At 40.6% G+C, this 136788-nt stretch overlaps 7 protein-coding genes and 1 non-coding gene across 10 annotated transcripts; 6 read left to right on the top strand and 2 right to left on the bottom strand.

The window, feature by feature from the left end:
- The first annotated feature begins 10875 nt into the window (after positions 1–10875).
- On the top strand, positions 10876–13592 carry LOC119725045 (leucine-rich repeat extensin-like protein 5). Its single transcript, XM_038196410.1, has one exon. It carries the CDS (start codon positions 10891–10893, stop codon positions 13441–13443), a length of 2553 nt encoding a protein of 850 aa, XP_038052338.1. The 5' UTR covers positions 10876–10890; the 3' UTR covers positions 13444–13592.
- A 3726-nt stretch (positions 13593–17318) lies between these two features.
- Positions 17319–26508, top strand: LOC119724374 (protein ABHD13-like). Its single transcript, XM_038195396.1, has 9 exons — positions 17319–17359; positions 18137–18436; positions 19721–19926; positions 21208–21439; positions 22133–22233; positions 22717–22970; positions 24011–24115; positions 24286–24393; positions 24935–26508. The coding sequence occupies exons 2-9, from the start codon at positions 18264–18266 to the stop codon at positions 25037–25039; spliced, it is 1284 nt and encodes a 427-aa protein (XP_038051324.1). The 5' UTR covers positions 17319–17359; positions 18137–18263; the 3' UTR covers positions 25040–26508.
- Positions 26509–30606: 4098 nt separating this feature from the next.
- On the top strand, positions 30607–75676 carry LOC119724372 (zinc finger protein 704-like). 2 transcript variants are annotated; one of them, XM_038195394.1, is made up of 9 exons: positions 30607–31147; positions 32671–32858; positions 45018–45133; positions 51320–51463; positions 55116–55270; positions 69952–70055; positions 72862–73108; positions 73984–74076; positions 74965–75676. In XM_038195394.1, the coding sequence occupies exons 1-9, from the start codon at positions 30854–30856 to the stop codon at positions 75220–75222; spliced, it is 1599 nt and encodes a 532-aa protein (XP_038051322.1). In that variant the 5' UTR covers positions 30607–30853; the 3' UTR covers positions 75223–75676. The 2 variants fall into 2 exon arrangements, with proteins under 2 accessions (XP_038051322.1, XP_038051323.1); XM_038195395.1 differs by having other exon boundaries at positions 30620–31147; positions 74968–75676.
- Positions 75677–79984: 4308 nt separating this feature from the next.
- On the bottom strand, positions 79985–84407 carry LOC119724371 (meiotic recombination protein REC114-like). The gene is made up of 6 exons (XM_038195393.1): positions 84247–84407; positions 83755–83841; positions 83232–83315; positions 82484–82615; positions 82201–82260; positions 79985–80503 (listed from the first exon to the last, which is right to left on the bottom strand). Exons 1-6 carry the CDS (start codon positions 84373–84375, stop codon positions 80330–80332), a joined length of 666 nt encoding a protein of 221 aa, XP_038051321.1. The 5' UTR covers positions 84376–84407; the 3' UTR covers positions 79985–80329.
- Positions 84408–86207: 1800 nt separating this feature from the next.
- LOC119724370 lies at positions 86208–94919 on the bottom strand. Its single transcript, XM_038195392.1, has 4 exons — positions 94667–94919; positions 87823–89392; positions 87137–87193; positions 86208–86491 (listed from the first exon to the last, which is right to left on the bottom strand). Exons 1-4 carry the CDS (start codon positions 94688–94690, stop codon positions 86358–86360), a joined length of 1785 nt encoding a protein of 594 aa, XP_038051320.1. The 5' UTR covers positions 94691–94919; the 3' UTR covers positions 86208–86357.
- Trnaa-cgc lies at positions 87542–87613 on the top strand. Its single transcript has one exon. It is a non-coding gene; the product is annotated as a tRNA-Ala (tRNA).
- Positions 94920–95921: 1002 nt separating the features above from the next.
- Positions 95922–116155, top strand: LOC119724369 (exocyst complex component 3-like). Its single transcript, XM_038195391.1, has 24 exons — positions 95922–95999; positions 97989–98045; positions 98275–98387; positions 98829–98919; positions 99231–99337; positions 99477–99558; positions 99728–99766; positions 100523–100632; positions 101391–101504; positions 102205–102310; positions 103196–103279; positions 103915–103988; positions 104326–104421; positions 105228–105294; positions 106002–106094; positions 107434–107527; positions 108507–108577; positions 108844–108897; positions 109116–109207; positions 110210–110281; positions 111030–111188; positions 112001–112106; positions 113604–113780; positions 114803–116155. The coding sequence occupies exons 1-24, from the start codon at positions 95922–95924 to the stop codon at positions 114875–114877; spliced, it is 2211 nt and encodes a 736-aa protein (XP_038051319.1). The 3' UTR covers positions 114878–116155.
- Positions 116156–119035: 2880 nt separating this feature from the next.
- LOC119724368 (zinc finger protein 800-like) lies at positions 119036–126363 on the top strand. Of its 2 annotated transcripts, none has more exons than XM_038195388.1 (2): positions 119036–119085; positions 123581–126363. In XM_038195388.1, the coding sequence occupies exons 1-2, from the start codon at positions 119064–119066 to the stop codon at positions 126160–126162; spliced, it is 2604 nt and encodes an 867-aa protein (XP_038051316.1). In that variant the 5' UTR covers positions 119036–119063; the 3' UTR covers positions 126163–126363. The 2 variants fall into 2 exon arrangements, with proteins under 2 accessions (XP_038051316.1, XP_038051317.1); XM_038195389.1 differs by lacking the exon at positions 119036–119085 and adding an exon at positions 120299–120578.
- The last annotated feature ends 10425 nt before the right edge of the window (positions 126364–136788 follow it).

Below are 136788 nucleotides of genomic sequence, written 5' to 3'. Positions count from 1 at the left end.
AGCAAATGCAACCACGTTCCCCGTGGGTACGATCTTGCTGCGCCATGTTGTTTCCCATCATGCCTTGCGCGATCTGAACAAGGAACGAGCACGCGCGCCCAGGGAGTCGAGCCTGGAGCAAATGCCATCATGCCGTCTGTAAATCACTCTAAAAATTGTTTGTAAACAGTCCGTGAAGTTGTTTATGAGAATTGTTATAAGTGGATGCAATTAGTGTGCAATATTGTTATAGTCACGTGGTATTTTCTGTAGCGGTTGGACGGTGTCCGAAAGGAGGAGATGAAAATTGACGAAAAGTATGGTGTTCCATAATGTGCCATCGGCGTCGCATTTTTCGCTAGAGCTTATTGTGCACTCGCACTTGTTTTTTGTTTTGTTTTTTTAAACATAGGGTTAAACTTTTGGTTCACGAAATGGCCTGTGGTCGAAAGATCTGCACAAAACATCCTTAAGTCCAGAACTGCCAGATTTCATTACTAAATAAACTTGTCAAAAACAACGTTTTCCGAGGATATCCCATTGGAACCGATCGGGATGTAACTTGTCAGACCTGGTCACTATGTACCCGCCCCTTATCCTTCATCTTATTCACGTGGGAATACGATGTTCATTTTAGGGTAACTTTTCAACTTTGAAAGTACTGCGTCTGAGGTCAAGCATGTTTACTGTTACCTATTTTTGGCCATGTTTTAATCGAAGGGAAGAGAACTGGGTACATTTTAATCAGTAAATTACTTCAGATCCTCTTGATTGAAGTAAATATTTTGACACCCAACATTCTTAAATAGAAATGGTATTTTAGGGATTAAACAACAAGACATGGAAGGAATAATTAAGAGCTGTAATGTATAGCACACGCTTGTGTTTGGAGAATATCTTTCTGCGCAGAACGGGAAAATCGAGACGCATGCTCAGAGAGAGCAATGGTTTTGAAAAACGTCAGATCTGGGCCCCCCAAAACAAGAGTTTTGCTAGCCAATTGACCCTTTGCATATACAGGGCGCCCTCACTGAGGCCTCTAGTTGGTTCCTTTGTCATGCGTATTGAGTAAATACTTTGTACTTCTACTGTCACTGAATTTAAGTAAAACTTGTTCTTCGTACATTAAATGCCACTGAATTGAAATAAAACTTGTTCTCGCGTGAGGGCGCCATAGGGGAACGAAACCCAGGTTCCCTTTGCAAAACAAGAATTTGTTGGCAGCTTATACCTAATGCATAAGAATCTTTTTAAATTGTCAAATTTCGCCAGTGCCTGTCTTTCCACCCATTCAAAAGGGCCCAAACTCGGCAAATTAGTTCGTGCATTATTTGCATCTTGTAAGGTGCAAAAATCTAGGTCATCATAGAAGCTGGAACACCTTGATATTTATCTTAACGCGTGTCCGTGCAAATTGAAACGGACGGTGGACCAGGGTTCGGATCGTCAACTCTTTGAAGACCGAGTCCGAGAATAATTAGTAAAAGCTACTCCGAGGTGTCCAGGGATCATGTCCTTGTCCAGTCCCGGACGGGGAGGGTTTAGGCCAAGGATGCCGGGCAACGCCTGCTTCTCGGAGATTTGAGAGAGCGTGAATCGCGGTGGGACCTTTGTACCTGGGGTTATTGGGGTTAGGGCAACGGCGGGTCCAAAACCAAATTTCTGGGTGTGTGTGTGGGGGGGGGGGGGGGGGGGGATAAGAAGGGTCTATAACCGGCCGGCTGGCAAATGTGACCTGCCATGTCATAATGAGGAATAACCCCACCTTTGACAGCGTAAATCACTGGCTTTTCAATTATACCAAATTTATTTCTGTCGCTTAATTTATTCCAAAGATATGCTGCAGGAACTTCAACAGTGTCCTGCCGAACTTCGCCGACCTCATTTCGAGAAAAACGGCTTTCAACTAAAGTTACTCATTGCGCTGCCAATGGCAGTGAAAAAAAATCTTCAGTTTTGCCACTTTTGGGGGTATTTTTTCCCAACAAAAATACATGGTGTGAATCTTGGAGACCTTGGCTACTCAAAAATACAAAAAAAAAAGAAACAATATTGATTTTGACAAGATTGTTCTAGTACCGGTGTAGCGTGAATTTAGGTTTCTATGAAAATCGGACTCATTGGTAATACTGCGCATGCGTAAGTATGATAATTAGGAAAGTGACCGGTCACGTGAGAGGGATTAACCAATAAAAGGGAAAAGGGGTCCGATTTTCATAGGAGTCGGATTTTCATGTGACACCGGTACCGGCCTATCCGACTTCAGGCCGCGATTACACAAAACGAGGTTTTGGGGGACATTCCTCATTTTGCTGCAGTCAAAATTTGAAAAAAAAGGAGGGGACTTCATGTTGACGCCGAGGGCACTGTTCCCCATTTTTCAGGCTATAAATATTTCACGAAATGATTTTTTATAATATGTATTATGAAAATGTTGACATGTAGCATTAGCCCACATCATGGAACGTAACTATGTGCCACTAAGTCACTAAGGTTTTTGAAGGGTGTTGAGCAGTGGCTATTTTGATGGCATTTATGGCGCAGAATCATCTTCGTGCGTCTGTACCAGATGAACAAAGGACCTACTATATCTTCTTCCGTCAGGGTCTTTCGGCAATTTTAGGCACAAAACCACAAAACTGTCCTCAAAAGTTACCAAGTCATGGTTTAAGATCACAGGCCCAATTCTTTAACACCAGAAGGAAGCAGACAACGTTATCATTCCACTCCCTCCAGCATCTTGTCTCTCAAAACACTCCCTTAATGGCTTGGGAAGATTATTGCATTGCGTCAATCGCCAGCAGACGATACGAGGTGTCTAAAACAAATTGCGCGCCAAACGCGAAGCTACATCAATCTGCACGTTTTGTATCGGTACACACAGCGCATGCGCTCGATGTGGTCGCCACCCAGACGTCAATGGGCATGGACGAATACAAGTTTAAAAGAACAAGTAGTGGGGTCCGACTGTCCGTAAAACTTTGCATTTGGGTAGTAGCATTGTGCGGTGTAGTCTTGCTCCGGCTTTTGGGCATTGTAAATTAACATTTTCTTTACGAGAAACATGACTTTGTGGTAAGTACACCAATGTAAAGTCGATTTTTTTGGTGAAGGCTTGGGTTATTTCAACCGAGAATTTAATCCCCCCCCCCCCCGAAGAACTGAGAACGAAACTCTGACACATTTAGGCCTAGGCCTATAGCCTATAGAAATGACATAGACCTATGATAGGCCTACATGGTGATAACCTACTTGATGCATTGTATTGTCCACATATCGCCACTTGTCACCTGGAAATTCCGAAATGTGAAACTTACCGGCCAATTATTAATTTCAGAAGCCATTGAAATCCATCTTTCATCGGGATGTTGGTCGAAACGGTTCGCGTTCACTGGCCGAGGATGCACCCCATTAAGTCTGGACGCAAGTTTGTATTGCTAAAGGCATTAATTTTGCAAACGAACGACTTCCGATAACAGCCTATTGAAAACACAGTGAAAAAATTACAGCCCCCCCCCCTAAAAAAAAAATTATCGAGATGTAGTACCTTCACAATACTTGACTCAATTCACCTAGGAATAAAGGTCTCGATTAGGATTTCATTTTTTTTTTAAGCAACAGCACAGGTAATTTCATTGCCCGACTTCCGGGTCAAAAGGTCAGAAGAGGGTCGTCACTTCCATCCCAGGCCTGGATGAATTTGGTTTAAATTTTCAGATAAATATCTGAAGAAAGATACTGACTTTGCATCATTTTTCAGAATGGAGGAATATTATAGCTTTGTTGTCTCGGAAGAACACTACACAAAGGTAGGATAAAAGGGAGTTAAGAATATTAGACAAGAGGAAATGTTTATTTCTGATGTTAGTGCCGGCCATGCTTGCTATAGACCTTATTAGGCTGCCACCATTTCAGTTATTCCCTGTATCCAATAACAGTACTGAATGATAAGATTTTTTGTGCAAAAACTTAGAACCAGACTTTTTTCCTTCGAACCTCGCTTTGGTTACGTTGATTTGAATGGGGAAAAATCTACATTAATGGTCTATAGCGGAACACAAACTGTAGGTTTGCTGGGAATAAGGGGACTAAACCTCTAGATGTAAAATCCTCGTCGGTCAACCCACCCTGCCCACCCAACCCCACCCCATCTACCACGCTCAACTTCATTTAGACATTTTAAACCACGGACAGTTTAAAAACCATGCTTTTCACCTAAAAAGCCTCTGTCGAATTTTGGAATATCCCATCATTAAAATTCTCTGAGATAAACTTCCTGACAGACCTAACCCTTATAGTTCTCATTGTTTTACTGAAGTTTCAACCCCCACCTCACCTCGAAATAGATGGGGGGGGGGGGGTTCCAGCGGTGGAATTAAGATTTCAAGTTTTCGAGTGTGGCAGTCAGATAAATTCCTCAGTTTACGTCATATAACTGTGACGCACAAGATACCAGCAATTTGCCCATTACTTAAGACTCAAGGTGCATCTCAAGACCAGTATATCTCTAAGACCCATTTAGTTTTAGAACCGGAGTTCCAATGAGATAATAGTAACCAATCTTCTGGCGGTTGTAATCCTTCGTCTCGGGGGAAAAGACAGCGTGTAGGGTTCAAGAGGGCAATGCTCTAGAACTTCCGAGATTCCTCGAGGAACAGGGTTAACTCCCGGAAATAGCATCTTCGATGGGTGTCTTTTGTAGGGAGAACGAAGAGTGAGTTGGTTTGGGCGGGGGAATTTTTAGTGGAAAGTACTGTTGTTTCGATACCTATTAAAAAAAATCACTGGATGTTATATTACAAAGGCTTTGTTGCTTGTAATAATTTAACATTATTTCTTATGAGTTACTTTATCGTACCATTGCTTGATGTTGAAGGTATAAGTTCTAAAAAATACCCACAAAAGAATTTGGAAAGCCCTATTCACGATATATTAGACATGATACCAATAACCAAATTAACATGTGACGGTCTTTCATTCAAAGTATGAAATGTGTGCTCGGTGCATGGGCGTCGATCGGTGGGGGACGGGGGACATGCTCCCCCCCCCTTGAAAATGGGGGATATCATATCGTTTGTCCTCCCCCCTCCACTTTTTTCGTCCCCAAATAAAAATTGTAGCCTACAGTTGATTCTTTAGCTCAGAATAGCTGATTCAATGACTCCAAACTCGAAAATGATCATAAAGCGGTCAGAAATCGTCTCAGATTGCACCACAGAGCGTCTAGAATCCAAAATGTTCCGGGGCCCTTAAGTTGGCCCCGCACCCCGGCCCACGACGTTACGGCTTCACGCTTCTTTGTCAAGGTAAAAATTCCCCACCACTTTCTTGGCTTAGTTTCAGTATCAAACTGCCAGTGTTACCATTTGGATTGTACTGCTTCAGCTGTACATGTGTTAAACTAAGAGCCGAGTCTCTTACTGTAGACTCTCTGAGCGTACTGCCCGAAATGTCATCAGCCGAGACCTCTTCTTTTTAAGAACCAGACAAAGATAGATAATTTCCCCACAATAATGTGCCAAGACAATCCATTCCTTGTAAAACCTATCTTGGGAACAATTTCCTGAACGCACGTGCAAAAGCATTAATTGAAACCATTGCTGCATACATTCGAACTATACGAGTCCCTTGGAGCACAGGTATTTTTTTAAATACCGGCCGCCGGCACCGGTTCACCAAATTTCCGGTGGCCATGCACAACTGTCAATCATTAGACCTTACAGCCTTGTCAATCATCGCATTCACCTGCCATTTTGTTTTACACCTGCTATAGTATGCTGGATGAAATTAATTGATAGAAGCTTAGTTCTTGCGAAGATGCACGGCCCCCTGTCTTGAGGCCTAACCCGACCTGCCAGCATGGTTCATCTCCGGACAGGTAGCTCTATAAATTAAAACAAAAAGGCCTTTACGAATGCGGTGGAAGTGGGACTGTTGTCTCCGTCCTTTTTCCCGAGGCAAACTTCTCCATGTCTACTGCAATTAGCTCAGCCTGGAGTTTGAACAACAACACACCCGCTCTTGGACAAAATTAATTGAATTGTTTGGTTTTTATTTAAGCGTCGACCTTAAGACTTGCAGGAAACCGTGATCTGGATTGCATGTAGGCCTATGGAGTTGATGCAGCGTTGCCCTTTTCCACCGTCTCCACTGACCTTCCACTGAGAAATGTGGACGTCTTGGGACCTGACAGAAGATGAAAATCTTCCAGAATCGTGATCGAAGTTGTTGCTCTGAAAGGTTAATGTTATAATAGGCTACCCTTAGAGAATTTCCTCGTGTGTATGTTTTGATGCAGAAAGTTCACCCTAACAACAGATACCTTTTTCCTGGCTTTATGTTGCCTTTAAAAGGGTCAGTCATTCACATACTTTTAAAGGATTTGGGTAAACCTATGCCCGAACAAATCAACTGGGAACTCGAAAAAGACGCTGTCTCCCGCAGTGGCCGTAATGATGCTAAAATAGTCTGGTACCGATGACGTCATCAACGATTCATAAGGATGTATATCCGCCCTACAGGGACCCTGGTCAAGATGGCGCCACTACGTCACTGACATTTCATCTGTCTTGTATCATCTCGTGCGCAGTCTCTAGACAGTTGGCGTCTCCCTCAAGACGCTCTGCCCTCCTATCATCTCACATCTGTCTACCTGGCCTGTTTCACCATCAAGAGTTATAGCCACAAACAAGATGAAAACAAGTGAACCAAAGCATTTCCCGCGCACATGAAATCTGTTTCCTGGAGACATGCGCATAACACGCTCCCCTGCCCCACTGAAGCTGTTAACTGCGCACGATAGTGCCGGATGTTATTAAAGGAATTGCAACCTGAAGGCTCTGCAGTGATCTATCACCTCATGATGCTGTTTCAGCGACTTCAGGACAAGTGCGCCACCAGCGGTGAACTTTCACCGAGGTGCCGAATTTGGACGAGTTCAGTTTAAGTTTCGGGCTCATCAAGTTTGCTTGAATATGCCTCTGTGGTTTTGGTTATTATTTTTGGTCAACCTTTTCTTTACAAACTGTGACAGGTGGATTGGAAAATAGCCTTTTCTCCAGACTACAGGACTCAATGGGACCATGCAGCTTTGATGCAAAGTCAGTCTGGTTGGTATTAAAACCGTTTCCTCGAGTGAACTCTGCAGAAACCGATTTCAAATCGCGGATGTTCAGATCCCCTTGCCTCGAATTAACTTCAGTTATAGCGTGGAGTCCAGAAGCAACGCACGACCTACTTTTTGCCTGCAGCCCAAGTCAACGTTGAACAAACCTCCCAAATAAGCGGCAAAGTGAAAATGACAAGTTAATCCCAGGAAGATTTCAACACGGGGATGAAACCTGAGCGCTGCCCGGAGGAAAGTTCGGCATTACACGGTCTTTTAACTCGGTCACCGTAACTCTCCCTCAAACCTCCCCCTCCCACTGACCCGTAGCAGATACCCCAACTGCCACCTGCTTTTGCAGGCGGGAGCGTGTACTTAAGAGTTCATCTTGTAAGCTACTCGCCGGATGAAATAAGCGACTACCCTTGATACTTGTCATTTGGACTTGGGACTCGGCCAGCTTGACCGGCATCGCAACTATAGGAAGCTACTGGAGTGCTCATGGCCTGATGAACATTCGTCACCAAACTGCGGTTACGGGACTTAATACCTGAAATCCTTCTTTCAAACAGGAGGTGGGTATGTTGTTTATAAATGGTGTAAAGTTGTTTGTAAAATGGTGTAAATTTGAATCTGATTTTGGTGAGTTACTTATTTAAAGGGCCCATGCAATGTAATTTTTTTTAATGCGATCCTTGAAAATGCACATTGTGTCCCATTTAACCTTATTTTCAATTTTCGTTTTGCCATTTCCAGGGTATTTGGTGCCTTTTGGGGGTGTTTATGTTAAAGAAATTTCCATATTCATGAACGATCGTTTTGATGTAATTTCAGGTAGATAACTGAATGTTTCAGCACCAAAAGTTGCCAGAATTTGGATTGTTGTGTCAGTACATGGCAGTCAGCCAGTGTGCAAACTTTCTCAAAAATGTATTTCAATCAGCTTTTGAATTAGGCCTAAGGGCGGGACGATCCTAATTCCGGTTCTGAATAATGTGCGAATTTATTTTCACTGGAGCGCACCATTTAAAACCACTTTTTTAAAACTGTATAAAGGCCTGCAAAAGTGGGCAAGCAAATTCATTTGTTGCAGGAAATTATATTCCTTTAAATTTCGTTCGGAAAAGAAATCGAAATCTTGAAAAAGCACGTATCTACCAACTTTAGCTAAAGATGACATACCTTTGTATATTGATACCATTCGTGATATTCACATCCACCTCTCGATGCAAAAATCCGGCTTTCAATTTGTCAAAAGTAGAGCTTAATATCTCATCAAAGCCTCTGATCAAATTCATCCATCCCGTCCCAGAAGTATAATTGGCATGGGGTGGTTCCCTTCCCCCCCGCTGGGAGGATCTATTAAAGCACCCCATCACTAGGACAAGTCGCCTCAATGCAACACAAACTGAGATATGAAAGGGTTCGTGAAGTGTGCAACTTTCCTCTCCTCTTCAATGTATGAAAAATATTTCCCATCCCTTTTGGTTAATGTTATTGAGTAATACTCTTCTTTAAACATTTAAAAACCTTTCCATTATTTTTTGGACAACTGAGGGCGCTGTTGCTGTGATGTCATCTCACGAAGACACTGTTCAATTTTAGGGTTTTCTGTTCAAATTGTGAACCCCAAAAATGTGCTCACTGACTGAATGAATTTCACTCTAAAAACGTCTGGTCCTTCCGCGGGAGTGGATTTTCACTCGAGTAGAGTGAAGTTCCATTCTTTGGTAATGCGAGAGTAGCTCGCGTTTCAGAGTCTTTAAAGTGACATCACCCACACTCTTCGAGGTTACACTTGATCCTCTCGCCGGAAATCAACTTTAATAAAACAAATTTGACGGTTCCGGTATAATTATGCAGGCCCAAAGTCAGTTATACACTTACAAAAAGGTCTTATACTACGAAGAAGGACGAGTATGTTCGCTTAGGAATATAAATAGATGTTACATTATGTCCATGATAGTTGAAGTTCAAGGATATTTCGTAGCTTGATCGCTCTCATCTCGCAAACGTACGTGTTGATTACTCAGCTTCATGTCGAATCTTAGGCCTAATTAAATTGCTCCTCCTTATTTGGGTTGTAATCGATAAAAGGAGGGGGGGGGGGGACACTTATAGTACTGCAAAGTGGTTTTATTTTAGAAGATACTAGCCCAGCACCCGATTTCATCAAACTCTTCGTAACTTACGATGCATCGCAGCGCTGCGACGCGTCGTATCTCTACGATGCGTCGCAGCTGCGACGCGTCCTGCGATCCATTTCACTAAACACGTCGCAAGTGCGACGCGTCGTAGGTGTATTTATAGCACAACTCGGTGACTGTTTTATGTCTTTAGTCAGCGTACAGTAAATAGTCGTCTGATATTCAACAAAGAGTCGTCGGATCTCGGCTCGAAATTTGTTAAAACGTATAACAAAATGGCGGCCGTGCGATACAATTTTGAAGGAAAACAAGCTCTCATTGGACTGTATAGCTACTTTGAAATTTCAACTCTAATATTCCGGTCTAATTCATAATTATTCAATGAATTTTCTATTTACAACTTTACACACATTGCCTCGGTATTATAATCTCGTTAATGTAATGTTTGTGGCATAAAACTGGCTTAGAAACGACTCTTCTTATTTTGCGATGACCACTAGACACGTCGTAACTTGCGACGTGTTTTAAGCCGTTGTCAAGGAACTTACGACGCGTTCAACACATCGCAACTTTAGTGAAATGGAAGATACGACGCGTCGCGAGTTGCGACGTGTTACACGTCGTAACTTGAGTTGCGACGCGTCGCAGCGCTTCGTGAAATCGGGTGCAGTGCCCTATGTCTCCTTGAGTTGTTTCAACTGTGTGTTTTCATACAGACGCGCGCGGAAAGCCAACATCTTAAAGGCGGTGTTTGCACCGCTGTTATCGGGGAGAACCTCTGACATTACTAAATTCCCTGGCGGACCGAACAGAAATCCCTGGAGTGAGGAGCAAGGCTTAAGTTATTACCCACTGATCCGCGTAATTAAGCGTCTGATTGCTGATAGGGGGAGCGCCCCGAGCTAGCGCGACGATGGACCGACCCATTAAGCCCCGCCCACTGCGCACGCGGACAACCAGTGCCACACTGCGTGTTCCATCAGCCGCGCGTGTGCGTGATACGCGCGTGCACGCATGTCGCACTTTTGTGTACGCATGTCGGACGTTAGTCATGGTTGTGATTGGTCAAAACACCATTGGGCGGGGCTTAATGGACCGATCCAATGACCTTCAAGTGCGAGCTGCTTGTCCCGTGGACTCTTAGTACAGTAGAGGCCACGGTGGATATAATTATGTTTCAGTTTCTCGGAAGGATTACTTCAGCTGTCAGCTGTGTTTATGATATGAATCTACACGTGTAGGTCTGCGTGGGAGAGATTATTCAGTTACTGGAATTTCCATGATACACTGCATGCAGACTATTATCCACTATAGACAAAGTATGGAAGAGTTTATGGCATGGCCATATGATGCATGCACCCTTCTGAAAATACAAACTTACTGACAAGGCTGAAATTCGCTTGCTTTAGTGTAAAACGTAACTATGTCGGCATATTGACTTTCCAGAACAACTTTCACGATTGTAGACGATAATAGAATAGTCATTTTGTATTGAAATGTCCTAAAACATAATAATGTTCCTAAAGGATTAAACCTTTTTGTGTGTCCCTAAAGACATGAAATTAACATTTCAATACTGAATATGAAGTTATTTCTACCATATTACGAATATTATCTCTTTGTATTTGTTTTATACAGATCTGTGTTCATTTGTACAAGATGCACGGAACGATGCTGACTTGCGCCCTCGTCATACTGATGACAGGTCTGATCGCCATGACACTCGGTAACCAAGGCAACAACGCACGATACAATCGAGGCGAGGACTGTCGTTTCATCTACGCGTCACTGAAGTACGTGTGCGCACAGGGAGCGGGAATTACCCAGGTACCTTCCCCGTGCTGCATCACGCAAGTACGGTATCTAGAGCTGGTAGGTAACCCGCTGACAACTCTCCGCAAGAAAGAGTTTAGCAGGCGCTTCTCCAACCTCGAGAGTATGGACTTGAGGAACAATCAGATCAGCCACATCCAGCAGGGGGCATTCTCGGGACTCAGGAGGGTCCAAATCCTGGATCTAAGTGGGAATCGGTTGACCAGCCTTCCTGACGGAATCTTCAAGGGTCTGAGCTCCTTGACAACCTTGCATCTTGGCGGGAATGGGATGGCCAGAATGTCTCAAGGAGCTTTCAGTGGTCTCCCATCACTCAGTGTCCTGAGACTTGACAACAACAACCTGCGGGAGATCCAGGAGGAAGCCTTCGAGCCGTTGGAGAGACTACTCAGTCTCTACCTAAACGGAAACCAGCTAACCACCTTACAATCTGAGAGCTTCAGTGGATTGAGCCGGTTGCAGACGCTCTCTTTAGCCAGTAACCAACTCCAAACCTTCCCGGATATACTTCCGAAGCTTCCTGACTTGGTTCAGTTGATACTAAACAGCAATCCGCTCATCTGTGACTGTAGGGTTCTGTTCCTCCAACAGTGGCTGGCTGGACACAGTGGCGGACAGAGCAGAGAAACTGTACGCTGCTCAGCACCTCCAAGATTCCGGGGCCATAAATTGATGCCCATAAGCCCTCGATCTCTTTGCCAAACGGACCACCACCCACCAAACACAAATGGAGATGGAACATCTTATGTCTTTCAAGGATATGACGAAAGTTTCTCAAGTGCGACATCAGTCACTCATCAGGGGCACGGTGACTCTGCCGCTGGTGGGAAGTCTTTCCCTTCAGCGGGGAGCACAACAAAGCCGGCAACAGCCAATGAGAGATACGAACAGGTGTTTTTCGATAATATCCCCGGAGACTCAGATCATGCAATCCCTCCTCCACTAAGACCTACTAAGGATCCAGGAGTAGCATTAGATCCTGGACAGGGACCTTCTCAGGCAACCACAATACCAATACCGATGCCGAAACCAACGAGGGACCCAGAACGCACAGGGTTTGTCACTCCAAACCCACGACCTGGCCTTCCACCGGACGGAAGTCCCAACGCATTCAATCCAAACCCTTCTGGACAAAATCCTTCGCGACCCAGACCGCCCGGAAGGCCTCCACCGTTCGAACCACTGCGGCCAACGTCTGGATACGGCTGGCCAAATCAAGACACTAACCATACCGCGAGGCCAGGGGTTGCAGGAGGAAATGGAAACTCAGAGAAACCAGCAGTCGATCCTGGGGGACCTGGCGTCCATCAAAACGGCTCGTCAAACTCCAATGGCACATTAGGAAACTTTCCAGATGGTGGAGCCACAGGGTCTCCAAACCACACTCAAAATGAGTCAGGTGCGTCGAACAACAAACCAGGACAACCTACAGATTCTGGGATTTTGACAACCTTGTCATCTGTAGCAGTCAACTCGTCCGTGATCGCCGGACTCCCAGGGGTAGTTGGCACGAGCGGCGAGGCCGGGGCGGACGGGAACGCGGAGTTGCCAAATTTACCTCTCGTCATTTACGGTGTGGACGGCCAGAACGTCGTGCTACACTGCGGAACGAAAGACTTGGCCCCCTATCCCCGGGTGAAGTGGCTACATCCCCACGGTCGCCCCGTCACAGGCCTGGACAGCCGCTTCAAGTTGAAACGGGACGGGTCTTTGCGAATTCACCCTCTGCGAAAAAGTGACATGGGTAGTTACCGATGTATCGTGAGAACCCTGACAAGTTCTCGAGTGATTTTGGTCCGTCTGCGGGCTGCTTGCCCTTGCACAAATGCCGTGTCTTTTGATGGGCAACTTTATTACGATGACTCCTCCCCTGAGTCGCATCCAGTTCCAACGTACGCGTGCAGTTGGACACCATTGGTCATAGCCGTGGTGACGACGTTCCAAGGAACCATTGCCGCGTGCGCGTTAGCGTTCTGCGTGTGGTACACGCGCTGCCACCGCAGAAAGACATTCACCATACGCGTGGAGGAGGCTGAAAGACGCGACAGCAAGAGGCTCAGAAACAGCGATATGTCTGTTTTAAGACATTGCTCCAATTCCACCGTCACTTCACTCACGGACTGCTCTCGAGCGACCAGTTGCGAACAGGGATCGCTCCACCCTTCCGATTCGCTCACTACACCCCGTACAAGCCACACCCTTAGCGACTACATGAACGCTTATGTGACGCAGCAGATGCGTCGGAACTACCAGCTTGGATTGCCGATACCAGACTATGTGGATCTGGACCCCAATTCTCGGGACCCTCACGAGACTTTGTACTCGAGTCTTCGAGGACGAGACTTCAACAATAGGAGGCGGCGTATTGTTACTCAGTGAACGCCCACCGCCATTAAATTGACGGTGGATTTATAAATAGAATGTTTTATTGTGATGTTTGGCGCGAAACAAGAAAGTCGTCATTTAGAGCTCTGCGGTTAGTGCACGACTAAAAAAGTACTGTACAATAAAATGCATGGTATAGACAAGAGCTAGTTAAACGTTCATTATTTATAATGTAAGAAAGTAGTAAGAAAGTAGGTGGAAATGTTGGGTAGTTTCACATCGTATTTCTTAAATATTACCACAATGCATGTAGCGGTGGCGGAACGGTTTTCAAACGGGGGGGGGGGTCACCACCAAAAAAAGTGGGCACTCCTCAGTAAAAGGCATCTTCCTTCGGTGCTGCAGCGTATCCAGCATTTTGCCTCCATAAAACAAGGGGGGGGGGGGCTAATACCATCTTCCAAAATAGGGTACGCTCTTCAAAACCTGCAATTATGCAAACTAAGCATGGGTTAGGGTTTTGGGGCTTGGTTTTCATATCCCTCGTTCCTATCAGAACTCTCTATACTATTTTGGGAAATGGTTACTGAATACAATTATCGGAAAGTTGAGGACCAGGTTTGTTTTCATCTCTAGGGGGCACATTAATGTTCGAGGGGGCACTGTTATGTCCGCAAGAGGGGCAAGTGCACCCCCCCCCCGGTTCCGCCGCCCCTGAATGCATGTCTAGTGAACGACAGTGAAAAACCAAGGATTGTTTTTAACATTTCATGCCAATTTTAGACGGGTTATTTTGAATAAATCTGGCTGATGTAAAATAATGTCCATGCTGCGTGCAAGCAGACCCCTTTCCCAGGCACCAAAAAGTTTGAGTTTAGCGCCCCAGAGATTGGAAGGCCGGCAGCACTTGCATTACGCATGCGCGATAGATTTTTTTTCGGCGGGCCGGAGAAACACCCAAAATCGGAAAGATAGTTTCCTGAAAACTTGGGCGTTAGAAAGCTTGTAATCTCTTTAAAATTAAGCAGGGCTGGGACTGCGGTGCATTTTTTTCTGAAACAGATACTGGATGGAAGGTAAAGGACCTTTTTAAAAATGTGTTTATGGCAGTTCTGTACGCCCCTACTCTATAAGGGGTGAGGACTAAAAGGGCAAGGACGTCCAATTTGGCCAAACCTGAAAGGCAGAAATTATTTTGTTGACAGAACGAACTATTATTGTACACTTCTGCCACCAAAATTGACCGCTGTACGGTGGACTGGAATTTCCCCTCTAAAGTTTGACCATCTTGCGCTTAATACCTGGCAGTCGTTCAACTGAGGAGTGAAAGGAGGAAGGAGATTTCCTTATCTCTCAGCTGTCAAGAAACAGCGAAGGAGACTTTTCCTTCCAAGCCCAGGGGTATACAGTTCTCGGTGGATTCCGGCCCGTTTATGGTTCAGTGATATGTCATGTGTTATCTGGACCATCAGTTCATAGCGTGGATGTAGAGCGTGTAACATAAACCGTTGCGAAGCTTAAGTAATAACAAAATAATGATATCATATACATGTACATTTTTATAATCAACCCGAGCCAGCCGCTTCGGCCATGCGCCAGGTCGGGAGCGCGCTGACAAGCCTGCGCACACGGGATTTTTGTAAACACACTAACTGACAGAAAGAAAGTGACAGAAATTAATTGATATCTCACCGTATCTAGAAAACTATTTGATTTAGAAACTTGTGGATTGTTGCATGTTATTGCCCTACCATCCAACTTTAAATCCATGTAAATTGTGGAAGCATTGACATATGCCGAATGATCGTGTGAAAACAATGTTAGATCATGCAACTTGGGTTATAAGTCAATTAAAGTCGCATTATCCATGCAGGCCTGCAGCAGCCTGTCGAAATGGACCGATCCAGTAAGCACCGCCCCATGGTATTCTGACCAATCACAGGCGTGATTTATGTCCGACATGCGTGCACAAAAGTCCGGCATGCGTGCACGCGCGTATGATGCGCGCGGCAGGAAAATGCAGTGTGGCATTGGAGAGGAGCACGCGTTAATTTGCCCACGTGCGCAGTGGGAGGGGCTTACTGGATCGGTCCATTAAAGCAGTTTGACAGACGTAGAAGTGCGTTCCAAAAAGATTGTGGATTGTCAACTTTTCTTGTGGTGCTTAAGGTTAATGATCAGTAATCAGTGGACATTTCAGAACTTGGTTAGTATCTTTTGAAACCGGTTTATCATGTTTACATAATACATTAATGAGTTCACACTGTTAAAAAATTGCCAATAAAGTTTGAGCTTGATATCGTGCGTTGTCATTGTTTTGTGAGTTCAAAGTGTGTTCGTCATGGACAAAATAATTTGCAAGTTTTCTCGTTTTTAAAATGGCCCATGCATCTGTCTAACATGGTCCATGCATCTGGCTATAACATGGCCCAGTGGCATGCATCAAGCTTCCAGATCACTAGAGGAAAGTGAAAACTATTTTCAGTCAGTATACTGCATTTGCAAAATTATATTTTAAGAATGCAAGAAACCTGAAGTCGTTATCGTTTTGCATTAATCTGATCAAAAGATTACGGTGGCATAAAATGGGTCAATGAAAGAGTCATACTTTTACATTGAAGTACATGTACTAGAGTAATTTGTCCCTACGTTGAGTGAACGGTTATTCCCCCCGTTGACGTCATCATACCGGGGTCACGGGATATGGATGCGTCACTCGTCGGGCGGGACGTGCCTCTAGGGGGCGGCATTTATAGGTGCCGTGATGTCACAGAAACGGAAACGTGATTTCCCGATAAGTTCCGTCGAAATGTCAAGGAATTCATTTTTGACAGGGGATAATGGAATGGTCTTACAGTGTTGTGGATTATTTATGCTAAAATAGAACTGTATGAATTATTCAGCTGCATGATGCTAGGTTTGCTCTAGATCTATGGTTTGACTCTAGGCTAGGGGCGCACACCGGCCAATACTGAGGCTTAATCCCATCCGCCGAGCTCATGAATAAAAGTAATCATATATTAGAGAGTTCTGAGCGCCATAAAAGTGGGGCAATTGAAGAGATATTGCAATGAACCTGTGGCCTGGACTTGGGGCTACCAAATATGAGCTTTTTGGACGGCAATTGGGCTCGAAAGTGGCACTATTTTGCCACGTTGTGGAGGGATTGTTTTTCAAGATGGCTACTTTTCTGGTTTGGGGAAAAAAGGGGTCATCTTCTTTGAGTGAGAATTCCTCGAAAAGTCAATGGTCAACCCACCAAAAAATGAAAAGAAAATGAAAGATGACATTTTTGATCATCAATTTTCTGTGCAGCTAAAAAACCTGTGAGAGGTCTGAGTATTTTTACAAAGAATTTTGAAGTATGGGCATTTAGCACTTGTGTCTGTGGGAATTTTATTGCGGGGTTGCACCCTGGCCCTAGGCCCGCGAGAGCTCGATCGTGGAACAACCGGGGATAAGTTAGGATGCCCGGTGTAAAGGCCGACGTCACAAACTCGTGAGTTTTGGGGCTAACCTTAAAGTTGACACCGTAAGTGAAATGGGATCCCAAACCCAAATTCAGGTACGTGTCGTTAAAAAAATAAATAAATAGAAATTGCATTATTTACCGACTTTGTGAAATTAGATTTTTCAAGAATCGAAACTACAAAGTTGCTCTGGCGCACTTGGCAGTGACATCGCCAAATTTTTATTCAATTAATTTACTCATATCGGGCTTAAAAAGCAGGGCTCAACTTTCAATCCAAATCTTCGCAGCCTTTAGTTAGTTGGTAAATATTTGTTACAGCAAGAAAGAGTAAAATTAAATACTATAAAAACTTATTTAAAGTTTTCATAAACCTGTGACCCACCCAGGCTAATGTGCGGGCGCAGAGCAGACGACCGACCGTATTTTATACAGAGCGCCACCTATTGACGAAATATACGTCAGTTTAAAGATGGCTGCCCTGTTCATCAAATGTAAATTGTAAGTGAAAAGGATCACAAGTCGAATAATTAATTGCAATCACGTTCAATGGCATGTCTTTTGTCTGTACTAGTAATTAACATTTACACTGGGAAGTAATGTTAAAGAAAAAGTGTTTAAGTGGGACACACTTGTTTTGTAAATGAAAGAAAAAGATAAGACAATTTTAGCCGGATATTCATAATTCAGCATGTTCACAGTGACGTTAAGCGCTAGCCAGGAAGATTGTACAGCGCCCTCTTTGACGCGTATACGAATTGGCCTACAATAATAATATAAAAGGTATATTACCACCTTCGTATTTTGTGCAGCACCTGTGGCCGAGTGGATAGCGCATTTTTTCATGAGTGAGAGATCCCTCACAGCACAGGGTTCAACTCCAGGCCCGCCCGGCCCAGTTTATTAGCGACATTTTCAAAAAATTTTTGGAAAGAATTCCATTATCATGTGGACGTCACTTGACACCCTGTGTACAACCTAGGCTATGTCGAGCATATGGAGCAAGAAACGAGACTGGTCTGTAAAATGTTTTCTCACTAATGCTTCAATATTTTCCCTGCGAAATTTCACTTTTTAGGACATGTTATCGCTTTCTGATGTCTGATAATTCATTACAAGGCGAAATTTATCCCAAAAAAATTATTTTATGATGGCCAGACAACTTAGTGTTGGATCACAATGACCAAGTTTTCACACAAAATTTGGTGTTGGCCTAGTTGTTTGTTCTTCCACTGTGTTCATGTAAAAATAATTGACAACTTTTCTTTCCTCAACCAGGGAGTTCGTCTAAGTAACTTTCCCGGCCAGAATCAGCATTCTGCGCAAAGTAGTCTCGTAAAACTGGACTGAATATGAACGAAACGTGTGAAACAAAAGCACACTCAACAGTGCTGTAACGCTCGGTATGAGACGCCAAAATCTGCCGTTTGACTCCGAACTGCGTCATTACCTCATGAATCCCTCAGAGGGTGTGGAGGATTCGAACCACGGACAAAACATGAGTGACCGTCAAGAGGAGGTGGGCCACCCCAGCCGGCCTGCGACCAGCGCCCCTCAAGAAAGTGTCCAAAACACCAGGTACTTAGAAAGAAAAGACTCATTTATTAGAATTACAAGTTTCGGTTTGACTTGAGTTCAGTAACAAAACTTTGCACAGCCGCATGACCTTACTAAGATAAACCCTCCTATGCAAACATACATTCTGTGCCAAGTTGTCCTTGCAGTCAAAATCAATCAAGCGAGTGTTTTCAACCCTTAAGAATTCCCAGCCCACATAAAGCAGGATTGACTGCCTTGGCCTGCTTTAATAAGTAACTTGATACAGCTATGCTTTGACTGCGGGTGAGTGATAAAACAGCTATGACCACAACTTGCCTGCTTTGTTTGTTGACCCAGTTTGACTAGTCACAGTGTTTGCTTGACATATGATCTGACTGCTGGTGACTAGCCTTTGTTAAAAGTGTAGCAGGGAAGTGAAAGTGAATTTTGACTGTCTGTGACTGCTTAAAATAATAGCAGGAGGGTTAAAGGGAAAATACAACATTTGCAAACATCAAAAAATAAAACTACCAAATCATTTTGAAATACCTTGCTGGACTGTTAGTGAATGACAGTGTAAAGCATCCTGTAAAATCATGGCACCTGGTACATGTATACTGTCATTTTCAAGAAAAGTGGTATTTTTGTATCAATTTCCAACGCTGGTCGGCCGACCAGCGTTGGAAAAAAACTGGCTTTTTTTTCAAATACTGGCCCCAATTGACCATCGCACTTGATTGCAATCGATTACACACCTATGAACGGGTACAAGCCAGCTAGACTGGTTCCCTGACCTTACAATTCCCCAATGTATGTAAACTGCTCTGTTTCTGCTTATATGGAGTCAGGGAACCAGACTACAGGAAAATGTTTGTTTTTCTTGGTTTTTATAGCATTTTCAAACCCAAAACCTAAAAAAAGTCAGTGTAACTATATTTGCTATATATTTCCAACCCCCAATTCCATCGATTTCTGAAAATTACAGCAAAAGCAAATGATGTATATTAACTTTAACTATCATATTTTAATATCAGGTATTGTCTTCGTCAACGCAATTTTTATGAGCACTGTGTACTCAGCGTTGTCGAAGAGCTTGTGAGAAAGAATTCACGAGCCTACTCGGGTGGGACTCGAACCCACGCCCAGGACTGCACTAGGCAGACGTCTTGCCACTCAACCACCGAGCTTGTGGGCGTCAGCTGGCCAGTTCAAATCTGTAATATCATAGTTGGGATGGCATAAGTTGTCAAGTTTGTAAGAAAATCTTCAGCCACTTCATTTGGAGCTTCCACTTTTAAACGGGTACCAAATTCTTCTTTTTAGGTCTAATCCAAGTCCCAAGAGAAACTCGGCCAAAAAGAAATCGTCATCAAAGTGTAGCATACTCTGTCGGCTGTTTTACAACTTACTGAACTATGTCATAGCTACGTTCTGGGGTCTGTGCACCGCTTGGATACTGGTACTCGTGCTCGTGTACTTGTTTTACGGCACCACGCTTGCGCTGGTGTTGGCATTGGTAGCTATTTTGGGTGAGTTTGTGAATATCCATTCAGTTGTTAATTCCTTTGATCTGTGGAATTGTAAAGCATTTTTCAAAAGCATTTTAAAGGAATTTTCACTGCTGAATGTATTTGTATCGTATTTGGCCAGCTTTTTGTTGAGGAAAGGGTCATTTTTACGTCTGGTATTTGAAGAAGACATAAGTAATTATAAATATCATTGTCAATTTACATAACTTATATTGATTAAGGTATATTTAGTATCTATTTTTCGGGATTCCGGGATTCTAAAAACATAACTTATATTGATTAAGGTATATTTAGTATCTATTTTTCGGGATTCCGGGATTCTAAAAAAACACCACCTTTAAAAACGTCCAAGTTTTAGAAACAATGGTTTAACCCTAACTCCCTGGGCCGTTTTGCTAGGATGTAGCCTCAATCCTGCAAAATCCTCCAATTGGCCTCATGGAAAAATAGCATATAGCCTCAATCCTGCAAATTCCTCCATTATTTCTTGAATATGGTCAGTGGAGGGGTGACCACTGCCTGAATCCTGCAAAATCCTGCGCCAGTGACTGTCTTTGTGTTGAGGCTTGGCCAGTGACATCCTGGAGCAGTACGGAGGATTTAAAGCATAATCCAGGCCTAAATTTATGCATGGCTGAGCAAAAACAACACAAGGTCCGGCCCAAGACCTTGACAAAGTGCATCCTACGAAATCAGTAACACACTTTTGCCATGTAAGGTGGAGTGTCATGGCCTAGCGGTTAAGAGCACCGGACTCACACTTTGGTGTTTCAGAGGCAGCAGTGGCATGGGTTCGAGCCTGGGTCTGGACACTTGTGCCCTTAAGCAAGGCACTTAACCATTATTGCTTCATCCTTCGGATGGGACGTAAAGCCGGAGGTCACATGCATTGTGTAATGCAATGCACGTAAAAGAACCCAGTAACACTTATCGCTAAGAGAAGGGGTTTCCCCCGGTGTTTCTGGCCTCCTGTTTATACTCCCCTGCGGAGTCCTTAGGAGAAGAATCAACCAAGTACCAAGTACCAATCCTCCAAATTCCTCCACTTTGGCAAAGAGGATTATGAAGGATTCAGGGCGGTTAGTGTTAAGGATGTAGAGCCCATTAAAATCTTGTATAGATTTTGTATTTAGGTTTGGGCTGCAAGAGGTTAAAAATTCGAACTTTCTTCCTGTTAATTTGTTTCTATCCGGAATGGAGTTCACATTGACTACTCTAAACTGTTCGTCTTGTTTCAGATTCTTTGATAATTATATTCCTTTTTTCTGTTCCCATACTCAGGGCTGGCATACAATATCCAAGACAAACTCCTGTATTTCCCTGACGAACCGGAGTCTTCCAGATTCTACGTGGCTCCACCTCAATCCACGGGCCTACCCTACGAAGACCTCTACCTACAAACCTCGGACAGAGTCAGGGTCAGCGCTGTGCTCTTCAAACAGGCCGAACCGCTCTTTAGCCGAGCGCCGACAGTTTTGTTTTTCCATGGGAACGCGGGAAATATTGCGCATAGGTAAGGGAAAGGGGCGACATTTTGTGATCTTGTCCAAATGTCCTTAACCCTAACCTTCCCAAATCCTCCAAAACCCTCTTTGCAAAATGGAGGATTTTGCAGAATTGAGCTATATGGCAAAATATGCGGCTGATTTTGGAGGATGCGCTGTGTCAAGTTTTAGGCTGGAAGTTGTGTTGTTTATTCTCAGCCTTGCATAAATTTAGGCCTAGATGAGACTTGAAATCCTCCGCACTGCTCCAGGATGTCACTGGCTCTGCCTCAACATATTGACAGTGATTGCTGGAGGATTTTGCAGGATTAAGGCACTGGTCACCCCTCCAAGGAGCACATTCAAGAAATAATGGATGATTTTTGAGGTTTGAAGCTGTATGCAATTTCTACATGGAGGCAGTTGGAGGATTTTGCAGGATTGAGGTTGCATCCTAGCAAAAATGCCTAGGGAGTTAGGCTTAACAGAAAATAGTACTGTGCTCAGCAAAAAACAACAGATGAGAACCGGTTAAAAGCAATATAGAGTGTGTGTCATTTTGGCTGGTAACCGGTTTAGGCTAAGTGGATATTTTCTCTGCTAAGCGAAGTTCTGTGCTTACCAAATCCGTGTAGTTGTTTGCTGTTCTTATGAAGCAATTGTGAAATTAGCCATTGAACTTTTTTAATGAAATTCTGATTTTGTTTTATTTTTTGCGACAGGTATTTTAATGCCCACGGACTCTATGCCATGTGCGGCTGCAATATTCTATTTCTAGAATACCGAGGTTTCGGCCGAAGCGAGGGGCGGCCCAGTGAGGCTGGTAAGAAAAATGAGGCTGGTACGAGGAGGTGGGACAGGGAAGAAGGGGCGGGGTTAGAGGAGGAACAGGGGCGGGAAAGGGATGACACTTTTTAAACTGTTAACAAGCTCGATCGGATCTCAGAAGCTGCGGGCCAACGAATTCGTGTTCATGCATGAGTCACGTGATAGTGCCATGTAATTTCTGGAAGGAGTAGTGTTTTGAGTAAAAAAAAAAAGAAAGAAAAGAAGATGATTTTTGAACCCAGTGACCCCATAATGACCTTTGACCCCAGTTTGGTCATGTGACATGTTGGGGCTGGGCTACTGATACTTTTGACAAAGTTTGGCTGAAGTCGGTCGAAATTTGTAGGAGCAATAGACAATGTCAACGTTTGTTACTAACTAACAGACAGACGTGATGATTGGTTGAGCTGCTATCCCGCAGCTAACAACGAAATTTTAAAAACCATGTTTTCCCTGTCATTTCTCACTGTTACTTTAGGTTTCTACCTCGATGCCCAAGCCGCCCTCGACTACCTCCACAGACGTGGCGACATCGATACGCGACGCATAGTTGTCTTCGGTCGGTCACTAGGTGGCGCCGTTGCCATCAACCTAGCCTCGCAGACGGTCAACAGGGGCAAGATCGCGGGTCTCGTGATAGAGAACACGTTTACGAGCATCCCGGATATGGGCACCGTGATTTTTCGCACGGGCCTTTTGCGATGGGTACCGTTATTCCTAGTCAAAAATCAGGTAAGTTCCTTTAATTTGATAGGCCTTATTCAAATTATGGCCTATTGTTACATCGTGTGCTTGGACACTGTAATTTCATTGGTCAACAGGGTGAGTAAAAAAAAAGTGAAACCCAAATGTCAGGACTATTGTTTTAGTGAAGTTCTGCATGTAGCACTTTCCAAATCTAGAATATGAAAGCCCAATTCATAAGCTTTCTTTTAGTACAAGAATCATTCAAATCATTCATGCACTTTTCAAGTTACGGAATTTTAAACACAAACACAGTTTTAAAGTTCTGTCCACGGATCACAAAAAAGGTGTGCGTGCTTTCAGCAAAACGAAAACAAATTCACACATCCCTATGTGATTTGTGTTCATTTTGCTGAAAAAACACTGACCTTCATGTGATCCGTGGACACAACCTTAAAACGGTCTTTGTGATTAAAATTCCGTAACTTGAAAAATGCATGAGTGATTTGAATGATTCTTGTACTAAAAGAAAGCTTATGAATAGGGCTTTCATGTCCTAGATTTTGAAAGTGCTACATGCAGAACTTCACTAAAATAATGGTCCTGACATTTGGGGTTTTTTTTTTTTTACTTTCCCTGTAGAACAGCCATGTGTCTGGTCTAAAAAACGCATGTCACACGCTTTATCCATTGTTACGTGGAGATCAGTGATACCGCACTGATTTCATTGAGCGCGTTGCGTGCGCATGGAACCTACCGGCGCGCTAGCTTCGCGCAATGAGAACTGCAACGTCAACCGCTCAGTCTCATGTCCGGCAGGACATCAAAACCTTCAGTTATCAAAGGTTACATCGCAGTGGTTTAATTTATTTCTCACAGAGTAAGCTACAACCATTCATCTTTTTGACTTATTGGCACGATATAACAAAACAATTGTTGACTGCTGTGATGTTGGATATGAAGTTTGAACACCCGAGGGCCGAGGGTGCTATGCCAAATTGTCTTTGGTATAAGTAGATTAAATAGTTCAGATATTAACTGGAAAATAAATATTGTTTTCCAATAACATTTTTTTTATTTTCCTCTAGTATTTTTCCATCAATAAAGTCAAGCATATACGAACGTCTACTCTGTTCATCTCTGGGGTTGAGGATGAGCTGGTCCCATCTAAGATGATGCATGAGTTATTCCTGGTAAGACATGGGGTACCAGTCCGTTCCATTCCAATATTTGCCTCTCTGATTGTTTCTTATTTAAACCGCTAAATGATTTTTCAAAACTTGCGTCGTGAGGTGAGATTTTCATATACTGATTCCTGCTTTTGTTAAAATTTAACATATATTCGAATTGTTCTCTCATCCAGCGATGTGGTACTAAGAACAAGCAGCTGATCAGGTTTGAAGGGGGCACTCACAATGAAACCTGGCGTTGCCATGGTTACTTCACTGTCCTCCGAGAATTTCTCACACAGGTAAACCTTTTATAGTGCAGATTTGTGAAAAAAATAATAAACTCAGTAAAATATTCATTGAATGCCATGAAACCTACGTTTCTGGATGTGTGACTAGAGTTTGACCTTTGACTGTATTCTGACCTTTGTTGTTTGACCTTTAACCATAGTTTGACTCTTTACCATAGCTTGACTCTTTGACTATAGTTTGACTCTTGACCATAGTTTTACATTTGCCCATAGTTTGACTCTTGACCATATAGTTTGATTCTTGACTATAGTTTGACTCTTGACCATAGTTTGACTTTTGACTATTAATGCAGTTTGACACTAGACCATAGGTTGACCTTTGGCCATAGTTTGACTCTTGGCTATAGTTTGACCTTTGACTATGCATGTAGTTTGACTCTTGACCATAGTTTGGCCTTTGTGGTTAGACATTTGACAACTTTGTCCTTGACTTTAGTTTGGCCTTGAGTGTAGTTGACCTTTGACCATAATTTGACGTAGGTTGATCTTTGTAGTTTGACCTTTGACCACAGTTTAACCTTCGACCTTGCAGGCGACCTATCGGGAGACCCAACTGATCAAAGACTTACCAGTGGGTGCCCAGCGGGTGCGGGACACCAGTGAAACCTCAACCAGGCATCACATAGAGACCGTATGATGGGCGCCGACTGGGTCAGGATACCAGGTTTGTATTGCGTTCCTCACTACCCACCGCCGTGACCTGAGGTCAAGTTGGTGCAATAATGATGGTGTGTGTGTTGTAATGACTGCAGATATCTCGGTTGTTTTTTGAAAGATATCAGTTCTCACACAGAGGCTTGGGTGAATGACAATATTAAATGCCTGGTTGTTATATTTTCTCAACATATTCCTTTTCCAGCATTTTCATGTTCTTCAAAGCAATACCTTTAAGTTGTTTGTTTAAATTCAATTCTTACTTAATAAGTTGGATACTTATGTACATTGAAAGCGACTGCCGAATTCTTAATCGTATCTTTGCCCTGTAGAAAGTTCGGGAAGTGTAATCAGATTTTGAGAGACTATCCTTTTTGGGGTCAAGCATTGGGATTTATTTTTTGGGGGGAATAAAGTGTAAAGTCAGACATGAAATTTAAGGTTTGCCCTGTTTTTAATGCGACTGGCAGACCATTATTTAATTTATTTTAAAAGTAACATAATCAAAATTAGCTAATTAGCTTAATTTTAGCTAATTAATTATCCTTGGAGTAGACTGAGTCACAGAACTGAGTCACAGAATTGAGTCAAACTGAGTCGAGAAGCTGATTCATAAAACTAAGTTACCCAACTGACTCTCACAACTGAGACACAGAACTGAGTCACAGAATTGAGTCAAACTGAGTCGAGAAGCTGATTCATAAAACTAAGTTACCCAACTGACTCTCACAACTGAGACACAGAACTGAGTCACAGAATTGAGTCAAACTGATTTGTAGAATTGAGTTACACAACTGACTCTCACAACGGAGACACGGAACTGAGTCACAGAATTGAGTCAAACTGAGTCGCAGAACTGAGTCATAAAACTGAGTTACACAATTGACTCACAACTGAAACACAGAACTGAGTCACAGAATTGAGTGAAACTGAGTTGCAGAATTGAGTTACACAACTGACTCTCACAACGGAGACACGGAACTGAGTCACAGAATTGAGTCAAACTGAGTCGCAGAACTGAATCATAAAACTAAGTTACACAACTGACTCTCACAACTGAGACACAGAACTGAGTCACGGAATCGAGTCAATGTGAGTCGCAGAACTGAGTCATAAAACTGAGTTACACAACTGAGTCACAAAACTCGGACATAAAACCGAGTCCCAAATCTGAGTCAAAACTGAATCACAAAATTTAAAATGCCGAGCATTTCCACATGGCAATTCATTGGTTGTAACATTTAAATTTGTAAGCCAAAGTAATTGAAGTAATATAAAGAAAGCCTGACACGCCTTTTGATTAGGCACTTAATCGTCGCATCTTGAAATAAAAATATAAAGTAATGCTGCTAGTGATATATAATATAGTTTTGTACTAGTAAGTTATAATCTTGACTCTCTGCTTCGAAATCAAATGAATAAAGTATGTCTTTATAAAGACAATAGATGAAATAATGTCTTTCTTAATATGAAAATAATACCATTCAAACTGGCATTTATTTAAAGGGAATATACAACATTTGCAAACATCAAAAAACAAAACTACCAATTTATTATGAAATACCTTACTGGACTGTTAGTGAATGACAGTCTAAAGCATCCTGTATCATGGCACCAGGTGTGTAGTCATTTTCAAGAAAAGATTTTCAAGACTTTGTATCAAATTCCGACGCTGGTCAGCCGACCAGCATTGGAAAAACTGGCTTTTAATACTGCCCCCAATATATATATTTAGTTAGTCCGCATTTTGTTTGCAATCGATTCCACACCTATGAATGGGAACAAGCCAGCTAGACTGGTTCCCTGACCTAACAAGTCCTTGACGTCTACAAATTGCTCCGTTTCAAGTGGGGTCAGGGAACCAGACTACAGGAAAATGATGTTTTTTCTTAGTTTTTTTCCCCCCAGCATCTATGTCATGTGTAGGAACACAAAACTTCAAACAAGTCCATGTAACAATATTTGCTGTAAAAATACTAACCCCCCCCCTAATTCATCCATTTCTGAAAATTACAGCAAAAGCAAATGTTGTATATTCCCTTCAGACTTGCCATGATTATGATGATGATATTCCCTGTAACCATGGAGGAATAAGAACAAACACTGACGTTGCAAAAAGAGAGTTGTTAAATTCGGCAAATTTTAATCTTGACTCAAAAAAAATTAAAAAATATTCCCCACTTGAACCCATTGCATTTCCTATATACTGCCCTCAACGGCGGGGAGTCTGGCACGTCTTGTCGAAAAGAAAAGAAAATTCAGGCCCCCCCCCCCCCCCACCCCGGGGAAAAGAAATCTCGTTTGCCCGTTTTAAGGCTTCTGTACCCAATTTGTGCAATCACGGGAAATGCCGTGTTCATTCAGTCAATGAAAGAGCGATCGTACCACCGGAAGAATTTAACAGCTAAAAATTGGGGTCAGCACTTTATATGGTGTGTCAGATAGGTGAATTTTATTAATCATTTATTAGATAACAACTCGGACGCGTGGGCTACGTGCATATTTCGTGCCGCGGTCCTATAGTTACGGCGGGGGCAAGACCGTGAAATATGATACAATTGATAGATTGGATTTATTTCGAGAACCAAACTGCATAGGGGTAAAAGACTCCGTAAAAAAAATAATGATAAAATAAAACAAAACAAAATAAACTTAATTGTTTGCTGTCATTGTTTGACTTTAACTCATTGTCTGGAAAGAGCAGACTGTTTATGGTAAACACTATTGTCTTTTGAGTTCAGTGAATTTTGTGGTTTTACCGAAGAAAATTAGACCGTCTTTTCTCGGAACTGCACAACTGTATATTATTGAAAGAAATTGTGCAATGCACATTTAAAACTTTATTTTTATATCTTCCTTTAATCATGCGACTATACATTTTGACGAGATGTATTCGACATGCATTAAGAAAAGACGTCCGCTTTCGACTTAATTTAGTAGTCAGTGAAGCTGTAAATTTATTGCGCCATAAAATGACCAAACCATAGGGTCCGCTCCATCTCACTGACCCATATTTTCCGCAAGAGGGCGTTCTATCCATTCTCCGCGCTCCAACCCTCCAACCAAAATATTGTTATGATAGTGTACAATTTACACGTGTACATGAAAGCCGAACCCCGCATGCTGTTTTACATTATCGATTTTGAATAAGCAACGAGAAAATCCCCAATTGAGATTTTTCCTCATATTTTAGGATCGAGTCTGTTTAAAGGTCGTCACGGCAGTTTGTATTTTGGGATCTTTTCTCCTTCATGAGTTTACACTAAACCCCCGAAAAACCCAACGAATCCAAACCATGAATATAACTGCCACCTTTTGTACCCAACAAATATTAAATCACACATGCAGATTACACGAAATACATTAATATGTATAACATCGTCAACTTCTTTTTCGAACAGATTTTCTTCCAATTTTTTTTTTTAACCCATCGCGGGCCCCTCCCTCTTAAGCCGGCCGGTAAATATACACACACTGCTGACCGGCCCGTGTTGACTGCGTCTTGGCACTCGGCCAGCAGGTCACGTGGTTTCTTTATTTACTGCCGTTCTATCATCCGCGCGCACCCCCTCGTCGGTCCTGCATGAGTAATGATTTCGTGGAAAACGGCGAGGGATATTATAATCGAATGAAGTCCAGCTGGGTTTCTTGGGGATTTGAACGTGCGTTAAATAGGTTAGGTTAGCAGTGGTATACTTTAAGCACGATCGCAACATCTGTTCGTAATACCAGGATATTTTCCTCGCGTTGTTATATCACAGAGATAAAAACTGGGGCATGGAAAATAATGCTTGCATAATTATTTCTGAATACTGAATAATATTTCAATTATAATTTTAAGTCGTGAGAAATCGTTTTTGCCCTTTGTGTTTACAAATAACTAAAAAGTTGGAATTCCGTTACTTAGGATTTAGACCAAACCAAAGCGTTTAAAGAAAATGCTGTTTTTTTTTAATTTACCTTGAAGGTTCAAATGTTTTATCATTTTCATGAAAGGTTTACAAATAATACAAGTTTTTGTTTTTATTTACTGCTTGCGATAACTGTTTTCCAACGCAACCCAAGAAAAACAAGTGCCCATTGCAAAATCTAGTCTCTTAAAAAAAAATGCATTTCCATTAAAAACTAGATCCTATGAATCTAACTTTTTGATATGGACGCCAAAAAGTGCAGGTACTCAGGATATGCATGCACAACGTTGATAAATAACTTAATTGTAAATCAGCTGGTTATATTTTTCATGATATCCAAATTGTTTTCCCGTCGGAAATATTCAAAGCAGGTCACTGGCATAATCGAGGACAACATAATAACAAAACCCGGGTATATGAAAAAAAATCTTGGTATATGAAAGTGGAAAAATAAATAGCCTTGTACTTTAAACCATGGAGGAAGGAATGGGCCTGTTCTTTGAATGGTCGTTGTCACCACGTCTGGTGCGCGCGTGGCCTACGTGCAGCAGTGGCCCATGTGGTGTTTTGCGTGAAATTAACAAACCACGATCGGCTGTTCACTGGCCGTGTGGCTGACACATTTTCTCATGGGTGTGATCAGGCCTTGGCACGGCGCGGTCATTGGCGGCGGCCCGCTGGGCAAACAGTTTCTTCACCGGTGGTGGTGCCTTGTCAGTGTCACTACCCTGGAGTTGTAGAATCACTCTTGCGGCTAGCTTTCCTCGAAAGAGAATAAAAGGGGTTTCAAGTTCATTTGTCACGGTGTCCAAACTAACTTTTGATTTTCCGTGGAAACTTGTGCAGTTGCCCTTTAATGTGATTCAAATGATATTTTTATAGGTTTTGTATTGTAATATTTTTTTTTAAATACACTGTGGAATCATGTTGTTTTGATGATTTTTGTCGAAAATAGATATTGAAAATTCGCATTACTGTAGTTTTTTCCTTCATTGCAAGAAATGTACATTCTAAGGTATTGATAACTGTTATTACATTTTTGAAGAATTCAAAGAATTGAGAAAATTGTTGACAGCTTAAACCTAGTGTCAGTGAACCGACCTACTTATTTTAAACAATACCATGCTCCGTCCTACTTTGCTAAAAATGTTACAATTCCTAATCCCCGACCCAATTCGATTGCTTTCTTTCAACAATTCAGGCCCCGGCCTCGCCCTCCATAAAAACGGGGTATTTATTTCTAAAACTGTCCTCCATTTCTCTTGTTTCTGCGATCAATTTGATCAATGCCTTGTTTTCCACCGTCCCTGACACTTCTTTATTCAGAAAATTGTAGTATTATGTAACATTTCGAGCTCCCGCGAACTGGAAAACACGTTTCCTTGAACTGTTGTTGCTCACCAGTTTGCGGTCATGTCAAAAAAAAAAAAACTGGGCTGCGATTTTAGTAAACAACGGCCTTGGGTTGTGGTTTTGCGCATGACGGCGCGCGAGTGAATGGCCCGGGATCCCAGTCATCCGCACAATGGATATATGCTAATCGCCATGACCTCATTAACATCAGCCAATCGCCGCGGAGGGTGTTTCCCACCAGCCAATGGCGAGGCGCGTGCCATGACCGCGCGCTATCAGAAAGCCGGCTAAGCTCCGCCCACACACAGAATAACGAAATCATAAACAAACCGGCCGGCATGCTATCTCAGGGCCATTTCACGGCTCGAAACTTCAAGTTGCGGTCAGATCTAGTACAACATCGGAATGCAAGAAGTTTTCCACTGAGGGGAAAAAACCTCGACACTTGAGAGGCGCAAACCACATTTCCTCAGACTGTTAAAAGTAATTTTCTGATAGGTTTTTAAAAGTACGAGCTTTGACAGACACCGAACATGTACGGCTCCAAACGTTTAGCAAAGCGAAGCATCATCGGGACTCGCGTGTGCGCGCCGTGGCCCGACGGCATTTACTACCCAGGCAAAATCCGAAACATGGAAAACCGGTCTGTTTACACCATATGTTTTGACGATGGGTACACCAAGGCCTTCAGAGAGGCCGACATCGTCGGACAGGGGTTTCGAGGAGTCGGCAGCGTCCATCTCAAATTCGGCCAAAAAGTCTTCATCACTAACAACGGCCGGGAAATGGTGGGCCACGTGCAAAAACACAAGAAACCGACAAACGAGGTACGTAAGAGTTACGTTTCCAAATCCGCTGAATGTATTGTGCATAATCACATTATTGTATCATTATCTTTTTCTTGTGTGAAACACGTGTCAAATTCACAATTGCATATATTGTGCCACCCACTTTTTTCAATGTAGGCCCTAAATTTACATTTTACTACTTTGTATGAATGTATGGTGCTGCTGATTAAAATTGTGTTTTAAATATCGTATATAGCAATCATAAAATGCCGTTTGATGTTCATTGAAAACATACGCATCGAGCATTTGTCGAGACAATTTATGAATAGGATTTTGTGGTGTGTGCTACATTGTATAATCTACATGTACATGCATTTTAATGTACATGTACATATGTTTCCAGTACTCCAACATGGGTCAGAAAATTTACAAACACATTGTGTTTTGTTTGGTTCCGAATGCAAATTTGTACATATATCTCTGCACACATTGGAAATTTACAGTATTTTTCCATTGCAAATACTATTCGATTTGAAAAAAACCCAGGTACACAACTAGAGGGTAAAAATGTGAAACACATGTTTTGAAAACTGTGGTCCTGTTGACACACAGAAAACAAGTGTTAGGAAAGTAGGTCATTTCACTTCTTCCATATCAAGCCCCAACTTGTTGATGTGAACAGTACAGGCATAAAGAAAAGGAAATCTTTTTTTAAAGCTCCGTGATTGAAAATCAGCCAGAATCAAACAACCATAGGCTTAGCCCTCTTTCCATTGAGCGAGCTTCCCTATTATTTGCTTTCATTCAGGTTTTTTTTTTCTTTCTCCTTTTTTTTTTTTTAAATCCACGAGGCTGTTCAATGCCGCGTGGCCTTGGGCTGCGCTGAAGTCATAAAAGTAAACATCGGTCTCGTGCCTTCCACAACAGACATCAGCCCACCACACGATTGTATATTATTGTTGTATATTCAACTACAAATCTGCTCAATGCACAACAAATAGTATTGGGTGTATTTTTAGGTTCGGAGATGGCACCACCGACTTGTAATTTTACTACTGTGTGATTTGGATTTATTGATTGAATGGATTTCAAAATAATATATTTTGACCATATAATACCATTGAAAAGAAATCTCTTGTGCAATTGGGGAATTCTTTCACATTAATGTGCAGGCAAGGAAAGGAAAGATTTTGTCCCTTAATGTATTGTTTTCTATTTTGGGGTACTTGTTATCACTATAATGTATGGCGTATTTGGGATTTCCCCAAATGTATTGCACAACTACAGTATGTTTGAATTTATTACACCTGAAAGATAATGGACATCTTTTTGTTGTCAAAGATTTGAGATGCAACTTAAAAAATGTATTTTTTAAGTTGTATCTCAAAGGGTATTGTTATTGTTATTTTTTATTATTATTATTATTATTATAAGTTCTAGCAAAAGGTATACATAATTTCAACTTTCGTTGTAGAAACTGTTAAAATAAATGAGGGTCACTAACGACAATTTAAAAAACAGTCACTAATGACAATTTAAAAAACAATTCTTGTAAAATTCAGGTCTTCATCAAGATCGCGGACAGCTCGGAGACCATGATCCAACGGAAGTTGGACGAGGTCCGACTCATGGAGAGCCGCAAGTCGCCCCGCCTCGCCGACCACGAGACCAACTACCTGAAGTTGGCCGACATGAGCCCAACCTCGGATGCCAAGAAACGGAACGTGTCCAGCAGCATCGATGTGCCCAGGTGAGTCAACATCCCAACTTCAAATCCTGCCCATTTGCGAATTTTTAAAAGCCTTTGTTGTTAAACAACAACTAAAGAGGACATTGTCATAGCTCATGCATAATTCATGTATTCATATTCATGCTTCCTATTCAATAATAAATTTCACGCACCAAAATGACCAAGCATTGTCTCAAGTGAAATTTTAGAAATGAACCTGTTGAGATGAAATTTGTAGAAATGTTCCAAAACCAATCTTGAAATTATCAGATCGTGTCAAACAAAATTCCTACGCCTTCTAAATTATTTTCCACATCTAAAATCCATCCACAAAGGGACTGCCCACGTAGATCTGGATATTCAGTTTGTAGAGTCCCAATACAGTACACAGAAGGTCGCAGGTTCAAATCCGGCAGTTGTCAACTTATTATTTTTTTCAACCCCACGGGCTTACAACTTCACCCACGCAAAAACCTTGGCTGTTTTGAGACTTTAAAATTAAAGCATCTTTCATTTTCACTGGTTGTGCATGGTCAACCAAGTTATGGTCAGTTGCACCACAAACGATTCTGGCCAGCTTGACCATAAGCCGGACAATAGTGGGCAGTCCGTCCACAAACAGGCCAGCTGCCCATCTGACCTCCACCTTTTTGTTGCTGCCCAATTGTCATCTTAACAGGTGTCTGTTTTGACCACTATACTACAACTTCAAAGTTGCTTTCAAATTTACCTGTACATGTCGTTTTGAAAACTCATTTAGATTATGTGCTTAAGTCAAGTAAGTGGTAAAACCCTAACAAAAGTCAACCCATCAAACACCAATGGCATATTGTGTTGGCATCTGTCAGGATGGGTACAGTAGGCCTACCCCTAAACTGACAGTCTTTTACATTGGGTTGGCACACCTCCAGAATCACAGTCAGAAATATGTGTGCAGTTTCCCATATGGTGTTGGAATTTGCCAGGATGGGTATGGTTCTTAGTGGATCATGCTAGGGAGTTAGTGTTAAGTGGTTATATTTTTTTTATATTTTGGTCATTGAATAATTGCATCTGTTTAACATCAAATATGTGTTTTGAAAGAAACATCTAAACCATTGTTTTCAAATATCATCCATGTCGTAAATTACCTTACCGTGTTGTATCAAAAAAATGTCGTATTCCAACAAAATAAAGGCCAAAGTGGAATTACATTAAATATTGATTTAAAAAAAATATTTGCTGTCATAAGCATATTCCTGTGCACAATTGCCACGTATTTCGAGTACACAATGAACAATGCGTTTCACACATGCAACAAAAACCAATTTGGTCGTATTGATAAGTTCGCTAATGATCTCACCATTGTAAATAATGGCATATCGCAATGCAGTCTCGCCATAATAGACCTTATTTATCAGAAGCCCTTTGACAGAAACATGGGACTTTGCCCCTCGATCCAGAAAAAAAAAGCAAAAATATTTTCGACGGAAATGGGTCAGGATGGGACGTCATTTGTTGACATAATTCGATAAACACATTTTTTTGGAGTGTTCTCGAACGTTGTACATTGCTAGACATCTGATATTGTTTACTTGTGCTGCTAAGTCAATATTATTGTCGATATTTTGTCGAGGCGTACGTGAGGATAATGTTTTTGCAAACCTTCTAGTTACTGAGGCAGCAATGCTAATTTGATCTGTGACAAAACCATTTCATGTTGAAACATGATGTATTTTTTTATGGTAGCATGAACGATAAAAAACCTGAATTTTGAATTTTAATTTTGATGTCGTCAAATGGCAAACTGACAAACAAAACTGAACAAACATCATCTCGGAATGGAACTGTCACGGGACAAGTCGCCATTTTAGTGACTGTTTAAAATGATTGTCATCATTTCATTAAAAAAATATCGACAGTATTCAGTTTGTGTCGCATTTTTCTCAACCGTAAGAAAATAAAGCCTGACATAGTTTTACCTCGCCCCAAAAGCATTCAGACGACAGAGAAAATGGGGGAGGGGGGGGGGGGATGCAAATACAAAATGGAACATTCCCGCCACCTGTAACTTTTGCACGTGACGCACCTTTTACCAACGTGTAAGGGGATATACCTCGATGAGATCATGTCCGAGTCGCGGTGTTGCGCAACCGGAACTGCGGTTTTGTTTGTGGGCGGGGTCGTATATTCGCCGGAACTGTTGTCAATCTTTGGGTATTTAATTTTACAGTAGTCTACAAACTGGTGTTGCCCCACGAAAACTTGTGCAATCAAATTATTGCGTGCGATGGTAAAGTCATAGGGTGATACGAGCCGATACACGGAATGCCCCGTAGGCCCTATACAAAAAAGGGCAACTTTTAACTATTAACCCTAACCTTCCCAAATCCTAAAAAAAACATCTTCTTTGCAAAATGGAGGATTTTGCAGGATTGAGGCTATATGGCCAAAATGTGTGGCTGATTTCGGAGGATGCACGGTGTCAAGGTCTTGGGCCCGACCTTGTGTTGTTTAAGCTCAGCCGTGCATAAATTTAGGCCTATAGAGTAGAAAAGGATACGCATGCATAACAAACATGTTTTAAGGCATTTTAAACTGATTATGTCAAAATGGGTTTCGCACGTAATGGAGTTTACATATTCAATGCATTGTGTTCATAGTTCGTACGAGAACGGGTTTTACCATAATAATTTACTTCAGAAGTGGTGTGTGCTGTACGTACGCTATCGACAACAATATACAATGTATAGCCGAACATGATTTCATTCTGGTTTTGTTTGGTATAAGTGTTACCTTTTTTAAGCAAAGTACCAGTGTCGACTTGCGCGTCTCACGCGACCTTGCTTTCAGGTCACGGTTTCTGTTTATTGACAAAGGCGATCAATAAAATCGATTAAGAGATTCTTACGGCTTGCCCAATGCCATCTTGTGTTTAACAAGATCAAATATTAAAATGAACACGAAAGATTACCCTGATGAGTCTAATTACAGAAAAGATTATTTTCAAGGTTGTTGCCTTGCATGTATCATTGATAAAACACAAGGGTAAATACCAGACTATCGACGCAGTCTTACCAAGGTGTGAAACGCTCAACTCGTGACTCTCGCCACACATTTAAAAGGTCAGGGGTTATTACTGATGCAAATGCACTGTCGTCTGTTCATGAATAATTCATGCAAATGATGTCCCGTGAGAACATCAGATTAAAAATTCATCGTTTGAATTCCCAATGCACGATAGTATAGTGAAAGAAACATGTTCAACAAACTATCACCAATTTTCATTTCCAACATCATAAAAAGGTTGCAATTCTGGATTTGCCTCAGAAGTTATACATGTGATTCGTTTGCTATTTCTGTCAAGGATGGAAATCGAGATATTCCATTCTTTTTATATTATATAGTCAAGTGCCACATTCATGTGCGATTTTCCCGAAACCAGTCAGTTCCCATTAAAGATTTTTAATATTCCACCTTCAAGAATCATACCAATTGGCTAAAAACAAAAGCCTGCCGCCAACATGTAAAGATCGTTGTTGTTCAATTGAGTGCAATAGCTTAAGGTATCGAAGATAATGTTTTTACACCATTTGGGTGATTAATCATACCACCTATATCCAAAATCATTTACAGTGGAGTACACAGTGTATAGACATGTACACAATGTACATGTACATGCACTTGTACATGACCGTGTAAATCCAGTGTTCAGCATGCAATGCACACTCTGTGCTGGCAATTTACATGTCATAGCGTCCGTTCATGCACACAACGCACGGCAAAAGGGCAAGCCAGCTAAGTCCCCTCCACAGCGAGACCTGTGGATCTCAAAACATTCCTTCTGCCTGACCTTTCAATGTCAATTTACAGGTCGGCAGATCGAAGCATTAGGTAGTTTGGTGCACCAAGTAATACTGCCCCGTGGCCAGCTAAAAACCGGCGGAATTAACATGCTAATTTTTCTTAGTCCGGGCATGTTTGCACACGCCCGGACGCATGTAAGATCGTGACTATTGGTTATTTCGTCCCCCAGTGGTACAGAAAGCTTGTTGATATTGCATTCGGGGCCAGTGTAATGTAAGAAAAAAAGAGTTGATTAAAAATTTGTTCTCGTTTTCCTTTATGGACGCTGGTAATCCTGTTATGTACCAGTCCTCGGGTTCTTTGTACCACTGTAGCGGAGACGCGCACATTCTATTGAAAGAACCAGTTAATGAGGTTAATGGAGGCCCTTATTTTTGCCTTGTAACGATTGGATCTTTTTGCTTAACCACTGCAAATGGTTTGCCCAACCTTCATATTATGAGTGGGATGTTTGTGCAGAATTGTGCCCCTTTTTGGAAGACAGAACCACATAACCAAACAGAAACCCCAAACAATTTCATGTGGGCCTATATACATTCTTTACCACTGACGTGGCCTAACTGTAATAAAACGTATAAGTTTTAAAGAATACAAAGAAACGTTTCGCATTTTGTACCCGTATTTTTCCATCATCTCGCCATCATTGCATGGGGAATCACCCAGTAACCGACAAAAACACCACTATTTCGCAATCCCTCCGTTTCGTGTTGACAAACTCCTTCAGTTCGTGCAAACCCCGGAAACGCAGTTCTCCGGAAGGAATAAAAAAAAAAGTCCCTGGATATGTCGTTCACGGATGAGCTCATCCATTGACATAAATGGTACTGTCCTGATTAGTATTCAGCCCCTCGCGCGCGAATGGTACGACCCTTCATAATTTCGTCCAGTAGGAACGCGTCGTTTCTGCGGGTTTGCGCGTCATGAATTTAACTGTTTACGTGCCATGCGCACTCGACCGGAACTTGCTGGTCCGTGAAAATGAAAGAACGAACTTGCCTTTGATGAATTTTTCTGACAAAGACGACGAAAAAGTCTGGAAATGAACAAAAAACGAGATTGTTCCAGATAGAAGGGATGGGGTTTCGTCATTCATTATACAAACTTTATGAAGCGGCATTAAACCTTGACGGTATAGCTGTGAAGTTGAAAATTGTGAAATATATCGTGACTAACATTCCATATATTTTTTCTGGGTTTGTTTTGAAAAGTCATTTTGCGAAGAGAATAGCCACGTGATTATCTGTTAATTTGATCGGTACATCCTGGTGCTCTTGTTCCATGTGGAGCATCACATCTTTAAAAAAAAATCCCGATAACCGGTTTACAACTGTATTTTTAGAATTGAGGCCACGTTTCCCGCCGAATTATGAACCAGACAACAGACAGCCCCATAACCAGGGAAAAACATCTTTTTATTTCTGATTTTAAGAAGCGATGGATGTCTAAACTCCGTAACATAAAAGTTAGCTTTTCTTTCTGCAAGCTGCCTGTTGCCATTTTCTTGTAAACATTGGTTCCATAATTTTTAACACTAGTGTTAATAAGTGCTCAGTGCATAATGGTTGAACTGCATGGTATTTCTGAAAATATTGTTTACTTAATTAGCTCAGCACTTGGCACAATTCTGAATAATGGATGCATCATTCGTTATGATTACTTTAGGTTTCAAGACCTTTTAATCGCTGAATCGGAAACGGACAACTGATCAAGGGATCAACGGAAACGAATTGAAATCCGCAAATGGCGTGTGTGGAACGTATTTATAAACCAGGCGATTACTTCGCTGAACAGATGCTGTTTTCTCATAAACGAAGCATAATTCAAGTGCTCCGTTTTAAAGGGAACATTTTCTTTTATTATGATCCAAATCTTCACGTAGACAGTCTTTATGTGCTATAGATATCGAGCAGAGGTCCACAAAATCGTGCGGACACCGGCCATTTCGAAACCCCTAATGAATATTCATGATCTGATTTCATACTCCGCGCTAAAATGAACGAACCAGCCAATGGCACGCGCGCGCCTCCGTCCCCCTTTAATCCTCTGCAAGCATTGTATGGTAATGAGGCACACGCAGGTCGCGCTCGTGTGTTGATTTTGCACTGCAGTACGTGCAATTTCGGCTTGGGAACTGTGCCAAGTAAGGCGTTGCAGATTCGATCAGAAGCCGGTATTTATCGTTTGTGCCGGCCGGCCGGCAAAACCGGTCAGTTAAAACGAATGGTAAAAAAAATGCCGAAAGGAATTGGTATTTTTAACCGAGTGCGATTTTTTTTGCAAAAGAGGCAGAGATCAATATTGTGAAATCGAGACTTTATTTTGTTTGTGTTAACTAGTACCCAAGGATGAGGCCTTTACCAAAATGGTAACTTCTTATTAAAATTTTCCAAAATGTTTATTTTTCTCCTTCAATCATGCATGCTCGTTAAGAAAAAATTGCAACCCTCTTTGCTGAATAAATCTGCATAATTGTATTCTAAACATACATGGCCGTGTCCGAATTATTTAATGGCTACGGTCTGGAAATTTCACACGTCTCGCGCATTATAGACATCATCATTCTAGCCGTAACCAAGTGATTCGGACTCGACTCGGGGCCATTACATACTTTTTCTAATGAAGCCCCGCCCCTTGTAGGCGTGGCATTATCTTGCAAAGAAGGGGTGGGGGTATCTTACCAGAAAGGGGTCAACAATAGCCTAAATTCTTTTGCAAAAAATGATTTTGCTTTGTTGCTTTTTAAATTTAAGAGGCGAATTGAGAAAGCTACATTTCGAAAGTCTATGTTTACCTATTGAGGGGCGGGGTTTATGTTTACCTGTTGAAGAGGGGTGTTTCCCCTTTGAGGGGCGGGGTTTGGAACCAACCCGCATACACGCCAGCCCAGACAGTAATTTGACCGCATCAAGAACAATGTTCTTCCGCACGAGCGACAAAACTGCCCGTAATTATGTCACCACGAGTGACACAACATGGAAACCATAAAGTAACTCGTACTATCACCTTCAACTTCCATTCGGTCAAATTACATTTTACTCATCATTTTTCCGAAACGGGTGAATGACTGTTAATGTGGTTAGCCTTGCAGAACAATGCTGGTTGGACTACGTGGTCAAATATTCGTATTGTTGCACAGCCAGGGCAATACTTCATTGATGTTTAACAGTGAAATAATGAGCTGATGACATTACTCGATTATTATTCCGAAACGGGTGAATGACTTTGAATGTGGTTAGCCTTGCAGAACAAATGCTGGTTGGACTACGTGATCAAATATTCGTATTGTTGCACAGACAGGGCAATACTTCATTAATGTTTAACAGTGAAATAATGAGCTGTTAAGAAACATCATTGTGTATGCTTTGTACCGCACGTAGACCAATTTAATAAAATCCGCAATGTTGCGCTCGGATCAAGTGGTCCTCTGAGAATTTGAAGAAAAAACCACAAAAGCCAACTTGGGCCCTGGATTCTGTCTGGTGGGTGGGAAGTGGTAACAGATTACGTGCTGCAAGTGTCGTCTAGGTCTATCAAGCAGAGATTTTCTTGAGTGAACTCCAGCTTTCCGGAATGTTTTGCAGGAAAAAAAAGAAACAAGAACAGTTTTTTTTTTGCTGGAGCCTAGTTTCCACTTTACTTGGTATTTGGTTAGTAGGCTCCTGAAACATCCTCTAGGGATTTTTTTTTTAAACTTTGACTGACTGACTGACTGACAGACTTATTCGCTGACTCGCTTGTGAACCGGGCAGTGCTGTCATATAGGATGACCCCGTAACAGTAATGAATAGCTAAATCTGGCCGGTTGTGTACTGATGCATAAAAAAGCTTCCAGTGAATAGCCATTATTAATATTATGAATCAATATTATTGAATAGAGTTTTATGCACCATGGGCCAGATTTACTAAGCTTTACACTCGTCTTGTTAATTCTATCTCTAGTTAATATGGAGAAATTACTAATGCAAGAAATTCATTATTTCAAACTCCTCCACAAAATTTTCCATAAAAAAAATACCAAGAAAAATATGGTACTAATAGTAATACCAATGAGCGAAGCCAACACGCCATTATGTTTTTAGTCCTCGTTAAAATAAAGATTGGGAGATTTAATACAATTATTTTCTTCCAAAAAAATGCAAATCGGAGAGTGTATTTTGTATGCATTGAAGGGGATAACGTCCGATAATTATATGACTATTGAAAGTACGTTCGGAGCATTGACCTCGCCGTTTATACCAAGAAAAATATGGTAATACATGTAATACCGATGTGCGAAGTCAATACGCCACAATAATGTTTTTAGTCCTCGTTAAAATAAACATTTGGAGATTTAATACAATGTTTTTCTTTTATAAAAATGCAAATACGAAATTGGCATTGTTGTGTGAGGGGGAACGTCCGAAAACTGATACGACTATTGCAGCACGTTCACAGCATAGAGCATTGACCTCACTGTAATTATACAGCGTCCCTTCCAACAGTTTCTTGGAAATTCTTTTCTGGGAAAAAGGCCGAGTGTTGATGTTCAACGGTCGCATTGTGAGCAGCTCATAAACAAGGACCTTCAACTTTATAGCAGAACAAACAAGAGATGCATAATGCTACAAGTTCATTGACTTATCATGTTCATTTTCGCATGAATGGACGTACCACTCCGACGAATTATGCAGCTCTGTTTTTTTCTCTCTGGTGTCAATGCTCCTTATAGTTGTAGATTTTTTTACAGCAACAAATTCTCACCATATGGCGGGGCTGGATGTTATCGATGCTAAAATTTCAGCAACAAAACCTTTGGGTGAAAATTAAAAACGGCAGCTTTTAATATTTCAACGCGGTGTCAAGTTTATCGACACGTTTTTAAGTAATCATAGTTTTTAGGCATTAATGTAGCTGTCGGGGGCTGTTGTTTGTTCTGCTAAAATCGATTGAATTTAATCTAACTGGATTGTCCTGAAATATCTATCACATGCCAGCGGGCGTTGGACCGTTACATTTTGACACAGAATAAAATTTTGAGCGGTTTTGAACATTATCTTTTTCAATTTTTTTTTTTTGGGGGGGACACACATCGGCTCTACCGCAGTGCGCATGAGTGGAAAGTTGCGCCATAATTTGTGATTGGACGAGACGTTTGCCTTATTAACATAAAGTTATTAAAATGGCCGCTTTCCAATTTGACTCTTATTGAATGGAAGTAACAGTAACACAGTCGCATTAGTATCGCCAAATGTGCCAGAATATTGTGAGCTAATGTGTGTTGATTAAAAAAGCAGCACTACATTTTCAGTGTACGATCAATTGAAGTCGGACAATTTATTTTTGCTGTCAATTTTTTATGATCACGCGCGCACCTCGTGTGCTAATTGTCAACAACGGTTGGATGGTGGTCGATGAAAAATGCCTGTCGCTACAAATTTCGGCCGTAAAGAGCTCGGCCTGAAAACATTCCTTTCCGTTAGCGACTCACCGCACGAGAGAAACTGGCACAAAGATAATTACATTACCATGGAAATTGTGAGTGCCCTTAAAAGTTCCAGAAATAAACAAAGATCAATGTTGGCCGTGTAACTAGATCGTTGGCACGAACAAGTGCTGGTATCAAGCCCTACACTGGTCACTTTTTTTAATATCCTTTTTTCACTCCGGACCTAAAACTGTCAGTTATTTCCACTGGGCGACCACGGAAGCATGCCGCATGGTCAGTTGGGAATGGTCAATTTGGGGGATGGTCAGTTTCATTTTGGCCTCGGACCAGGCTTTGTCCATGGGTAAAAAGTGCACACATGCGGGCCTAGGTTTTTTTGAGTGGAAGACATTGTGCAGTGGTGGATGAAATCCAATAATGATTTAGCGTTTCTCGGGAACTACCGTCAATTTTGCTTGAACGATGTCCATTAAATCGAGACACATGGGGCAGAAAATGTAAACAAGATTGAGGTCAGGGCCTAAGGATCGTGCTTGCCAGACATCTCGGGCCATTGTCCGGAGAAATTTGACCACCGACCTGGACTATTATCTCGACTGACTATTGTGCGAACCATGGACTGACCTGCCAGACGGAAGGTTGACAAGATAGTAAATTTAGTGCGAACTGGCCGATGTAATTAGATATGAATGAAGTGTGATTTATTTAAAAAAAACACGCTGCTCCAGTTTTGCTGACTTGAACCATGAACAAAGTAAAGGTCAAAATCTATTGTCAAAACTTTTTGGACTTCGATGAAATTATTTTTTTTCTCACTCTATGTCTTTCCATACACCGAGTGATACATAATTATTTCTCTGTTTGGATGGAAGGACTCTATTGAAATCTTTTAATCTTTTGAAGTTTGAATATTTTCCTTGTTTTCAATTTGAATTTAGGGGAATTGGGGGAGATGTGAAAACTGATTAACAAGAGGACTGACAAAATTCACAATAATACAAAAGTCCTTTTTTTTTTTACACAATTGTCTCTCCAAAATAATTTTTGGAATAGGACATTTTAATTTTTTTTTTTTTTTTTCTTCCCCTTGACTACTTTTTAAAAAGCCGTATTTTTGGTTTAAATTATTTCTTTGTGAGGAGATGGAATTTAATACTTCTATATCTACAAATTACTATATCGACAAATTATGTTAAGTCTGTTAGGCCAAATAAAACAAAACATGTTTAGCGTCCTGCCTTTTTGAAAAAAAAGGAAGGAGGCCCTTTATTTTTGGTTTTTCCCTTCCAAAATGGCTGCCCGACGGGGCTATTTTTCAAGATGGCCGCCATTTTTTTTTTTTTTTAAATGGCTTCCACTTGGACTCGGGAATGATGTACCAGCTTTATATGGGCTAGATGCAACAGACAAAGAGGCCAAAATGATGTCACTGTTTAAATTTTTTTTTTTTTTCGTGTTTAAAAAAAGGAGGCGGCCGCCAAAAAGGAAGCTAAACATTTTTTTTTTTATTTGGCCTTAGAGTACATCACACAAATTTCTGCATGGTGAGCTACTAACGTGCGATACGTGTGTGCGCAGCGTCAGGTGACGACGATTCCTAATCACCTCACAAATCATCTGTATATCCTGCAAGTTGCATCATCTCATCCAACACAACCAAACCAAACCGAATCTCCACGTCAAACCATGAAGCAAGCTGATGCAAGCTTCGGCCAAGCTTGCTCCATAAAAATGAAAAATTACAACACTCCAAACATTAATCATCGCCATAACGTACCATGTACCGTCACTTCTGCACATCTCTAGAGCCTAGACTGGCAACTAGTATACTTCAGGTTGCTAGATAATTATTCCTGATTGAAAAGATCTCTTCAATTTCTGGACCATGGCTTACATTAAATGTTCCATTCGTTTCTGCTCGCTGTGTTGTGTTTTGGGGTGAGTAACACAGAATGAATGGAATAGTCTTAACATACAAAGAGTGTCATGGCCTAGCGGTTAAGAGCACCGGACTCATGCTGTGGTGTTTCAGAGACCTGTAACAGTTGCGTGGGTTCGAGCCCGGGCCCGAACACTTGTGCCCTTAAGCAAGGCACTTAACCATTATTGCTTCGTTCTTCGGATGGGACGTTAAGCCGGAGGTCCCGTGTGTTGTGTAGTGCAATGCGCGTAAAAGAACCCAGTAACACTTATCGCTAAGAGAAGGGGTTTGCCCTGGTGTTCTGGCCTCCTAGTTATACTCCCTTGTGGAAGTCCTATAGTATATAGGAGAAGAACCAACCACCAATACAAAGGCCTTTGTAATTGTATTTTTGGGTTTAGCCGGCCCTTCACTGGTGGAATTACAGAAGTAATGCTCAGTGCTTTTCCGACAACTTTTGAGAAACTTCACAAATTTGCTTAGGATGGATTTGAACCCATGACCTCCTGCTTAGTGCAGACACCTAAACCGCTCAACCACCATGTACAGAGCGGGTGTATACCTATGTTCCCCAATACCGATGTTCCCCGAAATCCTTACCCAAACCCCTAACCCTAACCCTAACCCTAATCCTATGGATTTCAGGGAACATCGGTATTGGGGAACATTGGTATTGGGGAACATCGGGTAGACCCCTACAGAGCTTGCCAGAATTGATCAGCTTTCTTGTTCTGATAACAGTTTTGAAAGTCCTGTGCCATTTTACTTTGCCAATGTGCACAAAGTGTTTAACGTGATTTTGAGCTGCACACCCCTTTAATCTACAAGTCTGTTGTATGATACCACGAATATGTCATCCCAGGCATAGGTTAAACAGTATTAAAGGGACTTGCCCTGTTTCTCTCTTAATAACAGAAGATATATTGTGGCTGGCATGATTTTTAAGAGATTTTCTGTTCTCATTTTCTTATTTTTTGTTTTGTTCTAGTGCCAAATCGTTCAAGGTGGAAGACGAACCCATGATGAACGACGTCATGGCAGCAGCCATGGTGCTGACAAGCCTATCAGGGAGCCCTCTATTGGCAAGAATGGACAGCACCTCAGGTAACGAAAAAAAATAAAATTCATATCAACCCTCATTCCTTTGCCAAATTTCCCCAAATCAGGGGCCAAAAATCTCACCAACCCATAGCTGGATTGAAGCCGAGTTTTCAAAAACACTTCCTATCTGTAGACAATCAGGGGCCCAAATCTCGTGAACCCACACTGGAATTGAACCAAGTTTTCGAAAACATTCAGTATCTGTTCTTTAATATTCCAGTTAGCTTGTGCAATTTCCACCTCCAGAAACATTGGGTGTAAAAATCCTCTTTTACAAATCCCGAGGTCAAATCACCAAGTAAATGGCCCACAGTCTTTGAGCATTGTTTGACATGATAAATGCTTGTGGTAATGTAAATAAGTCAAGGATGAACGTCTTTAACTGCCTCCACAGAAAGACAAACATTAGCAAGTAGTCGGTACTAGCTTTTGCAAACAGATCGCGTCTTCCTGTTTTTGACTTGGTGGTAGACTTGTTCAAGTCCTTCCACGAAACAATCCTGAATCCTTCGACATCTATCAGTGTTGTAGGAAACCAATGGCAAATTCTTCCTGCAGGAACTTCCCAAGAGGCATAGTGTCCTCGGTAATTGACATTGATTAGTCGTCTGTCTTTCCTCAATCCCACAAAATCACACAAATTCCTACAAATAATTGACATTGATTAGTCGTCTGTCTCTCCTCAATTCCACAAAATCACATAACTTCCTACAAATAATTGACATTGATTAGTCGTCTGTCTTTCCTCAATCCCACAAAATCCCACAAATCCCTACAAATCTCAAGGCAGATTTTGAAGCATGCAGGAGTTTTTTTTAGGTTAGCCCCTTTTGTTAAAAATGAACTTCAAGAGGAAATGCGAGAAAACAATTCATGTTTAAAATTGAAACACACACCTGTCTTTCACAATCATCCTCAGATCTTGGCACAGCGCCAAACAACTGTTACAATGTATACATTTCAAGATCAACTGAGGATATAGGCCCTACTAGTGTAACATAAAAAAACACTTCTGTTCAACACATTACTCTAGTTTTTTTTATAAATTCTTCTCAATTTTCTGTTCATTCAACTTTCAAGTTTCAAGGGTATCTATGTTTCCCATCGCTCACAGACTGTGGTCCAGATCAAGTTGCCCATGAAAAAAATTGCCCCTGACACGGTCATTGTTGATGAATTGCTCTGTTCATGAGGGGAAGAAAAATCCTGTCAAATACCAGATGTTTACTTGTCCAGTTTCTGGTTTCAGTTAATAGTTTGGCATCTTGGCAAATTGCCAAAATCATGAAGCATAAAAACATGGGGGCCTGTTTCTGAAGTTCCTTTGGGTATTTGTTGAAACACACAAAACAGTACTTCTATTGTACATTATGCAGTAAGACTTCTAGCTGTAATTGTTTGTGACATTTAAAACCCTGAAAGCACATGTGTAGCAAGGATCTACATGTATAGTGTGTCTGCTTAAATGCACAGGGACAATTTCAAATTGTGCTTAAGTTAAAGCGTGCTTCAGCTGAGAACCAAACCAAAGACATTACATGCATATTTCGGCTGGTAAGCTCTTCGTGCGTCAAAAATAACATCATGCTTTGCAGATTTCTGTGTAGTTCTGTTAAATTATAAAATATTGCTAAGTATACTTTTAGTAAATAAAATTCTCCGTAAAACTAAATTGAGAATCTGCTCACACAAATATGCATTGTTGGTAACATTCACTCAATATCCCGGTGTTCACCTGTGTTTTTTGCTTAGCATATAATGTTTGCTTAAAATGTAGGTTTGTTAAACTGCTTCATGAAATTGGGACCCTGGAACATGTGTACAGTGAAAATACAGTGTTGTACCATGGAGAAATAATTTCTCCATGGTTGTACACAATGTGTAGTAAGGTCATAAAATTGGGGCCCCAGAACATGTACAGGGACAATACAGTGTCAACTGTCATGCACATGTAGTGCTTCATAAAATGGGGGCCCCAGAACATGTATAATACAAGCATGTGAAGTACTACATTTTGTAGTGTACAGAAATGTACATGTATACAATGTATACAATGTATACAATGTATACAATGCACAATTATGCACAAGTTTCATTCATGAATATATGTGAAAACTACTATGTACCCTGCATTATACATGTTAACTATTGGCATATAGGGGAATGGGGGAACACAAACCAGCCGGCCAATTTGCATAGAGATGTCAAGGTCATGATAACACTGTTGACAGAAATCCTATTAAAGGTCAGTAGCACTTGCTACCCCCTCCGGAAAAACAAGAGCAAAAGTGAGCTGTTTGCACTTGACAAACAAATAATTCAATTTATCAAACTACTGTATAAAAGGGAGAAAGATTGCTGGTTGTTTGTGCTGAGAATTGAATGAATCAATTTTTGAAATTGATGAAGTTATCACAGTGCAAAACATTTGTGTTTATTACTTTGGGGAATATCATTACACTTTTAGATATTTTTTTTGAAATAGATGAATTTATCACAGTACAAAATATCTGTGTGTGTTACTTTGGGGAATATCAATAAAATTGTTAATATTTTTTTAAATTCTGCTATTGGAGACAAGGCAGAATAGCTATTTATAAAAAAAAGTGCTCTTTATAAATTGTTTTGACATTTGGAAATGTGTGTGTTTTCCCCCTGTTTATTATATACATCATTACACTTGGCAATCTGGTCACAGTTATTGAAATGTGCCAGTTTAATAGCAGATGCTGCTTAACGTTAAGATCTCGCCCTTTCGCTTCATTTATCTTTTTATCCCGGTTGCCTGTAATTGGAATATGAGAATAAAAATATCTGTGAAAGGGCAAAACATTTGTCATGCTTCGAAAGGTTTGTGTAGAGATCTTTCCACCTCGACTGTTTCCTTCCCCCCCCCAAAAAAAAAATGGGGACCTGTAGCTAGCTACCATTTAAAGCCATTGATTGGGTCACCTCTGCGCGCAACATGATTATTTATTTTTGAATCGCTACCTGGCTTTGTGCATGGACGATGATTGAACACACGATCATAAAAAAAAAAATCACTCTTGTCTTACAACACCTAAAAGTACGCAAAATCTTCAGTGTCACCATGAGGGCAACTTTCAAGCATTTCAACTGCATAGGTTTTAAAAACTGAACAGTAATTTCCCTCTCTTTATTGATATTTGCCAGAGACACTTTCGAATTCAGCAATAATCAAAGCTCATCACCTCGGAAACTGCACATTTGTGGCGCGGCCATTTTGGAATAGGCTGGTTGCGTGCAATCATTACCATTGTGATTTTGATTTCACGATGCGGGATTCAGTAGTATACAAGTCATGCATAAATAATTTGCATACATCAGGAGGAAGTGCTAGCATAGAGAAAGGATGCTAGCTACCTGTCTCCATACTTGAAGTCCGAAGGACATTGGGGACAGGGACCAGACTACTTTCCACCCAGTCTGAAAATGATCTGGAAAGGAGCCAAGAAATGGTTCTAAATAAAATCTAGATAAAAGACCACACAGCCCGGAAATAGACCTGCAGCACAATATGCCATTCTGGCTGAGTGATTTTGCACAATTCCAGTTTAAATCCGCAAACTTTTTCAGAGTAATCCCCCACTGATTCAGCCTGAAAGATGCATGCAACAGCAGGCATTGAATGTTCAGTGGTTTATCATGGATAGTGGTCCTTATTGATCAATTCTTCGGTTCTTCGGAGGTATTGATTAAAGCATTAGGTTTTTTTTCAGAAGGATTTGGGATGCTGTTGCTCAATTCCTTGAAGTGGGCTTCTGTTTGTTTATCACCAGTTGAAGTTAGTTGAGGATTTCAATTCCGGAAAAGTGTTCAGATTTTTTTCTTAAAACAAGCCTAAAATCAAATTTATGATCAGTCCCAATTTTGCGGAAAAAATCGAAATGATCACTTTATCATTTGGTTCTGATTAAATTACTGCATGTTTCTCCTATGAATTTTAAAACTCCTTTTTTTATGTCAAGTACAAGTTTAGAAATTTCTGAGTGCAACAGCTTAATAGAAATTCCAATTTAAAGTACGTGGACTTAAAATTATTTTTCCATCCTCCATGTGGTAAACAGGCAAGCAACTTTTCCTCAGATCTGCTGATTTCTTCGTTTTTTTACTTCTCACGAATGCCATTACAAAATTGAGAAATACTGTACAAAGTCTTGTGTGGTTTGGATTTTCCTTGTTTTTGCTAATTTTGCAGTTGCATGCCTGGGTAAAATCCTTTTCTGGTTATGAACATTTCAAGCATTTTTTTTCAAATGTCTGCACAAACCTTTGAAGTCACAACAATCAAGAGGAAGAGTTTTTAATCCAGAAAAAAATATACTGGAGGGGTTCCAGGAAGGCAGAAAAACAAATTTACATAATCCCAGCTTTGTAAACATTGTCATTCCCCCAAGCTTTCAGAAGCCCTAAAATTCTTATGAATAATTTAATTTGTATTAAAGGACCCACTTCTCCAGAAGTATTTGTTAGAAGAGAATAAGTAATTTCTTAGAACGTGAGAAAAAAGGTTGTTGATCCATGCTTATGAATAATTTAAGAGCAGTACTTCTGAAGCAGAAGGCTGATAACTGGGGCGGTTCAACGAGTGGCCATTGTTTATTAATTCACTGGACACATTTTTATGTGTTCTATATTTAAATATATTTCTATTTATTTATTTATTTTACTTTCCTGTTCTGGATTGAGTAACAGGTGTTTGTTACAGCTCTGGTGCCAAATTTCTCACTTTGTGACTTGGCTAGGGTTCAAGTTAGGCAGAGTGTGGGAGTTTTATTAGTGGTGAATTTTTTTTTTATGTCAGCTTTCAAGAAGCACATACAAGAGATCAGTTATCTTCATCAATTATTTACCTTTTTAAAACAAATATGCGTTCTTCGTTTAACGGTGAGGGTTTGTTTTCAAAAGTTGTTTTAATTTCTGCCGTCTTTTCGTGTTTCTCTGGAATTGAATTTAATCCAAAACTTGTTTTCTTTCTATTATTATCTTCATCAATTATTTACCTTTTTAAAACAAATATGCATTCTTCATTTAACGATGAGGGTTTATTTTCAAAAGTTGTTTTTTATTTCTGTCGTATTTTTCGTGTTTCTCTGGAATTGAATTTAATCCAAAACTTGTTTTCTTTCTATTTCCAAAATGAAATATCAGTTGTGCCAAGCTCTTGAAACCAAATCTTGTTGGAGATAACTATGGTCACGTACCACCGCGGACCCAAACCTTACACTACTACCAGACTTTAAACAATGGTCTAAAAATAAAGCTCTGTTTTGGCGATACATCACATATTTTGTTACGCTTTAATCAGATGGGCCACCAATCATTGTCTGCAACCCAGTCGTTGGGCGGGGTCAGGGATCAAAGGGGGTGTACGTGCGGTGTCAAAAGGGTGGCTACCGGAGCACGTCACTGTCTGCGAGAACCGAAAGTTTAGGATAAATTTAGCAAAGGTCTAGGCCTCGCCGGTTATTGAATTTTGGCAGACTTTGCCAAGTTATAACTCATTGGCCCTCATGACCAAATTGAAAAAGAAAGGAAAAATTGATGTTGGGACATTGCCAAAAACGTAAATTACGAATTTTATCAATGTTATTTAAATACCATTTGTATGTTATGTTGTTTTTTTTTGGCAAAGGTGGACACAGACTGATGGTGCCCTACTGGTGTCACTTTAAAATATCCGATTTGGATAAATTCTGAACGTCAGAGGCCTAAGGGAGTAAATAAAACTCATTTCCTTTCTCAATTCAACAAAAATGCTCTTAAACCTCTTGGTAGACTGTGTTAGATCTAAGAAGTTTGAAGGGTTAAACTTGGATTGAAAATCATTGAAATCATGTGATACGTGGACAGAACCTTAAAACGGTGGTTGTGTTTAAAACTCCGTAACTTAAAAAGTGCATGAGTGATTTGATTGATTCTTGTACTAAAAGAAAGCTCATGAATTGGGCTTTCATATACTAGATTTTGAAAGTGCCACTGATACATGCAGAACTTCACTAAAACAATAGTCCCAACATTTGGGTTTCTTTTTTTTTTACTCACCCTGTATAGCTCATTGAAATACAATGATAGCCTCAACTGTACCAAAATGATCAACATTGGAGAACACAATCTGAGTAGCACCTTTATAAATTCTTCCTTTTTTTCCTTTCTTCGCATTGGCAGTACCATACAGCCCTACCAGTCCAACCGGGGGTGCCACGTCCGATTTATCCATGGGCACAGCGTCTTCATACAGCCCCTCCAGCAGCGGCCACTTCAGCTGGGACTTTCATTCCAGGGGGACGCCCTCCCCAACTTCTTCGACGAGTAAGTACAAATCCAAAGTTTTGATGAGGGTGATTGAAGGACAATAGAACGAGGATCAAAAAGTCATTCATATGGGAGCATCATATTTAAAGGGGTATCTAAATTTGAAGTTTTTGTTGATTCCCTTTCAACGAAAAACCCCTCCAAACCTTGCTTTTTTCAAATATTGTCCCCAATTTACCATATTTAGCTAGTCTGAATTTTGTTTACATGTTGTTTACGGGTACGAGCCTTCTAGACTGGTTCCCTGACCTTACAATTCCCTGACGTCTATAAATTGCACTGTTTCATCTTAAGTGGGGTAAAGAAACCAGACTACACGAATTTTTCTTGGGTTTTCCAGCATCTACGAACACAAACTTCAAACAAGTCAGTGTAACAATATTTGCTATAAAATACGAACCCCCGAATCCATCCATTTCTGAAAATTACAGCAAAAGCAAATGATGTATTCCCTTTAATCTTCAAAGATTGTTTTTTGTTGATAAACCTAAACAAATTGTGCCGGAATTCTTTTTCACTAAAAGTCAGTGTCGCTTAAAGCTGTAATGGTCATCATTTTAGGTAGACCCTTGACTTTCTCTAAATAGGAAATAAGTCAGTGTCGTTTTTGTGGATCAAGGACGCATGCTCCTTTAAAGTTAAGTCACGGTATTTAATCCACCTTCGCTCCCTCAAAAGTTGGAACTTTGTTTACATCGAGAGGAAGCTCTGAAAAATCCTCTGTTCCGGTCAGCAGCTAGAAATGGCTTTTTGCGCGCAAACTTAATTACGATTCAGGAAATAAGTCACTGTAATTCAGGGGTTTGGGAGATGAGAGATCGAGAGTTGCGTCGAACGAGAAGGGCAAGGGGAACAGTTTCCTCTTAAGATCTTTTGGAACACTTCCAGAAGGGGGCTGGATAACAACGTCAAGTTAGCCAAAACAAAAATCCTGAGTTTTTATCAGATCGATGATGTCACGTTTGCCAGGGCAACAGGCTCTCCAAAACATGTACAGCTGTTTTTTTTTCGGAGGAAACGGCCCCCGTTAATGGAGTTCTGTGTTTTTCCAGGGAAGAGAGTTTGTTGCCATCTGTGGGCGTGAGTCATTAAGGATCGTGACGCAGGTCCGAAAAAGAAATTGCGTCCGAATTTTTGAGAAGAAAATACTCAGTTACACAACTTTAATGAAGTCGGCTCTTCTGGAGGGTTTCGAGGCTTAAGATGATCAGATCTTAATCATTTGAAAATATGGAACTACTTAAGATAGGAGTCAAATCTCAGAGTGTAATTTGCATCGATATTTGAAGAGTGGGCTTTTGTATGGAAGTGCGGATGTTCAGGGAAAAAAATTAGGACAGGGTCTCTGATCTAGTTTTGCAAAAGTTTTTTTTTTTCGGGGGGTTGGGACTGATAAGGATTCATTGTTATATTCATAATAAAAGATGTATAACAATATTACATTCAAATAGCCAACTTGTTGAAGCTTGAAGTTAATATTGGGAACAGGCATTCAAAATGTTTTGTAAATATCAGATTACTTTACACTTCAGGAACAAACCCGAAAGTAACTTAACTTTGGACAATTTGGCAAAACAACTTTATGAGAATAAACCTGGGGGATTGGTAGTGGAGCTAAACTTGAGCTGAGCGCTGTACACTGCAGGGTCAGAGGTTACATTGCTTCAAGGGTACTGACTCTGTTGTGAATGGATCTGGTGGCTCGATGGTATACAAATTACGTTATTGGGTCTCAAATGTAGGAAAAACTGACAAGACTTGGCTTGTTATTTTGGAACATTTTAGTTCAATATTTATACACTGGATCAGTCAGTCAATCGGTCAAACAGTCAGTGACTCAGTCGGGGAGTCAGTCAGGCTGACCCTTCAGATTCAGCGATAACGCCTCTATCAATTTTTATTCACTCCATCTAAATGAATTGGAAACGTGTGCTCGATGTTTTATGTAAAACTTGAGAGCGTAAATTTAAAACATCTCTGCTTTTTCGTTCACGTTGTGCACATGTATACAATAGCCAATTTTTAATGTACACCTTGTTTAATCTTTTCATTTGTCAACGTAATGAGTTGAACCATAGAGCAAGGCCAAGATCTAGCCCATACCTTGTATAAACCATAAACAACTTGAAACCACAGATGGCAAAACAACATCAACATGTAATGGCTGGCCTCTGCTATAATCATGAAAAAATAATCATCTACAGTAATGTATGTACATACATTGTATAGTATGCAGTTTGCCTGCAGTAAACTTGGGAACACTCAATAATTTACGACATGTTCAGGGCAGGCAACTTTTTTTTCAAGAGAAAAATAGTTGTATTGCCAGTGGGACAAACAGATTTACTTTCACTAGGGTGAGGGGTCAAAGTAAGCATTTTTTTCTTCTTCTCTTTTTCGGTTTGTTTCTTTTCAATTTTTTTTCTCCTTCCTGGTATTGAGTGTATTCAATAACAGGTCCCCGGGCTGCCCAGATAAAAACAGATTTAGAGCAAGCGAAGAGGCCAGTGTAGGGGTTGAAATGTATGGTGGGGAAATCGAAGTGGCCTTGAATTTAAATCTGAATGGTGCTCCACTGTACTCCTTTTATGAGGGTGGGTGGGTGTCACTTTTGTTTGACGGTTTTGTTGAACAAGTTGGAGTGATTTGAAATGTCTTCATAAAAACTGTCAAAGGATGAAAACAAGGGGGGTATCATATAAACATTGTGAGAATAAGTAAGATTGAGACTGATTATTTTAAAAATTGTTACAATATTATGGAAACTCTACAGAGAGTAAAACTAAAAACTTTGGGAACATCAGTTTCTGCTTGTCTGCTCTTAAAATTAAAGGGAGTATACAACATTTGCTTTTGCTGTAGTTTTCAGAAATGGATGGATTGGGGAGGGGGGGGGGTTAGTATTTTATAGCAAATGTTGTTACACAAGACTTCTTTGAAGTTTTGTGTTCGTAGATAATGGAGAAACCAAGGCAAACAATCACGTTCTTGTACTAGTATGGTTCCCTGACTCCACTTAAGATGAAACAATTTATGCCGAGCAATTTATAGACGTCGGAGAATTGTAAGGTCAGGGAACCAGTCTAGCTGGCTTGTACCCGTTCATAGGAGTGTAATCGATTGTAAACAAAATGCAGACTAACCACCGTAAATAAGCCAGATTTTTCCAACACTGGTCTGCTGACCAGCGTTGGAAATACAAAAATACAACTTTTCTTGAAAATGTCAGCACACCAGGTGCCATTATTCACTAACAGTCCAGTAAGGTCTTTCATAATAATTTGGTAGTTTTGTTTTTTGATGTTTGCAACTGTTGTATACATGTATTCCCTTTGAAGTGGTTTTTCCTAAATGTCAAATTTTTAGTATGATTGAACACACTTTTGCTCAGTGTTTAAAAGGTTTTTTTTTTCATTTTGAAAACCAATCTATACCGGTACATGTACATGTACATGTACTTACGTACATGTACATGTACTTGCAATATCATTTCAAACAAGCCCCAACAAGTCAGAACTTGTTTTCTGGTTTAGTCTGTTAAACTGGAAAGACGTTTGGCAACAACGAAAAAAAATATGTTTGTTTATAAATAACAATCCAGGCAAGTTCCTGCAAGTGTTTATGATTGTAATATCTTCTCTCGTCGCAGGTGACGTGGAGTGCAATGCGCCGGGGTTCTCGTTTCCCGAGATCGGTTCCACCAACGGCGTCGTTTTTGATCAGCTCTCCGTGGACGAGGGAATCGACATGAGCGAAGTGGGGGCGCTGTGCACAGTCGACGACATCCCTGCAAAGAAGTTAAAGGTAATAACAGACATAATTTTTTCATATACATTGACAAAATGGGGGTACCGCCAAAATAGGGCTGGATAGCTCAGTTGGTAGAGCACCGGAACGGCAATCCGGATGTCACCAGTTCAAACCCCGCTCCAGTCAATTTCTTATGTTCAACTTTAAAAATTAAAACGGAAACTTTTTGATCGTATCCAACCTTGCATTAATCTTCGCCAGGCTCTAATGGACCTTTCCTATCAGTCTATCAAACGGTGTCCATTGGTCACGACTTTTGGTCAGGTGACCATGGTATAGCCCGTGCAAATTGTGTCCATTGGCCAATCAGATCACGGCTTTTGGTCAAGTGACCATGGTAGTCCAATCAAACTGTGTCCATTGGCCAATCAGATCACGACTTTTGGTCAGGTGACCATGGTAGCCCAATCAAACTGTGTCCATTGGCCAATCAGATCACGACTTTTGGTCAGGTGACCAAGGTAGCCCAATCAAACTGTGTCCATTGGCCAATCAAATCACAACTTTGGTCAGGTGACCATGGTAGCCCAATCAAACTTGATCACAATCACTTGTGAGAAATGTACACAAACTACAGGTAGGTGGGGCTTATTGCCAAATCTGGGCTTACAATCGCATCTTTTTATAGACAGAAATTTGAAATTAATTTTGTATTTCAAAAGTCCGTAGTTACAGAATACTAACCGAATTCCTTGCTAACTTATGGAATACGTATTAAAGACAGATTTTTCTATTGATAAAAAGACCACAACTAACAACAAGCAGAACATTGCAGAACATTGGAATTTGTCCAGTTTTTCAGTAATGGACATATTTTGTAGACTATAGTTCATTGTGGTTAAAGGGCCCTATCACAGCCCCATGACACTGTCAAGATTGCCACTTCGTCGCCCTAAAGTTGCGAAGTTATCAAAAGGTTCAACATTGACCTTGAAACTAGCGACAGCTGTAGTAGATGCTGTGACAGTTATGATTCTGTTTTCCAATCATAATTTAACAAAGCCAAACTAAAACTTATACTACACACTTGTATACAAAAAAAATGGGAAATTCACAACATGACACAACTAGTCTATGTATCTGTGGTACTAGAGGAAACAAAAATCAGGATGATAATAATCTCGCTTCTTAAAGGAACTGAGAGATCTAGATTTTTTGTGAAGTGGGTCATTATATTCCCCTTGAGCATTGCAGCAGGAAAGTGGTTAGTTCTTCAAGTTTGTGGTTACAGAACGAGTATCAAATGCTGTAATTTCCTGCAATCTACTTGTGCAGTTATTTAAAAGGGGGGGGGGGCGATTAGAACCCACCTCCCACGCTTTTGTAAAAAAAAAAAAATTCTTTACAAAATTTCCACTTTCACTTTGGAAATGTCAAATTGTGACCTAGCTTTGTATGCTATGAACATATTTATTCAAACCTTACATGATCATACAATGCACTGCACAAACATCTTTTTATGATAAACGACCGTCGTGCGACTTTTCCTTGGATCAGCTGATTTCCTCTTTTTATTTTCACTTCTCTTGTGTGTCATTAAAATTGAACCCAGAAAAAAACTCTAGAGAGTATTGTAAAGCTTGGAAGTTACTATTCTGTTGTGAGTTCTCAGTTGCATGCCTGGATAAAACTGAATGATAAATTCGGTGATGGGTAAAACCTAACATGGAGCAGGACAATTTGTGACCCACATAAATGCAATATGCTGTACTTTTGCCAACTTTTTGTGTGTGTGGTGCTCTGAATGTAGAATGCTTATTGGTAATGACAATGAACTACATGTACGTGCAGTTGGCAGGGGTGCAGATTGTAAAAGGGCCCAGGTTTGCCTACACGGGCCAAATCACAATTTGTGCACCCTCAAATTCTTTGCTATTACAGCATTTTGTGGGCCATGAACTTGAAGGTTTGTAAATAAAGAAGGGTGGAAGCCTTGCACCAGGAGTGTGAGCTCGTATAATTTCTGTAAAATTCTCAGGAAATTTCATCCTAAAATTTTTTATTTTGCAATGGAGCGCAAGCATCTTTTTTTCAAAATGGCGATGAGCGACTACTTTTCGGGGTGATCATCTTTGGATGGAATTTTCTCTTTTAGTGGAAGTACAGTTTCCTAGAGGTGACAGGTTCAATTCCCACTCCAATCAGTTTCTAATATCCAACCTTATTTTCCAATCAGTTTCTAATATCCAACCTTGTTTTGATCTAAAAAACAAAGTTAATCAGATCAGTTTCCCCAGTGCGGTTTAAATTTCCTTCACAATTCAGACTCAATAAGAACCGGTTGTTGTGATAAACATCAGTTGGCCACACAATTGCGGTTTTCATTATCTCCATTGCAAAACCATACAAAACTTCCCACACACCACTTCACATTGTTAATTTACAGTATTTGCTCAGGTCGTTCAACTCATAACGCTTCGCCCTCTGATAATGCTGATCCTAATTGATGACCTCATGTATACAGCCAAACGCCTCCACTTTTTTTTGGGGGGGGGGGGGGCTAAGTTTTTAAGTTTTTTTTCCACTGCCTGGATATAAAGAAGTTAGAGCCCCCTTAACCCAGGTCAAACCCGCCCAGTTGTCTCCGGTCGAGGGTACCTCGATATCTAGGACCTCCTAGCCCCATCCATTGGCCGGGAGCCAGTTTACGAGACCTTTTTCGCTCCCCGAATCAAGACCTCACTGTGTCAAGAAGCAACAGGCGTTCTAACAGTTGTTGTGATTCCTGCCCACCTCGGATTAGAGCTTTCAGGGAGTTTTTTTTTATCGAGAGCGTGGGTTGAAAAGTGTGTTTTTGTAAAAAAATTACTGTCAAAACAGGAGTTCTTAAAGAGAAGTTCTCCGGGAATCTGCACTTTGGTGCAAGTAGGTGGTCACACCATACTGAGACTATTAAGAGTACAAAACAAGAAGGAGTTATAGATTAGAAAAGTAGTTTACTTCTGTTTTTTTTTTATTGACCGGGTGCAACAGGTTTTACTACATTACCAAATTTGTGAGACGTTTTACCCTTGTAATAGGTATCTCTTGTTCATCTCACTTGATGGGCAGGAATTCACAGTGAAAACCACAGTATTTATAGACCACTGAATCATGTGATTTTTTTACTCGTCCTTGAGGCAGGTCCCCTGATATTTTAAACTCGGTGGAAAGTGGAGCAAAGTGAAATGTGGGCGAGTTTGGAAGTCATGTGATGTGTCATGAGCTGGCACATGGTGCGAAGTATCACGTGTCGTGCGCAGAATTCGCCAAAGCCCTGCTAGGGAAATGACTGGCCTTAAAGTTAAGGGTAGGGTAGTCGGGCAGTTAGGCCAAAAAAAATAATAGTTCTGCTTCCGTTTTCCCTACCTACCCTATTCTGACAGCCCCTACCCTAATTTTTTTATGGTAAAAATGAGGAAAAAACACCAAAACCCATCAATTTCTACCTTTTATACCCTTGACTACACGCAGACGCCTCCATATGATCGTACACAAAAAAAATTGGCCAAAAACAAATTCCCTACCTACCTACGCTATTTTCGAATGCCATGTAAATCGAAAGCAGAACTATTTTTTTTTGGCCTTAGATGATGTTAAGAAAGACAAGTTTTGTGGACCAAGTATGATCTTAAGTAACTTCAGTAGGATAGTCAGATAACATCCCTTAAAAGCCCCTCCCCGAATTTGAATTGTATTCAGTCATTCTTGAATGGTAATGCTATCTTTTCTGAAGGGAGTTAGATGTCTGTGATTGTTAGTTTTATTCGGCAAGTGGCCAGGACAGCCCACAAAAGTAACTTATTTCCAGTGGGATCCCCTAGCAGAAGATGTGGAAGGAAATTACAGTTTTAGAGGTGGTAGGAAAACTCCAGAATGATATTCTAGGGGGAAACCTGTGGAATCAGGCAGGGACTGAAAACCCCAGCCACATATTGGCCCAGGCAGGATTCGAACCCGGGTCACAGCGGTGGAAGGCGAGGAAAGTACCCATAATACGCCAACCTGATCCCCATTTGAGGATGAGGATTTAGCAACAGGTATCTGAAGTTCAAGTCACATTTTTTTCCTGCTAAACCAAAAAATTGAACGTGATAAAACACCAAGTGTCTTAAGAGGACAAAATGTGTTGACCTTGATAAGAGGACATAATGGTGATCTTTAGCCCCCTCTTGTCATCAAGATAAAATGTACATTAGGATATGTTTTTGCTGAAAGATGATTATTTGTTAAGGGGGAGGGGTAGGGGACACTAGTATTATATCCTCTGATCCAATTGAGTCAATTCAATTGGCCTACTTGTTTAAGGTCAGTCAGCTAAAAATATACACAAACAGAGGATGTTGTGCCACAAAGCCTTCCTTACACCAGCACAATTTTTTCTTATTTTCAAAACTTCCTTTGGAATGTTATCAAAACACCGGATGTATGAAGCCATAACGCTTTATTTGCACAGCCGTCCCTGGTATGGTAATGGCAGTGATAAAAAATACCCGTACTTGAAATGGTGCGGTCCATGTTCCAGTTGTTTGTTGTGTCATGTGATACCGAATTGGCCAGTTCCATTACTGGAAGGGGTGATTTTGAGGTATATGATTTGAGGGACCGAATATGAGGATTTTTCATAGCTTCATAGGAAAGGAAAAATGATACGTGCCATATCTTATTATTTTATTGCCTTAATAGCTTATCAAAGTCAATGGTGGGTTGTCTTCAGTGTCTGTCAACATTTGAGAATTGTTTTCCCCGTTAAAAAACCCAACATTCTCCTCCATCAAATGATTGTGTGGCCTACTTTGTACAACAAACCCTATTCTGCCACATAACCAATTAAGTAAACACAATGTGTCAATGTTGTATAGTGGCTTGTGTTGTTGATACATATGGTTCTGCTCTAATTGCCCTCCTATTCAGTGAGAATTGAACAACCCCCATTTTCAAATGGTACAGACCCCCATCAATCATAATGTCAATAGTAAATCATATTCCATAGATAAGGGAGGGGTGGCACTCAGCATTTGTTCAGGGGAGGCAATAGCTGTATATTATACCATAGAGCTAGGACCTTGTACTGTTATGTTTTGAGTATTTTTAAGAAACATGCTTCCCCAGGCAATAAGCTAAAATCTTTCACCATAACTTCTTTAAAAAAAAGAAGCTTAAAGGGAATGTACATGTACATCATTGGCTTTTGCTGTAATTTTCAGAAATTAACTATTTGAGGGGTTAGTGTAATAGATCAAATATTGTTACATTGACATGTTTGAAGTTTTGTGTTCGAAAATGCTGGAAAAACCAAGAAAAACAAAAACGTTCAAGTAGTCTGGTTCCCTGACTCCACTAAAGATGAAATGGATCAATTTATAGATGCCAGAAAATTGTAAGGTAAGGGAACTAGTTGTAGCTGGCCTGCACCCGTTCATGAACATGTAACCAATAGCAAACAAAATTTGGACTAAAAAAAAGTGTAAATTTGGAGCAGTAGTTGAAAAATAGTTAGGTTTTTCCAACGATGGTCGGCCGACCATTGTTGGAAATGTATACAAAAATACCATTTTATTGAAAATGACTTCACACCAGGTGCCATAATTTTACAGGATGCTTTAGACTGTCATTTACCAACATCCTAGTAAGGTATTTCGTAAAAACTTGGTAGTTTTATTTTTCGATGTTTGAAAATGTGGTATATTCCCTTTAATTTTAGGTAGTTTTCAGTACTGCCTTTTGTTTTTCTTCCAGTACCTGTTGGCCACAGCCTTACCCTTTCCCCCTTTTATTTCTCTTCGCAAACTATAATTGACTTCTGCTGGGAATGGGACTGCAATTAAGCAATGCCCAGCAGTGTGTGGTTCCCAAGAGGGGAAAATACATAAATGCTACAGTCCAACTCAATGAATACACTTATTGTGAAAAAAAATCCCATCCAATGTTTTTTTTCTTCTGAGTAACAACCGATTCCTATTTACACACACAACTTTGATGCATGCCTGTAATTGCTCGCCGGCCCCTGGGAGTTTTACACTGCAGGGTTTCCCAGAGGGCCCCAGACTGACACATAGAACAGCCACAACACAGTGTTTCCACACACCAATGAGTGGGGTGCAGGCAGTTGATGGAAGAGCCCCAGGGGCCTCAGTTTTAAGCAGGTGGTGTTTATTTTTAAACCCTGCCTGGAATGAAACTGTATTACATTATTGTGTTACAATGTTGTACAATGTTAAACAATGTATTACAATGTAATACAATTTCCTCTTTAGTTATCAGAGCACATGCCCTTTTAAAAACTCATTCTTCAAAATGCATGATACGGTAGTAATAGGAATGCTTTTGCCTTCTGGCTTTTTCTGTTCATGGGAGTTCGTTCACAGTCGACCAATAAATCCCACGCATGCTGTAACCATGTAGATTTTACTATGATTAGACCACGAGGAAAATTCACTGATTTATGTGCTGATAAATTATTGAATAACTGGCTATTTCTGTAGCCATGGTCGTTTTCTGGGCAGTGGAGGATTGTGGCATGGAATTTGCGACATGCTTGTGCTATAGTCATAAGCTTAAATTTACTGGTGACTTCTAGTAGGGATTTTGTGGCCTTTTGGGGTCGAAACAGCAAAAATACATCTTAACATTGAACAAAAGGAAAGTGAGCAAAACCGAAACAAACACTTAACCTAAATCAGCTGTGCAGCGTAAATATAGACCTTGTGCCTTAAAGGTGGTGCAAATGTGCAAACATCAAAAAACAAAGCTACCAAATTATTGTGAAATACCTTACTTGACTGAAATTGTGAATGATAGTCTCAAGCATCCTGTGAAATATGGCACCTGGTGTGCTGTCATTTTCAAGAAAAGTAGATTTTTTTGGTATCAATTTCCAACGATGGTCAGTTGTCCATCGTTGGGAAAAAAAAAATTGTTTTCAAATACTGCCCCCAATTTACCAAATTTGGTCCACATTTTGTTTGCAGTCGGTTACACATCCATGAACGGGTGCAAGCCAGTTAGTCTGGTTCCCAGACCTGACAATTACCCAACATCTATAAGTTGCTCCGTTTCATCTGAACTAGGGTGTGGGAAACGGACTTCAAGAACAGCATTTTTTTTCTTGGACTTTCCAGCATCTATGAACACAAAACTTTAAACAGATCAATGAAGCCAATATTTGCTGTGAAACAATAACCCCCAAAACCACCCATTTCAAAAAATTACAGCAAAAGCAAATCCTTTAAAATTTAAGGATTGTATCTTATTGTTTTCTTTTGTATAACTGAGTTCCAGTTCACAATGGGAGTTGCACTTTCTGTATGTACATGTCTTTTGAATTTGATGGATGGAGCTCATTGATTGCTACAGCAGCTCGCTTTTGCGATTACTCTTGCTGCGTTGATGGCCCAGGACAGTCGTTGTACTAGTATCTAGAGGACGTTCGGCCTTGGAGTTATTATTACTGACCAAGGTATCGGTCAGTTGCCAAACCCTGGTGCGCGCAGCTGGTGTTACGTAACCAGTTGAGTGCTGTTATGCCATCAATGGCTGGCCTTGGCTAGATGAAAACAATAACAAAGACGCAAAAGATAAAAAACTTATAGAAATCAGAGGATAATAAAAACTTGTTGGTACTATTTTTGGAGAGCTGACAGATGGGGTTATGTAATAGCCAGGTTATGCCATCAGATACAGTGTAACCTGGGAAATGAAAATAATGACAAAAGACCAGCAGAATTTGAAGTGACAGGATTCTAGATTTTTTTCTTCTGGGAATTAGGTTGTTTTTTTAATTTAATGAAAGCCTTTTCCAGGTTCCAGATCGGAGCCAGTAGCAGGTGGGGTTATGTAATAACTTGAAATTATGCCATCATGGACAACCCTGGAAGATGAAAGTAATAACAACAGACCAGCAGAAGTTTGAAAAAGATTACAGATATTACAAGGGTTCTCCGGAAGTTGTTTTTTTTTTTAATTAATGAAAACATTTCCCAGGTTCTAGCTTGGAGTTAGTAGCATATGTGGGGTTATGTAATAACTTGAAGTTATGCCATAAGTGGATTATCCTGGGAAAAAAACATAATTTCAAAAGACCAGCAGATTTTGAAGTGATAGGATTAGAGATATTAGTTTTTTTCTGGGAACTAGGTTTTTTTAATTAAAGAAAACTTTCCCAGGTTCCAACTCGTGGGTAGTAGCAGGTCGGGGTTATGTAATAACTTGAAGTTATGCCATCTTTGGGTAATCGTGGGGAAAATGAAATTAATAATGTAGACCCGTAGATCTACGAAGCGATGGATAACATGAGATATGACGACGACGAAAAGGTCCACTTTTATCGGGAACAGACACTAGCTTGATCCCCAAGTGTTCAGACCCCTGCCTGGGACTAGCAGATGTGATTACATAATATCTGTTGTGCAGTTATGCCATCAGTGAATTGCCTCATTCTAGGCAGGATATGTAGCGAAAGCGAAAACAAAAGATCGTTTGTTTATTTTTTCTTCCATATAGGAAATGAGCTGTTACATAAACAGGTGAAAGCAGCATGTCTATCTTGTGCCATTATAACAAAACTAGGCTCTAGCTGGGCCTGAATACTAGTTGACTTGGTCAGTCAAGACAGTCGGGGAGTGACTCAGTCGGGGAGTCAATCAGTCAGTAACAGAACAATATGCAGTGTCCTTTCAGCCCAGCAGTGCATGGTATAGTATTGCATAGAGCCCAATTTTCATACTACACTGGTTCAAACAAACTGGTTCAAGACACAGTCTGTATTTCTTAGCTAGATCAAATAGGGTATAAACTTAAAAATGTGAAAGTTCCCCTTAAAGGGAATATACATCATTTGCTTTTGCTGTAATTTTCATAAATGGATGGAATTGGGGGGTTGGAAATACAGGTATATAGCAAATATAGTTACACTGACTTTTTTTAGGTTTTGGGTTTGAAAATGCTATAAACACCAAGAAAAACAATCATTTTCCTGTTGTCTGGTTCCCTGACTCCATTTAAGAAGAAACAGAGCAGTTTACATATATTGGGGAATTGTAAGGTCAGGGAACCATTCTAGCTGGCTTGTATCTGTTCATAGGTGTGTAATCGATTGCAATGATGGTCAACTGGGGCCAGTATTTGGAAAAAAGCCAGTTTTTTCCAACGCTGATCGGCCGATCAGCGTTGGAAATTGATACAAAAATACCACTTTTCTTGAAAATGACAGTATACCAGGTGCCATGATTTTACAGGATGCTTTACATTGTCATTCACTAACAGTTCAGCAAGGTATTTCAAAATGATTTGGTAGTTTTATTTTTTGATGTTTGCAAATGTTGTATTTTCCCTTTAAAGGGAAGATACAACATTTGCAAACATCAAAAAACGAAATGATCAAATTCTCACGAAATACTTTACTGAATTGTTAGGGATTGACAGTCTAAATCATCCTTTCAAATCGTGGCTCCTGGTGTGCTGACATTTTCAAGAAAAACTGTATTTTTTCAACGCTGGTCGGCCGACCAGCGTTGGAGAAAACTGGCTTTTTTTTCAAAAACTGTTCCTAAGTTTTCGTATTTAGTTTGTCTGCATTTTCTTTGCAATTGATTACAAACCTGTGAAGGGGTACAAGCCTGCTAGACTGATTCTCTGAGCATTCAAATCCCCAAGTGGATTAATTGCTCTGTTTCATCTTAATTGGGGTCAGGGAACTAGACTACAAGAACATGATAGGTTTTTCTTAGTTTTCCCAGCATCTACAAGCCCAAAACGTGAAGCAAGTCAGTGTAACAATATTTGCTATAACATACTAATCCTTCAAATCCATTTATTTCTGAAAATTGCAGCAAAAGCAAATGTTGTACATTCCCTTTAAATCGTGAAAGTTCCCCTTTTTTTTCAGAGGAAAGGGGCCAACTTGCCCCAGGAGGCCGATGAAGTAATATTTCTCAGAATCCTCGGGAAAACTCAAGCTGACTCAGTGTTGTCATGATCCACAGCGGTATTGACAAGCGCAATACCATGATTGACCCAAAAAAAATCGTAGAGGGTTTCGGATTTCAAGGGTCGGGGAAATATTACGCTCTTAGTTCAATACGGACCGGTGGATATTACATTCTATATGTAAATACTGACTGGGGAGTGGGGAACCTGTTCAGAAATCGCGCACGTAGGCCACTCTAAAGATCCGCCGCAAACGAAGAAGCAGGATTAGGTCATTAAAGAGCCCCGCGGACTGTTGTAGAAAGACTCCTCCAGCCTGGAGGTACACATTGTTTGACAGGACATGAACAAGATAATAATAAGAGTGACAGCGTTGGGTGCTTGTACTCTGTTCACACAGTGCGAAATCTGGAGGTCAGTCGCGGAATCTAATAATGCCAGTGTGTATAAAATCAATCAATTCTCACATTGCAGCATTCTCTATGCTTGAGTCAATTTGTAGTTTGTACATGAGGCCGAAATAACAACTTTGACTAGTCTGTGCAGCAGATATTTTACCTGAGACACAAGTGCGATTGCACGATAAGCTCTGGCCGTCTTGCATGAAAGTCTTGCACGAAATGATACAAACACTCACTTGGTCGTGATTGTCAATTGAAATAAGGATTTTCCATTTTTGTTGAAAGTAACAATAAGTTGTTTTTTTTAATTACTTGGATCTGTGCAAATTTTAATTTTTTTTTCCAGCTCAATGTAAATGTTCCTTCTAATTTTCAAAGTTTGATAACTTTACCCGGGAGACTTTTGATCAGTTTCGGCAAGTGAAACTGAATAACGACATTTCATTTGAGCTTTTTTTGTATCTGAATACTGTGTCTGAATACTTGGCGCACCATTATGGGTGCACTGTAAAGGGCGCCCCCACACATTTTGAAAAAAATTCACACCCAACCCGGGGACCCAAAAAATCTGTTATACAATTTTTTAAAATTATTTTAAATGGCCAGGATACAGAAATGCAAGCCATAAATGTTTGCACATTGCAGAAATGCAAGACATAAATGTTTGCCGACAAGCAAACTCTGGCATGAATCTGTGAATTCATTCTATAATCACAGCAAAAACACATGGTAAAAGCTTTAATGCCCAGAGTCAGAAATCAGTTGCGGTACAAGCAGCCGAACAAAGTAGCTAGAATTAGCGAGCTGTCGCCAGCACTGATTAGAAACACTTTAATTAGACCTTGCAGTCTAGACAGCAATACTCTAGATCAATTAATCAATCTCAATGGTCAAAACAAAAATCTAAAATGACCTTGCATCTGTAAATCCCGCCCCCCCCCCCAAAAAAAAGATACTTCAATAAAATTACTTCTAAAATCAAGGCAGTTAGTTTGTTGATAATTTTTCTGGAGGTCGTTATGCGTAGTTATTTCATCGTGCCTTTTCTTGCGTTACAATGATCAGTTACTCAAATTCAGCCAAATCAAATGCAACTAAAAATCAACCACGTTTTTCATTAAACGAAAAGAATAGACAAGGTCAAAGTTTAAATTTGTATTTTTTTGGGGGGGGGGAGGGTTAAGTTTTGCAGTAGCCTGATTTTTAGATAGCCATATTGAAAATTACTCTGATTTTGTGTAGCAGCCAAAAGTAATTAAAGTAGCCTTATATTCTGGAAAACTAATTGCTCTTAGAATAAATAAAGCGATATATCTGGTGGGAAACGATCAGGTTACGTAATCCCGGTTCCGAGTGGTTTGGCCTTGATGTCAATATGATCGCCAGTCGTAATGAAAAGACTTGATGCATGACCCGCGGGTAGATTCGACGTGGACAGGCCGGAAAAATGGGAACAGTCCCCACAGCAATTAAGGTATACTACTCAGGGTGAAGTAATTACTTCGGCCCCAAGAAAGAGGAAATTTCTGAGAAAGTTAAAAGCTGGTTAGCAAATAAATGACAAAAAGGAGAATCAAAGATCTTATAATTGGATAGAGATGCAGGATTTGTGGCTAAGGGGGTTGAGAACTCGAAACCGTGATTAAGGATGTAAGGTCAGGCATTTTATTACATTATCCACTTGTACTATCTGATTATTGAGGACCCTGGTTGATTACTGAGGACCCCAGGATTTTTAAATGACAAGAACAAAATGTAATTGGAACCCTCAGGCTATCGATTCTTAAATCACGACGTCCTTATACTCCGACGAACTATCATTAATATCGTCTGAGATTTTCAGAAGGACCTTACGTGCGATTGCGAACGTGCATCTGTGGGCTCCGTGTTTATTTTTGATCAGTTGCTGGGGTATTTTGGAGGATTGGGGAAGGTTAGGGTTAACCCTGATCTTCATCAATCCTCCAAAATCGTATGAATGGCAGATTTTGGAGGATTGAGGCTGAATTTTGGAGGATGCATTGTGTCGAGTTCGTAGGCTGTACCCTGCATTGTTTATGTTCAGCCATGTAGACTTGAGCCCTGCATTAATTATATCCTCGGCACTGCCTCAACCCATTAACAGTGATTATTGGAGGATTTTGAAGGATTGAGGCAGTGGTCACCCCTCCACTTAACAAATTCAAGAAATAACAGATGATTTTGGAGGATTCAGGCTGAATCCAATTATTACAAGGTGGCAATCGAAAGATTTTGCAGGATTGAGGATGGTTTTTGGCCGAAAGGGCCGAAAGGACCTAAAGGGTTAGGGTTAATATAAAAAATAAATAAAATGAAAATCTTCATCCAATCAACTATTATCAAACTGGGTCTCAGCTGACTCAAGTATTTGCATAATTGGGCTAAGTAATATTTCAGATGCCTGGAAATTGATGAGAGCGAAAATGCATGCGTAGTAACTTATTTACATCCACTAGAGGCAAGTTTAAAGGGGCTCTCCCCATTTCAGTTTTTCTGCAAGGAACATTTTGAAGACATCCAAAACTAAAGGGGTTGCCAAAAACTGATGAAAAGCTACAAATTTCCTTGTGGGGAAAGACGGCCCCTTTAAATATTTTTAAAGGGGCTCTCTGAAAATTTTTGACAAAGAGTGCCCCTTTAATTTCTTGGGCAATCAAAATAACTCCAACACTAATGAAAATAAAACCTCTAATATCACTCCATGTGAACGGTTTTCTTATCAGAATAAATCATTTACAGCTTAAAAAAAAAATGACCGATTTTCAGATTTATTGATATTTATAACCTTTGATATGTCTACAACACATACTTTAAAGAAACAGTACACAAATTGTGGAATAAAAATGTTTTTAAGGAAAACCAATTGACATCTTTGATTTGCACGAATACAAAACTCGAAACTTAAAAAGGCCTTTTTCTCAGTATTTTACTGAGTTGCAAGCTTTAAACATCCATAAATTGTCAACTGAATGTCTGACCGAAGTACAACAAACAGTATTGCAAGGAGAATTGTATTCTCTTTCCTAATACCTGCAAACCCTCATTTCAACCTCTGCCCAGTTGTGTCTCAATTTGCCCGAACGCCTATTTACAAAGATGAAGACATTTTTTGACCAAGAGTGCCCCTTTAATTTTTGAGTTGCGATAAAACTCAAAAACTGATGTGGGAAAAAAAATTCGGTATCACGACGCATTAATATTTCTGTGTTAGAATTCATCATTTACAGCTTGAAAACAAGTTAACTACTCCAAAGGTGAAATTGTGTTTGTTTACGAAGTGCACCCCTTTAATTTTCTCAGGCTATCAGGATGATTCCTATGGGCAAGGTCCCATGGGAATTTCGATTTAGCAGCTGCATCAATCATACCACCGTACTCATGTAGACTACAAACAAAATTCCCAGGGATCATGGATGCACAGCGCGCCCTTCAAGAGCACTTTGATGCTTGCTTATCGGTGCCTGTTATTATTTTTTTTTGAATGCGTCATTATCTTTTCATGATCAGCATACTAAACCATTTTTCAGGCCAGGGTAGTGGAAAGTCGCCGGCTATTATATCAAAAAGTCCATCGCCGTTCGTGCTGATCGAAATTGCTGGCCGTTAAGATGATTGAAAAAAATCGGGGGACAAAAGATACTTTGTGTTTTTGAAAAGATGCTTTACGTTGCGCTTAATGAAATATTATTTATTTATTTATAAGCAAAAGCAATCAATTTTTTTGGGCTAGATGAGTTTTAAATTGATAGGTCTCATGTAGAGGGATCTGTTATGCATACTGATCACAGAGAAGGTAATTCAGTATTTTTTAATTATGAAACTGAACTTCCATAACCAGTTTGCGTCGGAGGACGTGATAACACGCACTGGCTGTTTTTATACACAGGCACGGCTGACGGTTTAAGACGTCAAGATTGCCTTGAATCGCCTCCGGGTGACGTCTAAACACGCAAAAAGTCGTGAATTCTGTGGAGGCAGACCGTGTGTTGATCTTGAATTGGCTGCTGTGCACGGCCTATTGTTCTTCAGTTTACGCTCCAGTGCACACCTCGGAGTATTGAAACATCAAGGTTTCGGCAAGAAATATCGTACAAATACTGCTGAAATGACTCTTGCGAATCAGTATTTGTGGCGTTTGACTGTATATATCAGAAGTTGGCTGGAAAATTTTGCCTTTTGCAAAAATCAAATTTTTTTGGCAGAAATAATCCCGGCGCGAAGTGGTTAAACCAGCAGATTCAACTCCCAAGGTTTTGTAGGATTTCGATGGAATCAGGATTATAGGATTACAAATAATATTTTTGACAATGTCTTCTTTTTTCTTCTTCTGTGTTCATATATATACAGTTGGCACCGACCAGGACCGCGTACAAGTGCACGTGGCCGGGGTGCGGCAAGACGTTATGCAAAGTACAAGGGATTGAGAAGCACATCCGCAGCCAACATCTCAGGTAAGACATGGCTGACCCATAGAGGGCGCTTTAAGGAATGGCTGACCCATACAAACCACTAGAGCAAGCATTATGAAGAATTTGAAGTTTCTCAACAATGAAGTTTGCCAACAACACTAAATGAGGAAAGTCGGAGGAAAATCAGGGAAACGTCAAAGTGCGCCACTTTAGGGAAAACCACAATAGCTATAGTTTCTGATTGAACATGCTCAGATAAAAAAGCTATTTAATTATATAGATTTTTAATCATACACAATTCATTTTCTCAGAAATCTGATGAAAATGCTTGAAAAAGGCCATCGATTAATCATATTAGTCAACCTAGTTCGGCAGTAAGTCCTTGAGTGTATTTTCCTCCCTAAAAGCCAGAGGAGAGGGCCCTCAGGCAAAGTACGATCCAGATGAAAAAGTGAATTCCTGGCTTAAATGAAAAGCGAGATACACTCCGGAGAATTGGCAAATATTTTGATGGCAAAGTCTTTCCTAATTGTCCTCTTCGACCTCAAGAGTTGATGAAAGTCAGTAGACGCATTCTGGAGGCTGCAAAATTCCAGATGCTTGCGTTCCCATGAGAGACTTTGATGTTGCGGTCCGTCGGTTGGGATGTTATGAGTTAGGTGAGATGATCAGGCTGCCTGAAAGGGAGTTGATGGATTAGGATGGTGAGATTTTGATCCAGGGATTGGTTTGGACTTTGTCTGGTCGATTAGGTTGTTGTCTGGCTGGCCGGTTTGTTTGTTGGTTAAGTTGTTGGTTAAGTGGTTGACTAGCTGACTGTCAACTTGACTTGCCGGCTGCTGAAAGTGAGAGTTGGATTGAAAATGAGTTGATGTTTTAGGGAGTGATTGGATCTGGGGGATGGGTGTGAATTTGTCTGCTGGTTAGTTGGCTGGCTGGTTAGTTGACTGGCTGGTTAGTTGGTGTGTTTGTTTGTTCGTTGGTTAACTGGTTGGTTGGTTTGTTTGTTGGTCTGTGAATGGATTGTCTTGCTGACTTGGAACTTGACTAGCTGGGTGCTTGGAAATTGAGAGCTTGGCTAAAAATGAGTTGATATTTTAGGGGGAGACATCGGATCTAGGGATTGTTGTGAATTTAACTGGTTTACTGGTAGTTTGTCTGGCTTGATGTTTTGTTGGTTTGTTAACTGGTTGGTTTGTTTGTTGGTCGGTGAATGGATTGTCTAGCTGACTTGGAACTTGACTAGCTTGCTGCCTATAAATTGAGAGCTTGGCTAAATATGAGTTGACGTTTTAGGGAGGAAACATTGGGTCTAGGGATTGTTGTGAATTTGTCTGGTTAGTTTGTCTGGCTTGATGGTTTGTTGGTTGGTTAACTGGTTGGTTGGTTGATTTGGTGGGTTTAGCACTTGACTAGCTAGCTGCTTGTAAATCTAGAGCTTGGCCACAAATTAGTTGATACTTTAAGGAGGAGAGGTTGGATCTGGGGGATGGTTATGAATTATTTGGTTAGTTAGTTTGGAGGCTGGTTGAGTGGATGGTTTGATAGTTAGTTGGTTGGTTAACTAGTTGGTTAGTTTGGTTGGTTAATTGTATAGCTGACGGTCTCACTGACTAGCTGTCTGCTTGTAAATTAAGACCTCGTTGTTGTTTGGATGCTTCAGATTTTCTCCCGTGTTGATCCAGTTTCAAGAAAAAGAAATCCTGAATGAAAACAAAAAGTCTTGGCTTCTGATAAGAAGTCTGAACTTGGATTCTCTTTTGTTCATAAAGGTCTGTGATCGGTGTTGATCTTTCGGGATCCCAGAAAATTAGGTCATACGCACAAAGTACATCCAATTCATACTGGGACTACAAGAAAGCTATCAACCCTAACCTTCGCCCCCTTCCAATTTCCAAATAAAAAGAACAAGACCGGTTGGCTGAAAGATAAAAGCTGTAAAGTTTGGCACACAAAGAATCGGATGACACAATTTCACGTGTATCGTGGACTTTGTATGCAGTGTTTACCGCAACAAAAACCAGACGGACACAAACACTCGACGTTGTGCAAACAGCAATACTTGAGAATATAATACGGCAAAGAATAATACTATCAGAAGATAGCGCAATGCCGATAGACTACCGGCATTGCAGAATAAATGGCCGAATAATCGTTAAGTTGGGTTAGAGTTTTTAGGTTTTTTTTATTAAATAAGGTCGTTGCCAAGATTTTTTGAGGGGTATTGTTCCCTGGCGCCGGAACTTCTGAAGGGATGGGAGCTTAAATTTGCTCATTAGCCAGAACGAACTTTAGTATCAAATTTTTTTTTTTAAGTATTACATCGCCAAAAGTTTAAAAATTACTTTACAGATTGCTAATTTAGTAAAGCACTTGAAGCAAATGAAATGGAACATATATGGCAAATATTGAGAACAATATATATGACAAAAGAAGGACGTCTGTATTCCACATGGATAGAGACAGTGGTGGATTGGGGGGGGGGGGGGGCTAGAACCGCCCTTTTGGACTACAGAAAATAGGAAACCATACAGAAAACACATAAACCGCCTCTTGGCTGGTACCCCCCCCCCCCAAACCTTGATCCGCCCCTAAGAGGAAGCATTAAAGATGTTCACAGCGGCCAACGCAAACCAAAAAAAAAAAATCAACAAATGAAATTGGAAGACCGATTGAGTAGCTCCATTTTCATTAACATTTGAGTAAACAAGAACATTTAAGTTGAGCGGAATTCGAACTTGTGGCAGTCAAGTATCTTTTTCAACTTGAAAAATTCACGTAGATGGTGTGTCCTCCGTGGTATTTTCACCGGAGTAATCGTTCGGTGTCTTGTTGTCATTGTCTACAGGACAAAAGACAGCAGCTACAACGATCACGAAGAAGAGTTCTACTACACGGAGATCGAGACCACGGTGGACAGCATGTCGGACATGTTTGCCGACATGTACACCTCCTCCCCACCCCCGACCCTCAGCCACATGGACATGGTCAGACCCCCTCACGAAGACCCACGGGATAGCAACGGTAACAGCGGGATGTGTTTGGATAGGGTGGTAGCCCAGCTGACACCGATGTCGTCGAGCAATGTGACAATGGTGAGAGAATGTTGCAAGTTCTGGCAAGGGGGACATCGGGATCTATAGCCGTGTCTGAATCACTTGGCTGCGGCTGTGTTATATAACACAGGCACCTATTGAAGCCACTGGCTAGCGGCTGCAGCCACTTCCCATAGACTTGTGCGTTATTGCTAACCATAGCCAAGTGATAAGGACAAAGTCTTTTATTTATTCCCATTGGAGTAACCACGGATCCTCTACACAAGGATGAACAACTCAACTTGTGTACAAAACTGAACTTGTGTACAAAATGTACGGAAAGATTTGTCTAGAGGCGTGATATGCTGCGTCCACGCATAGAGCAACGAATAGAACATGTAGATCAATGCGTGCGCCATGATCGTCAACAACTGGCGTCCTGACAGAAATTTGATCAGTGAAAGACTGCAGTCGCTCGCCATGCTCGCGCACATGCAAGCACGATGCGCAAGTGCCATATCACGCTTCTAACCAGAAATTGGGGGAAGTCGTTTATCCTTTTGTAGAGGATCGGTGGTGTAACTGAGGTCCAGGGGGCCCTTGGGGCTTCATTTTCTGAAATTTGGGGGGGGGGGGGCAAGTTAGTGGGTTTTAAACAACAAAAAAGCCCATTTTTGCCTTCTCCAAAATTCTGGGGGAGGGGAGGCTTGAGTGGGGGATGCTCCCATTGTTATAAGTTATGCTGTGGATAATTATATAGGGCACAATTTTGAAAATAGCAACATCCTTCCAGAATTGAAATTAACTTTTTCTGATGCCACTATCTCTTGAACTTGTCGTCCTGCACAGCATAGACTTTTGCAACAATTTGTTTCCTCTTCTCATCACCAATTTCAATAAAATACTCAACAAATGGTTTGTCTTCACATGTTCAGTTTGCGCCACTTAGCCAAGTGCCACAGCAGACCACCTTCACCTGGCAGACGACTCATCCCACCACCATCACCCCCCTCCAGACAAATGGACAGGTAAGAGTTAACAACAGACACATTACCTTCTGGGAGATACCACTGGTGTCATGGGGGAGGTTTGAAGTAGTTTTGAGCATTGTCACAAATGATGCGAATTGGATTACAGACTTGATGTCCCTGAGCAGGCAACTTCTTAAGAATTGAAACAGTTTCCTAAGCACCTCGTGTCTTAACCCTACTCCCTAGGCCGTTTTGCTAGGATGTAGCCTCAATCCTGCAAACTCCTCCAATTGGCCTCATGGGAAAATAGCATGCAGCCTCAATCCTGCAAATCCCTCCATCATTTCTTGAATATGGTCCGTGGAGGGGTGACCACTGCCTGAATCCTGCAGAATCCTGCGGCAGTGACTTTCAAAATGTTGAGGCTTAGCCAGTGACATCCTGGAGCAGTGTGGAGGATTTTGAGCATTATCCAGGCCTATATTTATGCATGGCTGAGCATAAACAACACAAGGTCCAGCCCAAGACCTTGACAAAGTGCATCCTACGAAATCAGTAATGCACTTTTGCCATGCACATATAAGGACGTGTGCCCCACCTAAAAAAGTGCTTGTCATTTTGTTCACCAAATTAGTCTATGGAAACAAGAACGTTTCCTGAGCTGTAATGCTGTACATAGTGATTTAGGATTAAACCTTAACTCCCAAACTCCATCAAAATACATCCCCCCATTTTGATGGATTCGGGGGGACTTGGTCCTACAGGCCTGGTTTGACTAAGTATTGATGGAGTATGATGGACTTGGGCCTGGAGGCCTATTAAAGCATGCATTGGAAGCAGTGTGATTGATAGATTTTGGCGGACGTGGTCCAGTACTTAGTAATAGACAGTAGGGAGTTAGGGTTAATATAAGTAAACAATTTTTCCGTCATTCTTGTTTCTCAACAGTATTCATCACCCATCCGCAAAACCAGCATCGTCCAGCAGCGCCAGCAGAGCCACCAGGCGGCATCTCCAAAGACCCACCTCCACTTTGCCCCCTCCGCGGGCTCCGGCTCCGCGCCCTCCCAGGGCCACCACAACCACCACCACCCCAAGACCAGGGAAGGCAAGAAGTGTCGCAAGGTGTACGGCATGGAGCGTAAGGACCTGTGGTGTACCCAGTGCCGGTGGAAGAAGGCTTGCGTAAGATTCACCTGCTAAGAACCCTGGCACTCTAAGACGGAGTGAGAAATTGTGCACTGACCCTTGAATTGGTGTGCGTGAAATTGAGGTCAGTTAACCAGTTTGCGTCGAGGACGAGATAACACACACTGGCTGTTTTTCTTTGCGAAAATTCATTTGATATCTGGAATGATAGAATGGCAAGTGATGCAGAACTTTGCAGATGCCTTTCTCCCGTAAGACTAAGTTATCGCTTCATGTGTCTTTAAGTTTATGTATGCTGTACCAAACAAAATCTGGAATATGTGAAGCATTCGGGCAAAATGAGACAGAACTGGGCAGAGGTCGAGATTAGGGTTTGCAGGTATTAGGAAAGAGAAATACAATGCTCCTTGCAATACTGTTTGTTGCCCTTCGATCGGACATTTCGTTGCGAAGTTACGGCTGTTAAAAGTTTGCACTTATCGACATGTCCAAAACGTAAAACACTGAGGAAAAGGCATTTAAAAGTTTCGAGTTTTGTAGTTGTGAAAATGGAAGATGTCTATTGTTTTTCCCGTAAAACAGTTTTCCCCCATGATTTTTATACTATTTGTTTAAAAAATGTGTAGTAGACTATCAAGGAATACATTATCTTCCTGTACTGTGCAGAAACCTCCGTTTGAGTATACTCGCACATCGGAAATATCTGGGTTTTTTTCCCCCCCCCCCCATTTTTCTCCACTGTGGCCTTTGCCCATTTCCGTCTCATTTTGCTTGAACGCCTCACACAACTAGGAGAAGAGTAGACCAGGCAAGATTAAAACGTGGAAAATCTTGAGGATCTTGGGGATCTAATATTTTGGGGTGAAATGTTGGTCGAAACGTCAGAGAATTAGGAATCAACTTCTGTTGGAAGAATGTGCCTGGTAGTGCGGAAAGTGCGAGAGAGAAATATTGATTTATTTAATAGTATTCATAAAAAAGTAGTGCCAGAGTTTTGGTCAAAAGTAACCAATTGATACGTAATCACTTTTTAACTGTGTGTACATGTAGATGAGCCGATTTTATATACTGAAAGTATTTTGGATCGTTACAAAAGTGCATTAAGTAAGTCAGACGAAAACTAAGATGTGTATAAATACTTGTTACATCGATTTTATTTTAGATGTTTTGAAAATTTCATTTTTTTTTTTTTTTTCGGAATCGTGATTTCAGAAAGTGCCAAGCTTGGTCGAAATGAGACCAGGTCAAACAATGCAAGTGGGTTGTTGTTTTGGTTGAGATTATTAAAACTGGGTCGTTCTATACATTTGGGGTCCACTTTTTTTTCCTGTCCCTGTTGCAACTGGCGTCTAAGATTTTTTTATAATTCTGATGCAGTCGTTCTCCAAGAGTGATTATGAACAGCATATTACCTACCCAACCAAAAAAACCCCAAATTTGAAATCATTCTTAACCCTAACTTCCAAGGCATTTTTTGCTAGGATGCAACCTCAATCCTGCGAAATGCTCCGACTGCCTCAATGTAAAAATTGCATGCAGCCTCAATCCTGCAAAATCATCCGTTATTTCTTGAATGAGGTCCTTGGAGGGGTGACCACTGCCCTCAATCCTGCAAAATCCTCCAGCAATCACTGTCAATATGTTGAGGCAGAGCCAGTGACATCCTGGAGCAGTGCGGAGCATTTCAAGTATAATCTACATGTAGGCCTAAATTGATGCACGGCTGCGCATAAACAACACAAGGTCTGGCCCAAGACCTTGACACAGTGCATCTTCCAAAATCAGCCGCACATTTTTGCTATAGCCTCGGTCCTTAGGCCTGCAAAAGCCTCCATTTTGCAAAGAGGGTTTTTGAGGATTTGGGAAGTTTAGGGTTAATGATATTTGAATAGCAAATGACAAAGTAACAGGGACAGAAAAAAAGGCCACACTGTGGAAGCTAAATTGATAGAATGACATTTTTGGCCTAGTATTTGAAACCGACTGTCCATCAGTGTTCTTCAATGGAAATTTCATGCAGAATAAGGGTGTTTTTTTTTCTTACATCGAATCATACTTGTAAAATTTCATGAATTGGTAAACATTTTGTCTGTGTCTATTTTTGTAACATTTTCATCTAAATAAAAAAAAAAGAGAGAAAAAGTAGATAAAAGTCATAGAAGAATTGTCATTAAACTTCTGTAATTCTTGTTCCCTTCAAAACTGAATTAAAAGTGAAAAATGTAGGAAAAAACGTAGTTTTCAGATAAACACAACCTGAACATTTTAATCTCTTGTGCATGCATACTTGTGTACAAATTGTACTGAAGTTGGAGTATAAATATGAGAGACAAATTCCTAAGAACTTTTAAAGTGCTGTTACAAATAGAAAATTACGGAATGTGTTGTTGAAAAGTAGTCTGACATCTATAATGGTGAATATTGTAGTCAGTATGAATTTGATGTTATCAAACTTACTTCTTTTATTCTTATAATGGGTGATTTCAATTCGGAAAAAAATTGTTAATTAATTCTCAGGAACAAAAAGATGAACAGCTGCACACATGTACAAAACGTGTTCATGTACAGTAAAATCACTCAGGCGATTTCATTTTTTACTACCGAATGTTTCATATCCAATCTTCCAAACACAAACAACAAAAACAGAACTGGTGGGCAATTTTTCTCACAACAGTTTCTGCAGATGTGCCCACACATGACGCCTGCCTGTACATGCTTATTTTTGTCATGGACTTTTCATATATCATTGTAAATTTTTCTACAAATTTTAATTTTGAACTGTTTTCCGTGGGGTGGGTTATACTCCGATCATCCACTCTCGGTTCTAACAAAAACATTCATAAATGTAACTTTTTCAATATCTTGGAATTTTCCCATGAACGCAAAATGGGGTAAATTTTCATTATTTTTTTTCTTTTGCTTTTGATCAAAATTCTAAAATTTTCTGTCTGAAGATTGCCTTTTGAATCATAACTTAACATTTTCATATCTAAAGAATGTCAATTTTTTTTAAAATCTGACACCAGAGAAAGTGGCATAATTAACCACAAATCATTATTTTTACAAACAAATAAACGTGTTTCTGACAAGTATTAATTATCATAAATTGGAATTCTTTAACTGCATGATGCTGCTCTTTTTTTTTTCAAAATCAGGGATTTTATCAAAACTTTGCTGGAGTCTATTATCTGACTGCAATGTGACGTGCGTAGAATATTTTTACTGCTTTGTTTCAAAACTTGCAAAGGAAATGGTTAAGTATTACAATATTTAGATTAATTTATGTAAAAGCTGAAAACAGTGCTTATTTCAAAATCTTTATTTCAGTTCTCGGAATATTTACTTCAATTTTCACATTTTTTTTTGAATTCAGCTAGACTTACAATTTCAAGCCCATTTTTCAATTTTGTTTTAATAATTTTGCTAAATCAGAGGAGATTAAAAAGATATTTGTTTTATGCATGTATAAACTTTTAAATAATTTCTACAGTTTAGTTGTTCATCCCATCAAGATATCTCGAATTCAACTTGTTTTGATTTTTGTAACCAAAGTTTTTTGTTGAGAAAAGTTAACTCGAACATTTTAAATAATTAGGCTGAGATTGTTTCCATTTTTATTCAAATATTCATTTGAGATTTGTAGACAATGCACTACCAAGTTGGTATTTTGTAGCAAAATGTTAGTTTTTGATGTAAATTTCTGAAGTACATAGTAGTGGCAAAAAAAAGTGTATTTTAAAATCATAAAATAAAAATGCCTTTGTTGTAAGAAAGTTTACTCACATTTCAAGGACATCATATATGAAGGATTTCTTTTTAGACATTGAAGGTTTTTCAAGTGTTCAAATGACGGCAAAATGTACAGTCATACTTTAGAAAGAAAAAAGTATTGTAAATACACTTCCTACATGTGCATCATCCAAGAAGGGATTCTAAGTAGATTTTTTTTTCATTCTCAAAATTGAGAAATATCAGTGTTCAACTTCAAAAATGTAGTCATACTTTAGAAAAAAGAAAAAAAGTATTGTAAATAACAAATTTGTATATTAAGTTGTACAATAAAAACGAAAGAAAAAAGTGTACATACAAATGGCTCTTTAAGGTCAAAACATCTCAAATAAAGGTTAAAAACCAAAGAAAACAAAGAAAGTATGTTCATAAATTAGTGCTTCTGTTGCTGTTGTTCTGATTTTAAAAATGCAATGAAATCTTGTGTAAACTTTTGGAATGGTGTGTTGCAAAATGTCTTTGAATCATCATTGATAGTGGGGTGCTGTGGTCCAGTGGTTCGAATCCTGACTGGGGGAACATGGTGCTTGTGCTCTTGAGCAAGGTGCTTTACCATTATTGCTTCGTCCTTCGGATGGGACGTAAAGCCGTAGGTCCCGTGTGTTGTGTAGTGTACGTTAAAGAACCCAGTAACACTTGTCGCTATTTGCCCCAGTGTTTCTGGCAGTGGTGTACATAATGGGTCTCGTATGTTCATAGTTCATTTACCTGTCTTTGGTTGCATTCTCCCAAGCGCTTTGTGTCCTTTGGAAAAGGGGCAATATAAATACGGTTATTATTATTCCTACAAATGTACCATTAGGGAGACACGTTATTGTAATTTCTTCGACAATAGGGAGACTCTGGTCATTAGGCAGACATTTTTATGTCTCCCTAATTCCACAGCCCCCCCCTTTAGAGGCAAAATTTTACTGTCGCAATCAGGTTATATTTGTTGCTCGTGGTCTCATTAGTAAAAAATACCGAAATTCGTGGAAAAAGGACAAGGGAATATTGGGTTAGGGCACATTTAAGTTTGAAAAATTTTGTGCACAAGTCTATGGGAATGTCTCCCAAATGACCCATTCCCGGTAATAGTTATTATTATTATTATTATTGTAGCGGTACGCAACTCAACTCTGGCCGAAGGTTTACAACTTTCTTCATATTTGTGCCTGTTCTGAGTAAATACATGTAGTTTTTCAAAATTTTCACAACACGTAATTTTTTTTGTATTTTACATCAGAAACTGCAAAAACTATGATGCGTAATTTAACACAGTCTGAACATTATGAAAGCTTAACTACTTGACATTTGCTTTTCTGCACAAATTCCTCAATTTAACATTGAGAGTTTTCAGTGGAAGTTCTAACTCGCCCATGACCACAAATCGTCATTCGTCTCTCGTTAATTTCTTCAGTTCGTCCTCCACCGTCTCCACAAACGCAGGGAACGTTGGGTCGGCGAGGCAGAGCCGCACCATCTCAGAGAGTTGCTCAGGCTGCCAGGACGATTGGTGGTGGTGGTAGGCAAGGGGGAGGTCCAACGTCTTGCTGCCTAGTAGAACCTGTCAAGAGGATGAAGTTTAGTGTTGAGTTGGGGTATGGGTGAGTTAGGATCAGCGTTGTATTGGAGTCAATCACAAGTTGGTCACAAGTCAATCATAAGTCAATCCCGAGTCAATTACGAGTCAATCAAAAGTCGATCACGAGTCGATCACACGTCGATCATAAGTCAATCCCGAGTCAATCCCGAGTCAAACACAAGTCGATCACGAATCGATCACGAGTTGATCACAAGTCGATCACGAGTCAATCACGGGTCAATCACGGGTCGATTACGAGTCGATCACAACTCGATCACAAGTCAATCTAGAGTCGATCACAAGTCAATCACAAGTCGATCATGAGTCGATCACGAGTCGATCACAACTCCATCACAACTCCATCACAACTCCATAACAAGTCCATCACAAGTACATCACAAGTACATCACAAGTCATTCTTACAACAATCACAAGTTGATCACAAATCGATCTCAAGGCGATCACAAGTCGATCACAAGTCAATTGCAAGTCGATCGCAGGTCGATTGCAAGTCGATCGCAAGTTGATCGCAAGTCGATCACAAGTCGATCGCAAGTCGATCACAAGTCGATCACGAGTCGATCACAACTCGATCACAACTCAATCACAACTCGATCACAAGTCCATCACAAGAGAAGAAGAACATAGATCCGGCAATGCCTTTGTCACTTGTCACTTGAAAAGTTTGTCCCCAGACTCCAGACTGGATGACGTGTGACTGGTCAGTCACACGTCATCCAGTCTGGAGTCTGGGGACAAACTTTTCAAGTGACAAGTGACAAAGGCATTGCCGGATCTATGTCCTGGCTGCCAGGACGATTGGTGGTGGTGGTAGGCAAGGGGGAGGTCCAACGTCTTGCTGCCTAGTAGAACCTGTCAAGAGGATGAAGTTTAGTGTTGAGTTGGGGTATGGGTGAGTTAGGATCAGCGTTGTATTGGAGTCAATCACAAGTTGGTCACAAGTCAATCATAAGTCAATCCCGAGTCAATTACGAGTCAATCAAAAGTCGATCACGAGTCGATCACACGTCGATCATAAGTCAATCCCGAGTCAATCCCGAGTCAAACACAAGTCGATCACGAATCGATCACGAGTTGATCACAAGTCGATCACGAGTCAATCACGGGTCAATCACGGGTCGATTACGAGTCGATCACAACTCGATCACAAGTCAATCTAGAGTCGATCACAAGTCAATCACAAGTCGATCATGAGTCGATCACGAGTCGATCACAACTCCATCACAACTCCATCACAACTCCATAACAAGTCCATCACAAGTACATCACAAGTACATCACAAGTCATTCTTACAACAATCACAAGTTGATCACAAATCGATCTCAAGGCGATCACAAGTCGATCACAAGTCAATTGCAAGTCGATCGCAGGTCGATTGCAAGTCGATCGCAAGTTGATCGCAAGTCGATCACAAGTCGATCGCAAGTCGATCACAAGTCGATCACGAGTCGATCACAACTCGATCACAACTCAATCACAACTCGATCACAAGTCCATCACAAGAGAAGAAGAACATAGATCCGGCAATGCCTTTGTCACTTGTCACTTGAAAAGTTTGTCCCCAGACTCCAGACTGGATGACGTGTGACTGACCAGTGATGGCCTTGTGAAGACTTTATTGCAAAATCCAATTTGTGTAAAATATGTTCTTGAGTTACCGTAGCAACAGTTCCTAAAGAAACTTCGCCCTCCAGAATCGTTTTGTCCGCTGCAGGCTTCTGATTAATTTGAAATGAAAAAAAAAAACCCATCTTACAAATTGTAAAAGACATTGGAAGATCATTTACTCATATATTGGCTTTTCACTGATGACTGAGGTCCAATGGCTATGTATCTTATAGTCATAAGATGTTTACAAGATCATCAGCATTCTAAAATTGGAAAATGATGATATCTTCATTTGATATGTTTTTTTTTCACCTGTAAAACGGCATGGCGCACCTGTGTCGTGTCGGCACCCTCCTGCTTGACATGGAAATACGTTCTCAGATTGACGACGCAGTCCGCGCAAGCCTCAACAGTCGACGGGAACGAACCTTGCTTGAACTTGACTCGGAACTTCCTGCATTCATTCTGCTTAGGCCAAAAAAAATAAATAAATAATTCTGCGTCCGGTCACCCTACATACCCTATTTTGACAGCCTCTACCCTAATTTGGGAAAATATTACTTTGGAAATGGTAAAACACAGTGTCCTCCAAAAACAAATATGGTACACATTTAAAAAATCAACATGCCAATGATTTTCCTTTTCAAAATGGACATTGTCTGGTTTTGAAATTAACATTCTATTTCAAATTCCATTGACTATTTCAGATTAGCGATTAATTCTATTAATTTTCTGCAAAGGTGGAAACCATTGGCCCCAATGGTAGGCCCTACTATAAGGCCCCCCCCAAAAATAGTTCTGCTTCCGATTAGCCTACATAGCATTTGAAAATAGGGTAGGTAGGTAGGGAATTTTTTTTGTGTACGATCATATGGAGGTGTCTGCGTGTAGTCAAGGGTAAAAGGTAGTAATTGATGATTTTCTGGGGTTTTTCCCCTCATTTTTACCCCCCCCCCCAAAAAAAAAACAACCCACAAAAAACAAATGAGGGTAGGGGCTGGCAAAATAGGGTAGGTGGGGTAACCGGAAGCAGAACTTTTATTGTTTTGGGCCTAATGGCGTCCAATAAATAATTGCAAACCTTAATTTTTTGGATGAACAGCAAGCAATCTCCTCTGACTGCCCCCTTTATGTAGTGCTCGGCATCAAAAAGTGCATGACTCTCCTAAAAAGATAAACAATATCAGTTTACTGCAGTAAATTCGGGGGGAAAAGGAATGCATAACACACAAAAACCAAGGTCAAGAAATACTATATTTCATCTAGTATAGCCAAAAGGGCAATTAGACTTTCATGTACATGTATTTTAATTAAATCTCATATGACAAAAGTACACACCAAAAACAATTCAAAGAAAGCTAGGGGGCCTATGTCAAATATATTTTGTCGCATTCTTGAACCAAAAACCATTGAAAATTGGGAAAATTTAGTCACTGTACCTGGCTTTTTTGGGGGGACCTAGGGAGCTAGAACTCCTTTTTTGAAACTTTTGGCTTGGATCGGTACTAGCCAAATAAAAAAAATTCAAAAAAAAATGGAAGTTCAAATCAAGTGCCCCCGTTACTATTTTTTTGGTGAAAATTTGGAACATCTTTGTTTCTTACAAGGATAAGCTTGCCTCTGGTGATGAGAAGATAGCTGGAATCTTGAATGGACAACATCAATGGCTCGGCGTCAGACCAGGGAAAATGCTAACATCGCAGAGAAAGAGTGAATCAGTGATAACAAAAACGGACACAGGCTCACAGCTTTTATCATATCAATTGAGGGAAACATAATTTTCTAAGTACAAATTAGTTTTACGACAAGAATGAATCTCAAAAAGCGCCTGGGGCTTGAAAGAAACAGTGGAGACCTTTGTTGTTTCCCTAAACTAGTACAGAATTGACCTATATAAAATGATATGCATGTTGTAGGATAGGCCTACTTTCACGAAAACTTGTTTTGTACTGCAGTGCAGCACAGGCGCGTGCGCGTAGTGATAAGTTGCAAAGTTATTGGGCCTGGCTAGACCAGTAAAGTTTTACAACTTAAAACGCACTTTGTAAAATCCAACGCAATCGTTGTCTAAACATTTAAAAGACAATAAAACTTACCTTCCACGTTCCTGCTTGTGTCGAGGCTTCTTGCTGTTCTTTGCCACCAGTTTTGGCCGCGTCATTCGAACGAACAAACCTCGCATATCGGAGCAAATGCCACTCGCTTCGCTTCGAGTTGAGCGCCATGATTTGTGAACAGCGCCCTCTTGTGATATTTAGTAAAAAAATTGGGTGTGCCAGCGCCACAGCGATGTAAAAAGTTGTTATACCAGTATAATGAAGGAATTAAACAGCTGATAAAGTTTTTTTTTTATTTAATGGTTGAGTTTTCATATACTTTACTCATATACTTTATATAAAAGGTTCTTAAAAAACCCGTTTTATGAGTTGTTTATTAAGTTTTCTTTCTTCATGTACGCTTGGTTTCAAACAAAATGAAATTTTTTTTATCTGAAAGTCAACCGGGGTGTTTCACACAATAGTGGCGTCTCAAAACAAGACTTTTTTCCCGTTTGGCACAAAATTGCAACATCTTATATCGGCAGCGTAATATAGTTTATTATGATAACGGAATTATAATAGATATGTGCAAAATGTATTTCAGTTTTTACACATTCAAAAGGCATATATACGATCCCAACTCCTTGTTCGAAACAAAATATTTGTATTAAAAATATCAATTAGAACTATGCCATACCGTTCATAGAAATATATACATACATGTACATACACCAACACAATAGCTACTTTCTCTTAATTAAACTATCAAGATTATACATTTCTGTTTATATTTCATTAAGATAAATCATATTTTTTTGCTAAACAGCTCACATGAAATAACTTACAAAATTTTAAAAAAAATACTTATATTTCCCACATCTTATTAGTTGGGCTTTTGTCAAAAGACGGTGTTCAACATTTGCATGGAATAACATTATACTTCTAATATAAGTTGGGGTTATTTTTGTGGTACTTGTCACACTTATTAATCGGGTCCCAATCTAGGGATAGCTTCAGCTTAATTATCTTCATAGTACAAAATATATCATGCATAATTTTTTTACTGTTTTCCTCAAAAACATATAAGCTGAAACTTCAACATCATAATTTCACATACATCTGTCGGTTTCACAACCCGTTGCGATATTCATATTGTGGATTGATTTGACCAGTATAGACCTAATAATTATAATTTTATGATATAGGGAATTATTTTAACAGCAACAAACATTATTACCACCCTTCTCACCATTTTAAGGAAATCTAGTCCCACATTTCGTGTACAGGTTGACCCCAAAAAATGCAACCCTAAAACACTTGCCTTAAAAAAAGGGACCGGTGGATTTTTATGTTTTAGGTATCAGATTAAAGCTGAGAGCTTTTTCTTTCAAATACTGAGAAAAAAAATCGTGAAAATAACACTTAAAGCTGTTGAGAAAATGCCAATTATGGAAAAGTAGTCATTTGTCATCCTGTACACAAGTACTTCAAACAGTGAAACAGTTTACTGTAAGCCTACTGTGCAATTATCCTTCATTTGTGCGATGTCTTTAATATTTTGACATATTTATGATGCTGAAAAGGTTTAAAATAGAACTAAAAAGGATGAGTTACCTGTTCAGGTGGACAATTAAAGGTATTTCCATTAAACTCATTTGTATCTTGTCATATTGTGTGCAGTGTTGTAAGGATTAGGGCATGCACAAATATAGGTACAGTGAAAATCCCTTACTGTGGTACTTTGTTGCTTACAGGATGAAAAATGACTACTTTTACATAATTGGCATTTTCTCGGCAACCCAAAGTGCTATTTTCATGATTTTTCAGTATTTGAAAGAAAAAGCTCCCAGCTTTAAAATGATACCCAAAATATAAAGATCCACCGATCCCCTTTTATAAAGTGTTACATTTTTTAGGGGGGTCACCCTGTATAGGCCTATATTAAGTAACATTCGAATACACGAAAACATGGACTGCCAAACTTTTTTCTCGAATCAAACTTTTTTTTGTCGAGCATCTAACCATGCGTGCACGGTCAAAAATCGATTGCCCAAGCATTTCGGACCACGTCCAAAGGATACACAAGTCATGTGCGTGAAAAAAACACACAGTGAAGTTGGGCCTTGTTCGGTAGTGTATTCGTTAATTTCTCGACCGATTTCAAAGTTTCACTGCCAATACATTTGTCTCTCCCTCGGCCGGTATTTGTGCTGGTTACGTTGCCTCCGAGTCACGTTGTAACAGCACCACGTGAACAACGCGAACAAGATCAGAATAGCCAGTGCTCCCAACGCCACAAAACCTAAAAGTTTGGAGGGGGAAAAATCATTTTCATTACAAAAAAGTATAACATAGATCCTGTTTTGTTTTTATATAATGCACCAGGGTTTGTGACTCATGATCAGTAAGCATTAGAGGGTCAGGGGTTCGAATCCAGCTGCTGGTCATATGCTGTGTCCTTGGGCAAGCCACTTCCTCCCCACTTGCCTCTCTCCGCCCAGGAGTATAAATGGGTACCGGCATTAGCTGGGGAGTATACCTGCGATGGACTGGCATCCCATCCAGGGGGAATATTCTCAGTCGTTTCATGCTACTGATAAACCGGAGATGAACGCCTGCCTTAGTTTTAATGGACCACATGGGCTCGTAACAGACTTGACTGCGGTTTGAAAATTAGCATCGTGTGAAATTGTCGGTGAATACTCTTGAAAAACGACCTTGAAGCAATTTGATGTCTATAAAGAGTTTGCACAAAGCGCCCTCATTGTGGGCAACGGATATTGTCATTTGAATTCACAGACAATAAAAGTACAGAGTGTCTACTCCTGGGCATCACAGATCAAAGAACTGCCCAAAATGAGGGCGCCCCATAGTCTTTGCAAGCTTTCTATTCAGATAAATATTTTTTGTTTTCATGTCCGTTTTTTTGTGTGTTTTATATACGTACCGGCCAAGTATCCCGGTTGCTGAAGCAACCCGCATGGCTGTTCACCGCAGTCAGTTGCTACATTAAAATTGGAAAGTTTGAAAGAAGTAAAAATTATTAAATAATCTGTCTTTGTTTCAAAAAATTAGTCTGTCAGTTGGTCGGCCGGTCGGTCGGCGTGTCGGTCGGTCAGTCAATTAATAAGTAATCAATAAATCGGTCATAAATCTGTCAATCTCAGTCAGCGATTGATCGATCAGTGTTATAAATTGATCCCTCGATTATGACATTTTGTAATCTATCAATCAACAAGACAAGTCTTTATTCAAAATTTCCGCAACTTGTGATTTTTTTTGGTATCAACTCGGCTCATCAAAGTAAATGCTTTCATTAGAAACACTAAGATAGATGTAGCATATCACTAATGGGGATATAGCTCAGTGGTAGAGCGCTCGCTTCGCATGCGAGAAGCCCCGGGTTCGAATCCCGGTGTCTCCAGTTTTGGACAATACCTTTTAAAACAAAAACATCATTTAATAATTGTTAATAATTAAAACTGGAACAGTGTGAGATTTGAAATTGTAGTAGCTTTACGTTTCTTTTCGCTCTTCTGATAATGACTGCATTAAAATTTGTTCAGCGAATGTGTACTGTTGATTTTGTTGATAGAAAATTTGGTTTTAGAAAATATGTGGAGAAAAACTTACAAGAGACATATAACGCGGTCACCACTATGATGCCTACGATCACCCCAACAGCTAACAGCAGTAGGATGACGAAACAACACCGATTGCAGATATCGGCCATGGACACCCTGTTGCCATGGTAATAGCGCCTCGACGGGGGGTCCCACTCCCTAGAAGGCGGCGGGTAATTCCTCATGTCGTCCTCCATGGGGCGTAGTATCTGCTCCACTTGGGGTACAATGGGAGGCGACCAGGGCGGCGGCTCACCCCGGGCGGGTAATGTGCGTTCCTCGCGTGGTTGCCTTCTCTCCGATTCCTGGCGTCTTGGTGGTTCGTCTTGGGGTTCCCTTGGTCGCTCTGCACCGCTCAGTTCAGCCACGACCCTTCGGTAGTTAACAGCCAGGCTTTCGCTGCGTGTCACCGCCTGGCCGGAGGAGCGCTGAGACCAAGGTGCCACGGCTTCCCAGTTCCCGTGGGTCATGGTGGCGCTGTCTTCCCGACCGTCTCCGATCTGGATGAACCGGTCGTCTGTCTCTGCCTCGTCTTGCTCAACAGGCTCGCTGACGTCTTGCACAGTGACGTTCGTCTGTGTGCTCATGTCTCGAAGAACCTGGGCTTCTATTTCTTGGCTGTCATCAACTTCGAGTTGTTCCATCTCTTGCTGGTCTTCTTCTTCTTCGGCCAGGGTGTGAAGAGCCTCCAGTTGAACCTGAACCTCCTTCGATTCTAGCTGGACGTCTTGTTGCTGTGGCAGATAGCTCGGGGGTTCGTCTTGACTCGCCACTGCGCGTGGTATCACCATGGGCTGATCTGGTGGCGGCGGGGGTCGCGGCGCGAACGGCGGCGGCTCCGAGCGTATCGGGTCCGCTACCGGTTGCGGGGCTGACCGGAACTTATTCACCGATGAATAGATGGCTCTGTCTCCCCTCGGGGCCTCCTCGGCTCTCCTTGGCGCGGAGTCGTCCACGCTGACATCATCAGCACCTTCGCCACGATCTGATTCGGCCTCTTCGCTGTCACTACTCTGCTCCGTGCTGTCAATGCCATCTTCGGCTGTTTCGTCAAAACCCCGGTTGACATTATAAGTCCCCGCCATGGATGGCCCCGACAGGAGGACATCCATGTCCACACCAGCCATTGGGTTAATCTGGAATTCATAATCCTCCGCGGTCAGATCGAACTCATGGTGAAAACGCGGGGCCATCGGGTTACGTAAGCCCCGGTTCTTCGGATCGGGAAAGGACATCTCCGAAGTCACCTTCGGTGCCCCCTTCATGAAGTGCCGCATGCTGATCTCGGTATCATACAAGCTCTTGGGGTGGCGAGGATTGCGAGCAAAGCCGATGACTCTGGGCTCTGGGTTCCTACGTCTTGGCCCGGCGCCCGGAGCATTTGGGAAATAAGACTGACTGTTAGGCCGGAGCCCGCCCAGGCTTCTACCAGCAGCCGCCCTGATGTACCGACCGGTTGGCGAGCCATGCCGTCCGCCGGCTTTCTCCCGTTTCTTCCCGCTGTATGTGTGAGGTCGTCTCGGTGAGCGAGGTACGCGACCAACAAACTCCAAATCGCCCTCCTGAAAACCCGAAGGCTCCTGGAAATTAAACACAATGCTTCATAATTCACAAAAATCTACCCTTTCTTAAGGGTTGTTTTCTTCATGGTATAGACCATTGTCATGTTGCGGCCATCTTGATTTTTTCCCCATTCAAAGCAATGTAACCAAAGCGAGGCTGGAAGGAAAATAGTCTGGTTGCTTTTTGCACATCATCCATTTTCATTCAGTACTCTTATTGGTTACAGGGAGCATGACTGACATGTTGGCAGAATGATAAAGGTATATTCAGTAGAGTTGTAACGAGTCACTGATTTTTGTGACTCGAGTCGAGTCGAGTCATTTTAAAGAAGTGACTCGAGTCGAGTCGAGTCATTAGGTCAAGATGGTCGAGTCGAGTCGAGTCAAATATTTAGCTCGAGTCCATTCAAGTCAAGAATATTTTAACACTATTTACCAAAATGTATAAAAGGAGGGCATACATTTAGCCGGCGTTCGAATCCAAGAGGCTTTATAAGAAATCGCCCAAAGCCAATGATGAAACAACGAATTGGAAAATGTGTTTAAAATCCGGTTTCTGAATAGTATTTTGTGCGTTCCAGAACCATAAGGTGGGAGTCTGTGACACGTTGTATGTTTGTAAATGAACATAAAATTCGCACCGAAAGTCATTGCAAATACTTTTCGCAAAATTTTGCTTTTATTTTTGGGACTCGAGTCTTATTAGCATTCGCTCGAGTCGAGTCGAGTCTTTTGATGAGGGACTCGAGTCGAGTCGAGTCATTTGCTTGCAGTGACTCGAGTCGAGTGGAGTCATTTACCCCTAGGGACTCGAGTCGAGTCGAGTCACCAAAAATGTTGACTGAGTCGGACTCGAGTCGAGTCATTGACTCGAGTCATTACAACTCTGCGATTCAGTTAATGAATGAGTCCACTCTCAACTTCAAAAGTAATAACATTTGTAATTGTGTAGTCTATGTTGCAAGAGAACCGTTATACAGGGTGTCCAAAAAAGTTGTGCAAGCAGATATCCTTTAATTTCTCAAAAACTGCTTAACATGAGTATTTCATCTTGATGGAGCATATTAATTATACTCTTGTTTATGATCAGTGGAAATGCCATGGAAATCCGTTCATGCAAACCAGAGATCTAACTGTTTGTGAAAGGCTATGGGTTTTTCATCCATTCCAATGGGATTTACACAGTTGACGATATCAGTACATCAGATTGTCACGGGCCTTTTCACTCTGATGTAAATTAAGTCCCATCCCACTGGAAATTGGTGAAAAACCCATGACCTTTTATAATTTGTTAGATCTCTGGTTTGCATGAACTGATTTCCATGGCATTTTCACTGATGCACAAGCGTATAATAAAAGATGCTCCATCAAGGTGAAATACTCATGTTAGAGGGAATACACAACATTTGCAAACATCGAAAAACAAAACTACCAAATGTTTACAAAATATCTTACTAGGATGTTGATAAATGATGGTCCAAAGCATCCTGTAAAAGTATGGCACCTGGTGTGAAGTCAATTTCAAGAAAAGTGGTATTTTTGGATAAATTTCCAACAGTGGTCGGCCGACCACCGTTGGAAAAACCTAACTATTTTTTCAACTACTGCTCCAAATTCAACATTTTTCAGTCCAAATTTTGTTTGCTATTGATTGCATGTTCATGAGCGGGTATGGTGCAGGCCACCTAGACTGGTCCCTTACCTTACAGTTTTGTGGCATATATAAATTGATTTATTTCATCTTTAGTGGCGTCAGGGAACCAGACTACTTGAACAATATTTGATCTATTATAGTAACCCCTCAAATAGTTAGTTTCTGAAAATTACAGCAAAAGCCAATGATGTACATTCCCTTTAAGTAGTTTTTGCAAAACACAACTTTTTTGGGGACACCCTGTAGTCTGGTTCCTGGACCTGACGAGTCTGATCTATTCCCAGGTCAGGTTGCTGCCGCTATCACGTGATTGATTAAGTCACCGGGAGGAATTCCTTCAAATAAAGTCGAAAATATTCTCTCATTTAAGTATTTTATCAAAATGTTTTTACATTTTAGACTATACGGCGTTTGTAAATGGTAGAACTTTCACCCCCCAAAATCTAGGAAATCTTTTCTTTTGTGTGTGTCTGTCCTTCCTCGAATGGCGGAGCTTTTGGTGAAAAGGAAACTCATGAAAAGAGTGGAGTGTTTGGTGCGATAGAAAATAGCTAACTATAGGTGAATGGCAACGCCCCGCGGATAAAGGTACATTTCACTGCACTGAAAAAAAGTCTTTTGAAAACGTGGCCAGACATTGTGCGTTTTTTTTTCTCTACAAATTTCTCAACACTCAAATTTAATGACGCATACCAGTAAAAGGTCATATTATATGGGTCATTGATGAAGTTGTGATAAATTTGACGGTTTTTGACGTACATTTGACAATGATTGAAGGTTTAGAGGCATGTTTTTGGTCGCTGTGAGTCGACAGGTTTTTCGTAGTTTTATGTTGATCTGTTCATTTGTGTGTTTGTAAAATAATAATATTATTATGATTATTTGTATAATTTTTTTTTTAATTGTCACAAACCTCAATGTTACAGTCTTTCAGCACTAAAAGTTGCCGGAATGTTGGATATTAATTTTGCTGTCGTAATTTTTTTGTTCTTTGGTGATTCGTTGTCATGTCAGTACATGGCAGTCAGCCAGTGAGCAAACTTTTCTCACAAATGTTTTCAAGGAGAAAATATTTGGGCTCACATTTTGAACAGAAAACCCATAAGGCCAAAAACAAAAAAGTCTCCGGTTTCTGGTATGCGCGCGCGTCGCCGTAGCCATGCGCGTCGGCAAAATGAAATTTTTTTTTTTTCAATGAAAGATGATGTCTCAAAACCGCCAAACTCACTGGTTTAACTGGAATCATGCTGCTGCACAATTCTAACGTGTTTTTAGATTGGGTTATGGTCGAAAATAAGCTTTATGTGGCCTTTCTGGACTCCCATATATTTGCACTAAGTTTAGTCGGGCACCATTTGCAGTCATCAGCCGAAATTTGAAGCAAAAAAATCCGGTAAAAAAAAAAAAAAAAAGCCGCGTCGCCGCACCACTTTTTGGGCAAGCTCCATACCAGAAACCGGAGACTTTTTTTTTTGGCCTAAACTATTCCTGATAGTAATGAAATCACAGCAACAGCGCCCCCAGTTGTCCAGAAAAGCATGGGATTAAAAAAAAATGTTTACAGAAGTGCACTTTTCAATAAAATTAACTAAAAAGGGATGTCAACTATTTTTCATACATTTGAAAGGAGTAGAAAGTTGCACAAAATGTGTCCCTCAGAAAAATTCATCTCACATGAACCCTAATATAAATACAGATTTGACGCTGCATGGAAATTCTAAAGTACCTGTAAGGCAAGAGCGTTTATTGTGCACTTTTCTATACTTGAATGGGTAGACTAAATCTTTTATAATATTTTTCCATGGACAGACATCAGAAATACGACCGACCCGGTTACGCCGGAATGGTTTGTTTCAAAGGTTTGAAAAAAAATCTGCATTTTGCAGGTTCATGGACAACACAGTCGTTCATCTGACTTGCACTGCAGGTATTAGTGATCCGTGGGAAAACAATTTTTTCATGCCCGGTGTTCCATGAAATATGAACTCCTTAGTTAAAGGCATCCGACTTATTTGACTCCTATTTATTTCTGCACTGAGGCATGCGGGGTGGGGTGTGAACGAACCCGTACGGTAGTTTATGGGATTCGAATGTAATTATACACGACACCGGTTTCGAACCCACAACTTGCTGCCTGTGTGTGCAGTTTTACCAATACCCAGAACCACACGTACTCACAAAAGAGATTTACTCACATGGTGCTACCGCAAATTTATCTTGTCTTTTCACTCATCTTGTCTTAATACCCACTGAGTTTGCTGTGATTGGTCGCCGATTCGAATCCAATGTAATCATTGGCCGATCCAGGGAGGGGGCGCAACGGGGGCCACGCCCCCTCCAAAAAAAAATCAGAGAAGTGAAAACGCTTTTTTTGTCTTAAATTTTTAGGAGATAAATTAAAACGTTGCCTACCTCCCTTGCAAGCCGTCCGCTACACATATATTTCAGTTTTAATATCACAATGTGGAAAAAGCGCACCATACTATACTTAATCCCCTTTCCCATTTTGAAAAAAAAAAATACTCGAGCCTTCGAGCCCCCTCCCCGAAAATTTCGTTCTGGATCCCTTGAAAATAATGTCTTTTGGTAACATACATGTGGTTTTTTTTTTACACCGTACCATCAGTGTTATTTTCTCAAATTTATGTCTAATTTGCGAGACCTGTACCCAAATTGCAGTGTTGGGTAGTCAATTTTGTTCGGATATCTTTACCTGCTTTCTCAATCTGACACCCGGCTCGTCATGTCCTATTTGAATGCGGATATTTGACTGTGGATATTATTAGATATCCTGTTCGAATGTGTTTTTTAGTCCTTACTAGATCTTAACTAATACACTTTAAAGGTATCTCTGATATTTTTGTTATCCAATGTAGGCAGTGGCGTACAAGGGTAAAACGTTGGGGGGGGGGGCACCGAGGGTGCGCACATTTTTCAAGGGGGGGGGGGCTGAAGGCAAAATAATATATTATTTTTGTTGAATTCAAGGTTTTAAATGGGGGCACCCAAGAAGGGGGGGGGGGCATGTGTCCCCCTGTTATGTGCCCCCTCCCCCGTAGTTAATGTAGGGCCACCGTAAGAACTGCGCAAGTTATGGGAAAGTTTAGAAAACCTTTCAAGTTTTCCGCGCGACTCAGCCCCAAACTTTACGAATGCTCAACGCCATTGTGGAACCTTTCGGTTATTTTTAATAACGCGCAGATTAATTATTATTGTCACCCGAACACGTCACTGCGTTCAACGAAAATTGAAATATAGGTGGTACCTTCCATAAACATAATAAGACATACATTCTCTCATTGTTCGCTATTGTCGTATGACGTGAAGTAAATGAACGTCCCTGAACTGCAATTGGGCAGAATCAACTTTGAACTTCGTCAAGGCGGTGCCACAAAATAATCACACAAAACTCGCATCTCCAACAACAACAAAACTTCCCCCGCCCGGCATACGTGACTAATGGCTAAATCCTGTATTACCGGTGCTTGAAACCAACAAGTGTGAAACGCGCCATTATTTAGTACATGCCAATACTCACACAAAACGACTAGGGAAGACAAGGGCAGAATACTTTCCCCTTTTCAATTATTTCCCCGCCAAAACTGTCAAAAATCTCGCCATAAAAGTTCTTTTCTTACCTCCAGGATGACACTGAGCGACATGACAGTCCCCTGCCGGTCTCAAGTTTCTCAAAAACTTACTCCAAAACTCTGGAACCAAGAAAATTATTCCCCGTTCCGAGAGGCGCACGTAAACGGAGCCACACTCAACATGATCTCGTGTACTAACGCATAACTCCACAACGAGAAAACAGCACTTTTTTTTGACCTAACTTTTCCCCCCAATGCCTTCGCACTGGTATGCCAAGTTTTTCATTCTTCTTCGCCTTTCAATTTGGCTTTGAATACGTTACCCTGAACGGTTCAGTGGGTTTGGGGTTTATACGCAAACAAACAATATCGTAATTTTTTTTCCTATCCTGTTTTTCAACTTCACGCCCACTAAATACCGTGCCCGCTCCACTGCAAAGAAAAGAATCTCGGTAAGAGCTTGTTCAAGGCTGTTTGTCAAAACTTCACAGTGACATTTTTTTTTGTATTCAGTTGAATTTCGGATTTATTATTTATAAAAACAATAGGCAGTATTGAAGGATTGTTATCAGATAATTCGGTTTTCAAGGTCAATATTCAGATCATATACTGTAACTTAGAAACAGTGGAATCTAAGCAGACATTTCAAATTTAGAATTTTTTTTTTGCAAAACTTTGGTATGGCTTTTTTTGTTCAGTGAGTAGGCGCAGTGTGGGCACCTGTGACCTAGCGCCTTAATGCACTATTGAATACTATGTGCAAGCACCGAATCAGTTTCAGTACATGTATCGAAGCTATTTTTAATAGGTCCTTTATTAAAAAGAAAAAGAAAAAAAGATAGGCTTCGTATTATACTGTGGAATTTTGACTGAACAAATGTTGAGCACAGTGGCGTGTTTTTTTGTGCGGGGAGGGGGGGGGGGGGCGGGGTTAAAAAGCTTACAGTTCAAAGCACCATAGAGGACAAAAGTCAGGCAAGGGTAACCGCCTCGTTTATTCATTTATTATATCGAGACAAGTTTTATTTGACCTCTGAAATAATAAAAAAGGATTTGATTTGTGTTCCAAAAACACCCCCCTATTCTTCCTGTTCAGCCATTATACCATCACATCACGTGTTGCATACGCAGATGTGACAAGAGTGAGTGCGCCCTCGTCGTCCAACTGCAGCCATTCAAAGATGGCGACTTCCACTTGCTACAAAAACTTTACCATCCAATTCCAAAACATTTTGTTTTGACTGCCCTTTAATTAGAGCTGTATTTCAACACTTGTTTAGATTGAGATAAACCATCAATCGTCATGAATGAAGAGGACTTCAGCAAGGCGGAAATTGACGCCATTGAGGCGGCCTGCAAACGGATTGAAAATATGATGAAGGTGGGCGTGAAAAATAAATAGGACATGTAGGAGTTCCTCCTTTTTTTCAATTTCAGTCATGTCATCAGGCCTGGCAATGCATGGCGCTGTTCATCCATCAGAATATTGCTGAAAGTGATTCTAAATTATATAACTCCATTAAAATGAAATTGGAAGTTTTAGATTTGCGTCCAAAAATTTGCAAGATGATACTTGACAAATGACAGGAGGCTTTTGTTCATTTTTCATTAGGCTTAGGGCCTAGGCCTAGGCTAGTCCGAGTAACTTGGACCCAACTTATCGCCTTTTTTAACATTTGGACATGGTCTGGCGATAGTAGGGTCCAAGCTAATACCGCGAGCTGGACAACACCGTCCCAAAAACCAACATTTTCCAACAAAAAAACATCAGATTTCACCTTCAAAACGGCCTCCAAATTTAGATATGCCACCTGAGGTACAAGTAGACATCGATGATTAAGATGGTTGTACTGAAGTCTACTTACGATCCGGGTAAAAGTGAAATTTTCCGTTCATTTCGGAGAGCTTCCCTCGCGATCTTGAACACGTTAAATTTCCGATCGTGTTTAATGTTTGAACGACGCGATTTCTTCTTCATGCCCAGCGTACATTCGACGGTCCCCGTATCCCGAGTGCGATTCCGTTACCGAGCGCGCGCGATGCATTGATTATGATAATGAGTAGACTGGATCACGTTTGTAAACACATGTGCATTTCGAACGATAATAGGGAGTCGGGAACTAGCGCAGCTTTTATGGCGGATACCAGTTCAAGCTGGTTCCCGATTCCCTTTTACAGTTCGAAATGCACATGTATGTGTTTACAAACGTGACTCATTATCATAATCGATGCATCGCGCGCGCTCGGTAACGGAATCGCACTCGGGATACGGGAACCATCGAATGTACGCTGGGCATGAAGAAGAAATCGCGTCGTTCAAACATTAAACACGATTGGAAATTTAACGTGTACAAGATCGCGAGGGGAGCTCTCCGAAATGAACGGAAAATTTCACTTTATTCCGGATCGTAAGTAAACTTCAGTACAACCATCTTAATCATCGATGTCTAATTGTACCTCAGGTGGCATATCTAGTAATTTGGAGGCCGTTTTGAAGGTGAAATCTGATGTTTTTTGTTGGAAAATGTTGGTTTTTGGGACGGTGTTGTCCAGCTCGCGGTATTAGCTTGGACCCCACTATCGCCAGACCATGTCCAAATGTTAAAAAAGGCGATAAGTTGGGTCCAAGTTACTCGGACTAGGCCTAGGCCTATTCATTATAGTGAAAAATTAATCTCTTGACCGTCTTCTAAATTGCTGGAAAAACCAAGAAAACCTATCATATTCTTGTAGTCTGGTTCCCTGACCCCACTTACGATGAAACGGAGCAATTAATACACTTTGGTGAATTGCAAGGTCAGAGAATAAGTCTAGCAGGCTTGTACCCCTTCACAGGTGTGTAATCAATTGCAAAGAAAAGTCAGAATAACTAAATATGAAAAAGAAGGAACAGTTTTTGAAAAAAGCCAGTTTTCTCCAACGCTGGTCGGCCGACCAGCGTTGGAAAAATACAGTTTTTCTTGAAAATGTCAGCACACCAGGAGCCACGATTTTAAAGGATGATTTAGACTGTCAATCCCTAACAGTTCAGTAAGGTATTACGTGATAATTTGATCATTTCGTTCTTTGATGTTTGCAAATGTTGTATCTTCCCTTTAACCGGTAAAAGGGAAAAGGAGTCCGATTTTTACACGAGTCGGATTTTTATATGACACCGGCACACAGAACGTACATACATGTGATATGTATTGCACTATGCAGATGGGATTGACGATTGTGAAGTTGCGGTCTGGCCTCGGTCTCTAGCGTGGCGTGCAACAGGCACACCATACACCATAGTGTGTGGAAATATATGCCTTAGTAATCTAGTAATCTCATTTTTATGCGTCTAATTTATGTTTTTTGGTGTTTTTTTTTTTTGGTGTCTCAGAGGCCTGACCAGCTTGAAAGAGTTGAACAAATCAGGAGAAGAGAGGCACGGAAGAAGGTATGTACATATTACCATTTAGGCCGATTTAAATAATAATGACAAAGAAGCTTGGTATAATGTCATTTTCTGTATTATGTAAACTTCAATTTTTGGCAATAATTGTAATCAAACTAAAAACGTCTTATTTTGCTTTCAAATCACAAATCTGATTTTTAGTGCCATTTGGAAATTGTGCTGTGAAATCTAATGAAAAAGATTTTATTACAATGTTTTTTTCCCCTCCTAGGCCTCCGTTGAAGCCAGATTGAAGACAGCCATGCAGTCCCAACTGGACGGAGTGCGGACAGGACTGACCCAGCTACAGAGCGCCCTCGCTGGCATACGAGAGGTCAGAACCTGGTAAGAAACCTTTGACTTGATAATGGAGTGTACGCAGGAAGTATAGAGGGCGCTATTTTGCTTTGTCATGAAAGCCACGGTACCTGTAAATCAAATCATGGGCATTAACCCTAACTCCTTTATAGACTGGGCTGGATTTGGCCATAAGCCCCGCCCACCTTGCAATATGCCCCACCTACCTTGCAAAAAGCCCCGCCCACCTCGCAATAAGCCCCACCAACTTTGCAATAAGCCTGCCCACTTTGCAATAAGCCCCGCCCACTTTGCATCAAGCCCCGCCTACTTTGCATTAAGCCCCACCTACTTCGCATTAAGCCCTGCCCATTTTACATGTCAGCTTTCGTTGGGCATTCTTATTGTGCAGTCCTTGCATTGATAGTAAAAATATTCTTGGATTGGATTTTAATGGATTACCAATTTTTTGCTTCATTTTTGTGTCAGGATTCAGGAAGTCGACGGCAAGTATCGGGAGTGCGCCGAGCTGTCGTCCAAGCTGGGGGAGGTCAAGGAGGTCGCGCAGCAGCACAGCCAGGTCAGTAGGTCAAAGGTCACAGATCAAACATCAAAGGTCAATTCGACCCTAGGAGGGCCATGATTCACGCAGTGTCCATTCAAGTCTGGGCCAAAATCCACTAATCTGTTGTAGCTCATAAAACTGCTCAATGTATTTTTCCTGCTTAGCCAAAATTGACAGTGAACCAGTCACAAACAATGTAAACCCTGTGCATTTCGGTTGGTATCCTGTTTCTGCTCAGCAGATATGTTTTTATGCTTAGCAGCTCACTGAAATTAGCCACTGATTTTTTGTTGAATCTCGCCCGTGTGTCCGGTTTTCTTACTCAGTTGGCCGCGGCTGTCGAGAATCTGAAGCATATCTTCACCGTGCCGGAGAACATCGTCAAGACGGAGAAATACATCAACGAAGAGAGACTGCTAGCTGCCCACAAGGGGTAAGCGATTGGGGCGGGGCATCCTGGGGTGGTAGGGGGAGGTTGGCACTCGGACGTTGGACAAGATTGCAACTTTATACCTCTGGCTCGGTAAAATGTGATTATTTTTGATATTTTTCATTTCGTTTCATTCTTGTAGCCTGATGGAACTCGAGAGTTCAAGAGATGATCTTCTTTATGAGCTTCATAAACATCCCTCCGACAACCCCACAGATGATCATGTAAGTCCACAAAAAAATTCAAAACCAGACAAACTAATATCTTTCGTCACTTAAATCTTTAAATAACTAAATTGACAAAAAAATATCATTTTGATATCATCAAACTACATGCCCATTGAATTCATCTCTGGGAATAACACGTGTTGCTTTCTTATCTTTTTGTCCACAGCTCTTGAAACAATACTTCTCTGAAGTTGAAAGACTCTCTGTAAGTATTTAAAGGGAATATACAACATTTGCAAACATCGAAAAATAAAACTACCAAGTTTTTGCGAAATACCTTAATAGGATGTTGGTAAATGACAGTCTAAAGCATCCTCTAAAATTATGGCACCTGGTATACTGTCATTTTCAAGAAAAGTGGTATTTTTGTATCAATTTCCAACGCTGATCGGCCGATCAGCGTTGGAAATAACTGGCTTTTTTTCAAATACTGGCCCCAATTGACCATCGCACTTGTTTGCAATCGATTACAAACCTATGAACGGGTACGAGCCAGCTAGACTGGTTCCCTGACCTTACAATTCCCCAATGTATGTAAACTGCTCTGTTTCTTCTTATATGGAGTCAGGGAACCAGACTACAGGAAAATGATCGTTTTTCTTGGTTTTTATAGCATTTTCGAACCCCAAACATCCAAAAAGTCAGTGTAACTATATTTGCTTTATATTTCCAACCCCCCAATCCCATCCATTTCTGAAAATTACAGCAAAAGCAAATGATGTATATTCCCTTTAAATCTTTTTTCTTTCCCATTGATTATATTTTATTAAAAAAAAAGGACTCTTTGTTTTCCCGTATGAGAACTCGGGAACAAATAGAAAATCCATGAGACACTTGCTTATTTCCGTAGTAAATGTGCAGCGTTCCAGTGATCCAAGTTTTTTGAAAGGACAGAAATGTGCTGCGTCGTTTTTTCTGTGGACATTACTGAAATTGACCTGAACGTCCATTTTTTGAACAGGAGATGCTGTTTAGACAGTTGAAGCTTGCCATGCACCGAGTCCTGAACGCAGCCCGGGAAAACCCAGCGATGGTTGTCACGGCGCTACGCATCATCGAACGAGAAGAGAGGTAGGCCCTAGATAATTCAGTGAAATCCATCAACTTCCAAATCTTTACTCTACGTTCCTTGCATTTTTGCGAGGAACTTTCCAGAATCCTTAAAAAATCCTCTGCTGTGCAGGAACCCAATGGCACACTCTTTGTACCTACCAAGTTTCAAGGAGCATCAAGCCCCATGTAAAGTAATAGTGGCTGGGCTCTACCTTCCTCAATCCTACAAAATCCTCCACTGTGCAAGAACCCAATGGCACACTCTTTGTATCTACCAAGTTTAAAGTTGCATCAAGCCCCATGTAAAGTCACAGTGGCTGGGTTCTACCTTCCTCAATCCTACAAAATCCTCCTCTGTGCAGGAACCCAATGGCACACTCTTTGTATCTACCAAGTTTAAAGTTGCATCAAGCCCCACGTAAAGTCACAGTGGCTGGGTTCTACCTTCCTCAATCCTACAAAATCCTCCACTGTGCAGGAACCCAATGGCACACTCTTTGTACCTACCAAGTTTCAAGTGGCATCAAGCCCCATGTAAAGTAATAGTGGCTGGGCTTTACCTTCCTCAATCCTACAAAATCCTCCACTGTGCAGGAACCCAATGGCACACTCTTTGTACCTACCAAGTTTCAAGTGCATCAAGCCCCATGCAAAGTAATAGTGGCTGGGCTCTACCTTCCTCAATCCTACTAAAACCTCCAAACCGCTTGCTGGATATTGAAGGATAGGGGAGGGTTAGAGTTGCTCTTGGTCTGAATGTCCATTGTTCTCTGCAGAATTGACAAGAAGATGTTAGATCGAGAAAAGATGGCGGGTTTCAAGGCTCCTGGCCGGCCCAAGGAATGGAAGAGAAAGTGCATGGAAGAACTCAAGCATCTAGCGCTCGTACGGTGAGTTAAACATTGTAACACAATCTCGACAATGTTTCCACTGTCAATCTAGTCTAGGGCTAGACGTTGTTATTGTTTGATACCCGATAACCTGCCACCATGTGAGGGCGCCATCACAACCAACCAATATCACTCGCAGACTTATCAGTATAAACGTCTAGGGAATCTCCTATTGGTTGTGATATGCGCGCGCACCTGTTTGGCCTAATATATGCAGCGTACAATTCAAAAAATTTATAGTAGTTCCGAAGCAAACTCTCCAATTTCTTCCAGTGCAATAAAAAAAATGCAGCAAGACCTTTGTGCAATTTCACTGGTCAGCTCTTTTGTTGTGTGTAGTATGTGTGGGACTGAAAATTGACCGTAATTGCCTGCAGAAATCGTGCATCTGCACTAGTTTCCCCATTTTTCGGGGGGAGATTTTAGGAGATTTCTTAGACGTTGCTACTGACAAGTCCGTGGGCGATATTGGTTGGTTGTGATAGCGCCCTCTCACGGCCGCGGGTGATCATGGTTATCACGTATCAATTTATGCAACCTCTAGCCCCTAAATTATTGTCAGTCACTTGTTCCGTTGGGCTTTTCAGAGCTACATGGCCATGGTTGCTTTTTCGTAAATCTTTGTTTTGTTACTAGAAATCTGTCGTAGTAAAACAAAAGTAATAATGAATTAAGTTTAGGTTTTTTCTTTTTCTGACAGGATTGAAGGAAGTCAGTTGGAGGATCGCACCATCGACAAAATGTGGCTGGTCCGCCATCTTGAACTCATCCGCCAAAATATGGTCGGCGACCTCAAGGTTATCAAGGTAAACAACAAATTAAACTGTCTCAAATATTGACATGAAAAAAGACATTGCATTAGAAATGACAGATACTTCTCCACTCCTGTTTTGAGGAACATCTGAAACACAAAGCTATTTGTTTTTTAATATTGTTTTAGAATTTAAAAAGGCCATTTCTTCTTCCAGTGGAAGTGAATTGTCTTTTCCCCAAATTCCTGTATCTTCGATAAGTTACTGATAAGCACCGTCTATATCAGAATTCTCAATAATCGATGTATCTGAAATCCAACATCGAGAATATTCGATATATCGATTATCCCATGTAAAAGTTAAAGACCATAAAGATGACACTTTGATTAAAATAAACAATCACAGAACAAAATCAAACCTTTAGTCGCATTTTTCACAGCTTTTTCTGAAGCAGATTGCTCAAACTTTTTAAACAAATCTTAGCACTGAGTCCAGAACGGGCGGTTTCTTTTGAGGTTTAACATTTGGGAGACCACGAATTCCAGCGAACGCAGAGCACAAAGCGACGCCACTTGGCATTTTGCGATGTTTTTATTTTGTTTCACAAGCACAAGTTGTCGCCGAGTTTTATTTCATTTTACAGCAAACGTTAAAACACAAAGTAAAAGCACAAATGGGAGATTTATTTTGACAATAATCTGACGCATTTTTGATATTTTCGATATTCCTCAATATCGAACATTTCAATATTTCGATATGAGTACAAAATTGCAATTGACAATATCTATATCAAAATGTAATTGAATAATCGAGTAATATCGTTATATCGACCATGCTTAGTTACTGATTCAATGATAACTTTTTGGGGTTTACAGGTCCAGTGTTCAAGAAATTTACAAAACACTCTTTAATTTTGTTATCGTTGCTTTGTCATCGCAGTTTTTGCTTGTGCCGTGCTTCCCGCCACGCTACAACATCTTCGACCATTTCGTCGGCATGTACCAGGAATGCCTCAATTCTCACGTAAGTTTCGAGAAAACCTCCTTAAATTTGTTTGTGTGCCTCACATTACTGAACAGAAGTTGTTGAAGGTTTTTATCCCCTGGCTTTCAAGCCAGACAGACGCATATTCCTCCTGTGTTTCCGTGTGTGTGTGTTCCAGTTTTCTGTAAAGTTCAGTCATCAATCTCAACCAAACTTAAGAAGTGGTCTGTGGAGAGAAGGACCACGTCAAAAGAATCCTTTCCAACACGGATCTTTACGAGGTCTCTGGAGAGCCCAGCTCAGTATTACTAATGACTCTAACATGTGGTCCTTTTCACACTAAAGGGGTACAAAAGTGTGACATGGGATTGGGAAATGAAGCAAACTTAAGAGGTGGTCTGTGGAGAGAAAGCCGACATCAAAAAAATCCTTTCCAACATGGATCTTTATGAGGTCTCTGGAGAGCTCAGCTCAGTTTTACTAATGACTCTTACATATGCCTTTCCACACTAAAGGGGTACAAAAGTGTGACATGGGATTGGGAAATGAAGCAGGATAATAATATCAAGTTCGTTGTCCTATTTTCCACTTGTACATTCCCACCCCATTGTTGAAGATTGTGCTTTTAAAGAATTTAAGACTTTCTTGACAATATTTTTTTTTCTTTACTGCAGTTGCAAGACATGATATACGAGGAGTTGGAGCCAAACGAAATCATCTCACTCTTAACTTGGCTGAATGAATATAGGTAAAGGAACAGTTTTCTTTGATTGGATGAAACAATCAGTGTAAAGTATCCTGCTCAGAGACATCAGCATCATGTAAATGACTAACTCTATCTATCCCTGTTTGTGATTGGTCACTTTTTGCCCATGCGACCCAAGAGGTCCAATGATGATAAGCTACATATCATAATTGTCAGTCCATGACACACTCTATCTATCCCAGTTTCTGATTGGTCCATTTCTGCCCATGTGACCCTAGAGGTCTAATGATGATAAGCTACATATCACAATTATCAGTCCACGACACACTCTGTCTATCCCTATCTCTGATTGGTCCATTTTCTACCCATGTGACTTCAGAGGACCAATGATGATGAGCCACATTGAGCTAGGTATTGACATCAAAAAGCTGCCACCTTTGCTGCCGCCGAGAATTGTCGAGGACCTCCAGCAACAGTGAGTCCGAAAATCCCCCTGTTTTTTTTCTCAAATAATTTGCAATTTTTATGCCGTGTTAATTTTATTTATTTTTGTCCCCCTGGCTGTAAGCCGGAGGGGGCGATTGCAGTAGCGTATTCCTTCTGTATGTATTGCAGTGCGTGCATGTTTATGGTGTAAATCGAGGATACACACGTGCAACATCATCGATGAATCGAGACAGAAACCAAATTGAGGACTCCTCGGTTAGAAAACGTGTACAAAACCAATGAGAGCTGTTGCCAAAAAGTTGATGTACAAACAAAGGAAAAGGGAAGAGGAACAAAAGAAAATTCTTGATTTACACCATAAACAAACACGGGTCAAACACGGGTGTCTGTGTTGGTGTTATGTTTTGGTTAGGTTAACTTTGTCAGCACAATAACTTGAGAAATACTTTACTTTGGAACTTCAAATTTGGTTTGTGGGTTGCTCTTGGTAGTCCTATCAAGCTTATTGATATATGGGGCCAACAGGTCAAAGGTCAAGGTCACTATTGCTAAAACAATAGAAATCTTCCATTTTGGTTAGGGACACTGACTTTGTAAAAACTGCCAGCATGCCAGGGGGATTGCGCAAGTCTAACTTGCAGTATTTTTTAGGGTTTGTGTCTCAGAATTGTTTGATGTAATTGTTATTTTACATGTTTTTATACCCTATCTGCAATTCAGTTTAATTTTAAGAAATACTAGTTTCAAAATGTTTTCCAGTTTTTAAAAAGAGCAATTCTAAATTTGTTTGTTTTTGACTTATTTGTATTGCTGATTCGTTTCCTTTTCCCCTAGGTATCTGAAAACTCTTCACACCAACATCCAGAAGTGGATGAGCAATGCCCTGCAATCAGATGTCAAGGTGAGACCTTTGACCCTTAACCTTTGACCTCAACCTTTGACCTTAACCCGAGTTGACACTTCAATGATGCCACACCATTTTGGTTGGGTCGTGCTATTAAGTCTCAACAAGCGTCAACAAAGCATTAACAATTTTTAAAAGCACTTTTAAGCTTAAAAATTATGTTCAGAATATTCAGCGAGGGCTTGTGATTATTTTAAACGTATCATAGTATTTAAAAGTATCTTAAAATGTGCGATTTTTAGAAGAAAAAGTATGACATCAACAGTACTTTTTCTGGCGGCCATCTTGTTTTTCTGGGATATGTTACAATGGTGAATACGCAGAAGAGAAAACAAAGATGGCGGCGCCCAGTCACTGATTTTGTCGCCGAAGAATCCCGTTTTTTTATGAGGGAGTGTAAACGAGAATTCTCCCAATAAATGTGTATTTTGAGCTTATTGACGCTTCGTTGACGCTAAATAGCATGGCCGCTTTGGTTTGTCATGGTCAAAGTGGAAACTTAGGCATGCCACATAAACCCACACATTTATAATGTCCGAATTCCATGACACATCTCGGTTACTTTTTCCCAAATTTGAGTCCAATGCATGTATTTACTTTTGAGACGCTACTTGTACATAAAACCACCCAGTCCTCTTTTGCTTTGTTTTCTGTACCCCATTCCTCCAAGTCGCAATTGTCTTTTTTTTTCTTCGTCTTTCCAGGATTGGCATAGCGACGCGGAGCCGGACGCGGACGGGGAAGGTTACTTCCGTACCCAGCTACCGGTCATCATCTTCCAGATGATAGAACAAAATGTAAGCGTCTTGAGGAATTGTGGTGCTTGTGTCCTTCAGCAGGACTCTTTACCACAACTTCTCTCCATCTAAGAGTTAAATAGTTACTTGTGAGGGTAGTAAGCTCAGAAGAATTGTTTGTGTCCTTGGGCAAGAGTCTTTACCACAACTTCTCTTCATCCAAGAGTTAAATGGTTACCTATGAGGGTAGTGAGCTCAGAAGAATTGTTTGTGTCCTTTGGCAAGAGTCTTTGCCGCAACTACTCTCCATCCAAGAGTTAAATGGTTACCTATGAGGGTAGTGAGCTCAGAAGAATTGTTTGTGTCCTTTGGCAAGAGTCTTTACCTCAACTTCTCTCCACCCAAGATTTAAACAGAAACCTGTGAGGGAAGTAAGCTCAGAAGAATTGTTTGTGTCCTTGGGCAAGAGTCTTTACCTCAACTTTCTCCACCCAAGAGTTAAATGGTTACATGTGAGGGTAGTAAGCTCAGAAGAATTGTTTGTGTCCCCGGGCAAGAGTTTTTACCTCAACTTCTCTCCATCCAAGAGTTAAATGGTTACCTGTGAGGGTAGTAAGCTCAGAAGAACTGTTTGTGTCCTTGGGCAAGAGTCTTTACCTCAACTTCTCTCCACCCAAGAGTTAAATGGTTAATTTGTGAGGATAGTAAGCTCAGAAGAAGTGTTTGTGTCCTTGGGCAAGAGTCTTTACCTCAACTTCTCTCCATCCAAGAGTTAACTGGTTACCTGTGAGAGTAGTAAGCTGAGAAGAATTGTTATCAGAAGTGCAGAATTGTGTGTATGTGTCCTTGGGCAAGACACTTTATCACAACTTGCTTCTCTCCACCCATGAGTTGAATGGTTATCTGTGAAGGAGTAAAAATCAAAGAATCTGTTGTTAACAGCTATGAAATTGTGCCCCCCCCCCACCTATTTTTATCCCCCTGGCCTTCAACCCAGACAGGGGGATATTGCGATCGCATGTTCTTTTTGTGTGTCCGTGTGTGTTTATTGCAGTTCACTGTAAGTTCAGTCATCAATCTCAACCACACTTGAAAGGTGGTCGGTGGAGAGAAGGCTGATGTCAAAAATCCTTTCCAATTTGGATCTTTCCGAGGTCTCTGGAGCGCTCAGTTCAGTATTACCAATGACTCTAAAGTTCAAGTGCGGTGTCTCACCCAAACTCCCCATTCAACTGAGAACTGGTACCTGCCGGGTGGACAATCAAGGCCGTCACTGAAAAGTGTCCTTACTAACTGCCTGTACATGTACATGTATACAAACTGGCAGGATGCCAGGGGATCGCGCAAGTTCTACTTTCAGTATTTTTGATTTACTTTCCTATTTCCCCTCCTTTATCAGCTGCAAGTTTCGAATCAGATCAGCACGGACCTGACCACCAAAGTCGTCTTGCTTTGCATCGAAGAACTCCAGCTTTTCATCGACACTTACAAGGGTAAGTCGGCGTACGAATCTCTTGACCTGAGCTATTGTGTAGATCTTTCGACAATCACAACTTTGTGGGGTTTTGACAGATTTTGTGGGGGCTAGGGTTATCCTTCTGGGGAGCGTGCTCATGTTGTTAGGGTTCGTGACTTATGATCAGAGGGTCAGGGGTTCGAATCCAGCTGCTGGGCATTTGTTGTGTCCTTGGGCAAGCCACTTCACCCCACTTGCCACTCTCCACCCAGGAGTATAAATGGGTACTGGCATTAGCTGGGGAGTAACCTGCGATAGACTGGCATCCCATCCAGGGGGAATAGAAATACATGTATTCTCTAGACATTTAATGCCAAGGAAACCGAAGGTAAACGCCAGCCTGATGGGCCAGATTGGCCTGAGACAGACTTTAGTAAGGGTTATCCTTACTGTTAAAGGTAGAGTATATCATTTGCAGCTATCCAAAAAGTAACTGACAAAATTATTGTTGAAAACCATAGTTGGCAATGGCTCTAAACTCCCTGTGAAATGATTCTTTCTGGCATGCTGTCATTTTGAAGAAAACAATAAAAGAAGGCAATTTCCAAAGATGTTTCAAGTGACGCATTTTTGGAAATTTCCGTTAGTAGTTAGTTTTTAATTCAGCGAAGCCATGAATGGGTGTGCGCAAGCGTTGACACGACACATGTGCGGTTGCAATTATTTGTCGGTTCAGTGCTTGACATCGCGTAGCTGCAATCAGCTGAATGAGAACGTGTCGCGGACGCTGATTTTGGGCGCAATTCAAAACATAACTCTGCAACTTTTGAATTGAAATCTAGATCCTAGAATATTGTTTTTCTCGGAATATACAGCATTCACTCAGCTTACACTTCATCAGGTTAGTTGTTAAGCACCCGTTTTTAGATTGTGAGCACTTTGTTGCTTAAAACGAAAAAATGCACAAATGATATGTATGTTCTACCTTAATATAAACCAAACTTACTTTGTTGCAGGTGCCATTCAGTCCTACAAACTCAAGCATCAGGCCGACCGAAGCCAGCCACGAAATTACTTCCAGTACATGGTGAGTCCAAAGTCCGGACGGAACCTTTGCTAAGCGTGGAAAAAAATTTGTCTGCAGAGCAAAAAGGGTTACCAGCCAGAATGTCATGCCGTATTTATTGCTTTTAACTGGTTCCCTGCTAATACTTCCTTAGCATTAAAAAATTCCAAAGCAGTATTTTTCTTATTAGCAGTTCTGTGTTCTTATGGAAATCCTTCTTTAGAAAATTATTTAAGAAGAAATTTATCAGAACTTTTTTATTTCATAATTATTCTCTTTTGACTTAGGTTGCCGTGGTCAACAACTTCATGTTGTTCATCGAATTCACCAAACAACTGGAGGTACGTTTGTAGAGAATCAGCAGAATAAAAGCGTTACACACTGCAAACAAAATCTCTTCCCTCAAATACCTTGAAGCAAATAAACCAACAATGCTCTGCCTAACAGATTCAGCGTGATTGGTCGAAATGGCCCCATACTATCATCTGTTTCGGTTTATGAATAAAGTGCCCTTAAGCACGCAAAGTGGTTTTTAATTAATTTTTTTCCCTTTTTTAAGAAGCGACATCTGAACCTTCCGGAAGACGAGGCCAGCTCCACAACCTTCGTCCAAAACCTGGTGGATTCCTTCCATAGACTCAGCATGGACTGGTAAAGCCCACTGTTTCTTTATGATCTCCGTGCGCAAACAATAGAGGGCGCTTTTTGACCACTTTTGAGAGCTTCAGCAGGGGGGGGGGGGGACATACCGACCGCAGGCGCGTTCTGGTCCGTGAGTGCTCTGCGCGAAATACGCTTGGAGTATCTTTATTCTAAATGTGCACAAAGCCATACTGTCTTCGCGTGAGCGTCGGGCGTCGTCGGTGATGCGTTCAAATATCCCTCGCTGTGGTCTCCCCAACTCTCCCTTTCCTACCGTTGAGGGGGTACTTGTGCACGGAGCCCATCCGGTTCGTTAGTAAAAACGTCACCCAGGCGCGCGCACCACTGATTACTAGCGCCCATTGGATAAACGCTCGAGTTGCATTAATTTTAACCCTAACCCCCTAGGCCCTTGTTGCTTACAACCATCCTCAATCCTCCAAAATCCTCCAAAATTTTGCAACTCCGCCTACATTTTTCAAAATTGTCAGACAGTCCTGCCTCAAAATGCATTCATCCTCAATCCTCCAAAATCCTCCTCATCCCAAAATTTTGCACTCGTGTTTAAATGAAGGATAAACCAACGCGAAATCCTTCAAAATCATCAGACAGTCCTGCCTCAAAATGCATTCATCCTCAATCCTCCAAAATCCTCTTGTGCTTCAATCACCATTCATCCTCAATCCTACAAAATCCTCATGTGCTTCAATCACCATTCATCCTCAATCCTCCAGAATCCTCATTTGAATCAATCACCATTCATCCTCAATCCTCTAGAATCCTCCAAAACCGCCAGGAGGATTTTGGAGGAGTGAGGTGGGTTAGGGTTAACAACTGGTTCCATTCGTGCGATGCTACACTGTGTGAAGTACGCATGGTTGAATTGAGATGACGACACACTTAACGAACCGGATTGTGCTCATGATTTTTGTTTGTTCCACTCGTATTTATGGGATAATCACCAGAATTTTCTATGTTTTTTTGCTGATGTTCAATTTTTTGTCTTTGTAGTATGGGCGATCTGATCGGCGAGATGTTCATGGATCTGCAACCTCATTTTCATCAGCTTATCTCAAGAACTTGGTACGTCACTTCCCAAATCCTTACCCCTGTCATCTTTTAGGTCTTACCATGCCTCCCCTTGTTTCAAGAATCAACTTCTTGAGAATTTTTCTGCTCAAAAACGAAGTTGGGACATCAATGGAGCATTCCAGATTTGGCCATAAGCCCCGCCCACTTTTTGTTTGTGTACATTTCTCACAGAGCTTGAGACCGAGTTTGATCAATCTACTATGGTCACCTGACCAAACGTAATGATCTCATTGGTCAGTGAGCACTGTTTGATTGACAGACAGGAAGAGTCCATTTTGGGAATTTCACTATGGAACATTCCGGATTTTTCCGTAAGCCCCGGCCACCTTTGGTTTGTGTACATTTCTCACAGTGCTTGTGAATGGCTTTAGCTGAGCTAACCTGGTCACCTGACCAGAATTCATGATCTCATTGGTCAGTTTGCACTGTTTGATTGACAGACAGGAAGAGTCCATTTTGGGAATTCAACTATGGAACATTTGGATTTTTCCATAAGCCCCGCCCACCTTTTGTTTGTGTACATTTTTCACAGTGCTTCCAACCGAGTTTGATTGAGGTCCGTGGTCACCTGACCAAAAGTCGTGATCTAATTGGTCAATGCACGCTCTTTGATTGACAGTTAGGAAGGTTTTATAGTGGAGTGTTCAGTCCTAAATCCAACCAAAAACTTCAAAACCATTTGTAAGATTTTGTAGGATTTAGGCTCGTTCCCAATAAAAATCTGATCTCTTTGTGATAGGCTTCAGGTGCAGGCCTCGGCAGCTATTGACACCGTCTGCGTGACTATTGAGGACTACTACCGCGACTTCCTGCATCTCAAGAAAAACTTCTTTGAGCCATTGGTGAGGCAATTGGAAACAAAGGTGGTGGCCGAGTACATCAAGGCCTTGGTGGAAAAGTAAGATCAGTTGATTGAAACTCAATATTTCTTTTGACCTAGTTCTCACAAGTAATCACAAGTCCATCACAAATACTCACACGATACAATTCCTCACAAGTCCATCACAAGCCCATCACAGGTCCTCACAAGTCCATCACAGGTCCTCACAAGTCCATCACAGGTCCTCACAAGTCCATCACAGGTCCTCACAAGTCTATCACAGGTCCTCACAAGTCCCTCACAATCCTAACAAGTCATCACAAGTCCTTACAAGTCCTCAGAAGTCCATCACAGGTCCTCACAAGTCCATTACAAGTCCTCACAAGTCCACTACAAGTCCTCACAAGTCAATCACAAGTCCTCACAAGTCAATCACAAGTCCTCAGAAGGCCTCACAAGTACATCACAAGTTCTCACAAATCCATCACAAGGCCCCACAAATCCATCACAAGTCCATTACAAGTCCTCACAAGTCCATCACAGGGCCATCAAGTCCTCACACGTCCTAACAAATCCATTACAAGTCCTCACAAATCCATCACAAATCCAAAACAAGTCCTCACAAGTTCACACAAGTCATTCACAGGTCATCGCAAGTCCACCACAAGCCAACACAAGTCCATCACAAGCTGTTTTAGGTCCTCACGAGTCCTCACAAGTCCATCACAAGTCCTCATAAATCCACATGAAACCTCATAAGTCCATCACAATTAAGTCCTCAAAACAAAAGTTCCGAAAATTGACATCTAATCAAGTTTGTTGCGAGATGATGGACATGTTTTTTAAAATAGGAAATCTACAAAATATCTTTTATGTTTAATTGAATGCAGGCGAATGACATTCCGAAGCTACGAAGAGCGTAAGACAGCAGCAGACAGAATAGTGAAGGAATCGGAGCAGATCGAGGCGCTCTTTGAACGCATCCTGAAAAGAGAGGTACGTCTAAAACAAGACACTGCCAACCTAGTAAAGCTGGTCCCAGCGTAGTCAGAGTGAGAGTGCACAGCATTCTATTCAACAGATTCAGATTGGCTATTCACTGGAAGTCTTTTCATGCATCTGGTCTACACAATGTGTGATTTTGCCCATTCATTGGTGTTACAGGGTAATCCTATATGATTGCACTGCCCGACTCTCTTCACAAGTCTACAAGCAGTCTGTAGTCACAAGTGACAGTCAGTTAATCAGTCAGTCAGTGAGAGGTGCACAAGAGGACACTAGCCCGGCCAGACACACAAAGGGAGAACAAAGATCCTTTCAGTCTTCGAGCATTGGGTCATTTGTTGAAAACTAATGCAGGGCCCGTCGAAAATGTGCCTGTTCGGAATCGGCAGAGACTTGCTCATACAAACTACGCACACGATTTAATGGTGTTGTTTTCACAGGTTGAACGCACACTCACAGGTTGAATGCACTTTTTTTTTTTGAGATTCCTCGAATTATAGTAGGAAAACATGAGGAAGAAAAGTGTGCTATTGTTTATTTACCCATTGTTGATGATGGAATTATCTCTATGCAGTTTATGAGACAAATATATGGGGCCAGCTACGCGTCTCATTTGTCTACCAAACTTTACGCACGTAGTGTTAATTGTGACGTCAGGCAACTCATTGGCGCCATACGCATGCGTACACATGCAGGCCAAATCTTTCAGGAGACAAATCATGCATGGGGCCAATGTGCAGCTTTTTTGCGGCTTTTTCAAGAACCACGTCCAAACTATTTCAATCTTGGCACTGCACATTCTGTGGTCCCGAGCAATACACCCGCCGATTTTCAACTTCATACGGTGCCCGGTTCTGGAGATAATCGACGTACAGACAGACAGACAGACAGACAGACAGACAGACAGACACACACACACACACACACACACACACACAGATTCCTGGAATTAGTAAGGATGGCCATCGATCATACAGTTTTGTGCTTAGTCTACATGGGAGTGTGTTATATTACAGCGACAAACGGAAACACAAAGTATTGTCCTCGGGCGTATTGACATTCACGACTGTTTGAGTTTGTTTATGGTGTAAATCGAGGACATACACATGCAACATCATCGAACAATCGAGGACAGGAACCAAATCGAGGACGACCTCGATTAGAAAACGTGCACAAAACCAATGAGAGCTGTTGCGAAAAAGTTCAAGTACAAACAAAGGAAAAGGGAAGAGGAACAAAAGAAAATCCTCGATATACACCATAAACAAACGTGGGTGTGGGTGCCTGTGTTTTATGGCATACAGTGGTATTTTCATAGGCCCTCAAATTTTGCGTAGACCCTGAAATTTTTCATAGGACCCCAAATTTTTCGTAGACCCTAGGCATAGTGCCTACTGTTCCTATTGGATAATCCGGGCCTGCAGCCTAGTCAGATTTAGCATTCCATTTTAACAGTGTGGTTTCACTTATTCTCTGAATGTTTTTTAGGAGAGATCTCCATGCGAAGTAATCCCAATGCTCGCCGAAGTCATCAAACTCATGGACACGTCGCTGCTCTCCTTGGAGATCTCGACGCTCGTCAACAAGTACGCGGACATCCGCACGGATCACCTCGTCAACTTGCTCGTCATGAGAGGCGACATGTCGGTCTCCAACGCACGGCAGGTGAGCAGACTGGTTACCAGTGAATTTTGGCTGGTACCCACCAGTTGCGGTGATGCATGCTGGTACAGGCTTGTTTGTTACCTTTTTGAGATGTGACGGACACAATACGGGGGCGCTACATTGAGTGGGTGAATTTTAGAAACAGCGCCCTGCTACTGTGTCCGCCATTATTCAAAAAGGCAATTGTACTGGTACTCTGTGAAAACATGGCTTCATATCGAGCTTCGGCTACGGGAGAGTGTAAGCCCTTGCTTTCGGGCACCTCACCTCAACGTAGATCCGCATTAGGCTACAGGAACACAAACCCCATGTCTTCAAATCCTTGGAGACCTATTTTGGGAATGTTTCAATGTAGTTTCCACATAAATGTGACCGGCTCCACAAAAAAGGGTATTAAGTCGCGCTGAGCATTATTGTGTAATGACCTGCTCAACATTGAAGGTGAACATTTTGTCAAAATGTGATTTTCATTTTTTGTCATGAATGACATCTTTAATACCTACAGTTTCAGGTTTTATTCACAGAAATGTTGATTTTGATGAACAAAGTGGACAAAACAACAATTTTGTGTGCATCGTTCTGTTGTTCTACAGTTGAGCCAGCTATTTCAAGGCCCGTTTTCTCAGTTGTGTAATTTGAACTCCAAGGAAGTAATTAATATGAAAATACGTCATATCTCCAGAACAGGAGGGGCTATGGAGCTCTATTATATACCAAATGAAAGCTTACATTGTTGGCTTTCCAAAAATGTATATAACTCAATTTCACCTTTATGCGACATAATACCCTTTTTTATGGAGCCGGTCACAAATGCTTCTGAATAGTTGACACTAAAAGTGGAGCCGAAGCTGTAAGCAAAACAAGGTTTCAAAAACACTGTCTCGTAACTTTTTTGTGCAGATATTGCAAAGGATTGTGGGCCATCTCACCGAACTGCCGCACTGATAAGATTTATGCATGATTTATACGATTGAAATTCAATCCGTGCATACATTAAGTTGATGTTTTTTTTCCCTTTGTAGGCCATAGAAGACGTTTTGGGCGAGGACAGTTCAAGAAAGAAGACTCCTAGAACTATCTTTTCACTTGTAAAGTAACTAGGCGTCGGTGTCTCTGTACGCAACTCCAGTGATTTGAATATAACTCCAGTTGCATTTGTTCAACAAAAATGCCCCAAAACTTGAAACTGAAGACACAGTCTGGAATTGAGGTCAAATTCTTGAATTGGGATGTTTAAGATTTGAAAGAAACGTTTAGATAACCAGAAACATGAATATAAGAATGCATGATGTAAACCGATAAATATCCAAAAAAAATTAACTATTATTTTCATAAACAATTTCGGCTAATCTAGGAAATAACCAATGTGCAATACATGTATTTAGTTTGTATTTTTTATTTTCATTTTTCTCTTTTGTAAAACATGACTACTAAGAAATAATTATGGACCCTGTGCTTGATAACATAGTCATTGCAAGCAGTGTAGTTAAAAATGTGAAGATTTTTAACAGTTGAATTTACAAAGAGCAAAGCTAAAATTAGCAGGTTTTTATCAATATTGCTGTTATATACTTACTATCGGGCTGTTATTCTAAAAAAATCTAGACATTGTTTACCTTCTAAACAAATGTCAAAATTCATAATCATGTAAATAAATGACTCTGCATTCATATAGGCCTATCTAGTTAACCTGTATATCAAAAAAATAAATACAACTACAGGGTTTCTAAAAAAACCACGAACCCTTAAAGCGCCCTCTTTTTCACGGCTTTTAAAAAAAAATCGCAAATGTCAATACATATTTAGAGAGTATAGTCCATTAGCTTTTCAGCATCGGCTTAATATTTATTGAGTTATGGCCAATTCAAAATAAGTGCCAATTTTTTCAATCTGTCCACGGTTTCAATTGTCATTTGTTAGAAATGTAATAGATTTGGGGTGAGGGTAGTTTTGTTTTCTTTCATATTATAATGTTTCTTTATTTGGTTCAGTTTATTGTTATTTTTTTTGCAACAATGGTCATTTATCCTTTTGGAAGTAATGGCAGTCCTGAAAAGAACTGTTTGATTAACTTCTTAGATGTTTACTTTAGTTTCGGCCCGTGTTCTTATTGCGGCAGTCAAAAATATCAGTCGCCGTGGACAAAATGAAGCAGCGGTACTTGTTTTCAATTGGCCATAACTCAATAAATATTAACCTGATTGGAAAGATGTTTTCGTAGTTAAAAAGCTAATGGACTATACTCTATAAATATGTATAGATATTTGCGATGTATTTTTTTTAAACTGTGAAAAAGAGGGCTTTTTGAGGGTTCGTTGATTTTTTTAGACACCCAGTGTGTTAATCGTGAAATAAATTCACAAAAGGACATTTGATTATTCTTGTTTGTTTTTGTTTTCTTTTTTTTGCGGGTAGAACTTACAGTTGTATTGTTGTTTTTCTCAGAATGGTAGAATTGTCAAATGCATTTGTTTTAATGCATGTTGAGCTTCGGTCCTCGTAGACATATATGCCTAATGTTTTTAAGCTCTGGGGGCTTCTACGAGTAACTTTGGGGTCAGTCGGTCAGTCGGTCGCCGAAAAATTACCCAAAAATATTTTACAAAAATGGAGCAAATGCCATGCCGTCGTCCGTAAATGCACTCTAAAAATTGTTTGTAACAATTCGTAAAGTTGTTTATGAAAATGTGTAAACGGAGGCAGGATATGTGCAGTATTGTTATGGTCACCTGGTATTTTCTGTAGTGGTTGGACGGTATCCAGAAGGAGGAAATGAAACTTGACGAAAAGTATGGTGTTCCATACTGTGCCAGCGGCGTCGCATTTGTGCACTCGCGCACTTGTTTTTACTCGCGGAACAAGAATGTTTATCGAGTTGAAGCCCAATATGTAAGAAAACCTCAGCATCATACATTCCTTAAAAATCGTCTCTTCCTGTCTGGTCGATAATCAAAACATGAAATAATACATCACGGTCTGAGAGGTAAACCCAGCCACATAGCTTGTACTTTTATGTAAAGAAAAGTTTAATATATTGAATGTGCTCAAAGTCCACAGTGAAACCTGCTATCTTCAGACTTGCACAAAATAACTCATATTGATCGGAATTTAACCAACGCAACAAAATGGTGAGACCGAGACGCCACTAATAAAAGAAGAATGCGCACCGTGCTCAACAAAAGGGATGGAGTGCCAAGATCAGATACAACTCTCGTTATTAAAATCACTTCGGATGCAGCGGCGCCCGAGTATCGTATTGCACGACCTGAATGCTCGATAGTATCAAAACTTTGAAAATTGATAAAAGATTCCCCTGTTGAAAATCCCCTTAGCACTGATATTGTACCTTTTGTGATCTGATGACACTGATGTTCATACGATATACAGGAATAAAAAACGCTGCCAGCACTGTCTTTTTGTGAAAACGATCTTCAAACTGGTAACCAATAACCTCTTCGGGTAACACGAGAACGGTGCGTCTTTCTTTCGTCATTTTCCCGCCTTTTTTGTGAACAAGCCGTCATTTTTGGCAGGAAAGAAAATGAAAATATGATTGGGCTGACGGGTAACAATGTAGGAATTGTGATGCGTTTCGAGACAACAATAGGCACAATTGCGGTTTTTATTTGCGATAGTTGTATTGTGAGACACAGCGGGGGAAATATGTGCGCTGATGACGTCAGCGGCTATTGTGAATGCATTGTAATAAAATATGGTGATAGCATCGAAAATAATAAAATAATACAAGGCGTAAATGACACGCATCCTATTACGCACGGCAGAGTCTCGTACTAAAATTCTAATAATAGATCTAATTATGCCCTCGACAGAAAATTCCAGGAACTCAATTATGCGACGAAGAATCAAGTGATCAGATGGCATGGAGCTCCGGTGATCAGACCGTGGAGGAAGGAACTTCCTCCACGAGCAGACAGTCATTTTGTAAGCGGACACAGTTCAGGCGTGATGCACGTATACTGCCTATAGTCGGTTTGAATTGGTATTTCACGGAAAATGCAAATGTCTTTATTTTTGTTTTTTAATGCGGATCATTTCACTCCACAGAATATGTGTTTAATTGTTGACGTACAGTTTCGTCACAACTTTCTGTCTTTTTGACATTATTAAAAAATGTTCAATTTTTACAGCCCCTACGACAAAAGTACAATGATTTATCAGGTGTAAAAAAGTCAAACTGTATATAGGAAAATCGGTCAAATTGATGTAGGCTCTAACTTAACTTGCTTGTAATTTGAAGTCGGAATTCATTGGTACCCCGAACAATATTATTATTGTTCATCATTGTGTTCATCAGTTTGTATTCCACCAACGTTATTCAAATAGCTGTTTTTAAGTCCCGACCCATGATTATGTGTTGACCAATCACGTGATTAATAATAATTATGTATCGGAAGTGCAAGTGCACGTGCGTATGAAGCGCGCGTACCACGTGTACAGTGGGCGGGGCTTAACTTTGTACATCCGGGTAACTTACGTAGTGATATGTAACTGGTTTCCTGCTTACCATTATAATAATATAAAGCCTTTTATCTTAATGTCTGGTTCGTTAGTGACTTCGTCACACGCGCACGCACCACTGACTGATTACTAAAAAGCGCCCATTGGATAAACACTCAAGTTGCGTTAACTTCCGGTTCCAATCAATTTTCTCCCAGATCAATGGTTCCAATGCTATTAATGTGCAGTGGGCGTGGTTAAAACTGAAGTGACGTCACACTAACGAGCCGGATAGAGCTGGTTACACGAGACCAGCGCGGCCATCATAAATTATGCGCCTTGAAAGTGCCGGATACCAACACGCACGATATTGGTGTCACTTTGACCTCGCAGGTCGCAGTTCATTCACGAACTTTTTATCACCTACGTTAATTGGAAATCCTCCGCTTTCTGGAGCTACTGAGTGGACGCATTTGGTTCAGTTTTCAACAACTTCAAAACTTGCATTAATGTACTGTAGGCTACATAATGTACTAGAAGTCTATCTCAAACAGGTTTCACGTTTTCCTCGGCTACTCTGAAGTGGTCACCTGTATTTCTTGCATGCGACCGGAAACAGCTCAATTTAACGCTGGAAATGGAATAAATCCACCTTAGTTTTCTGCAGTGACCCGGGACGAAAGCTGGCAGATACGTGGATACGTCCTGTTTCAAAATCCCCGCGGCCGCGAGACCCCAGTTTGCTGAGTTTGTGTTTCAAGTGGGCCGTGCACGTCACGCATTGCTGTTAAGTGCATATACATGGTACATGTATGATGTCAGCCAATGTCGCCCACATTGAGGAACGGTAAGTTTTTACACATTTCGTATGGCCCTTTTTATTTCCTCAATGTAATACAATGAACATGGGACGATCAACATATTTCCCTCGTAATGGTATTAGTATCCTCGCATGACTGGCATAACTATGTTAACCACGCGTCGGACGATATCTTTTCACAATGGCTCTGTTTCTTAATGCCAAACGGCATGAAAAAATGGGCAACATTTTCAAATAAAATATTTGGAAGAGGGGATGTGTCCTCAGGCCTCAACCGACAAAAGTCAAAAAGCAAAAAGACTTTCCAAAAGTGATCACAATATTATGTGACTGTTAAGTTGTCAGTTGGTAGGGAAAGGGGTGGGAGTCAGAAATAAAGACACGCCCCTCAAGATTAGCTTTGAAACCGTAGCAATGGTTCAAATTGTGGAATGTTCTAACTCACTGAGTACGACCAACGGTTAAGCTGCGAAAACATGCATCATGCATGGTCAACCACTTTTAAGGAAGGCATTCAGTTGCTGTGATGTGCCCTAGTTCTTAGACCTTTGCCTCTCAAGCTAAACATGCCTGCTTGCACAATTCTAGCGTTGTCTCCTTTAACGCAGTCATCCAATCGTTATTTCCCGGCCGTGACCGGAATGGTCAAAGTTCATTCAAGGACGGCCCCGCCCAACGCCCCTGGATGTTGCGGCCGCCATGAATAAGCGTCGCCGTGCGCCTTCGTTGTTTAATCCCCAGCGACGAGCATATGTCTGTGGTCCTAAATGACCGTAGAAAAATCAATAATGTGGACCGATCGAGTTGCCCGGTTGAGTTTGTCAAATTGGCCCAGAACCGGCGGCTCAACAAGAACACATAGGTTCCTAAAACACCTCCAGGCATTCTGGATACAACATAATTTTTAAGAAAATGTACGTCAAAATCGTTGCGAGTTTCTAATTGTTCTGACTTTTAATGAGGTTTTGAGGAGGTTCGATAAATTGGGCGAGTCTGCATCCTGATGATGTTCAGTAGTTGGAAATTGCATTTTTACGAAAATGTTATTGCACTTGCAGTAGCGCGCAGTGGTTTGAGATAGATCGAGAGTGCATGCAGCAGGTGCAGTAGAATTTGGGAAGATAATTTGGAAAATGATTGTAAATTGTCCGTCAAAGCACGAAAGTATTTCTCTTTGAGGGATTTTCCCGCTGATAAATTTCCAGGGTCATAAAAGCATTGAGAAATGTCTGCTAACGTGTGCGTGTTACGTTTGCGTGCGTGATGAACGGACGTGTCGCTATCATCAGACGATCGACCGCCAGGATTTTTTTCGCTTTGCATTGTGGGTAAGCAAGAAGAAAGAGTGCGGTGCGCCATTGCTCTTTCCGTCGAACGGTGCGCGGAAACCGGCATGTGTCGAACCGACGCCGACTTTGCCAATTTTTTCTCTCATTTGTGAAATTGGGCCTCCACATAGACCATCAGGATTCTCCTAGTAACCCTTGGAAGCATTGTGGTGTGTTCTTGGAGATTTACAGGTGAGTGAAAGGGGGAAATTTTGGGGGTGTTTTGGGGTCGGATGGGGCGGGAGCCGGCCGAATGCCGACCGACGCGCTGCGTCATGTGTCGTGCATTTTGTCCTCGCGACGGGACGAGTGCCAACATTCTTTGAAAACTTTCCCCCCTCAAATGACCCGATACAACTCAAATCCTTCATCTAGGTTAACCTCTGTTAACTCCAGTGTGGTGTCGTGATAGTTTTTGGGGCGAGGTGTGGTTGTTTCGGGCCGTATTTTGAGAGCTTGCAACCGGGAAGTTTTCAGCCAAAATTCGGTTGCCGGCATATTTGCATGGTGGTCGTGTTGGGACCCTTAGGCCCTGCAGCACAGGCACAGCGCCGAGTCTGCATGACGCGACATTCATTGTAAACCGATTGTCATTGTTACCCTGTGTGTTCCTCTTTTATATTTCCCTATTTTTTGTGCAAAATAATAAATGTAAAATGTTAAAGTATTTTTAACAGTTACTTCAATTTTGATGAATTTTGAACTCACTGATTTTGACATGTTTTGACATGTGTGTTGTGCCAAATTTAGTTGCATAACCGTATACACACTTTCCAATCGATTTACCTGCCAATCAATTAATCATAATACATGTATGATGTACTGTATATTTATCAGGCATTTATCACCTTTTTTGAATGTCTGGTCAGGATAGGAATGTTAGGTCAGGAAAACAGTAATTTTTTTAACAGTGAGTGTTTTGTTTGTTTTGTTTACATGGTTTAGCAGACTTTTTGTACATATGTTTTATGCAGCCCTTTTTTGAGGACAGGCATATGGCAGCACTTTTGTGAACTGTACTTATAATCAAAGCCACGTTCAAAATCTGAAAAAGTTACATGTTCTTCCAAATCGAATTTTAAATACCCAACTTAATGCTAATTTACCATGGCATTATTGACCATCACATATTCTGAGCAAAATTGTGATTTTGACCAATTTTTTTTTTGCAGCAATAATGATAAAGTTCATTGAAAATAACTTTTTATGAGGTCATTGTTGTCATGTTAAATGTAGCAATTAGTCAAAGTAAAAATTAAAGGTAAATGTGCAAATGAATGAGTGAGACTCTTAACAAATGACTTAATGTGTGTTCTGTGGGTTTTTTTCAGTCAAGTTTGCAAATTAATTTTAAACCACTTGAATTTTTTTCAGCACCAATTTTAGTTCCATCATGTGTATGTGTTGCACTAGTCCGAAAATTTTGGACTCTCAATACTGTGTATGAGATTCCCAAACATTAAGGTATTGAAAACATGCAAAACAAGAAAATAGACTGGCACCTGAAACAACCAGTCCAACAACCCTTCAGTACTGCATCAATCAACTGTCAGTTAACTGTGCCAAAAGAAATATCTAGGATGTCAGGTACTAGTCTAGCTATTTCTACACATTTCCCCATAGTTAGCCACCAGACTAATGACATTGAATGAAGAGGGCAGTCTTTCAAACAGTTGGACCATGGTTGGACATGCACCAGTCTAGTCTTTAGCCTCATTTTGAAATCACTTGACTTCCCTCTCATGTGCAAAATATTGAAGAAAAGTCTCCTTTACAAATTGAATTGAGTCTTTAAATTTGGTTGGTGAAATACTGAGGACCTTTTCTTTGCCCGTTGAAAATTTAGGAGAATTTTGCTAGCTAAAGAGTGAGTAATGTTTTGCATGTTTTTCAGTACTCAAGGTCCCAGTCTAGTGTTGAACATGTGCTGTGAACTGTATCATATACATGTACATGCCTATTATTAATAATGCAGTCAGTTTACTACTGGCGCTTTCAATCCATTTGTGTACAATGCACAATAAAGAGTCAAGTGTGGTATGAGATGACAATGACATTACCATCGACATTGTACTTAAGAGAGAGAGGGGCATGTTAAAGGGGCACTAAGCCCTGAAGTCCCTGAAAATTTCATGTTTTGGATTGTTTACTTGGGCCAAAAAAACCAACAAACAAACAGTTTTGCTTCCGATTACATGGCATTCGAAAATAGGGTAGGTAGGTAGGGCATTTTTGGGGGGGGGGGGGGATTTTTTGTGTGTACGATCATATTGAAACATCTGCGTGCAGTCATGGGTACAAGGTAGTAATTGATGGTTTTGGGTGTTTTTTCCTCATTTTTCCCATAAAAAATTAGGGTAGGGGATGTCAGCATAGGGTAGGTAGGGAAATCGGAAGCAGAAGTATTTTTGTTGTTGGCCTTATCCTATTTCAAACATCTGGTTGAAAGGACACCAACCTAATGTCTTACTGTTCCCGAGAAAAGAAAAAAAAACCCCGGTTGTTTAACATCGGACAAGACGGAGTACGCATACATTTTTCCTGTCATTTTCAGTCAATGTGCGATACACTTTGTGTGTGTCACATAATTATACACAGCACCAATGCACAAATGTGGTTTCTTACACGTCCGCAAAAGGGGGAACACTTAACGGATGGAATCCCAACCAGCATGAACAGCCGATTTTTGGGGTCGCAAAAGTGGACCCCGAAATTTGTTCTCGCATGAGTAACACCAGAATAACACAAAAACGCGCATTTTTTAAAGGGATAGTTGTGTGGATGTTTATATCCTACTTTTAAATGTTCTTTCCGATTAACATCATTTCGTTCAAGGCGCGTTTTGTAGCCCAGTTGGGCGTATTCCAGAATGTAGAGTCCCTTTAACATAACATCATCTAGTAACTATAAGGACGGATCCCACTCCTGACACCATGTAACGATGGATGCAATGCACTTATAAATAACTGACACTGGGAGACTATGTGTGTGTGTATTCAAGATGGCTGTGTACTTGACCCAGTTACGGCCCGTCAATAGAGGGCGGTATATACATTTAACAGACCTCATGATACATTCATTACAGTAACCATTCACAAAGACATCTTCTTGGTGAAGTACTTCCGTGTAGCATAAAGCAGACATGAAGCAGTAAACACAGAGTAATTTGTTTCTTTTGTTTTCCTTTCGTTCAGATTGTTTGACCCCTGCACTTGCAACCATCACCATGACCGACATGGGTGTTCATGACACCCAAGCCGACATCGCTAAGGGCCAGGAGGGACCGGACACCCAAGCCAAACAGCCGGACGTCACGGTCCTTCACCCACCCATGAACCCCGCCCGGCATGGCATCCAACAGATCGTGGACTGCTTCCGATTCGGCACTCCCTTTCTGAAGCAGCTGATCCTACAAGAAGCAGATGTGATATACGAGTGTCGCGTCTGCCGCAGCTTGTTCCGTGGCCTGTTGAACTTTGTCGAGCACAAGAAGTGCTTCTGTGTTGAGCGTGTCAGTTCAGACATTAATCTTGTGGGGAAACGGCAGAACACCGATGCAAGAGAATATGGGATTTCCAACGAAGAAGCAGCTAGCATCTTATCTTGGGGTGCACCTGCAGCGAAAAAAGACATCCGGAAAAAAGCTGAGAGTGCATCATCTAAAGGTGAGACCTCCAAGGTGTCCAGCGCGGAAGATGTATACGATGATGACGAAAATGACAAATTTGTTATGCTTCGTCCGATCCCAACTACCTCAAAAGCTGTCGAACAGCAAGTAGTCAGGCCTGAACAAATCCTTCATGAGGAGCAAATCAATAGACTTAGTGCTTTCAAGTCTCTGAGAGATCAAGGCGAAGACACTTCAAAAATTGTCGGCGAGATAACCATTCGCCAAGCGGCCAAAGCAGGGAGAGTCGCAGTTCCAACGTCTGTGGATAAACGAGAAACTCTCCACACTTTACTCAAGACAGTGAACTCAACTTTTTACGTTGAGAAAGGTTCATCCCCTCCGTCAGACATGAGTGGGAAGAAAGACACATTGAGAGTGGATGTGGACACCCCCAAGTCTGCCATCAGCCCGACAGCCTCTCGAACAAGTGTTTCCCCACGTGTTCCTCAATCAGACAAGAAGGCTAGTAGTGTCTCCCCAAGACAGAAGAAGGCTGCGACAACGCCTCGTCCATCTGCACAGCAGCTATCTTCTAGAAACATATGCAAAGTCTGTAAGAAGAAGTGCAAGAACTGGACGGCTCTTGCATGGCATATGAGGATCCACAAAAAGCCTTTGTTCAAGTGCCCTCTGTGCCAGTACCGCAGTCCATCAGTTTACAATGTTCGCCGTCACATCCAGGCGTTGCACAACTTGTCCACGGATCGTGTGGATGAGCTCCTGAGTCGCAAGATCGAAGAGAAGGGATCGGAAGTCAGTGCTGAAAGCAAGAGTGCACAGAACAATAACGACAGTAGCTCCCCGCCGGCTTGCGACATCTGCTTCAAGACATTTGCAAACCGACGGAATGTAGCTCGTCACAAGGTGATCCATGAGCGGGAGAAGTTGCAGGCAGAGGGGAAGTACACGCCAGCATCTAACGCCACCCAGGAGGAAATCGCACGAGGGAAGGTGATGCAGACCATGGATGAGAAGAACATGCGTTGTCGTCGATGCCACAAGCAGCTTTCAACTGTCCGCCGATTGCAGCAGCACTGCTGCAACCACTTTGGCTACAATCGCTACCGATGCCGCATGTGTCCTTACGAGAATAACGACTATACGCAAATGCGCCGTCACATGATGGGCAAACATGGCCGGCAGTTCCGTACCATCCAGCAAATCTCGGAGGCCATCAAGTCCATGAAGGTTGGAGTCTGGATCAATCTGACTCAGAATCAAAACTCGGAGGACGCTGACGCTAAAAAGGCAAGCACCTCAACGAGCAAAGCATCAAAATCGGAAGACAAGAATCCGAAACAAGGAGCTTCAACAAGCAAAGCTGGAAGCTCTACCCCCAAACAGGGCACTACGGCAACAAAGCAGACTCCTTCAACTGCAAAAGTAACTAGCTCTGCAGTGGAAAAAGTCAGTAACAAAGGAATAGAGGATGGGAAAGCCAGCGTATCCTCATCGCCAGTGAAAGTGAAGACAGAGTCTGAACCCAAGAAGGTCGCAGAGAGCCCTTCAAAGGATGTACCTTCCTCTTCGTCAGCCAGCTCCCCAGGAACCTCCAGGAGATCTTTAGTGGATACTGTCGCAGCAGGGAAGGAGCGAGAGACACCCATGCGCCAGGCAAGACTTAATCATCGTAGCGTGTCCCCAAAGGGACCCCAGGAGAAGGAAGAGGAAGAAGACAAAGCCCTGCTTCAGATGATGATGGACAAGAAGAACATGAAGTGTCTCAAGTGTAAGAAGCGCTTTCAGTACCACAGCTCCTTGCTGCGACACACCCGCATCCACCTCTTGGAGGAATCCTCCTCATCGGAGCAGGGAGGAACCAAGAAGAACCGCGAGTCTGCCTCCAAGAAAGCCCAGGCCATCAAGAGCCTGATCAACCCGAGTCAGCTGCGATGCCTCAAGTGTCGCAAACGCTTCACCAGCATGAGCACCCTCAAGCAGCACGTCGGCCGCCATCTCGGATACAACACCTTCAAGTGTCGCTACTGCGGATACTTGTCGCATAACTACTCGTGGTTCAAGAACCACCTGATCATCAAGCATTCTAATCATGTTGACAATGCTAGTGATCTGGGTCAGCTTATAGGCAGCATGAAGACCAAATGAATTTACTGAGTTTTTTTCCAAGCAAATATTTTTTTCTCTGGCAGTGCTTGGTTATTTTCAAATTCATAATTTTGGTCCAACAAAAAAACAATCATCAAGCTTGTCAGTGTAAAGAAGCAAAGTGTAAAAAGGGTGGAATTTGGTTTTCTGTCACAAAATATATTATTGTACATAAAAAGAGTTACTGTCAGATTCACTTCATACTCACCTGTGAATGACTCGTATATTTTTAAATGGTTATTCATGACCCAATTTTAGCATGTAAATGTACATTGTACATATCCCTTTTCTACAATTTGTTAGCCTTACCCTCTCCAAATCAATCAAATCGAAAATCAAAATCACCAAAAAAGCTTGACAAGTATTGAAAATAGGTCTCGTTCAAATAACGTCATTTCCTACAGACCATCCACGTGCATCGGCATTTTGAGCATCAACTTGCATAACGCGATGCGCGTTATGCAAGTTGTGTTCGAAATACAATGCAGCCGATGCGGCTGCATTGTATTTCGAACACATTTGAGCAACAAGCGTGCGTGTTTTCAACACTGCGCAATGCGTGCTTGATTGCGTAAAATACGCAGTTTCAGTTCTCCTACAGAGATGGCCGTCATTGAGCGAGCCCTATAGGTCTTTTAGATATCATTTCTATGTGATTTATCTGTGTATCTTTAAACAGTGCCCAATAATATCACAAATTACCACTTCTACTTTTTTTCTCAGTGGGTTTGTCAGTGAAATGTTTCATGTTGAAAATTTAATCAAGGGAAACATTCACAATGTGTTTCAACTTATGAAGTGTATCTTGATTGTCTATCTTGAAGTTATTTGTGAGACAAAAAAAAGAATGATTTCAATGTACTTAAAAACTTTTCTACCTGATCACTGAGACTGATTTTTTTTTATCTGGTTTGTACGGTTCAAAGCCAAAATGATATTTGTTGCCGCTCCATGTATTGTGTCGCCTAAGGCCAAAAAAAAAAAAGTCTCCGGTTTCTGGTATGGAGCTTTCCCAAAAAGTGGTGCGGCGACGCGGCTTTTTTTTTTTTTTACCCGTTTTTTTTTCTTCAGATGTCAGCTGATGACTGCAAATGGTGCCCGACTAAACTTAGTGCAAATATATGGGAGTCCAGAGAGGCCACATAAAGCTTATTCTCGATCATAACCCCATCTAAAAACACGTTAAAATTGTGCAGCAGCAGGATTCCAGTCAAACCAGTGAGTTTGAGACATCATCTTTTATTGAAAAAAAACCTTTTTCATTTTGCCGACGCGCATGGCTACGGCGACGCGTGCGCATACCAGAAACCGGAGACTTTTTTTTTTGGCCTAAAGGAAGTTTTGAGAGACACTAACCAGTCCTAAATTCTGTATGACCATTCCGTAGACCCGTATGTTAAAGTTTGGAAAAAATGTATAACTTCTACATGCCTTCATGGATTTTGATGAAACTTGGATGCAGTGACCCTTGGATGGGAAGACATACTTCTTCATCGGATTACTGAGGTCAAAGGTCATGTAGGGGTCATTAGAGGTCATTCAAATATGCTTCAAGTGTTTCTCTTTGTCTACAGAATTTGATGGATTTTAATGTTGCTTGGATGGAGTGCTCCTTGGATTGAAATTCATTGTAACTCTTCCGAAATTGCAGGTCAAAGATCATTTAGGTGTCATTTGAGGTCGTTTAAAAATGCACAAAACTTGACTTTTTGTAAGAGCACAAAACATATAGGGATTGACCGCAGAAATAGGTGATACATCGTCGCGCCAGTGCAACAAGGTCGTAACTCCATTGTGCAACAAAGTCGTATCTCGCGCGATACGCTCAGTGCAACAAGGTCGTACTCGACGTCGATATCATTGACTTTGTGTGTACATCCGGGTTGTTTTAAGTGAGATACGACCGTTTGACATTCTGAAACTTGCTTTTCATGGACGGCCCATTTTAGGAGATATGACCTTGTTGCACAGACATGACGACATGCAGTCCACGGAACAGATGTATGTTTTACAATCAAATTGAACAGCATGTTCTTTTCAGCATGTTCTTTTCAACTTCAGGAAACTTCCTACCAGTGTTTTAGTTGAGTCTATCACAAGTCCATCACAAGTTCAGTCGCAAGTAACAGGCTATGAACAATAACAAAGAAATGGTTCAATTTAAAGCCTGAGTCCATCATTTGCAGCTATCCAAAAAGTAACTGGCGTAATTATTGTTGAAAAACATACTTGGTTGAAAGATAGTAAGGGGACTAAACTCCCTGTGAAATTATTCTTTATGGCAAGCTGTCATTTTGAAGAAATCAACGAAAGAAGGCTTTTCCAACGGTGCTTCTTAAGACGCACCGTAGGAAATTCAAACTAGTAGTTCGTTTTGTTATTCGGCGAAGTGCGCGCAAACATTGGCACGATGCACCCGCTCGCGCGGTTGCTATAATTCGTCGGATCAGTGCTGGACATCGGCTAGCTGCAATCGGCTCAGTGAGAACGTGTCTCGGACGCTGAATTCAGGCCCATTTCAAAACATGATGCAGCAACTTTTGATTTGAAATCGAGACCCTAGAATGCTGTTTTTCTCGAAAAATGCAGCTGAAGCTGAGCTGAAGCTTACTTCATCAGATTGGTTGTTTAGCATCCTTCTTCAGATATTGAGCACTTTTGTTGCTTCAAACGAACAAAATGCACAAATTACAAATGATGGACTATATCTATAATGGCTTTTGACTTGAGACTGCATGAGTTGTAATGGACTTATGTCGACTTGTGATGGACTCCAGTACAACACTTTTCTGACCCATACTACTGTAGCTTTATACTCCATGATTGGAAATTGGAAATCTCTTTGCTAGTTTTTTCTGACAACCACACATACTCATGAAGGAGATTATCACTGCTTTTCTCATGTAGACGATAGATAGAAAAAAAAGAGTTTTATTTTTTAATATGCGGTGCAATTTGCTGTGAAAATCTTGCTTGAAAAATGATAGTTTGACTGCACTATTTTTTGTACAAAAAACCTGCTGAGTCACTCATGTACAAAATATGTATCTTTGTTTTGTTAAAATGAAATTGTGGACAGTGGTATTTCAGTTTTACAATGTAAAAACAGTGTTTTATTTTTGAAGGAATAAGTGAGTGAAAGAATTGTTTCTTTTTGTAAAGTTTTACTTATTTTGCACCAGAATTACAACTATTGAAAGGAACTCAGTTAAAGAATTAACAAAGGTGATTTGGCTTTGAATTTAAGGAATTGCATATTCACAAATATAATTATACTCAACTATCAGTTGGTTTTGGGAAGAACTCTTATACGGTTATTCTTATTGGAGTTGAAAAGAGGCAGCAGCCTTAGCAACTGAGATTTCATTGGCTGGGAGCCAGGATGAGTTTTCCTTCTCTGTGTTGTGATTGGCTGAGCTCACAGAATGTATCGCACCCTCTAAGTGTGCATTCATGAATATTCAAATTTAACTCATAAATATTTATATTGCACTTGAATATTTAAATTACATGCACTCGCCAGTGTCTGATTTCAATCCAGCGAATGAAGGCAATAAGCCATTTGCGAAGAACGTATACCCTTTGCGAGATAAATTTGAAATAACATCTGGTACACTGACTTGCTCATAATGCTTGGCACGTTTTAACTTTTAATTCTCCAGACCAAAGGCACTGTTGCTATATCACATGATTTGGGGCAAGCTCTTGCATAGTTACGTAAGAGACGCTCAGCATCAATACATTGCTCACAATGGGTGAGAATGGCACATAGCCGGAGCTGGGGGTTGCTTTATAAGGCTTGCCCCAAATCACGTGATATAGCAACAGTCTCTTTGGTCTGGCGAATTCAAAGTTAAAATGTGCTAAGCATTTGAGCAAATCTGTGTACCAGATGTTATTCAAATTTAATTCGCAAATGGTTTATTACATGTATTGACAAAGTTCCCAAGTATGTATGAATAGCGCCCTCGTATGTTGAATGTATTGTTGCTTCATTGATATGAAATTTTATTAACCATGAATATTAATTGTGAGTTAATAGGTTAATTGTGAGTTTCCTTTTAGCATTATTGTCGCACATATGAATCCCTCAAATTTGCAATAAAATTAGATTTACAAAAAAAAAATGGCTGTAATTTAAAAAACAATAGAAAAGTTATAGAATGTATCTTTATGTTATACGAATGAAGTAAAATTTATTTCAGAGATTTTGACATTTTGCAGAGAAATGATGTTGATTTTATCCGATAGCGTATTGGACTAGCTATGGTCATGTGACACATTGAGACTGGTAACTTAGATTTCGGAAGAATCCTTAAGCATTGTCTTAGCTTCAGGGTACTAGATAATGCTGTTGCATGAGATGTAGATTTATTTAGCTGAGTATACAAAATGGTTCCAAGAAAAAATCCTACAAATTTATATTATTGCCTGTTGAATTTGCCATTATAATATACTGTAGAATTATGCCCTTTTTCACTTGCGTGTATTGAGAAGAAAATATTGTCTAATTCATAAAATAAAATATATTCACCCTAGGACCGAAGAGCCTAACCACTTGTTTTTGCATTTTAAAAAAAAAGTTTGCAATTTAGTAATTACAAGCAAATTTCAATATTAAATATTAAATTTCTCTATATTCTGGCATAATTTTGATTGAGTGTGAATTATTCTTGTTCAGCTATTAAAGTTACTATTATTAATTATGTAGATGATGAACAGATTTTGTATTTTTCCTCCCCAAAAAAGCGAGTATTGAATGTTTTCATATTTGACTGCATGCTATAGACTACAGAGAGTACAATTTAATAAGATATAACCAAAGAAGCAGATAAAAGTTTCCTTCAATGTGAATATTTGTGATATATTCTTTCATTCTTCAAATAGTGAACAATTCAATATTCAGACATGTATTATCTCTGTATACTCCATCTGTATTTGGAATAAAAGTTTTAAGAAAAAAAATGTGCTGTAGTTTTTTTTGTGTGTTTTGATTACGTAACATGCCCTTTCTGAGATTGATCAGAATTGACCTATCGCGTTCGAATCGCGTCAACGCAGCTTGTGAAATATTGTCAAATTGCATCATATACCAATGGACGTGCAACGCGCACAATCTGAGACAAACAAAACTAAGTGTACAAAAAACTCCATAGGGTTGTCTAAGGGGCATGGCTAGCTCGCAAACGGCGATAGGTCAATTGTTAGATTCGATAAATGTTTGTAAAAATGAACTCGTACAAGAGAACATACAACATGCTGGGTAACAATCTTTTATTAAAACCTTAACTTCATCTGCTCACATACTTTGACATGGATGTTATTTTATTCACAATACACTTATTACTGTTTTAACAGGTAGGGTGTAAAAAGGGCTATTCAAACCTACAATTCTTTAAACTTGCATTACAATATTTTTCAAAAGAGCCATCTTGCCAATAAAATGTAATCTTGTAGAATAACAGATCGCATGCCCGCAATGGGGTTAAATTGTATAGAACTTCTTCAAAGGTTAGGAGAAACTTTCAAATCTGAGATCAACAAAGCATCTTTAATCTAGTCTATATTTGATGGTGTTATTATTCATATTAAAATAACAATAGATGTGTGTTTAATTTAAAGGGATTGTTAAACGGCATTACATGTACTACACATCATCTATAAATTACTCTCCATAATCAACCGTGCACCATCTGTTGTTCTACAACACCTGAATAAATCCCCGTCATCTGATTGGTGGATCGTTGATCACATGTCATTGAATTATTCGTACCAATGCACGGCGCGCAGCGCACAGTGCAATGGAAGTACTATTGCACTGTGATTAGAAGTACCATTGCACTGACACTGCACATGTTGCCGAAGGTGGCGCTGTGGTGTTTAAATTGGCAATACAAATTCTGGACTTATTGAATTGTTTAAGTTCTAAACTTATGGAAAAGTTTTAAATTGAGATAAATTGAATATGATAGTTCTCAACCTGTTGAACAGTTTGCATAAATTAAATATGATAACTCTGAACTTGTCAAACTTGTAAACAATTCTTAACTTGAATAAATTGGCTATTAAAAGTCAACCAATCAGATGACGAGGAGTTATTCAGGTGTTATATAAAACAAATAATGAATGTTTCACGTTCGTGCAAAAGAAAGAATAATTTCATGAGGTGACAGATGAAATGTTCCATTCCACTTGGCTTCGCCTCATGGAATGGAACATTTCATCTGTCACCTCATGAAATTATTCTTACCATTGCACTCACAAACATTCCTTATTTGTATACCGACATACATACTCATGTGATGATGCCTAAATAGTACAAAAAAATACTGTGTGGCACTAAAAACAAGAAGTTATATATTACTGAAAGACAATTCAACAGTATTAAGACTAATACATGTATGTAAATTTATCTTACAATTTGGAATATTCTACAGGCATGAGAATCTTCCTGTTTAAACAGGAATTCCTGGTTTTGGTTTTGTTTTTGGGGGCCCAATTTTCCGTGTTTTTATTTATGTTGAGACCGTTTTGGGGCTTTTTGCCTGATTTCACTTTTTGCCCCCCGTTTCTCCACATCTTTTTCCCCTGTTTTTCCACAAGTTTCCTGTTTTTTTTTCATTATATTCATTCTCATGCCTGTCATTAAAGTCTAAATCAGCTTACAGCAAGGAAAAACGGGGTGAGGATGTTAAGGGTTTTAATAATAAAGTGATTATTCTTACAATTTTATGCTTCCACATTCCAATTTCTCTCTTTTTAAAAAAGTATATACTGTATAAAATAGGACCAAAAAAAAGTGTTTGTAGGGTTTACGCTTTTTGACTGTTTCTCAACTTCTCAGTTGGTTTCATGCTAACCAAGATATTAAGCCTCTCTGTACTGATGACGTCACACTTTGTTTACATGTGTGCTTTCTTAAGGGAGCCTGGTGGGGACAATGGTTTTGTAGCCCCATAAAAAAAGTGCACAATAAACAAAGTGTGATGTCATCGGTACAGAGGCTTATTTGGTAAGCTTTTTTTTGTCTAAACAACTCCAAACCGACTCTGCAACAACCTTTGCCTGCAACATCATGTCCTGAACCAATAAAAAACCAACATCTGAAAATTGATTGCACACTAAATAATAGGCATTTTGAAGGTAACTCTTTGCAGTAAACATCTTAACAACTTTGAGAACTAAACCAAAACTTATGGTATATGACCTTTAATCAATCACGATTAGCAGTATTAAAGGGAATATACAACATTTGCAAACATCGAAAAATTTAATTACATGTACCAAGTTTTTATAAAATACCTTACTAGGATGCTGGGAAATGACAGTCTAAAGCATCCTGTAAAATTATGGCATCTGGTGTGTAGTCCTTTTCAAGAAAATGGTAATTTTGTGTACATTTCCAACGGTGGTCGGCTGACCACCGTTGGAAAAACCTCACTATTTTTCAACTACTGCTCCAAATTTACCATTTTTTTCCAGTCCAAATTTTGTTTGCTATTGGTAACATGTTCATGAAAGGGTGCAGGCCAGCTAGACTGGTTCCCTTACCTTACAATTTTCCAGCATCTATAAATTGATCCATTTCATCTTTAGTGGAGTCAGGGAACCAGACTACTTGAACATTTTGGTTTTCTTGGTTTTTCCAGCATTTTCGAACACAAAACTTCAAACAAAAGAGTGTTGCAATATTTGATTTATAATACTTACCCCTCAAATCGTTCATTTCTGAAAATTACAGCAAAAGCCAATGATGTACATTCCCTTTAAAGAGATTTCAATTTAACTTTATCTTCACACAGAACTGCCAATGCAAGGAGCCAGTGACGTTGTGCACATTACAGTATCTGAAAGTGATGGTAACCGACTGGCCATCTTGAAAACCATGTGATCTGCACCCCTCACCGGACAAAAGGTAAAGCTTGCATTTAACCTTTGACCCTAGTTGACCTTTGACCTCAGAGAGTTAAGACCGATCCAAAAAATCATGAGAACGAACACCACCTAGAGGAATTACTGTTAAAATAGCTCCGATTTCAACACAATGTGTAAACGCTTTCATTAAACAAATATCCCAATACAAGGGCCAACATAACACGCTATCAAGAAATAAATACTTTTGTTTATTCTACTGGCTTGACAATATTTGGTATTAAAAGTAACATTTCCCAGTCAACTTCATCGAGTAAAAGTTCCGACATGCTTTTTGTTTAGGCCACAAAAAAAGGCTCCGGTTTCTGGTCCGCGCACGCGTCGCCCTAGCCATGCGCGTCAAAATTTAAAAAAAACCTTTTCAATGTAAGATGATGTCTCGAAACCACCAAACTCACTGGTTTGACTGGAATCCTGCTGCTGCACAATTTTAACGTGTTTTTAGGTGGGGTTACGATCGAGTATAAGCTTTATGTGGCCTCTCTGGGCTCCCATACATTTTGCACTAAGTTTAGTCGGGCACCATTTGCAGTCATCAGCCGACATTTGAAGAAAAAAAAAGATAAAAAAAAGAGAAAAAGCCGCGTCGCAGCACCATTTTTGGGGCAAGCTCCATACCAGAAACTGAAGACTTTTTTTTGGGCCTTACTGTCAATGAGCATTACGTGCTATCAGAGAACCATACAAATGTTTCAAATAAATACCCAAAAAATTATGTTACAATTAAATACCCCAAATATTTTACAATGAATGTTCTAAAATACTGAACATTAAGCTTCCTACATCCATATAAAAACTGATAAAATAAGTTAAATACCGAATTAAAGGAACTAATAGTACAGATTTCCCGAATTTATCCCTGCAAAAATTAAGTAAACAGCTAAGAATGTGATACGGTAGTTACCAAATATGCATTGTTGAGGTGTATGTGGAATATAAACTGATATTTTTTTGTGGTACACTTCACATCAACAGCAGTCTAGTTAGCACACGGTCTCTATTTATAACACAAAAAGATTACTGTTCATTTCACTTAAAGGTAGAGTACATCATTTGTCATTTGTGCATATTTTTTTTTCATTTGAAGTAACAAAAGTGCTCAAAATCTAAAGAAGGGTGCTTAACAACTAACCTGATGCATTCTAGCTCAATGAATGCTGTATATTCTGAGAAAACAATATTCTAGGATCTCGATTTCAATTCAAAAGTTGTCGAGTCATGTTTTGAATTGCTTCCGAAATTGGCGTCTGGGACACGTTCTCATTCAGCCGATTGCAGCTACGCGATGTCACACACTGAACCGATGAATTGTGTGTCATGTTAACACTTAGGCACACCCATTCACGGCTTCGCCGAATTAAAAACAAACTACATGGACTAACGTAAATTTCCAAAAATGCGTCTTTAGACGCATCTTTGGAAATCATCTTCTTTTGTTGTTTTCTTCAAAATGACAGCATGCCACAAAGAATCATTTCACAGGGAGTTTAGTGCCATTACTATCTTTAAACCAAGTAAGCTTTTCAACAATAATTTGGTCAGTTACTTTTTGAATAGCTGCAAATGTATTTTCTACCTTTAAGGGTTTTTTAAAAACAACACATGAAATAAATTGCTCTTTACTGAACCATGATCATCATACTTAAAGACACAAATAAATGCTTCAGTCTACAAGGAGATAATAAAAACGTTTTCATAAAATAAATCGAGGAATAAAAACATGAAATCTGCTTGTGCATATTGTGCGTACTCACTCCAAGTGCAAAACAAGAAAAATGACGTGAAGTTACAATTGTGTTTACAGAAACGTATTTAGGGGGCAGATTTTTAACAACATTCATCTTTTGGCATTCTCGAGGTACAATTTTAGCACGCATGTAAGAAAAAAGGTTTGATGTTTTAAAATCAACATATGCATTGATAAAATGGATGTACTTCGTAAAAGGAATGATTTTAAGTACGCTTACACCAATCGTGCAATAATAAAAACAAAATCACTACAAACTTGATCAATACAGCACCTGAAAAAAACAACAAAAAACCAAAGCAACAATATGAGGTCGTATTAACTGTGCGAGTTACTTTTTTCACACTAAGCACACACATTTTGAGGGGAATTCACCAGAAGTCAATTGGGATATCAGAGCCAATAACTTTCCGTTACGATTCGAAAACATGAAAATAAACGGACGGAATAAAGTTTCTTTCTTGAGAGAGACCGGGACCTGGAAGCAACGAGCTCGGAATTTGTTCAAGTATGATGCTGAAATCACAGGGAAATTTTTCAACCAATTTTAGTTTATCTTAGTTCCTATTTTTTTTGGCTGAAACGAACCTTCCCCGGTTCACATTGGTTCCCAAATGTAAATGCATGACAGCAGCTGGATACCAGCTTCGTGTAAAATTGAACCTTTTTACACATGCTATTGGTAATTTCTGAAAGGGAAAGTACATGGCGAGTTACAAAAAACGAAACCCAAAAATGTCGGGACTATTGTTTTAGTGACTTTCTGCGTGTAGCATTTTCAAAATCTAGGATATGAAAGCCTAATTCATAAGCTTTCTTTTAGTACAACAATCATTCAAATCACTCATGTACTTTCCAAGTTACTGAATTTTAAACACAAGCACAGTTTTAAAGTTCTGACCACGGATCACAAAAAAGAGTGCGTTCTTTCAGCAAAACGAAAACAA

This window comes from Patiria miniata, unplaced genomic scaffold, assembly GCF_015706575.1.
Source record: "Patiria miniata isolate m_02_andy unplaced genomic scaffold, ASM1570657v1 HiC_scaffold_18, whole genome shotgun sequence".
Classification (NCBI taxonomy): Eukaryota; Metazoa; Echinodermata; class Asteroidea; order Valvatida; family Asterinidae; genus Patiria; species Patiria miniata.
This window is presented reverse-complemented; position numbering and strand designations above follow the sequence as displayed.

What these genes read in the sequence shown, in the direction of transcription:
- LOC119725045 (XM_038196410.1), top strand. Translation starts at nt 10,891, where the DNA reads ATGCACGGAACGATGCTGACTTGCGCCCTCGTCATACTGATGACAGGT.
- LOC119724374 (XM_038195396.1), top strand. Translation starts at nt 18,264, where the DNA reads ATGAGACGCCAAAATCTGCCGTTTGACTCCGAACTGCGTCATTACCTC. An exon ending in TATTCCTAGTCAAAAATCAG is followed by an intron (nt 22,971 to 24,010) that starts GTAAGTTCCTTT and finishes ATTTTCCTCTAG; the next exon opens with TATTTTTCCATCAATAAAGT. An exon ending in TCCGAGAATTTCTCACACAG is followed by an intron (nt 24,394 to 24,934) that starts GTAAACCTTTTA and finishes TCGACCTTGCAG; the next exon opens with GCGACCTATCGGGAGACCCA.
- LOC119724372 (XM_038195394.1), top strand. Translation starts at nt 30,854, where the DNA reads ATGTACGGCTCCAAACGTTTAGCAAAGCGAAGCATCATCGGGACTCGC. An exon ending in ACAAGAAACCGACAAACGAG is followed by an intron (nt 31,148 to 32,670) that starts GTACGTAAGAGT and finishes TGTAAAATTCAG; the next exon opens with GTCTTCATCAAGATCGCGGA. An exon ending in TCCCTGCAAAGAAGTTAAAG is followed by an intron (nt 55,271 to 69,951) that starts GTAATAACAGAC and finishes ATATATATACAG; the next exon opens with TTGGCACCGACCAGGACCGC.
- LOC119724371 (XM_038195393.1), bottom strand. Translation starts at nt 84,375, where the DNA reads ATGGCGCTCAACTCGAAGCGAAGCGAGTGGCATTTGCTCCGATATGCG. An exon ending in CACAAGCAGGAACGTGGAAG is followed by an intron (nt 83,842 to 84,246) that starts GTAAGTTTTATT and finishes CTGCGATGTTAG; the next exon opens with CATTTTCCCTGGTCTGACGC. An exon ending in CTTTAGGAACTGTTGCTACG is followed by an intron (nt 80,504 to 82,200) that starts GTAACTCAAGAA and finishes TCCTCTTGACAG; the next exon opens with GTTCTACTAGGCAGCAAGAC.
- LOC119724370 (XM_038195392.1), bottom strand. Translation starts at nt 94,690, where the DNA reads ATGTCGCTCAGTGTCATCCTGGAG. An exon ending in CGCTCAGTGTCATCCTGGAG is followed by an intron (nt 89,393 to 94,666) that starts GTAAGAAAAGAA and finishes TTTAATTTCCAG; the next exon opens with GAGCCTTCGGGTTTTCAGGA. An exon ending in GACCGCGTTATATGTCTCTT is followed by an intron (nt 87,194 to 87,822) that starts GTAAGTTTTTCT and finishes ATTTTAATGTAG; the next exon opens with CAACTGACTGCGGTGAACAG.
- LOC119724369 (XM_038195391.1), top strand. Translation starts at nt 95,922, where the DNA reads ATGAATGAAGAGGACTTCAGCAAGGCGGAAATTGACGCCATTGAGGCG. An exon ending in ACAACCCCACAGATGATCAT is followed by an intron (nt 99,559 to 99,727) that starts GTAAGTCCACAA and finishes TTTTGTCCACAG; the next exon opens with CTCTTGAAACAATACTTCTC. An exon ending in CTGAAGTTGAAAGACTCTCT is followed by an intron (nt 99,767 to 100,522) that starts GTAAGTATTTAA and finishes TTTTTTGAACAG; the next exon opens with GAGATGCTGTTTAGACAGTT.
- LOC119724368 (XM_038195388.1), top strand. Translation starts at nt 119,064, where the DNA reads ATGTCGCCCACATTGAGGAACG. An exon ending in GTCGCCCACATTGAGGAACG is followed by an intron (nt 119,086 to 123,580) that starts GTAAGTTTTTAC and finishes CCTTTCGTTCAG; the next exon opens with ATTGTTTGACCCCTGCACTT.